Source organism: Vairimorpha necatrix, chromosome 5 (assembly GCF_036630325.1).
Source record: "Vairimorpha necatrix chromosome 5, complete sequence".
Taxonomy (NCBI): domain Eukaryota; kingdom Fungi; phylum Microsporidia; family Nosematidae; genus Vairimorpha; species Vairimorpha necatrix.
Genome location: NC_088820.1, coordinates 735,164 through 856,633, shown reverse-complemented (window position 1 = coordinate 856,633; position 121,470 = coordinate 735,164). Strand labels below are relative to the sequence as shown.

General features: G+C 26.9%; 35 protein-coding genes across 37 annotated transcripts; 18 read left to right on the top strand and 17 right to left on the bottom strand.

Moving 5' to 3' along the window:
- Nucleotides 1-8,094: 8,094 nt before the first annotated feature.
- On the top strand, nucleotides 8,095-10,098 carry VNE69_05167 (uncharacterized protein; the record flags this gene model as incomplete). The annotated part of the gene is made up of 1 exon (XM_065473651.1): nucleotides 8,095-10,098. One exon carries the CDS (start codon nucleotides 8,095-8,097, stop codon nucleotides 10,096-10,098), a length of 2,004 nt encoding a protein of 667 aa, XP_065329723.1.
- Nucleotides 10,099-17,192: 7,094 nt separating this feature from the next.
- VNE69_05166 (putative SP-containing protein) lies at nucleotides 17,193-19,539 on the top strand (the record flags this gene model as incomplete). The annotated part of the gene is made up of 2 exons (XM_065473650.1): nucleotides 17,193-19,188; nucleotides 19,535-19,539. 2 exons carry the CDS (start codon nucleotides 17,193-17,195, stop codon nucleotides 19,537-19,539), a joined length of 2,001 nt encoding a protein of 666 aa, XP_065329722.1.
- A 7,707-nt stretch (nucleotides 19,540-27,246) lies between these two features.
- Nucleotides 27,247-29,490, top strand: VNE69_05165 (uncharacterized protein; the record flags this gene model as incomplete). Its single annotated transcript, XM_065473649.1, has 1 exon — nucleotides 27,247-29,490. One exon carries the CDS (start codon nucleotides 27,247-27,249, stop codon nucleotides 29,488-29,490), a length of 2,244 nt encoding a protein of 747 aa, XP_065329721.1.
- A 3,573-nt stretch (nucleotides 29,491-33,063) lies between these two features.
- Nucleotides 33,064-35,286, bottom strand: VNE69_05164 (uncharacterized protein; the record flags this gene model as incomplete). The annotated part of the gene is made up of 1 exon (XM_065473648.1): nucleotides 33,064-35,286. The coding sequence occupies one exon, from the start codon at nucleotides 35,284-35,286 to the stop codon at nucleotides 33,064-33,066; it is 2,223 nt and encodes a 740-aa protein (XP_065329720.1).
- A 4,553-nt stretch (nucleotides 35,287-39,839) lies between these two features.
- Nucleotides 39,840-41,204, bottom strand: VNE69_05163 (6-phosphogluconate dehydrogenase, decarboxylating (gnd); the record flags this gene model as incomplete). The annotated part of the gene is made up of 1 exon (XM_065473647.1): nucleotides 39,840-41,204. The coding sequence occupies one exon, from the start codon at nucleotides 41,202-41,204 to the stop codon at nucleotides 39,840-39,842; it is 1,365 nt and encodes a 454-aa protein (XP_065329719.1).
- A 321-nt stretch (nucleotides 41,205-41,525) lies between these two features.
- VNE69_05162 (serine/threonine-protein phosphatase 2A 55 kDa regulatory subunit B (CDC55)) lies at nucleotides 41,526-42,608 on the bottom strand (the record flags this gene model as incomplete). The annotated part of the gene is made up of 1 exon (XM_065473646.1): nucleotides 41,526-42,608. One exon carries the CDS (start codon nucleotides 42,606-42,608, stop codon nucleotides 41,526-41,528), a length of 1,083 nt encoding a protein of 360 aa, XP_065329718.1.
- A 374-nt stretch (nucleotides 42,609-42,982) lies between these two features.
- Nucleotides 42,983-43,399, bottom strand: VNE69_05161 (SGT1-like protein; the record flags this gene model as incomplete). The annotated part of the gene is made up of 1 exon (XM_065473645.1): nucleotides 42,983-43,399. The coding sequence occupies one exon, from the start codon at nucleotides 43,397-43,399 to the stop codon at nucleotides 42,983-42,985; it is 417 nt and encodes a 138-aa protein (XP_065329717.1).
- Nucleotides 43,400-43,550: 151 nt separating this feature from the next.
- VNE69_05160 (uncharacterized protein) lies at nucleotides 43,551-44,270 on the top strand (the record flags this gene model as incomplete). The annotated part of the gene is made up of 1 exon (XM_065473644.1): nucleotides 43,551-44,270. One exon carries the CDS (start codon nucleotides 43,551-43,553, stop codon nucleotides 44,268-44,270), a length of 720 nt encoding a protein of 239 aa, XP_065329716.1.
- A 276-nt stretch (nucleotides 44,271-44,546) lies between these two features.
- Nucleotides 44,547-44,900, top strand: VNE69_05159 (sorting nexin-3 (SNX24); the record flags this gene model as incomplete). The annotated part of the gene is made up of 1 exon (XM_065473643.1): nucleotides 44,547-44,900. One exon carries the CDS (start codon nucleotides 44,547-44,549, stop codon nucleotides 44,898-44,900), a length of 354 nt encoding a protein of 117 aa, XP_065329715.1.
- A 155-nt stretch (nucleotides 44,901-45,055) lies between these two features.
- Nucleotides 45,056-45,340, bottom strand: VNE69_05158 (uncharacterized protein; the record flags this gene model as incomplete). The annotated part of the gene is made up of 1 exon (XM_065473642.1): nucleotides 45,056-45,340. One exon carries the CDS (start codon nucleotides 45,338-45,340, stop codon nucleotides 45,056-45,058), a length of 285 nt encoding a protein of 94 aa, XP_065329714.1.
- A 111-nt stretch (nucleotides 45,341-45,451) lies between these two features.
- VNE69_05157 (WD40 repeat domain-containing protein) lies at nucleotides 45,452-47,914 on the top strand (the record flags this gene model as incomplete). The annotated part of the gene is made up of 1 exon (XM_065473641.1): nucleotides 45,452-47,914. One exon carries the CDS (start codon nucleotides 45,452-45,454, stop codon nucleotides 47,912-47,914), a length of 2,463 nt encoding a protein of 820 aa, XP_065329713.1.
- Nucleotides 47,915-48,153: 239 nt separating this feature from the next.
- Nucleotides 48,154-48,978, bottom strand: VNE69_05156 (death-associated protein kinase 2; the record flags this gene model as incomplete). Its single annotated transcript, XM_065473640.1, has 1 exon — nucleotides 48,154-48,978. The coding sequence occupies one exon, from the start codon at nucleotides 48,976-48,978 to the stop codon at nucleotides 48,154-48,156; it is 825 nt and encodes a 274-aa protein (XP_065329712.1).
- A 1,238-nt stretch (nucleotides 48,979-50,216) lies between these two features.
- On the bottom strand, nucleotides 50,217-50,666 carry VNE69_05155 (uncharacterized protein; the record flags this gene model as incomplete). The annotated part of the gene is made up of 1 exon (XM_065473639.1): nucleotides 50,217-50,666. One exon carries the CDS (start codon nucleotides 50,664-50,666, stop codon nucleotides 50,217-50,219), a length of 450 nt encoding a protein of 149 aa, XP_065329711.1.
- Nucleotides 50,667-55,801: 5,135 nt separating this feature from the next.
- On the bottom strand, nucleotides 55,802-56,107 carry VNE69_05154 (uncharacterized protein; the record flags this gene model as incomplete). The annotated part of the gene is made up of 1 exon (XM_065473638.1): nucleotides 55,802-56,107. The coding sequence occupies one exon, from the start codon at nucleotides 56,105-56,107 to the stop codon at nucleotides 55,802-55,804; it is 306 nt and encodes a 101-aa protein (XP_065329710.1).
- A 2,818-nt stretch (nucleotides 56,108-58,925) lies between these two features.
- On the top strand, nucleotides 58,926-59,840 carry VNE69_05153 (diphosphomevalonate decarboxylase (MVD); the record flags this gene model as incomplete). The annotated part of the gene is made up of 1 exon (XM_065473637.1): nucleotides 58,926-59,840. One exon carries the CDS (start codon nucleotides 58,926-58,928, stop codon nucleotides 59,838-59,840), a length of 915 nt encoding a protein of 304 aa, XP_065329709.1.
- Nucleotides 59,841-60,051: 211 nt separating this feature from the next.
- Nucleotides 60,052-60,915, bottom strand: VNE69_05152 (mitochondrial translocase (TOMM40L); the record flags this gene model as incomplete). The annotated part of the gene is made up of 1 exon (XM_065473636.1): nucleotides 60,052-60,915. One exon carries the CDS (start codon nucleotides 60,913-60,915, stop codon nucleotides 60,052-60,054), a length of 864 nt encoding a protein of 287 aa, XP_065329708.1.
- Nucleotides 60,916-61,246: 331 nt separating this feature from the next.
- On the bottom strand, nucleotides 61,247-64,024 carry VNE69_05151 (nucleoporin NUP157/170; the record flags this gene model as incomplete). The annotated part of the gene is made up of 1 exon (XM_065473635.1): nucleotides 61,247-64,024. One exon carries the CDS (start codon nucleotides 64,022-64,024, stop codon nucleotides 61,247-61,249), a length of 2,778 nt encoding a protein of 925 aa, XP_065329707.1.
- A 644-nt stretch (nucleotides 64,025-64,668) lies between these two features.
- Nucleotides 64,669-66,156, bottom strand: VNE69_05150 (eukaryotic translation initiation factor 3 subunit B; the record flags this gene model as incomplete). The annotated part of the gene is made up of 1 exon (XM_065473634.1): nucleotides 64,669-66,156. The coding sequence occupies one exon, from the start codon at nucleotides 66,154-66,156 to the stop codon at nucleotides 64,669-64,671; it is 1,488 nt and encodes a 495-aa protein (XP_065329706.1).
- A 441-nt stretch (nucleotides 66,157-66,597) lies between these two features.
- On the bottom strand, nucleotides 66,598-68,678 carry VNE69_05149 (U3 small nucleolar RNA-associated protein 12 (UTP12); the record flags this gene model as incomplete). Its single annotated transcript, XM_065473633.1, has 2 exons — nucleotides 66,598-67,785; nucleotides 67,842-68,678. 2 exons carry the CDS (start codon nucleotides 68,676-68,678, stop codon nucleotides 66,598-66,600), a joined length of 2,025 nt encoding a protein of 674 aa, XP_065329705.1.
- Nucleotides 68,679-68,906: 228 nt separating this feature from the next.
- VNE69_05148 (deoxyuridine triphosphatase (dut)) lies at nucleotides 68,907-69,341 on the top strand (the record flags this gene model as incomplete). Its single annotated transcript, XM_065473632.1, has 1 exon — nucleotides 68,907-69,341. One exon carries the CDS (start codon nucleotides 68,907-68,909, stop codon nucleotides 69,339-69,341), a length of 435 nt encoding a protein of 144 aa, XP_065329704.1.
- A 173-nt stretch (nucleotides 69,342-69,514) lies between these two features.
- On the bottom strand, nucleotides 69,515-70,393 carry VNE69_05147 (cytoplasmic tyrosyl-tRNA synthetase (YARS); the record flags this gene model as incomplete). The annotated part of the gene is made up of 1 exon (XM_065473631.1): nucleotides 69,515-70,393. The coding sequence occupies one exon, from the start codon at nucleotides 70,391-70,393 to the stop codon at nucleotides 69,515-69,517; it is 879 nt and encodes a 292-aa protein (XP_065329703.1).
- A 210-nt stretch (nucleotides 70,394-70,603) lies between these two features.
- VNE69_05146 (transitional endoplasmic reticulum ATPase CDC48-like protein) lies at nucleotides 70,604-72,127 on the top strand (the record flags this gene model as incomplete). The annotated part of the gene is made up of 1 exon (XM_065473630.1): nucleotides 70,604-72,127. The coding sequence occupies one exon, from the start codon at nucleotides 70,604-70,606 to the stop codon at nucleotides 72,125-72,127; it is 1,524 nt and encodes a 507-aa protein (XP_065329702.1).
- Nucleotides 72,128-72,168: 41 nt separating this feature from the next.
- On the top strand, nucleotides 72,169-72,828 carry VNE69_05145 (putative methyltransferase BUD23; the record flags this gene model as incomplete). Its single annotated transcript, XM_065473629.1, has 1 exon — nucleotides 72,169-72,828. The coding sequence occupies one exon, from the start codon at nucleotides 72,169-72,171 to the stop codon at nucleotides 72,826-72,828; it is 660 nt and encodes a 219-aa protein (XP_065329701.1).
- An 83-nt stretch (nucleotides 72,829-72,911) lies between these two features.
- On the top strand, nucleotides 72,912-73,538 carry VNE69_05144 (exosome complex component (RRP45); the record flags this gene model as incomplete). Its single annotated transcript, XM_065473628.1, has 1 exon — nucleotides 72,912-73,538. The coding sequence occupies one exon, from the start codon at nucleotides 72,912-72,914 to the stop codon at nucleotides 73,536-73,538; it is 627 nt and encodes a 208-aa protein (XP_065329700.1).
- A 125-nt stretch (nucleotides 73,539-73,663) lies between these two features.
- Nucleotides 73,664-74,242, top strand: VNE69_05143 (BUD32 protein kinase; the record flags this gene model as incomplete). The annotated part of the gene is made up of 1 exon (XM_065473627.1): nucleotides 73,664-74,242. The coding sequence occupies one exon, from the start codon at nucleotides 73,664-73,666 to the stop codon at nucleotides 74,240-74,242; it is 579 nt and encodes a 192-aa protein (XP_065329699.1).
- Nucleotides 74,243-74,267: 25 nt separating this feature from the next.
- On the bottom strand, nucleotides 74,268-74,924 carry VNE69_05142 (restin; the record flags this gene model as incomplete). The annotated part of the gene is made up of 1 exon (XM_065473626.1): nucleotides 74,268-74,924. One exon carries the CDS (start codon nucleotides 74,922-74,924, stop codon nucleotides 74,268-74,270), a length of 657 nt encoding a protein of 218 aa, XP_065329698.1.
- A 307-nt stretch (nucleotides 74,925-75,231) lies between these two features.
- VNE69_05141 (ribosome biogenesis protein BMS1) lies at nucleotides 75,232-77,559 on the bottom strand (the record flags this gene model as incomplete). The annotated part of the gene is made up of 1 exon (XM_065473625.1): nucleotides 75,232-77,559. The coding sequence occupies one exon, from the start codon at nucleotides 77,557-77,559 to the stop codon at nucleotides 75,232-75,234; it is 2,328 nt and encodes a 775-aa protein (XP_065329697.1).
- Nucleotides 77,560-80,044: 2,485 nt separating this feature from the next.
- VNE69_05140 (uncharacterized protein) lies at nucleotides 80,045-82,357 on the top strand (the record flags this gene model as incomplete). Its single annotated transcript, XM_065473624.1, has 1 exon — nucleotides 80,045-82,357. One exon carries the CDS (start codon nucleotides 80,045-80,047, stop codon nucleotides 82,355-82,357), a length of 2,313 nt encoding a protein of 770 aa, XP_065329696.1.
- A 9,530-nt stretch (nucleotides 82,358-91,887) lies between these two features.
- On the top strand, nucleotides 91,888-94,063 carry VNE69_05139 (uncharacterized protein; the record flags this gene model as incomplete). The annotated part of the gene is made up of 4 exons (XM_065473623.1): nucleotides 91,888-91,998; nucleotides 92,202-92,365; nucleotides 93,203-93,543; nucleotides 93,606-94,063. The coding sequence occupies 4 exons, from the start codon at nucleotides 91,888-91,890 to the stop codon at nucleotides 94,061-94,063; spliced, it is 1,074 nt and encodes a 357-aa protein (XP_065329695.1).
- Nucleotides 94,064-98,024: 3,961 nt separating this feature from the next.
- VNE69_05138 (putative SP-containing membrane protein) lies at nucleotides 98,025-98,891 on the top strand (the record flags this gene model as incomplete). Its single annotated transcript, XM_065473622.1, has 1 exon — nucleotides 98,025-98,891. One exon carries the CDS (start codon nucleotides 98,025-98,027, stop codon nucleotides 98,889-98,891), a length of 867 nt encoding a protein of 288 aa, XP_065329694.1.
- Nucleotides 98,892-102,720: 3,829 nt separating this feature from the next.
- VNE69_05137 (uncharacterized protein) lies at nucleotides 102,721-104,862 on the top strand (the record flags this gene model as incomplete). 2 transcript variants are annotated; one of them, XM_065473621.1, is made up of 1 exon in its annotated part: nucleotides 102,721-104,862. In XM_065473621.1, one exon carries the CDS (start codon nucleotides 102,721-102,723, stop codon nucleotides 104,860-104,862), a length of 2,142 nt encoding a protein of 713 aa, XP_065329692.1. The 2 variants fall into 2 exon arrangements, with proteins under 2 accessions (XP_065329692.1, XP_065329693.1); XM_065473620.1 differs by having other exon boundaries at nucleotides 102,988-104,862.
- Nucleotides 104,863-107,983: 3,121 nt separating this feature from the next.
- On the top strand, nucleotides 107,984-109,813 carry VNE69_05136 (DNA-binding protein SMUBP-2; the record flags this gene model as incomplete). The annotated part of the gene is made up of 1 exon (XM_065473619.1): nucleotides 107,984-109,813. One exon carries the CDS (start codon nucleotides 107,984-107,986, stop codon nucleotides 109,811-109,813), a length of 1,830 nt encoding a protein of 609 aa, XP_065329691.1.
- Nucleotides 109,814-110,152: 339 nt separating this feature from the next.
- On the top strand, nucleotides 110,153-113,200 carry VNE69_05135 (E3 ubiquitin-protein ligase listerin (LTN1); the record flags this gene model as incomplete). Its single annotated transcript, XM_065473618.1, has 1 exon — nucleotides 110,153-113,200. One exon carries the CDS (start codon nucleotides 110,153-110,155, stop codon nucleotides 113,198-113,200), a length of 3,048 nt encoding a protein of 1,015 aa, XP_065329690.1.
- A 179-nt stretch (nucleotides 113,201-113,379) lies between these two features.
- VNE69_05134 (polyribonucleotide 5'-hydroxyl-kinase (CLP1)) lies at nucleotides 113,380-114,486 on the bottom strand (the record flags this gene model as incomplete). Its single annotated transcript, XM_065473617.1, has 1 exon — nucleotides 113,380-114,486. The coding sequence occupies one exon, from the start codon at nucleotides 114,484-114,486 to the stop codon at nucleotides 113,380-113,382; it is 1,107 nt and encodes a 368-aa protein (XP_065329689.1).
- Nucleotides 114,487-115,206: 720 nt separating this feature from the next.
- Nucleotides 115,207-117,442, bottom strand: VNE69_05133 (uncharacterized protein; the record flags this gene model as incomplete). 2 transcript variants are annotated; one of them, XM_065473616.1, is made up of 2 exons in its annotated part: nucleotides 115,207-116,397; nucleotides 116,441-117,442. In XM_065473616.1, the coding sequence occupies 2 exons, from the start codon at nucleotides 117,440-117,442 to the stop codon at nucleotides 115,207-115,209; spliced, it is 2,193 nt and encodes a 730-aa protein (XP_065329687.1). The 2 variants fall into 2 exon arrangements, with proteins under 2 accessions (XP_065329687.1, XP_065329688.1); XM_065473615.1 differs by lacking the exon at nucleotides 115,207-116,397 and having other exon boundaries at nucleotides 116,643-116,677; nucleotides 116,722-117,442.
- Between the last annotated feature and the right edge of the window lie 4,028 nt (nucleotides 117,443-121,470).

The window sequence follows — 121,470 nt, the reverse complement described above, 5'->3', positions numbered from 1 at the left end:
TGCAAACATTTTCTCAAAATTTTGTTCCATTATTGATACGTATTATTTCTTATATATTTATATTTAAAAGATTGTTCCTAGTTATGAAATGTTCAATATACATATATTATATGAAACACATAATATTATTCAAATAAAATTATACAAAAGAAAGTCTTATTCAGAAAAGTAAAATGTTTAATATTAAAAATTAAAAGGGTAAAAAATGTTATTTTTTAAATTTTTTATGATGTTTTATTAAAACTTTTTAAAATTTCTTTTTCCAGTTCACTAAGATTGAACTTATGAAAGGGGGTATTTTACATATCGAGTTTCTTATATGTAGGGCGGTGTAAATGCAAAGTGAAAAAAATATATAGAAATACCCCTAATTAACTTTCTTTCCCTTGGACAATTGCAAGTAATTAATATTGTGCATTGAAGTACAAATATATACCCAATTATAATTATTGTTTAAAAGGTGCACTAAAAATCGCACCATCGTACTTATTATTATATTTTTTTAAAAAAAATTATATCTTATGTTTAATTAATTTTTGTGGCTTTTATTATCATGCAACCTATATTTATATAATCGCACATTGTTTTTGTGCCACCTTTTCAAAAAAGCAAAAATTAAAAAAAATTGCTAAAAAAGTATTAAACAAATTTAGCATGATTTATGCAAACAATATTATTATACCTAATTGTAATCCAAAAAGGCTATATACTATAATTTGTTAAAAATAATACAGATATAAACAAAGTATTTTGTTGCTAAAACTTTGAGAAATTGTAATTGTGCTACCTTCCGAGTTAAAAGTATTGTAAACTTTTTAATAAAAGTTTTAACACTTCTTTAGTTGAACATGTTTTTTTGTTACAATTAGAAAACAATCACATTTAAACAATATAAATAGATAATATAAATTTAAAAAAAATTACATTTTTAAGATCATCTGATCATCTAAGTAGATTCAGAAGTTAATTTAAAATTTATTTTTCTAGTTTTAGTCTATGAATTTTTCATGGTTTTTAAATAAAAATTAAAAAGCGCACTATAATATGATATTGTACTAATTATACTACAAAATCATTATTTTACGTGGAATAGATTACTTTTTATGTGCCGATTTTGGAAATTATAGATGAGAACCATCATCAGTCAAAACCTTTTGAGTGTGTTCACGTTTTTTAGCTCAAAATGAATTGAATAGAAAGGAGCAAGAAGATGACAAAAATTACCAATGCTCCTTTCATAAAGAATAGAAATTAATATAATTGAATATTAAACTAGTTAAAGTATTTTAATATTTAATTCCAAGCATAACTAAAAATTATTTCTTTGTAATTTTTTTCGCAGAAAACTTGTTTTTTAACAGATGATATATGAAAAAAATAATTTTTTTAAGCAAGGTAAATGGCTCGGGGGGAATGCTGGTTATATATAGAACATACACTTTACCTTTTAAAATTGTTTAAATCTACAAGAAAATTTCATATGACATCTGTTGTTTAGTTTTCTGAATATTAACTATAAGTAAAAGCACGATTTTAGATGATTACTTAAATCCAAAAGGCTGTTTATTCTATATCTTTAAATAAAAGCAATTAATATTTATTATCCTACTGCTCGATTGCTTCCATTTTAAGTTTGTGGATTTTTTTTAGGAGTTGAAAGATTTAAAATAAAAAAAATCAAAGGAGTCTGTTAGATGTTCCTTTCCCCATTTAAAATTTTTTATGCATTTATAAATAAGACACATATTTTTTTAAAATTAATCATGATGTTACATATTTAATTAATGATATAATATTTTCATTAAGAAATTATGATGTCCTCGCGAACGAACTAGGCCTAATATATGGTTTTAAAACAGAAATAATTCCCTACGTAATCACTTGGGACGGTATAGTGACTAAGTTTCACAATTCTTTTACCACAAGACTTGAAATTTCTAATAAGGTAGAAGCGTACATCCAGATGATCATGCTAAAGAAGACGCTAGAAAACATTTCTCTGGACTACCGAAGGAGAGGAGACGAAGCCGATGTGGAAAGGACTATGGAGACTAGAAGCTACCTACAAGCAGGAGACGCCAACGCGCAATTTATCCTAGCTAAACTAAAAGGATATATTACAAAGGCATGCCCTAATTAAATTTATTTAATATTTTCATTTGTTATGTTTGGTCATACAGGTATCTTGATAAAATCAACAAACACTCAACAGAAAATGCATAAATATCTAGAAACTGGATTTACTAAGAAATCTTAAAATGACGCTATGTTGATATTTATTCGGTTATAATTCGGCTTAATTAAAAATACTTTAACACAAAATATGATTGGGCAATTATATCACATTTGTGTGTTGGAACAATAATATTTGGGGGTTTACAGTTATTTCAGGCATTCTATATGTTAACCAGAGCAAAATTTTATTTTATCAAAAATGGACTAACTTTCATTGTTTATATTATTATTTTCCTGTATAACAGGGGACTTAACTATTCTTGTAGTAGTTTTATATTGAATTCAAATCCTATATAGTTCCATTTTTATAATGATTCTTGATCGCCTCTCCAAGGCTAAAGAGAGCTAACAGCCCATATATCTAAAGGGTGTACGTTTTTTTAGAACCTTAAAAGTAAAGTTAAAAAAAGGAGGAGCGAGTAAGGGACGAAATTTACTAAGCACTTATGATTATAAAAATACCAAATAAATATATTTCTAATACGGAAATTGCTTTAAAAACTCATATTTATAATCGTTTTAATTATTATGCATTGTTTACACTTCCGATTTTTTGAATTTTATAATCGTTGGTTCATTATGTAAGGAGGCTTTCTTCATAAATCTTCTTTTATTGTAAACAAATAATTTAAAATTTGAAATATGATTTAGATAGAGAAAAATTAAATACATATTCTAAAATCTAAACAGATTTTTTTAATCAAAAATTATATACTAAATATGTTAAAATAATTAGAAATAAATAGTTTAATAAGAAAAATCTTTTTCAAAATAAAATTTTATATATAAATATATATATTTACTGCTTCCTACGGGATAGAAATATCTTCTGTGGACAAGAGGTACAATGTCCCCATTGTAAATCTCATAGGAAGATTATGGATCATTTAGCTGCCATGTGTGATCGAATGCTGGGTTTTGATTATATGAAAAGACACAATGAGGTAGTTAGATTCATTTATCTCTTACTATGTATTAAATATGGGGTTAATAAGACAAAGAAAATACATGGACACTCAGTACAAGAGATCATGGAAAATGATCGTGCAGAAATTAGAGTAAACGAAAATATCCACTAATATAAAGGTGACCCATCATAAGCCTGATATTCTTGTGTTTGAAGAAGAAGAATGAATTTTAATAGTTGAAGTTGGTATAACTAACCAGGATCGACTTACTATAGTTGAGAATGAAAAAGTAAGAAAATATGAGCTTCTTGCAAATGAACTGGGACTAATACATAAATCCCGGACAAGATAGTTCCTTACGTAATGACCAAATATCACAGAAAAAACATCAGGGAGCTAGAAATCCAACCCTACCTGGAAGCATACATCCAGTCTATTGTGATGAAGAAGACTCTAGAGTCCATCTCCTTGGTACGACGACGAGGATACGATCAGGAGGATGCAAGAGAAGAAGAAGTGGCTAGAATTGTAAGCGCACCAGCGAATATGGCGACTGTTAAAGAAATGGTGTCGGCAAAGGGGAATGAAGCTGAAAAAGTGAAGTTGGAAAATATTAATAATTCCACAGAAACAAAAGTCTTTGAAGAGCTAAAGCTTATGAGCGATACCGGGAAAGATGTGCTATGAATATCTAAGCTTAATGATAAATTAACTCAATTTATCTGTGAGGCTGGCTTCTGCCTGCCTGCTTTAAATGCTTTTTATTTAAAATACTTTCATTGTGGTTTGGTAATGTGGAGTTTTCCATCTCCTTTTCCTTCCTTAGTTTCATTCCCTCGGGGGTAGCTTTGCTACAATAGTTGAGAATGACAGTTTTGACAACAAAAGTACAGTTGACCAAACATGGCGGGTTGAGCCCTTTATAAATAACTAGGCCTTTGCCTATTCTCCTGTCATATCTCAACTATTGTGTTGGTCTCTCCAATGACCTGTCAAAAGACACTTCATTCCTTGGGCAGGGCAAGTCTCAGTATGCACCTGGGCTTGTCCCCTGACAAAATCTTTTAAATCTAAAAAAAAATAAATAAATATTTTTTTTGAAATATTTAATTTTTAAAGATGCATGTAATTTGAGTGTTAAAATTATTTCTCCTTTTTTGCATTTCATTTGGGGTTCAAAAAAATAATGCGAAACCCTTTGAGATAGGGGCATTTTTGACGCCCAACTAAAAAAAAGAAGGGTAAAATGCACTATAGTTAAAATAATTTAACTAATTAATTAAAATCAATTTCAGTAAATAATAATGTTACCAGAAGGAGAGCTGGTTATTGAAGAAGGCTTTTTATTAGAAGAAGAACTATATTTATTTGGCATATCTCTTCTATTTAAGATTTCTTAAATAGTTTTAGTTTCGGATCTGAAACATGATTGTTTCAGATCATTATGATTTGTTTCATCTTTCAGTTTTAGTCTGATTATTGGTGTGTGCAACACAGCCGGTAACACTCTCCCCTCCTTAGAACAAGGCTTCACTTCCTGGGAAGAGGCTGCATTCACCAATTTATCGTGGAGCTTTTTATTCACAAGACTTAGGGTTTCAGAGGTTCTTCTAGATGTTCTTTTTATATTAATGAATGATCCTATTTTCTTTTTATTGAAAGGTCTCTTCATGTTCCTATATTCAGTTGCGACTAAGATTTCCATTTTATGCATATTAGCGAGAAGACATCTTGGTTTATTTTGTTCGTATTTCATAGAATCTTTACTGGGCATGTTCCTGCTCTGAATATCCAATATTCCATTTCTATATAATGTATGGTAAGACATTAGGAACTTTTTACGTGGCTTCTTAAATATATTAAATATTATTCTTTTGAGTTTTATTCTAATGTTATTCAACTCACAGTGCAGAACCATAAATAGTAACTTCCAGGTCAGTATTGGCCTCATACCTTCATCTATTTTAGATATTATTTCGATAAGCACGATCTGCACGATCGCTACTTCCTCGCTCACCACGCTTTTATTCACACATAAAAATGTTTGTTTCTTCACTTCGTGCTCGTAAATTTCTTTTCTCAGAAGAGTTAGATAGTATCGTTTTCCCGGGTCGAGTTGTTGGTTTATTTTCGTGCTACTTAGATAAGCCCAACGCGCAAATAATCCGGATTTTGCCTTGTTTAACTTTGTTCCATTAAACTCTTTAAAATCTATGCATAGTTGCATACAGTCGACCCCTTCCGTTGAGATTACAGCGGGTGTTTGGTAGTATCGCTTTCCCGGGTCGAGCTGGCGGTTGCATTTCACTGTACTTAAATATGTAAAAGATTCTTTAAACAACTGAGGTTGACATACTTCTTCAATCATGGTTTCTTTTGCTTTTGTATCTTCATTGCATAGGCGCACACCATCGTCTCTTTTCGTTACGATCGAACTTAATGAGTCCTTGGTGCTCGTATAGTCGTCTCTTCCCGCGCTTTTATTTACTTGCGCAATGTTTGGGTTGTTTCCATCGTGTCCAAGTATGTTCTTTTGTAAGCAAACAATATGCCTGCTGGTCGATGCACTCATCTCGGTTAATCTCAGATTTCGATACTGAAGTGGGGTCTGAGCTGTTTCTATACTTGCTCTTTTTTTAATCCGCATATCTTCTTGCTTTGACACTCTTTTGTCTATACTCTGTGGATAGTTTCGAATGCAATGGCCTCCTTTAGCCCTTCTTAGTTTCTTTCTATTAACTAAGGTTTTATCAACAAATGAGTTGGATTCACCTGATCCCAGGCGCATTCTTACTACATCGCCATTAACGGTTCCTTCGACTGTAGTATCGTTCGTGTCTCTTGACACCGGATCTGCCTCGATTAAAAACACCTCTATTTCCTCGTGTTTATTGCAGTCCTTAAGCAAGTGCTCACCTCCGCACTTATAGCATACTAGCTTTTTTGGACTCTCTTTAGTCCTTGTAGTATCTGACCTCAAAGTCCTCGCTTCTCTTGGCCTACTCTGTTCAGGTCTCTGCCTTGAACTCTCAATAAATTTGTGATTTCTCTCATAAATCTTTAGTACAACGTCCCATGACGTTGCCTCTTCCACCTTTTCTTTAAGTGACGGTGGGAAATATCTAGCCAACTCCTCCGTAATTTCAGACACGCTAACTCCTGCTTTCTTGTTAAGCTTCATTAGTTCGTATATAAAGTTTTCAATTTTCATATTTACAGGTCCAGAGTATAGTCTCTTATAAAGCATTTTAATGGGATTAATTCCCTCCCGGAATTCTTCTTTCCCATATTTTGTTAGAAATTTCTGTTTGAATTCCATATATCCTTCCACCTCGTCTTCAATTACAGCCTCATACCATAGGAGAGCTGATTCCCCTAAGTATCTCTTAATGTAGTTGAGCAGTTTTATATCATTCCATTCTCCCTCGAGGTATTTAAATTGATTAATCCAGACCCATGCGTTCTCGCCTTGGGTACCGTTGAATTTCACCATTGTGTTAGTAGATATCCCTAATTTTTCTAGTAGGTGGCCCAATTCGTTGGATTTCGAATAGTTGTAGCCAGTGTTACCAGAAGGAGAGCTGGTTATTGAAGAAGGCTTTTTATTAGAAGAAGAACTATATTTATTTGGCATATCTCTTCTATTTAAGATTTCTTAAATAGTTTTAGTTTCGGATCTGAAACATGATTGTTTCAGATCATTATGATTTGTTTCATCTTTCAGTTTTAGTCTGATTATTGGTGTGTGCAACACAGCCGGTAACAAATAATATATTAATTTAATATTCTAATTATCATAAGTGCTCATTAATTTTTGTTCCTTCTTTGCTTCTCCATTTTTTGCACTTCGTTTTTGAGGCTCGAAAAAAAATCGTCCACCCTCAAATGCGCTGGCTAAAGCATCCCATCCCTGCTCCCCTCTTAAGTGCCATTTTTCAATATTTTTCTTCGTCAATGTGAAATCGTTCTTCACAACTTTTTTTTATATTTAATTTTTAAGTTATCTATTGTTTAGATATCAATAAAAACACTGGTGTACATCCGAATGTAGTATCTGTTACAATATTTGTTTGTTCATTTGTTTATATGACCTACTTTGACAGTTCAAGAAGACGTTTGATGGGGGTCGCAATATATAAAAGAAGATGCAAATTACATTTGCCATTGTGATTGGGAACTTACATTAAAGTTGTATTTTGTGTTTTAGCTATAAATAAATAAAAATAATTTTCTTACAAGTTTGTATAATTTTTAAATGTCATTTATTTCAAATGAACTTTAGAATTTGATTGAAACGTAACAAGTTGACATTTTTTCATTATTTAAGATTCATATTTGTATTATTTTTGCATGGATTTATTGTAATATAAAACGGATTAAGACTATTATGATAAAAAAAGTTTTTATTTAGTCTATAAATTATTTATCTTTAGAAAAAACAAGTAATAAAAAACTTTTATAAACAACTAATTTTTTAATTCTTAGATTAAGTTCAAATTTTTTAATTTTTGACTATGTTTTATTAGAAAAATCAATATGCCCATCAATTCATTTATCTTTATATGAAGAAAACACAGAGTAAAAAACAATAGCATTTTAAATATAATGGGGTTTGTTAAATTTACAAAGTTTTTAATATAATTTATTTAATTTTTGTATAAATATTTTTTAATTTCTTACCCACATGATAATTATCAATATTTTTTTTGCTATGTTCTTTATACAAGGATGTCAACGTGTGTATGATCAACTCAACATTATAATAAACAATAAGATACAAAATAAACAATACAAAATTATTAACCTAGAAAAACAATACATGATAATTAACCTACGTTTTCAAGACGATACCAACGTACTTTACGTTTCTATCAAAACAACATTCAATATCATTGTCAGTGAAAAATATAAACATTTTAAACTTAAATGTAATAATCAAACTCTCGAAGATATGATCAAAGTTTTCGAAGATATTGTATTAGATGAATATGTATCAAATCAAACAGATGCAATTGTATTGACTTATTTATCTTCGTTTACAATTAGAAGCAATATAGTTTTAGAAATAATTAATCATTTGGAAAAAGAAAATTGTAAAAGAAAGAATTCGATTGTTCGACCAGATATAATTTATGAATATATCATTGATCAGCGTAGTTTGTATGCTAAAACGCTAACATTAGCTGAAAGTAACAGAAATGGAGACAATTTACTTATACTTAATTCACAAATTATTTATATAAAAAAAAATGACGAATCCTATATAAATTTTTTCATTCCTATAAATAATATATGTTGTTTTTTTGAGGTAAATGTTGCTGAGTTTGATGTGGAAAAAAATTTGAATTTGATAGAAGTAAAGACGCCATTTAAAAACAATACTGATCAAATAATTTGTAAACGTATCTTAAATTTGTATAAAGCTTCTTTTTATATTGAAAGTGTGAATTCTTGCTTTACCTATTCATTGGAACCATCATCAAATTCTATAATTAGATCATCATGTAAAAAATTTATGCTAGAGATAAAAAATGACATGATATTATTTCGCCACAATGCTTTTGAATTTGTATATGTAATAAATAACGATCTTGGTCCACAACGGAAACTAATTATTACCGAATCATGTTATCATGAATTTCAAGAAATTTTTAAAAAATTGCATTTGGTAAAGCGAAGCAATAAGTACGCTAAAGGATTCGAAATTTTTTCTAGATTAGTAAAAAGTGAAGACAAAGTAGAATTTTTAATCAAGAGAATTTTGTCTAAAAAAAGAACGGCATTACATATATTACTAAAACATCTTTTGTTTTATATGAAAATAATTGGAGAAAATGAAGTAAATAATAATATAGAGCATGATGAGCTGATTAAAAGTGAGATTGCAAAAACATTAGTAAAAAAATTAAAACTTGATGTAAATGCTCCGGCTATTTACCTAATAACGATTTGCCTTTTTTTAGAAACAGAAAAATATCTAAAGGAAAACGATACGATAAATGACAAAATATTTGATTCTTTGAAAGAAATAGGAAAACTAATTAAGTCTAAATATCATAAAGATGAAAATAAAAATAATAATATAGATTTGTTTGAAATATACCAAGAAATAGTAAATTTTCATTTGAAGGAAATTTCAAATTATACAAAGAAAGTTTTGACATATTATATTAAAACGACCTCATTATTTACTGGATTAGAAGAAAATCAATGTGAACTACTTTCTAATCGGTTTTATACACAAAATTACGTAGTCCTTAGAGATTTTATGATAAATAAAAAAGAAATAGAAAAAAATGTTGCAATTATCAAGAAAAAATTGGTCGAAAACTGTAAAGAAGATGACGAAAAGCCAAGATTGCAATATTATAATAAAATAAAAATTATTTTAGATGAAATAAAGGAGAAAACAATAAGTGAAGAATTAGAAATAAAAAAAAATTTACGGAAAATGAACAAATCGATGTTTAATACATTGTTTAATGAAATTATGGAAGCAGCTTATAAAATAGAAGTAGATGATTTAATTATTAAAGATCTAACCACCAAATTCGAAAAAAAACTCAGAGAAATAGGGAAAAAAGAAATCGAAAATACATTTAAGTTCGATAAAATAATGAAAAATTTGTGTGCTATGTTAAATGTATATGATAATCTATTTATGATTGAGTATGAAAACGAATTAAGACAAAATTTCTTTCAAAAAGTAACCAATGATATCAAGAAAATTGTTTTTATTTGGTGTGAAAAAAATTTAAATGTTGTTTTGGTGGATTTATTCGGGATTAAATTGAAAAATTATTGGGTTACACCTAAAAATAAGGAGAAAACTCTGCATCAAATTTGTTCAATATTGTCTAAAAACAAATTATCGAGGTTGCTTAATGAACACGAAGGGGTTGCATTGCATAATAAAATGACGAAAGTATTAGAGGATCAGGAAAAAATAAATTAATGTTTTAATTTAAATTATTACAATGCGCAATACCAATATTGTATTGTGCTGTGAAACATGGCTCATATTGTTTAATATGTGCTATTTATATAATACATATATACTTAATTTTATCTTTTTAAATAAAAAGAATCCTCAAGAGATTGGTGATGGAAAATTTCAGCTGGTGTCAAACATCCGGAAAAAACATTGGAGAAGTTAAGTTGCACTGCAATGCTGAGAGCTGGATCGATAAATAATTTGGCGCTGAATAAAGAATACAACTATAAATAAAGTAAAACACTTAATTTTACCTTGCTTCTAGAAAAAGTCTGTACTGTACAATAACCCGCTACGTTAAATGTTGCCAAAATAATTTTTCAAGCACAATTACTTGCAGAAAATTAGAATCTAAAATTTTTAACATTTTGCTCACTTAAAATAATATTGATCGTATGATATTTATATCTGGGTTATAACATAAGTTATCACTGTTCTTGGCAATTTAGTGATGCCATCTTTGTTCAACTTCTAATATTACAATTTTTTGAGGCCCGTTTTTTTTGTTTTTTGTAATAACTCAAAGAAAAACATCAATGAATATTGTTTTGTCCTTGTCATGATGTGTGCATCAGATACGCATAACACCTATTATCTTTTACATATTAACATAAATAAAAATTTTAATTTTTGTCCAATAGTACATTTGGGGAGATTTTCCCATTTTAAAAAATAAAGCCTATTTATGTGATTGTACTTGTCTTCAAAGATTCGGCTTATTTAAATGTTGTAATGAGTCTTATTTCTAATATTATAACTTTTAATTCTACATACCGAAAGGCATAATTTTTTATAATCGCTAAAGTATACCGTTCAAAATATATGCCTCGTATTTAAATTCAAATCACAAAAAAAAATTATATGTCTATTTATAAGTACTAAAATACTTGATAATAGATATCCAAAGAAAGAAACAAATTCCTATGTCAAAATCGATTTTTTATAATATAATCATTTCAGTTTTTTATTTGACTTGTTACCTTCATTCTTTAAAATTGTTTTTTGAACTTCTAAAAGTTGTGTAAAAAACCATTCGAAAAAATAACTATTGATGAACTTAAAAACTTCAGAATAAAAATAGACCTATGAAAATATTAAAAATGTTGAATCGAAATACCGTTTGATATGAGTTATTGAATATGAGGTGCGAAGGAACCCAACCTTTAAGCGTTCATTTTCTTGGATCAAAAAAAGATGAAAAAGGACAAAACTTACTAACATCTTCTTATGTTAAAATACAAAAAAATCAAAATTTAAACAATATTGTTACTATTTTCTAAACAAATATCGAAATAGGATACTGTGATTTATAGTATAACATCACAAGAACAGATGTCATAAACGTCATCTATCACATATGTCCAAAGACATGTTAGGCATCTTTAGCATCCTATCAAGATAAGTTACGCAAACAACCCTACTTATGTTGTATGGTTAATACTACATTCGTAAGTACTCCAATGCTTGTAGTTTCGTGTTGACAACAATTAATAAAAAAAATATAAAAAAAAGTTTGCAGTTTAGGGCAGCGATAAAAATATAGATAGAATGATAAAATAACAACAATAAAAAATATAAAAAAATTACACCAAAAACTATTTAGAGTTTCATTATAAAAACGGACATGTCCTAGGGATACATGACATATTTAACAGCCTCGCATTTATGAGTGCCAAGTTTTTATTTCGAGCTCAAAAATGAAGTGCAAAAAGGTGGAGCAGAAGGAGACATAAAATGCTGACAAATTTTGATACTAAAATACTAAAAGTCTATAGAATAAAATAACCTTAAATTAAATTTTTGAAAGAACTTTGCTTAATTATTTGGTTTAAAAATATGATTTGAATTTCAGAATTTGCTTCAGACTCATTATACAGACCCTTAAAAATGATTAAGAACTTTAAAGTTGTCGAAGAATCTTAGATATTATAATAGACATAAATATAAAACCCATATTCTGTATATTCTGCATTCAGAATTAAAAATAAGTCTAAGTCGAAAACAAACTCAAATATTCGACGAGAACGTGTGAATAAGAACACGTTTTGACAAACAAAAAGCCTTTTTTCAACGCTTATGTACCATATTTAATTATTTGTCAGGTAATTTATATTTTTTTTGATAATACTTCTCTTAAAATTATGAAAAATATTTTATCCATACGTAAAAACGATTAATACGATTATTAGTATAGTTAGTGTTATTGTTATCAGCTATAAGAAGATTTGATGACGGGTATAGTTGTAGAGATTGACGAATCTAAATTCGGGAAAGGAAATACATGGCAGGGCAGAAAGTTGACGGTGCCTGGGCACTTAGAATAGTCTAAAGGACAAATGCAAGAGTGTTAGTCTTGCTTAAAAAAGGAATAGGGAAACTTAGGAAAGTTTTATCAAAGAATACGTATTATCTGGATCCATAATATATACAAATTTCAAAAAAATACGTAATTTAGCAAAAATAGGAATCTATAAATACTTTACGATCAATCATCTAATCAATTTTGTAAATCCATTAATGATGTCCATGCAAACACAATTGAAGGAACTTGATCTGCAGAAAAAATAGTGGCACCAATACTAAACCGAACGGTAAAAAGTATAAAATGCTTTTTAAATATGTTTGATTAAGAATATACAAAGACAAAAACTTCCATATCAAACTTGTTAAATAATTATTTTAATCAATTATACTGGTTTATAAAAATATTTAAAGTCATTTGAAAATTCTATTAAGTATTTAAAAATCAAAAGATGTCAGTATTTTATGTCTCTTTCTTGCTTACTCCTTTTTTTGCACTCTATTTTAAGGCTCGAAAAAACATTGTATACCTCTAAAAGCGGGGGCTGTAGTGCACTTTAGCCGCATTGAGCATTTGCTTGCACTATACATTTTGTTTTTTTTTTGTGCGTTTTGTTAATTATACTAAGTGATTTTTTTTAATTTTAATATGTAATTGTTGAGAATATATATTTAATAAATTTAACCCTTAACTTACAATTATCTTTAACATTAATAAAGTAACTATAAAGAGAAACCGTGCAAAGTCGAACAATAAAACCCATATTGTACATTATAAAATGATTATAATAACAAAAATAAAATTTCAGATAGGTTTTCCTCAAAACAGTAATTAAGATATATTTAGTTGTAATGGCATGATTTTATATTGAATTTTGTATATAAACAATTTTATTTATTATTTTTAAAATTTAAATTATTCAATAATTATTTTTACATTTTGTTTTTGGTTTTTTAGCACAAAAAATACCAACAACACATATATAAAGGGCGTTTTACTTTTCCACAAACATTTGCACATATACCACACTTTTTAAAACTTTGTATATCCACATAAAATTTTTTCAAACTGAATCTTAAAATATGTATGTAATAATAAGTTGAGAGAACCCCAAAATTGTATGTCTAGTGGCAGGTCATCAATAGTACTAAGATCGCCCTGGGCACAAGAGAAGTTTGTTCCATAAATATTCTCCTTCTTTTTCTAAGTTTGTAATGTAAGGAATTTGTACTATGTTTTACATCCACAAAAATGAAATTAATTCATACACGGCCCGGAGAAAGGATTTTTAGAAAAATAAATGGACATTTGGCTTACGAAAACTCTTTTTGGGTCGTCAAACCCCAGTCTATAATTTCCCCATAATGTTTATTTGGCTAAACGGGCTAATAAACCCCCCCCCCTGAGGGTGTTCATTTTATTTTTTTGAACCCCAAAAACGAAGTGCAAAATAAAGGAGGAGCAAAGAAGAGACAAAAATTACTAAGCGCTTATGATATTAAAAATAACAAATAAATACATGCTTTTATTCAAAATTTAATGTTAAATTTAGTTATAATAATCATTTAAAGTGTTGTATCTTTTTTGCCCTTCTTATTTATTGGAATTGGGGACCCAAATGCTCCTCTCTGAGGGTGTTCACTTTATTATTTTAAACCCCCAAAACGAAGTGCAAAATGAAGGAGGAGCAATCATTAGCACTCAAATTACTTGCATCTTTAAACAGTAAAAATACCAAATAATTATATATTTGTATACGAAATTTAATTTAAAAAAAGAATATAACCATAAAACTATATAATTCTAAATAACTTAACATATTTTTGTGATGTACATTGCTACATCACATGAACAGATGTCAAATATGTCATCTGTCACTGATTTCCAAAGACATGTCAAGCATTTCAAGTTACATGTCAAGATGAGTCGCACAAACAAACAAACGAAAGTTGCATGGTCGTTACTACATTCGTAAGTACGCCAATGTTTGTAGTTTAGTGTTGACAAGAATCTTTAAATTAAAAATAAACTATAAAAGAAAGTCTGTCTGTGAAGGGTATGGAATATATAGAATCCAAGAGAGACTAAAACCATCAATAAACATATTTACATTAAAAACTATTTAGAGAGATATTATAAAAATGGCCATGTACCCCGGATACATGACATAATTGAATTCAATTCCCACAAAGTATCAAAAGGGGACAACAACGCAGTAATTAAAGAAGCGTTAGAATTTAAGTATACGATCGAAGAGATCGATTTAGAAGTAAAAAAAAACTTAAGTATAATAAAAAACATAAAAGAATATAATGAAATGGAGCTAGATACATGGTTTGAGGATTTCAACCAAATCAGCAGAAATAAAAAATGGGATTTTAAAAAAGAAAAAATCGCCTTAGGAGAATTAGTGCGAGATCCCACATTGCAACAAATATTTGGATTACCAGATTTAGAAAAAATAAGAAGATATATTGAAAAAAATGTAAGTCAAAGATCAAGTCCTGAGATGCTACATTTAAAGCTACAGGCATGTAAACAAATTAATTTCAGATACATTAAAGAATATTTGTTTGAAATAAAGAATCTAGTAGATCAGTATGCTAGACTAGAAAACTTAACGAGAAAAGAATACGAAAGAAAGTTAAGAGAGAGTTTTTTCTTGGGATTAGGTTTTTCCACTCGTCTTAAGATATTAGAGCTTGGAAAAAATAACGTCGAAGAAACCATGACGTATTTAGAAACAGTGGAAGAGTGTTTGATTTTTGAAGGAAAAAGGCGTGAAATAACATATGAATCAGTTCATAATGATAGATTCAAGTTTGAGACCGAAAAGGACGGTTACAAGAACAATAAATGGTGCCGCCTCCATAAAAACAGTACGCACAATACAGAGGATTGCTTTAGACTAAACAATACCTCAGAGCAGCTTAAGAAAAATTTAGAAAACATAAAAATGCCGAATATTGTTCCAGAAAAATTATTTACAATTAGAGAAATAAAGAAAAATAACATACCAGAAGAGGTAGTATTTAATAGAGAAAATAAAGTCGAGAACATTAAAATAAAAAATCAAGAAGTAACTAATAAAGAAAATTCAAAAGAAGTGAAAACAAAACTTGAAACATCGAAAAATGATGAAATAATAGCGAAAACGCTTAGTCATGAGAAACTACAGAATGTAGTTGGAACAAATATATTAAAAGAGAAGGATTCAATTGTCAAAAGAAATACAGATATTGACAAGAAGCTTAACAATCCGATGAAAAATATAGAAAAAGAAAATAAAAAAGATGATAATAAAAGAAATCGAGGTAATAAATTAATAAAAATAAAATACCGTGATAAATATAAACAAAAGAAGACATATAAAATAAGAAAGAAAAAAAATGAAATATTAGAAAGTATAAACACGAAGAAAAAGCAAAAAATGTTAAGTAGGGTTATAGATAAAGCAATAGTAGACCCGCCGAATATAATATCTAAACATGAAGGGTGGTCAGCAACATGCAACAATGAATGGAGAACTTTAAAAAATTTAAAGCTTTAGGAGAGGGCAGAATGTGATGTACATTGCTACATCACATGAACAGATGTCAAATATGTCATCTGTCACTGATTTCCAAAGACATGTCAAGCATTTCAAGTTACATGTCAAGATGAGTCGCACAAACAAACAAACGAAAGTTGCATGGTCGTTACTACATTCGTAAGTACGCCAATGTTTGTAGTTTAGTGTTGACAAGAATCTTTAAATTAAAAATAAACTATAAAAGAAAGTCTGTCTGTGAAGGGTATGGAATATATAGAATCCAAGAGAGACTAAAACCATCAATAAACATATTTACATTAAAAACTATTTAGAGAGATATTATAAAAATGGCCATGTACCCCGGATACATGACAATTTTAAATTAAATTTTTTGATTTAACAATCTGTATAGATCGTTGAACATTTATTTAAATTTTCTTATATAAATAATATTAATAATTTTAATTGTTGGTTTATTATAAAAGTAGATTTTCTTCAAAAATCTACTTTTATAATAAACCAACAATTAAAAAAAAATGGAAAAAATAAGAAGGGCAAAAAAGATACAACACTTTAAATGATTATTATAACTAAATTTAAAATTAAATTTTGAATAAAAGCATGTATTTATTTGTTATTTTTAATATCATAAGTGCTTAGTAATTTTTGTCTCTTCTTTGCTCCTCCTTTATTTTGCACTTCGTTTTGGGGGTTCAAAAAAATAAAGTGAACACCCTCAGAGGGGGGGGGGTCTTTCGGATCCCAGCTCCGTTTATTTTTTATGCCTTTTGACGTTATATTTTCTCTAGTTTTTGTTCTTTTCGGATTATATTTTTTGGTTGTTGATTTTTAAACGGTAGGTCGCAGGACGACTGAATATCTGCCAGCCATGTATTATTTTCCCTTACTTTTACTTTTAAAAAATGAATTTTTAACTTTTTAGTTTATGCATTTATAATAAAATGAATTGTGAGTTTTATAATTTTCTGTTGTATTTTTGCTTTTTTTATTTTATAAATTTAATGATTATGTCATGCTCTGATATAATCTAGAAGGCATCTTGAAAGCTGTCAAAATATTTTTTTAATCAAAAAATCTTTCTAATACTATGTTGTAAAATTTTTGATTATCAATAAGACGAGGTTTATTTCAATTTCTTTTTTTTAGTTTTTTTTTTTATATTTATTATTAACATAAAGCAAATTCGAAAATTATACCCCCATGAATATTGTTCAAATACTTTTATTTATTAATTTTTTACAAGCATCTGATCTTATATATGATAAACTCAATATTACATTGTTGAATAAAATAGTTAGGCGAGATTATTCTATAATTAATATTGAAAACAGATATTTAAAAGTAATACTTAATTTGGATTTGAGTCTATATGAAATAAATGCAAAACTGACAATGGTAACATACCCTTGGAATAAAAATGAGGAACTAGAAGAAATAACAATCGCTATAGATGACAAATCTATAAAATCTATTGTTGAAGAATTTGAGGGAAAATTATTAATTGAATATATAAAACATCTCGCAGATGCTATAATTTTAATATACGATCCAAAATATTGTAAAGATAATCAAACCTACCAAAAGATCATCAAATATCTAAAGGAAGAGAATCTTAAGAGAAAAGAAATGGATATGCGCCCCGAAATTTATTATGATATTATAATTGATCATTGTGGTTTGTGGAATAGAACGATAATTCAAATCGCATGTGATTTAAAATACTTTAAATCTAGTTCAAATACATACAAAATACCAATCATGATAACTGAGATTAACAGTGAATGTTATTTGAATTTAAGTATACAAACTGATAATATATTTTACTTATTTGAAGTAGATCTTAATGAAGTTTATGAAAAATCACTTCTATCTAGTGTAAGTTTTATATCTTCACATACTAATGATACCGATATTAGGATCGGTAAGCATTTTCATGAACTATATAAGTTTATGTTAATTGATGAAAGCGATTTATATATACAACATCGTTTTGAAGTTTTTAAATTTAATGAAATAAAATTGATAAATGGTACTTTCGAAATAAAGATTTACAATAATGAAATACGAATCATGCAAGATCAAGACTGCTTTGTTTATTCAACAAGAAAACGATTAATTCCTATCTCCAATGAAATAAACATCGAAGAAAAATCTCTTTTAGAATTTAGAAATTTATTTAAAAAAATTTATGTGATAGAGCAAAATGATGAATACGTAAAAGCTGTTGAATTATTTTATAGATTATTAAGACATAAAAAAAAACTAGGATTTCTTGTAGGCAAGATAATAAATAATCCAGGGACTGCCATAAATATTATATTTGCCCACCTCCTGTTAAGTCAAAAAATAATATCAGAAAATGAAATTAAAATTATTTTAGGCAGCGAAAAACTAGACAAAATGAGAAAGAAACAACTTATTAGCCAATTTTTGAAAAAAACAGACAATCAAAAATATTCTTCAAATATTTACATAATGAAGATCTGTATTTTTTTAGAAGCAGAAAAATATATAAATAATAATAATAATATTGATGACCCAATATTCAATTCTTTAAAACATTTAGGAAAACTAGTTGTGTCAAGAAAAAATACTAGAAACAATATTAACAATTCATCTTATGATGATAGTACCGATTTGTTAGAAATCAATCAAGAATTTCTAAAACATCACCTAAAAGATATTACAAATCATAAAGATTATATATTGACTTTATTTCTAGAATTGTCGTCATTATTTACTGGATTTGAAGAAAATACATATGTATTAAGGAGCAATCATTTTTATAATCTAAAACGTGAAGTTGTCAATAATTTTGGATTGAATGAAAGTACAATAGAAAACAATATTAAGATAATTAAGAAAGAAATTACTAAAAATTCGCAAGAAGATGCCGAAAAGATCGAATTCCAATATTTTAATAGATTAGAAAAGAATTTAGAAGAAAATAGGAAAAAAACATCAAGCGAAATAGAAATAAACCTATATAAAGGAAAGATAAATGGGATTTTACGAAAATTGACCAAATCAATATTCAATAAATTATTTAATGAAATTATGAATGATGTTTACAGTTTAGAGATAGATGATTTATATGATGAAGAGGTAAAATTAAATTTTGAGGAAACATATATTGAAATTGGGAAAAACAAAATTGAAAAAACATTTCAATATAATAAAACAACATTTAATACATGTAAAATGCTGGATAAATATTGTCGTAGCCGATCAAATGCTGACCAATCATATTCTTACAAATGGACAGATTTGATTGGCTACAAAAAGTATTTAAAAACATTTCCGAAAGAGGGGATGGAAAATCCAAATAAAACATTTGACATGGCGACAACGACAAACAATGTCGGATGCTTCACAGGAGAAGCAGGTGAGGATGTAAATGTCTGGCTGAGAGACATAATGTTGGTAGGGGAAGTTTCGAAATGGACCAATGATCAATTCAAAGCGGCATTGGTGAGCAAGCTCAGGGGGAAAGCATTATCATGGGCTTCCCAGACATTAGGCGGGAAAATGGAGACAGTCAGCTTAGAGGAAATACTTCATTTAATAAAGAAAAGATTTGGATCGTATAAGAACAACGATATAACACTAAGCAGGTTCCTCTCAATAATGGTCCCGGAAACGAGAGAAGATTACTCGCAGATGCTACAGGAAGCTACTGTAATATATGAGAGATCTCTTATAAATTTGGACGCTTTGTGCCAAATGGTAATTAATAAATCACCAATGGAGATAAAAGCTCTGTTATACCAGACCGCAACTACTGTCCAGACGTGGCAAGGATTTATACAAAAGGCGGAGGAGATATCGTGGATTCCATATCCCGATAAGATGTTAGCTAGGACTAAGCTACACGACAACGCGGGCAGAGGGCCCCACACTAATTTTTACAAAGAAAAAGGATTTAAAAGAAACATAACCCATGAAAAACTACCGCGGCATACTAATAAACGGTGCACACTCCACGGGGAATGTAACCATTCCACAAGAGACTGCAAAGCACTTACCATAATACTCAATAGAGAAAGAAACAACTTGAAGAGAAAAAATATAAATGCCGTTGAAGAATACGAAAGTGACGAGAAAGATCATGACAATAAAGAAATTGAATTCTATTTACATCATATACAAAATAGTTTTAACCCATTTTTTGTGGAAAGCCGTCTCTTTAATAAAAATACGAAAGTACTACTAGACACTGGGGCCGATGTTTCGGTCATAAATTACAATGATATTCCACAAGAAGAACGTAATAAGATTATTAGATATAATGGCGTAGTAAAAGGTATAGGAAATGAAATATTAAAAATAGAAGGCTATTTAAAAGACTGTATAATCGAAATTAATGGAAAAGGTGTGATCTTCTCACCCTTAATAATCAAAGACATAAAATATGTTATAATAGGAGCAAATGTAATATGCGACAATAAAAAACTGATTTTAGATATTCTAAATGCACCAAAATATAGAATCAACCAAATGTCGAATTCCGCATGTGATTTAGAAGAGAACAAAATTTTGAAAGAGTACGAGGACGTCTTCAAAACAGAAATAAGCGACTATAACCTCTGCACTGCAGGTAGTCATCGTATACAGACGAACAGTACGAAGATAATTTGCCAAAGGAACGGAAGAATACCAGTATCACAAGAAGAAGCCGTAAATGAAGAAATCAACAAACTCCTAGAACTTGGAATTTTAAGGGAAAGCAGAAGTCCCTGGTGTAGCAGAATACTGATGGTACCGAAGCCTGACAAAACATGGAGAATGTGCGTAGACTATAGAGGTCTGAATAGCATAACAGTAAAGGACGCATACATGACACCTAGAATCGACGAGATTTTTGACAGTCTATCAACTGCAACTATTTTTACAATACTGGACGCGACTAGTGGATTCCATCAAATTCCTTTACAAGAAGAAGACAAGGAAAAGACAGCATTTTCGTATAGGGGGAAATTATACGAATTTAATCGTATGCCGTTCGGACTATGTAACGCCCCAGCAACATTTCAAAGGGCAATGGACAATATATTCAGGAAAGAAAACCATAATTTTGTGATCCCATACTTAGACGATATTATAATATATTCAAGGAACAAGGAAGAACATAAGAAACATGTGAGAATAGTATTGGGAAAAATAAGAGCGGCAAATCTATCGCTTAATAAGAAAAAGTGTAAATTCTTTAGATCGGAAATAAAGATCTTGGGGAACGTCATTGGAAACGGAATCATAAAGGTAGACGAAACGCGCATTAAGGATATACAAGCGTACCCAATTCCTACCACCATAAAGGAATTAAGGAGTTTTCTAGGAATGGCCAACTATTGCAGGGATTTTGTGACAAAGATGGCAGAAATTACGGGACCCTTGTATGATGTACTTAAGGGCGAAAAACAGACATCTGGTAAAAAAATTAAACTTACTGACAAACAGCTGGATACGTTTAAAACCGTTAAAAAAGTACTAAGCCAAAATACAATACGTACACAGCCAAATTTTAAAGCTCCATTCATTCTGGTTACTGACGCATCTGAAACGGGAATAGGAGCAGTGCTGCTGCAAAAGAACAAAACTGGAGCTGAAAAAATGATAGCCGCCTTTAGCAAAAGACTAGATAATTGTCAGAAGAATTATTCAGTTACCGATAAAGAACTTCTTGGCTTGGTTAAAGGAATAGAACATTTTAGACATTACCTTTTGGGAAGCAAATTTACGCTCAGAACAGACCACAAAGCCTTAATCTATCTATGGACAGTGAAGGATCCAACTAGTAGGATTCTCAGATGGGCACTCAAATTGGCGGAATACGACTTCGAATTGGAGTATATAAAAGGAGAGCATAACATTGCTGATGGCTTTAGTAGATTTCACCAAGAGTGTGAAACATGTAACATTGATTTACATCAGTTATCGAATAATAACATCAACGACATACTAGAGGAGTACCATAAAATATCAGGGCATGGGACATCAAATACCATGAAATTTATGATTTCACAGGCACATAAGTGGAAAACAATGCACCAAGACATTTCGAAATTCGTAAGCAATTGCAAAACATGTCTTCGTTCGGGATATCAACGCGTGAAGACAAAGAACAAAGTAATACTTTCAGAAAGACCCAATCAGCTGTGGGAATTTGATCTGCTTGGAAAACTTTCGGACAACAGCGGAAGCGGATACATATTTGTAGCGATCGATCACTACTCTAAATGGATAGAAACCAAGATCTTACGAAGCAAAAAGAGCTGTGAAATATATAAGGCGATCGAAGAATTAATCATTAGTAAGCATGGGATACCCGAAAGAATCTTGACAGACAACGGCTTAGAGTTTGATAACAGCGTGGTACAAGCATTAGGTTCAAAGTATAATATATCATGGGAATTTTGTTCGCCATACCATCACCAGACTACAGGCGCGGTTGAGAGGGTCATACAAACATTGACGAACAAAATTAGAAAATTAGCAAACTATGGCGAAATTGGCTGGAGGAAAGTTGTCAAAGAAGCTACATTGGCAGTAAATCTATCGTTTAACCGATCAATAGGAACGTCGCCGTACATTCTAAAATACGGTCAGCAAATAACAACAGCCATAGATGAGAGAATAGGAGTTACCCCTAAGACCTATACGAAGCAAGAACTTTTACGGAAGAGGGACTTAAACTTTAAAAAATACAGCAAATACATCGTTAAAGGGAAAAAAGATATAAAGCAAAAGTTTAAAATAGGAGAAGATGTTTTAGTTTACAGAGATTACCCAGGAAGTGGAAAGTTAGAAGCTAAATGGTCACCTGGTTATATTATTGTCAAAATTTTAAGTGAAGACGCATTTCTGGTAAAAAGGAAAAATTCAGCAGGCGAATTGAGAGTTAACATAAGTCATATTAAGAAGGACACGTCGAAGACTGATTGAGGGGGTGTCGTAGCCGATCAAATGCTGACCAATCATATTCTTACAAATGGACAGATTTGATTGGCTACAAAAAGTATTTAAAAACATTTCCGAAAGAGGGGATGGAAAATCCAAATAAAACATTTGACAAATATGATAAACAAATAATTAATGAATATAAAAAGGAATTAAACAAAGAGTTCTATGCTCTATTAAGCAACAATATTGAGGAAAATGTGAAAAAATGTTGCAAGAAAAAATTACCCATTATTTTAATAGCTCTATTTGAAAATAAATTGAAAAATGAATCAATTATAATGAAAAATCTAGAGCAAGATTTTTCTAAATTAAATTCAATATTGTCGAAAGATGAATTATTTAAGCTTTTTTGTGGACATGAAGGGCTTATTTTGCACAACAAAATGACAAAAGTATTAGAAGATGAATTAATAAATATAATTTAATAAATTTTAAAAACTAAGAAGAACAGCTTACTTTCGTTGCGTTCTAGATGTTTGAAATGTAAAAATACTTCTCAACTTTATATCCTATTGTTGTTTAATTGTTTGCGTTTTTTTTTTAAAAGATTTTAAATTTTGTTTCAATATTGCCAGATGAATTTTAAGTCATTAGTATCTAATGATAATTTCAATAATTATTGTCATTTACTGGGATCGAGAATTCGGCGTATTTGTAACAAACTTTCATTTTAAACATTTTTAATTTCTGACGCCTTTGAAAATCGAACTTGTGTCTTTTTGACATACAGTGCCCAAAAAGACTCTTAATTTATCAATAAATAGCCCTTGGAAGTTTACAATTTTTGTTTTAAGACAGAAAATCTCTTTTTTGCTTACTTTCTTGATAAAATATTATAATCTGTTTTATTATATCTTTATTTGCTGTAACTCCGAATAAATAATTTCCAATGTGAATAATTCTCTTTACACAAAAAAAAACATATGTGCATATATTCTCCCATCTATAAATCTAACTGCCCATTGAACACAAAACGCTACGTTTCTGGATCTATATTCACTACTACTGTAACAAGTCTTTTAAACTTAAATAATAAAATGAAAAATGAGAAATAAATTGCAACGAAAATGACTGTAAATAGCATCCAAAACTGTTATGGTTTTGTTTATATGCTATTTTTACAATATAAGTTTTTATTTCCAAATCTCTATAGGATATAAAAAAATAAACTTCCTGCACAATGATGATCTATTTAAAAGTAATAGTGTGTGTTATTATGATTTATTGTAAATAATATTATTCTAATTACTATATTTTACAATGCTTTTAAAAAATATTTAAACACATACGTCATTATTTTGCTTTCATTAATATACACCTGTCATCACAAGATAAATTGCAATTGTATTAAAAACTTAATCTTTATTTTTAAACAAAACAACTAGTACAGCGTACGATTTTTGACCAAAAACCAGCGAAGTAAATCTATGTCATGGAACCATTTCTTTTAATACAATTATGTAATGCTATAATCGAAGATGTAAAAATAAAGAGTTTTTTTTTTAAATTGTATAGCAGGGATTTTTTTAATGTAGGCGTCCAATTTGATTAAAATAAATATAGTTATTGTTTTTTATCGATTTCTGAATAAACATTACTTCTTGACTTCATTCCTTTCGATTCGTTTAGATTTTATTTGTATTTTTTGTCTGCATTAGAAAAAAAATATTTCTAATGTTGTCCTTTTCAATCTTTGTCAGAATGATAAGCTTCCTGTATTCAAATTTGTATTCTTATAAATCAAGATTTAAATTCTAACGTTAAACTACTGTATCATGATATACATTCATATAGAACGGAAACATTGGAAAAAAACTATGATCAGAAACAAATCTCATTTAATAATTTTAAGATTTTCCTTTACTCGAAAATTCCCAGCTTCCAATTCTCACAGGCTCATGTATAAAAAATGAATTCTTCTATAAACACAACAATTTTTAAGAAACAAGGATGGAAGAATGTAAACTATACTCAAATGAAACACACTAAGAGTTAGAAATTATTATGTATTGAAATTCAAGATAGCGATCTGTATTTAGCCCGCCGCATTGTGGATTTGAAAGCCCTTTGTCTGTTATAATTGTACCCGCTAGTATAAAACAAAATATTTAGAACAAATTTAGAAGACATATAGCAAGCTGCAGAAAAAATGCAGTTTGTAGGAGATAATGAAACACATTTCTATCATTAGACATACATCGTATTTCGGTCTCATGTTCCAGTCCCCTGGTATGATGGCATACTATCCGTTATCGCCTGCTTTCTAATTTTCTTTTAAGAATTATGTAAATAATTCCTTTAAGAAGCTCACGTAAAAACGCACAAATTTTAACTAATGTTGAGATTAAGGAAAGAGGTTAATTTTTCAAGATAACGCACCAACTGTGATATCTTTAGATATATGCTGAGAAGGAATAGTAATGCAATGATGTAGATGTAATCTTTTTGCCGCAACGCGCGTGTCGAAAGAGCTATATTTTTTTCGGGAGAAAGCAACCACAGTACCCCCTCTGAGGGTGTTTACTTTATTTTTTCGAACCCCAAAATCGAAGTGCAAAAAAAGGAGGAGCAGGAAGGGGACAAAAATTACTAGAACTTTATGATAGTAAAAATAGTAATTAATTATATTTTTAGATACAAAAATTGATTTTAAATTAAGATGTGGTAGTAAAATGTCTTTTATATTAACATTTCGAACGTATTTATGGGATTATTTCTTTTAAAGTAAAAAAATGAAGATAACGATTTATTTCCTTTTCAGTCGGATTTCTGGCAGGAATCATTCTTTTAACACCAGCCCATCTCCCTTCAATCGAATTAGTATGAACACCCTTCTCTGGATTTATAAAACCAAGAGAATGGTTAACAGTGATGTGTTTTTAAAACCCCAATTGATTTAAATTTATATAACCTTTCCAACAGTCACTAAATATAATACTTCCGGGACTTACATATTTTTTTATTTATCTTTCAAGAGTTTCGGCTTTTCTATTTTTTACTTTTAGAAGCACTAGACTTTTTTCGGCTGTTCTTTTTACCATCCCAATTACCCACACACCGTCAACTTTGTGGCCTTTGTTGTTTTGTCTCTTTCCGAATTTAGATTCGTCATTTCAACAATTATACCTGGTCCTCCAATAATAATATTAACAATATATGTATACTACATTTTCTGATAATTCTATAGATTGTTTTTTGTGGATATTAAGTAGGTTTTTTACCATTCTGAAAGTTGTATTTTCAAACAATAGATATAGAACCTGGCATATTTTTAACCAAGACAATTAAGCATAATAAAGGCTTCTTTTTAGTTATTGTATATTCTTTTCGACAGCTTTTTGTGGTACAACGCATTTGATTTTGTATTTCCAAACGTCGATGTACATTTCCAAGACATAATGGGCAAAATCTGCCTTCTAATGTACTTAAAATCATTTTTTCCATTATTTTCTCGACATCCTTATAGAGATCTGTCATTTTTAAGGGCTATTAAATAAAAACTAGGATAAAGTAGATAAATTTGTATAAATTTTAATTTTTTTATATCATATATTTAGAGACAAAATTTGGGTTGAAATTCAATTTTAAGTCATTTTATTATGTATTTTTACTTTCATAAAGTTCTAGTAGTTTTTGTCCCCTTCCTGCTCCTCCTTTTTTGCACTTCGATTTTGGGGTTCGAAAAAATAAAGTAAACACCCCCAGAGGGGGGAGGGGTATTGTGGTACCTCCCTCCATTTTTTTCAACTAAACCCAACCGAAAACGCATCTTATTATGCACAGAAATATGATACAAAAAACAATACAATTTAGAATTTATATTTAATCCTAAACATATCAAAATACTCAATTAAATTTTTGATAAATATTTGAACAATATTTTGTCTTCGCGTATTTAAATATATTTGATTGTTTTTAACTAGAGAATTCATTTGGGCTGTTCAGAATTGGTCTAGATTCTCAAGGCATAAAATTTATGTGCTACAACTTTTGATAAATGTAAATGAAACTATAGTGTACTTAACATATTTAAGCAAATAAGCATTGTTTTACACATATTATCCTAATGTTGCAATTTACTTAACCAGTTTTTTAAATATATTATTATATTATTTTTTAAGAAATTGAGGATTATTATAATTGCTTGTCATAAATTGAAATCTTACTTTTCATATTTTATTCTTCAAATAAATATTTATGATATATTTTATATTTAAATAGAAAATCTTTATCATTATTTTTATTGCTACAATTTATATTTATATATATTAAAAAATCAGATTTTTTATCCTAAATGAAACTTTCGATATTTTTTTTTTCATTTATACGTATTCGAACTAACCAGATAATGTCCAATGAAATCAGTAATATTATAATGAACAAAATAATAAACAGAGAATATTCTATTTATATACCTAAGAAACCCATTACTAAAGTGACTATCCGTTTTATTGAAAGTGAAAAAATGATACACTTAGACATAGAACAAAATTTATCTGATGATAGTAAAAAAATTACAAGGAATTTTATGTTTCTCTATGAAGACAAATCTCTGATTGACATCACTGAAGACATTGAAGTATATTTAGGAAGTATGTTGAAATTTCCAATTGAAGAGTCAGTTAACTTAATATATGACTCAATAACTATTAAAAATTGTTCATTTTTTAAAGATGTTATAGAAAATATTAGTAATATTAACCAAGAGAGAAGAGAAAATAAGAACGGTTGGGAAATTTATTATGACAATATATGTGATAACAATAGTTATTTAGCTGAAGTGCTCAATGAAATTAAAAATGGTATAGATATCAAAGGACGTGATTTTAGTGCTATTGCTGCTCGGATTTATTACATTCTGGAAAATAATGGATTGTTTGTCAGATTTCGCATGAGCATAGAGAATGTTCATTATTTATTTGAATTGGATGTCAAAGATTTTGATATGGACAAATTTCAATATTTAAAAAATTTTAATATAAATCTTAAGAATAAATTTGATGAAGAAATTTTTAAAAAACTGCTTGTATTTTATAAAACACATGATGTAAATTTGCTTGATACTTATTCTGTGCCGCGTCAACTAAAATGTACGCCTAGAATAATCGAAATAGAATATCCGTATTTGAAAATCGAATTGCATTCACATAGTTTAAGTATTAATGATGGGTCTATTGAACATTTATACTGCATAAAAGATGACTCAAAACAATATGGTAGCAAAACTTATATTGAGAATCAATGTTTTTCTAAACTTCAAGAAGTTTTGGAAAATATCAAAGCAATTAAAAACAATGACAGTGGTAAAGGAGTGGAAATGTTTTTTGGATTGTTAGTCAAAAATAAAAAAATAGATTTTTTGGTTATGAGAATTTTCAAACCACCAAGATCTGCTCTAAAATTAATATTTGCACATTTATTAATGTACGGCAAACTGATAAAATCGTATAGTTTTCATACATTAATAGGAAAGAGGCAGAACAACGAAAAAGAACAAATGATAGAAAATGTTATATATATTATATCGACAATTTCTCCTGTAACTAGACGTTTAGAATTTTTTTTAATAAAAATTTGTCTATTAATTGAGGCAGAGAATTTTATAAATGAAAATGACGTAATTGACTGCCCGTTATTTATTACTTTAAAGGAGATTGGTAATTTTATTGATACAAAAAATAATACAAATGGTGCCACAATGAAAAGTAAAAGAGAAAATATTAGAATTGCGAAAATTATACAAGAAGTGGTAAATATTCAAATCGATAATATTATAAACTACAAAATAGAGTTCATTAAACATGTGTGTAAAATAACTTCATTATTCATAGGATTAAGTAAGTATAAAAGTAGATATGATGAGATAAGTCTCACCAAAGATGAAATTATTGAATCTCTTGGATTAGATAAAATTGAAATAAGCAAATGTAGCAAAGGCATATCAAAAAAATTGTTTGAAAATAATCGGGAAGATAAAATTTTTGAAAAACGAAGAAAAATTAAAGAAATAAGAACACTGAAAATAACGAAAATATTGCAAAAAACATCTTTAAAACAATTATTGAATGAAAAACTTATGAATGCTTTAATTAAAAACGTAGAAAATATATTTGATGAAAATGTTAGACTTGAATTTGAAAATGCACTAATAAAGGAAGGAATTAAGATAATCGAATACATATTTGAAAAACATGTGTTTAAAAAAGAAACAACCTACATTAAAAAAATATTCGCACTAAACAATAACGAAAAACTAGTCAATGATTATAAGAGAAAATTAAAGCAATGTTTTAAAAAATACATAACATCTAATGTAAATAAAAATAGAATAAATAAAGCCAAACAAAATTTACCAAAAGCTTTAATAAAATTATTTAACTCTGTTAAATCTAGAAAAGAAAGCTGTGAAAAATACTTAACTATTATTCGATCTTTGTTGAATGAAAAAGATTTGTTTGAAGTTTTAAATGGAACCCCTGGAATAGGGTTACACAATGATTTGATAAAAGTTTTAGCAATTAATAAAGATAATAAATAAGTTAATTTATTCTATATACTTTGATTCAAAATTACGCAATTTTTAAAAAATACTTATAATATGACTACTAATTTGTGTAGATTACTTCATATCAAATCCCACAAGCCTTTAACTTTTAACTTGGTTCTTAATGTATCAAATATATGCTGCTGATATATAATGTTATAGGGTAGTGTATGATTATATTTGTTATATTTAATATACACTCCAAATTGAAGTTGAAATGAAATTTTTGATGGCAATAAAAGCAAGTCTAACCTTATTGATCATATATTAATTTATACAAAACTAGTTAAAAGTGAAAAAAAAGATGATTAATGTCTTTTTGAAATAAGAAAAATATAACTCATTATGTTTTGTATTTTATGTATTATTTTTAAAAAATGTTTTTAGGCTATATTGATGTTTTTTTTCAGGTTATAAAACTTACATAGTAATGGTCAGCTTTCTTTCATAATGCCTTCGATTTAACATAAGGTATGATTTACAGATTTTAACATACCATGTAATTTTAAAATTAAGCTCTTTATAACTTCAATTGATATTTTAATTCTAAATATGTGTGGGTTAATAGGGAATCCAATTTCGTTTCTATATGTTCAGGTTGTATGTCAATATTTCGTCTCATATAATAAGACAAAGATATATAAATGTGTTAAATTAATAAAAAATCGTTTAAAATACCTATCAACTTACATTTATGTTTTTTTGCTAAATATACAGCTCTAAATAGCAAGTAAAATGATTCCTTCTACAATTTAAGATTTTTTCTTCAATTAAGTTTATTCATTCATTTTATCTAATCTTATTTTACTTTGTATTCAAGTCTCCATTTTAGAATCTACTGTTACTATGGTTTATAATTTGTACTGTTGGATTTTTATTCTTATGATTTTTTTTTGTTTGTCAACACATGCTAAAAAAGCATGAATGAACTAAAAATAACATAAATAACCATATAAATACATTATATAGCGGTCCGTTGCCGCTGTTTGCTGCCCTGGCTTTGTTAGTAAAAGGCACATATTAGGTTACTTTTTTATATATACTGTTTCTCGAAGTGAGAACAGTGCTGCTTACTCTATAATATATTTTCTATGCATTTTTCTGACGAAAATTGCTATTATGATCATGTTTTTTTTTTAAAAAAGTTGTAATCAAGAGAATTTTAAAAAATCTCATTTGTCGGTTTTTAGGCATACTTATCAATTCCATAATATAATATTAATAGCTGTTTTGTAGTTAGAATTAAGAGGCCTTGCATTATTATTATCAAGCAATGTTTAAGTCGGTATGCATTATCGCATTTTATAAGAATCTTATTGACATTCAGACGCTATCAAATAGCAAAAAAAGCATCATCTATTATTAAATCAAATTAAAATTTACCTGGTTTAATTGTTTTCTATAAAATTCAAATTTTTAACAGCAAAAGAATTTTTGTTTACATCAATTTGTTGAGATACAACAAAATCTTAAATAGAGCTCTAAATAAAAAATGTTTCTAAATGTTAATATCATTTAAGTAAGATTTAATTCATGTGTATCACTAGCTTCAATTTGACACCGAAATACGTTTATAATAGAAGCTAACCTTTTATTAATCATATTTATAAAATTTCACGATTTTATGATTCTTTTTGAGCTCGCGTTTGCATATATTTGAATTCGCTATGATAAACAAGAAATACTCAAAACAGCAAAAAAAAAAGATTTTTTGTTATTAATGTAACAAATTTCTTAACTAAAAACCGAGTTAAAGTTATATATAATGAATAACAGTGCGATAAAAGCAAATTTTCTTATTGTGAAACCCCATACTATAATTATTTACGCTCAATAAAATCCTAAATGACAACATAAATGGTTCTAACTTATGCTTGCCATGATAGAGTCTATTTTTGGTTAAGATACAAAAAACTTTTTATTCAAAATCGTTTAAGTTTTATTAATGATTTTTTGATAAAATTAGCTGTGTTGTTAGTATATAATGCCAGAAATTGTTGAGGTCTATATTTAACTTTAATTTTTAGTAAAATTTTTGTGCTTTCTAACTTATAAAAATTATAGAAACAATATAATACTCACTTAGAAGGTACCAGTACGTACAAAAATAATAATAAAAGAAAAATAAAACGAATCTTGAATTACGTTTTTATTAATATGAAAAAAACTTTCCTATGGCCCAGATTCTATTAATATCACTGTAAAACTAATATATAAAATAAATAAAAAACATTTATTTTAAAAAAACTCAAAGCTGTTTTTTATCTTTTAAAATTATAGAAATTATCAAAAATATGTTAATGCGATTGAACAGAACGAAAAATGCAGCCTATCTTTTGCATTGGTCAAAAATAGTGAAGAATAAATATAAATCATATAGAACATTATGCTAAAAAAATTAGTTAAAGTATGATTAAATTAACACGGAACATTATACTGCTAGATTAGTATTTTATACAGAGGCAACCCTTCATTTCAATTACGGCAGTCATTAAATTAATATAAAGCGTGTTTAAGATATCAAAAAATTATCATCTCTACACATATAACAAAATTTAAGAAATTCAAGAAAAACTATAATTCATTAATGTTTTAACACCATTATATATATGATCTATATTTAAAACCATATACAACAAAAACTTCAACAAGTATTCTTTGTCTGATAGTTTTATATAACCTAATATAATTTATAATTTGATTTATTAATTAGTATAAAAAAATTATAAAAATAGTCCTCGAGCGAAGAATCTCTTAAAACAATTTTTAAAAAAACTAAAAGGTTTCAAAATATTCTTTAATTTTTAGCAATAAAGAAGTAAATCTATTTGAAATGTTGAGGGTTATCTTTAGTTATGATAAATAAGACACATTGACCTTAACACACAAGGAAACAACAACTTATTATCATATTATGGTAATAAAGAAAGGCGGATAAAATATTTCTCAAATAAAAGTACACTTTATTTACACGTATAAAGCTATTTTTTACATTTTATCGAAGAAAAATAGAAAAAGTAAGAATTCGAAAGTATTAGTTCCAGATTTCTACAAAATAATTGCTTGTTGTTTAAAATATGTCAAAAAACACCAGAGTGTTTACTTTTTGTAAATTCGTCAATAATATTACCACAGTTTCACAAGTCTATTGTTCATATATGATCTTGATAGAGGTTTTCATATGAAAAAAAAAATCTAAGTAAACATTATTCGACATAATATAAAGAATATGTTAATCTTTTAACTCTAATATTTTAGAAAGTTTTGTCTATTACTCTTTACTCCAAATATTTTCAGCGTGTATTATAAATCAAAAATAAATCTAAAAAACATTATGAAGATTAATCAAAAATCTAGTTATCCGATCATGTGACTCATACAAAAGCATTAAACTGCAATTAATATTTATTTTGTCATTAATTATGTAAATTTGTAGATTGATTTAAAATACAAGGTTGCCGCTGGCATCATGGAAAAATAATATGTTCTTTGAGTAATGAGAAAAAATGATACCTTTTGTCCGGCATAAAAATAATCTATGCAGTTTTTTATTTTGTTTAGATTTATTTAGATCGAAAAAATTTTGTCTTCTATTACTTTTACAGATTCATCATGCAATTTAATGCCCGAAACTTCGTTAAAAATATGTAATTTTTTTTTTATAGGCAACTTCTTTCTAATTTTCTTTATGCTTAGTTGATGTCTTGCTTTTAGTGTTTTATTATTTTTTATTTCACATTCTAATAATGTTTTAACAATCTTTGGCAATTCACTTACGCAACTTCTTTCTATATTAGCTTTTATATTGAGATTTAATTTGTGAAAGAAGTTTTCTATTTCCTTGTTTTTATATTCATTTACTAAATTTGGATTTACAATTTCAATTTTTCTAAATAATACTTTTATTCTTAAATTATTATATATTTCTTCCATTGCTTTTATGCCTTCTTCTCTTAACTCCTTTTCAAATTTTAAACTTACTTTATCATAAAATATATTTTTTACTTCTTTATTTGAATCAACTGTTAGTATTTTATTTAATGAAACTCTTTGTATTAGTTTGTGTATTTTTTGTATTATTTTCATAGATTTTTCTTTTTCAGAATCTTTTCGCGTACTTCCTAGTAATTTTGCTCTAATTAGTTCATTATTCTGTAATATATCGTTTTTTTTCAATTTATAATTAGTTATGATGTCGTTTTTTATGGTATCACATTTGACCCATTTACACTCACAATAATTATTTTCTGATTCTGTAAATAATGTTGCTAACTTTAGAATATGAAGCCATACGTCATATTTAAATTCTTTAATATCGATATTATGCCAACCTAAAACTTCATAATATAATTTTGTAACATAAATATTATCTTTTCCTAGTTTTTTGTATGGATCAATCGAAGATTTCGATTGATTTTGCTCTTTTAATCGAATAAGATCCCAAATTTTAATAAATGTACTAAATATTTTGTCGTGTTTAACGTCATTTTCATTTATGTAGCGTTCGAATTCCAAGAGTAGACAAAATTTAATTGAATAAAAATTGGGCGTATGTTTTAATATTTTTTCTAAAAGTTGGGTCTTGTTAAATTCAGCTTGTTCATCTTTTCCTATTATTTTATTTAGTTCATTTCCATCTATTATTCCATGATGCAATAAAAAATGGGCAAAGATTATATTTAAAGCTGCGCCTGGCCTACTAAGAATTCTTCCTAGTAGAAACAATAATTTGTTTCCCTTTTCCATAACTTTATATAACATACCAATACTTTTTACAATAATGTCTTCATTTTCTATTACAGATATTTCTTTAAATATTTCTTTAAATTCCGTAAAAATTTCATTTTTAATAATCATTGTTGTACTGTTAACGTTTGAATTTGTATTCAGTGAATAAATGAAATCTCCAGCCTTCTGTTTAAATTTTATTTTATCTTTTAACATAAAAATTTTAAATTTAGTTTTGGCCATAGTAATTTTTTTAGATGTACAAATCCAGAAACATGAAGGCCTTGTATCAATCTCACTAACATATACGAGCTTATGTAAATCGTAAAAATAAGTACCTATCTTTTTTTCGGGATTATTAACATAAGAAGATTTCCACTCAAACAAAGATACAAGCTTTTCGGGATCAAGTTCTTGAAGATTGATTTCAAAAAAATAAAATATTTTTTCGGCTCTAATACATAGATTTATACGACGTTTAACATCTTTATCCTTCCTTCTTACATATATAACGGGGATTTTAATTGGTTCATCATTTCCATCAATACTAAAGTCTCTTATTTTTTCAAACATTCTTCCCCACAAAAAATCACTTCTAATAATGTATGTATAATAAAAATCCGGCTTAAAAAAATTTTCTTTGATCTTATTATTTGCTTCTTTTAATAGCATGATTATTTTCTTAAAAATTTCTGACGACCTAAACTTTTCCTTACTGTATATTAATATGATATGGTTAGGGTTGTACTTTATATGTGCATTTAATATATTGTCTTCAATCTCATGGAACAAATCTTTAGGTTCTTTGTAACCCTGTTTAATTTTTATAGTATGACATTTTAGTTCATTATTAGAATTGTAAATTTTTATTTTTATGTCTAGTTCAGTCCCGGATGATAAATAGTCTTCAGATAAGTAGACTATCATGTATCGTTTTTCTAAATTTATTGTGCAGTAGTCTCCTTCATCTATTTTATTTATTATTGCAGTATTAAGCTTATTATACACATGTTGACATTCTCGTGTAAAAAATAATACAGATAAATAAGTAAAAATTTTCATGGGGAAAAAAGAAAATTTATTTTTATACGGAACTAGATGATCTTTAAAAAAAATTTAAATTGATTTTTGAACAAACATTTTAGCAAAATATTGCGATGATCAATCAATATATACAATTTAGATTGTGTATAAGTTTAGTGTTATATATGAAAAAAAATTTAAACTTTTAAAAATAAGGTTTTATTGTCTTTGTTAATATATCAAATTTTTCAAAACATTTGACATCTGCCCATGACTTGATTTCAAAATCAAAGCAAATAAACACATGAATATAAAATGATTGATTTTTGCTGTCAAATTGGTAACTTATTGTTGGTAGTATAACATGTCAAATCTCATCCAATTATTTATCAAATGACATTCGATACAAGATATTTGCATGTGATATTTGGACTATAAATTCCGTAAAAAATAACAACATGTTTTCTAATAACAGTTTTACGTACAACACTTATTTTATAAATCCATGCTCATCAATCTTACATAATTTAAAATTGTCCCATAAGATAATAAATGGGCTAAAGTCCACTTTAGCACGCAAATTTCGATATGGGGTTTTTTGTGTTTTTTGCCGCTTTTTTCCAAAATGGGGGAGAGAAAATGTTGAGGAAGGAACAAAAATTAATATTAGAACAATTAATTTAATAATGCATCAAAAACAGAATTGGAATTATTTCTCTGGAGCATATATTTAAATAAATAAAGTTTTGCACTATTAACTGATCTATTTCTATTAAGTATAGAATTTTTTAGTGAACGCCAATTACCTTGTATGGTATTGGTATGAACTCCCGTATTTTGGTCCCTAAAATACAATGAATGATTAACCATATGGTGATGAAAAAATATAGTACCCAAAAAATTGTATTTTTTTTTCTCTTGCAAGTAAGAGGTAGGGAGAAACCTTACATAGGGACCAGAGGGAAAAGGGTGTGATCCTCATCTAACTGGTACTGTGAGATTCTTACTCACTAAAGCTCCCTCAATACAACTTGCCGTTGCAGAAGGCTCCGCCGTGTCCATTGGACTTTGGCTCAAGGAGGACACTTTCCATTTATACCTCAAATCGCGTCCAGAGTGACCTCACAGCGGATATTCTTAACGTGAATGGCTATCTATAACCCGAGGAGAGACATTATCGTATGACTCAAAGGTCTCCACAATCATCCGTATTGCACACGCGGCTCCTTACACGACCACATCACCAGCCCGGCGTTTTTTATTGGGCTGCGTTGACCACCAGTCTCCCACTAGTTTCGGCCACCGTGTTACAGGATCTTGTAGGATAGGGTCCACGAGACCTTCTATTGCCCTACTTCGTCTAGTCTTTTAGTTAGCTCTAGGATACCACTCTAGAGCGCACCGGCCATGGGCTCCAACTAGGCCGTACCCATTAGTTACTTTTATGTATCATTATGTCACCACAAGGGTGATACTGTTTTTTGGCCCCGAGGTGCGTTTCTACACTATATGCTTATCCCCTTGTGGCTGGACACACACAAGTTTCATCGAATCAACTTAATGATTATCGTGGACATTTTCATCATCTGAGTTGTTCCAACTGCATCATAGAAAGTAGAAACAATTTGGTGCCCTGGGAATCGAACCCAGCCACTGCGTAATAAAAGCATTGCCTTCTACCACTGGTTAAGGGCATCTTTTTTTACGTAATAGTTATCGTTCTTCTTTTATAGATCTAAAAATAAATTTTTAATCCCAAAACAATGAATTACACCTAGACCTTTAAAATTATATTGAATGTGTCCGCTTTTGTAAAGAATACAAATGATCATGTATATGTATTTTGTACATGGAATTTATACTTAATAACATTAAACGTACGACATTATTTTAGTTAATATTCGATTAAAAGTAATATTTCACTGTGTTTTAGATTTGCCTTTTCCAGCCGTACTTGTCTCGTGTAAGTCTGGACTTATTTTTGACGATAGATCAAAAAGTTTTTGTTATAATTATAGATACAATATCTTTAAGCAAATTTCTCACAAAAAAAGTAAAACCAACACGCTGCTTATGTATTTAAAAAAATAAAGAAAATACGGGCGAGGGAGTTCCGCCGCCCTATATATAGGCTTGATTATTTCATACGTAACAGATTTGTAACTTCTTCTAGAAATATAGTAAAATAAGGGAGAACGCTATATCTAAATATGTCATTTGGTCTTGAATCGAACGCCCAAGAGTATTTCTTGATTAAAGAAGAACTTACATTTAATTAAGTACGGGCATGTTATATATAAACCTTCGAATCAAGTATAAGCTCCTATACTATCCAACTAATTTTTGCCTCTATATAGCTAGTTTAACACATGTTTTTATCATTTTTTATAAATAAATTCATTAAAAATTTGTTTGGTTTTTAATTTGAATTATGACATGTTTATGGATTTATTGTAAGATTAAGCTATAATAACATAAATAAAACTGTAAATTCTTATTAAAGTGAAAAATTTTATCCATAATATAATAAGACTATAAACAAACAGTAGTTATTTTTCTCCAGAAAAAAATTTATACCCATTTTTGACTAAATTTAAATTTATTTTAAGAAGCATTTTATTTTTAGACTTTTTAAAAATCAAAATATTGTTGCACAAATAAAACATAATTTTCATTTATTAAAATTTTATTTTTCTAATTAACTTTAATTTATTTTTAACTTTCTATAATCCCATAAATTACTCTTCCTCTTCTTCCCCTTCTTCATCAATGCTCATGCACGTGTTATATCCAAGTCTTCCAAAGAGTAACATAAAAGGCGACTTTCTCGTAGTAGAATGTACGGCAGTGTTATAGTCATAAACAACTTTATTAATAATCATAGTCCACCTCTTACTATTTGCCCCTGTTTCCCCGTGCAGATGCTTCTGCAGATATCTATTAAGAGTCTGTATAAACCTCTTAATCTGCCTGCTATACTGGGAATCACACCGCCTTTGATTAATAAGCAATATTTTATGTTTTTTGCAAAATTCTACCATTTTTGTATCCCTAAACTCCTGTATTCTTTCACATTGAAGCACACTAGGAAAGCCCAGCATGTAGAAGGTCTTTTCTAATTGTGCTACTATTTCGACGGGAGCTTTGGTCTCCAAGGCAGATGTATAAGCGTACTTTGTGCGTACATCTAACGCCGTGAGTATCCAACTCATCCCATCATTTTGGTCGCTATAAGACTTCATATCGACAAGATCAAGTATTATCCTTTCAAAAGGTCTATAAGCCAAAAGTTCGTTACTTTTTTCCTCAACTTTGGGAAGATGCCCGTTGCAGACATCGCATTCCCCGAACACCTCTTTTGTAATACTTCTTGGAATATTATGATATAATTCTGTGCACCTTTTAAAGAGACGAAAAGAGTCTAAATGGCCTTGGTTATGGATCTTCCGTGCTTCTTCCTTTAGAGTTTCCAAATCATCTGTTACTAATACTTTTTTATGGGCTCCATTTGAAACTTTAAGGAAAAGAATGTCGTCTATAAGAATGAAATATTCAGACTTCTTTTTTAGATGAAATTTTTTTTTAGAGCCAACTTCCTTAGGGGAAATCTCCCCCTTGAGGAAAGCTACAATTTGATCGTATTCTTTTTGAGTCCTTACTAGCCGCATTGGGGTATAAAAAAATAAATAAGAAGTATACTTGTAAATGAAGCTTTTATACTTACATGTATTTGTTTATATATTCAGAGTTGCATTGTGTTTATTAGATTTCTACAAAAAAAATGTCTTGTTTTTGTAATCTTTCCAAAATATATGGACAAAGGCGGCTATTTTTAATTTATCTAAGCTTTATGAATTTAATCTACGAAATATATTCTATAAAAAGGATAAGTCGCGCGGATTTGGTATAAAAATAATTAAAGTTAATAGGCAAGTTAAGGTGCGCATGGGAGTAAAAATCATACTTTAAAATATTTAGGTAGTATAATTTGGTGCAAAAAAATCCGGTATATAAATCGCGCGAATTTGATACAAATAAAACATTTTAAAAAATGATAAGTCGAGCGGATTTGATACTTTTAAGTTGTTAGGCGAGTCGCGCGAATTTAATACAAAAAAATCATTTTAAAAAATGATAAGTCGGGTGGATTTGATACTTTTAAAATGTTAGGCGAGTTGCGCGAATTTGATACAAAAAAAATCATTTAAAAAAAGATATGTCGCGGATTTGATACTTTTAAGTTGTTAGGCGAGTCGCGCGAATTTGATACAAAAAAATTATTTAAAAAATAGATAAGTCGGGCGGATTTGATACTTTTAAGTTGTTAGGCGAGTTCCGCGAATTTGATACAAAAAAATCTTTTAAAAAAAGGTAAGTCGGCCGAATTTGATACTTTTAAGTTGTTAGACGAGTCGCGCGACTTTTTTAAAAAAAATCTTTTAAAAAATAGATAATTCTCGCGAATTTGATGCAAAAAAAAATAAAATTTGCGCGAGTTTGAAAAGAATTTTTTTAAATTTGTAAGTCGCGCGAATTTTATAAAGATTATTAATGTAAACTTGTTTAGATATTTTTTCAAATTTCAATTCTTTTTATTCAAGCCATTCAATATGTTTTGGATCTTTCTCTCCTTTAAATATCACTGTATGTCCTCCAAAGCAGTCTCTCATACACTGTATCATATTCCCATTACTCTCTTTTTCTCTCATACCCAATACATAATTATAACATGAAGATATTGTCGGTATAGGAATACCTTTCAATGTAGAATATTTTACAAGATTCTTTAGACTGTAAATATTCTTATTAAAAATTTTAGCGAATGTTTCACTTAACTCAAAATCTTCTTTAGTCTCACTTGTAATTTCTTTCATAGTTTTAAGAAATGTTCCTCGTAAAATGCAGCCATTGCTCCAGACATCGCACACTTTGCTGAGGTCTTTGTCCCATTTGTAATTATCAGATGCGATATTTAGTAAATTAAATCCTTGTACATAAGAAATAGCTCTACAGAGATAAATACTATTATGAATATCTTCTTCGCTTAAATCACAGGACTCTTTACTTTCAAAAAACCATTTAGTGCTCAATTCGTCCCTGACACTTTTTCTTGAGCTGATCACTCTAGAAAAGGTTGATTCTACCACTGTTATAGCAGGGACATTCAATTCTACTGCTTCTGTGATGCACGCCTTCCCTGTGCCTTTTTGCTGAGCAGAATCTTCTACTTTATCAATTAAAAATTCATTATTTTCTTTTTTAATTAAAATTTTACCTGCTATTTCTAATAAATAACTTTTCAAATCATTATCATTCCATTTTAAAAACAAATCAGAGATGTATTTGTTATCTTTTTTCATATTTTTTAATATATTAAAACATTCAGCAATAATATCCATATCACAATACTCAATCCCGTTATGAACCATTTTGACAAAATGGCCTGCGCCGTCGTCTCCGAATCTTTCACAACATTTCATATTAGAAATTTGCGAGTCTGTCGAAATATCATCAAAAACTTTTTTCAATAATTTCCAAACATGTTCTTTACATCCTACCATAATAGACCCACCATGTCTTGCACCGAGTTCCCCGCCTGAAATACCTGCGCCGACGAAATTAAATTTGTAATTTTTAGTTCGTCGTATTGTATCTTTAAAATATGAATTTCCTAGATCAATCGCCACGTCTTCTTCGTTTAAAAAATTTGATAATTCGTCCAAGATTTGGTCGATTATGTTGCCTGCAGTCAACATAATAAAAATTATTTTTTTCGTTTTTATATTAGAAATAAGGTCTTTTATATTTTTATGAGGAATTATTTTTGGATGATTTTTTATTAAAGATTCAGTTTTTGAATAAGTTCTGTTGTAGACATGAAGTTTATAATTTTTATCGTCTAGATTTTTCGCCAGGTTTCTTCCCATGTTTCCCAAACCAATAAGACCGATTTCCATTATAAGAGGGGGGTTTATTCCTTTAAATACATTGAAACAAATGTTTCAATGTTTGTTTGTAAATAAAAAGATGTCAAGCTATTAAATTTAATTAGTTGACCTTTTTAAAGTGAATTTATCCAAGTTTTTCTAAACTAAATATTATGTCGTCACATTTGACAGGTATTTTTAAAAAATATATAAAATGTTGTAATGTATAATAAGATAAGTGTAATATAATTTATCCAATATAATTTATCAAAATAATTTTGTCATGTAAAATTTATCAAATAAAATTTACTATTTTGTCATTTAAATATTTATTTTTTGATCTATTCATTTTTAGAACTTTTCCTCGTATTCATAAATATTATTTCCATATGACACAAAAAATCCATTTTTATTAGCAGCCACATGCCTAGTTTTATTTAATTCAACAGATCTGTGTTTTACATCTAAAATTATTTCTTCTTTTTTCCCAGTAAGCAAATCTATACAATAAACTTTATTTCCAAATGTGCCTGTGAAGGCACATTTCCCATTTTCAGAAATTTTAAATTTCTCATAAATTGCATCTGAATTTAACATTGACGGGTTTTCATTTATTGTCTCAGAAATTGTTATTTTATAAACATTACTTGATGGATTTCTTATATCTGTTAAAGTGACATTATTTAAACTTCTACTTATTATCAAATTTTCATTTATAAATGAGAAATCAGAGATGGGCTTAAATGCCCCATCTCTGATTTCTAAATCATTTGTAGATAAAGTCAAAATCTTAGTAGATTTTGTAGATTCCCTTAAGTCATTTAAGATTATTTCTCCATTTGTAGTAGAATACCCAAAGACAGTGTTTAAATGTTCACTAAATTTACTAGTATTAATTACATAAACTAAATCTGTATGTTTTAAGGGTTTTATGTCTATTAAAGTAAAACACCCTTCTAATTTATCAGGTCTCCATAAATTTACAGTCAAATAATCTGAAGAAATGAAATATTGATTATCATTATTCAATGATATAGAATTACACATATACCCATGAATATTATTAAATTCTCTTATAAGATTATGATTATATTTATCTGTTTTTATATTATTAATATTATCTAATGTACTTAAATCATTTCTAACTTCATAAATTTTTACATCTCTTTCATTACTAACAATATTTAAATTTGTAATTCCTCCTGTTTCCATAAAATCAAAAGCTGTAATTTTCGCATTTATATCACAACTTTCTAAATAATCAAATTTATGCTTAAAATAAATAGAATCATAAATTTTATAATTAGAATAACAAATTATAGATCCACTTTCTGTACCTACATATAAATTATTTTTATATAATAAATTTGAAATCTCAGATTTTGATTTGTTTTTTGACTGGTCTATTATAAATTTGTTCTTGTTTATCCACATTTTCTTATTTTTACTTGCCCTGAAATTTTATAATTTTTAAGAAATTTTTTTCTAAAATTTATAAAATTTATTTTTATGCAGGAAATATCTTTTATATTAATTTATTAATTTGTTTGTTTTTTAAATTAAAACAAACAAACTCTGTATAAAGTGACGGATTTTCACTCTCCATACAAATGTAATTTTATAATTCTATATGCATATCATATAATATTTATGCATATTATATAATATTTAATATTTTGTAATATGCATATGGAATTTATGCATGCCTTTAAATTTCATATGTGCATTAAATTTTATGCATGCCTTTAAATTAAATATATGCATTAATTCTATGCATATATAATATTATTAAGTTCCTTTACATTTGTTTATTTCTTGTCTTCCCAGTTTGTGCTTAGTTCCGTCCCTTTGCTTTCTATCAGTGATTTCTCCATGGCTCTCCTCGTGTTCTCATCCCCATTCTCGTATATTCTGCTCAGTACATGTATAATGTCATTATTCTCTTCTTCTTCCTCCTCTTCTTCTTTATTTTGTCTTGTTTCTTTTATCTTCTCTGGTCCCTGGAGACTGTACCACTTAAATGGTGTTTCTTTAATTAAGATTATCTCTATAGATTTCCTGTTTATTTTTATGGCTTGAATATGCGTCACTTCCCTGTAGAGTTTTATAGTCTGAGATGGAGAAATGAAGAGAGACCTTTTGTCTATTAGATTTATCTTTGTAGTGTCTAGAGATAAATCATAAGAAAATAAAATGACAAAAGATTTAGTCTCAGCGAAGTCCATTTTAAAAAGAAGGGCAAAAAGATCATATTAGTACATATGTAAATAACATATGTTATGTTTAAACTATAAATATGTAATATGTAAATATTATATGATCTTATTTACATATCTTATAAAATATAATATGATGTTATGTTTTTTTAGTACCCCCATGAATAGAACAAATGAATTCTATAAAATTGTCCAAACTACAAATATCCCCCAGAAATCACACAAATATCTTAAAAATGATCTAAAAGACCTTTTTAAAAAAGAAAGAAACATAAAAACCACTTTATTAGAAATTAAAAAAAGTAAATATGAGAAATTTAATATAAGAAATAAAATTAAAGAAATACAAGAAAAATGTACAGAAATATCAAAGAAGATTCAAGAAGAGAATATTGAATATCAAAATAATCAAGAAGAAGAAGTTTATAATACAATTTATAATATATTAAAAAGTAGAATAAATGAGCACAAATTAGAAATAATCAAATATTTAAGAAAGCATAAAAATGAACCAGACGAATATAAAAATGAACCAGGCGAATTTAAAAATAAAGAAGAAGAAATAAATAAACAAGAACTACTTAATGAACAAATAAATTTACAAGAAGAAAATAATGTCAGATTGAGAAATCAAGAAATAAATAAACAAATATCAGAAATAGGGAATTTAATGGAAGAAATAGGAATACATGTCTCATTACAAGAAGAAAGCTTTAAAAAGATAGACGAATTAATGGAGGAAAGTGACAGATTTATAGATAATAGCATTTATATTTTAAAAAGAGGAATAGAAGGAATAACAAGCACAAGAAAAACAATGATAAAATTCTTTATGTTCTGGATTATACTGGGAATATTCTTCTGGGTCATAAGGAGATAAAACTTGGAGTTTTATAATGAAATAATATATAAAAGAATTTAATTTATGCACTGCATGTTAAATTTATGCATGTTATATTTATGCGGCTTAGATTTATGCATGTTATATTATGCATAAATATCATGCACCTTTATAAATGCTTAATTTTTCAACAAACAAATTAAGCAATTTTAACAAACAAATTAAGCAACTTTGAATTAAGCAACTTTGAATTAAATCAATCTTCATTAGATTACTGTTTCATATGTATCATAAAAACTTACTACAATAATAAACATGCATCTACTAAAAGAAGAAATCATAGAAGGGTACATTTCTGGGTCGAAATGTGTATCAAATAGTTACACTGTCTATGAAATAATTATAGTCACAAATATCCCGAACATGAAGAATCATCAAGTAATTTATAAAAGATACTCTGAATTCAGAGATCTACACGAACAAGTCAAAAAAGAAATCAAAGAACTGCCAACATTCCCAAAGAAGAAATTCTGGAAATTAAAAGAAGAAATTATTAAAGAAAGAATCTTGAGATTTAATTTTTATATAAAATATTTGTGTATGTTAATAACAAAGAAAGAAATAAATGAAGAGTGTAAAGAAAGAATATTAAAATTTATAAGGAAATAAATATAAAATATACATCTATTTAAAAATATACTGATATAAAATATACTAGTTGTAATTTAAAGAGTTTTTATTTAAAAAAAATATTTATCTCATATATATTTAACTTAAAAAATATTATAAATAAAATATTAATTTTAAAACTTTCTTTTTTTTTTTTATATGGATCGATAGTGTTCCTTCATAAATCTTTTATACATGTGCTTATTCCCAATCTTCTTATACAAATTAGCAAAATTCAAAGGGACTTCTTTAATCTCAACATCTTCTAAAATACCAACCTCAGTCCAAATATCATAAGACTTCTTATCTTCAATATCATTAAAATACGCATCATATACTGAAAAATACGAAAAATTAGAATTTATTTCTAAATTCTCATCAAATGTCATATTTTTACAAATCTTAACATTCTCACTAGTATAATAATCAAGAATACCCATACTAAGGGTATTCTTGAAATAAAGGACTTTGTTGGTAAAAACAAACAAACTGTTTATGCAAAAAAATATAAAAGAAACGAAAAATTGCATAAAATATTTTCTGACCCCAAGATGACAATTTCCAGAATTCAAAAAAATACTAAAATATCCGACATGACAAACATAGGAAAAATAATCATATGTAACAAATCAACACATCTAGAATTTTATGATACAAAATTATCATTCTTATCTTCTTTATCTTTAGATTTCTACACTTACAAATTAGTAAAATATTCTGAGAATATTTTAATTTTAATTGGAAAAAACAAATATCAAATTTGTAATTTTGAATATTCAATTAATAAAAAGGTCTATAATTTAAAGAAGATAAATTTGGAAAATGTAAATATAAAATATTATGAGAAATATCATGTATGGTCAAATCTTGTAATATTTTATTCTGATGAAGGACTTAAAATGTATCATTTTACAAAAGACAGACTTTTAGAAGATGATGTGCCAAATGATTTGGATTTTTTCACTTTACTTCATTATGATTTCTGTGGGAATATTTTGAATATTGTGGCTAGAGATGTAGAAGATACGACTTATATTTTGAGATATAATAATAAATTTAGTCTTACAAAAAAGATAAAGAAATCTTGCATGGCTATTTATGCATTTAATCAAGGATACATTTTGATAAATGAGGGACTTGTATGGTATGAAATAAATAATAAGAAAGTCGCAGAGACAGAATTTGGGAATACTAAAATTACGAGTAGTGTAATTTATGAAGGAAATCTTATTTTGAGTATGAAAGATAATGAATTGATAAAGATTTCAGTAGAGAATGAAAATATGATTATAGTCAAAGTATTCGAGTTGAATACTTTTAATAATCTCGTACTAGTAGACAATTTAATTTTAGGACACACTACTTGTGGATATTGTCAGATTTTTAATATTAAAAATGACGAGATAGAAATTATTCAGAGTCTTGATTCGATAAGCAATTTAAACAGGAGTATTTATAATGATAAAAGATTGTATTTCTACAATGATAAGTTTATGAGCATGCTGAGTAATTTCCAGATGTGTAAAACTGTGAATATTACAGACTGCACAAATTTGCAGTCTTTTTACTTCTTCCGAGGGATTTTCATTTCTACGTATGAAAATTTGACAGAATTTAGAGATTTTGATTTATCAAGTAATATTATAAGTTCTGAACTTAGTGCGAATATCGAGTCATTAAATTATAATGTCACAGGGTTTTATGAATATGATGATACTTTGTACTTTTATTCTAAGTCTAAGATACACAAACTTAAAGATAAAATGGATGTGATAGATTTAAATGAGGATATTTTATTGTGTTCATTTGATCAGGACAAATTTGTTTACTACACAGAAGAAGGCAAACTCAAATGCGGAGGACACAGTCTTGAGATATTTGATATTTCATGTATCATTTATTATAAGAATAATATTTATGTCAGTACTTACAATAATGAATTCTCGATTTATGACAGCAGTCTGGATTTAATTTCTAGAAACAAAAAAGACACATTTTTAATGTCTACAATCCACCGGGGAAATTTGTACTTTTTAGATACTGAAGATTTCCTGAATGTGTACGACGTAGAAATGAATGCTTTTACTTGTGCCTTGAAATTTGATAGTGTAAAAAATATGATTTCTTCTGATCATCTTTTCCTTCTCGGGACTTTTACGGTCAAATTATCTGATCCGACAAGTCAGGCGACTTTTCTAGATCTCAAAAATATAAAGTTCATCCAGAAATATCAGGATATTTACTATATCTTGGTCAAGGGTAAATTATACAGAGTAACATTTAGTGATTTATCTTATAAATATATTAGTAATAATAATAAGTTACTGTGTATGGATAAGAAAGGGTCTAAGATATTCAGCGTAGACACCAATGGCCTTTTAAAATACGACAACTTCGCCAAGAATTATGACATCTTAAAGCATCATAGTAATAGTACCCTGAGATTATTAGAATATAAAAATAAGGAATATTCAATGTTGACTAATGACAATATAATAAGATTTAATACTAAAACTAAGACTCTTTCTCAAGAGTGTATAAATAGAAAAATCATCTATTGTGATCAAAGGATAAAAGTCTACTATAATGAATTTACAGTAGACAAAAAGATAATCAAATATGAAAAAGGAATTATCAAAGACGCCTGTGTCAAAGGAGACATGATTTTATTCATTGACTATTTTAAAGGCTTCTTTATTTACGACTTAGTAAATGAAGAATGGCTTGATCTTACGACTAATTACGAAGAAGATAAAGAAAACTATAAAAAGAGACATAAATCTGTAAAAAGTAGTCTTTTTAAGACGAAATATAACTCGGGATATATTTGGAATAATAAAATCATTTTATCTGCAGAGGGGAAGATTGTGACTTTGGATTTAAAACCAAATATAATAGAGATTTATGAAGTTGATGAAGAAATTGTCTGTTTTACAGAGAACTCTTTAGAAATTAATAAGTCGATTTTGTACTGTTTGACTGTAGGGAACAGTATATGGAAATTAGAGGAGTAAAAAATAATAAGCGAGTATTGTAAAAATAATAAGCGAGTATTGTAAAAATAATAAGCGAGTATTGTAAAGATATTTGAATTTTACATATGGTAATGGAAAGTCTATGCACTAGCAATATATGTTTTTTAAATATTATAATGTTAAGTATATAGTCGATCTAAATATGCTATTCTTAGATACACTGTTTTAAATTTTTATATAATTTTATAAAAATAGTGTGTTGATACAAATGTTATTTATTAAACATTTCTTACTGACAATAAGGCCCTCTTGATATCCCCCAGATTAGACTTCTCTTTATTGAAGAATATCTTCCTTACAATATTCCTCATTTCTTCATCTTCTACCAGAAACAAGTCTACATTCATATTCTTGACATTATTACTGATGATACATCTCAATTCCCCGGCAAAGGGTATCTTCTTAGTAAGGCAGAAATATAAAGTACATCCCAGTCCAAATATATCTACATATTCTAGATTTATATCTCCCTTATAAGTGAAATCTGCCACTTCCTGGGGGAGATACCCAGGGGTGCCTATAAAGTCATCATCCTTAATATTTATAACTTTCTTATCTGAAATAATACTCGACCCAAAATCCACTATCTTCACAGAATCCTTATAAATTAAAATATTCTCTGGTTTGACATCACAATGGTAAACACCCTTACTATGTAAAAACTCTAATCCGTCAATAACCTGTACGATATAATTTATTATCTTCTCTTTACTAATATATTTCTCAATTTTATTAGTCTTAGACTCATTAATTATTCTATTCAAATCATATCCATTTACATATTCAAGTTTAAAATATCCATCATCTTCATCTTCAACATACCCATAAAACTTTATAATATTCTTGTGTGTAAACATTTTATCAGTATAAATTCTATTATAAACTTCTAGTTCTCTTACATTGCACTCTTTTAGAGAACCGCCTATTACTTTAGGGTGCTTTTTGATTACAAATAAATCTGTAGAAGTTGTATCGAGAAATTTGTAAATTTCTGAATATCTACCTTTGGCAAGGATTGATACTTTCTGTAATGTAGAGAACATAAAAGAAGGGGGTGTAAAAAAAGATAAGATTTAGATAAGAAAAAAGTGAATTTAGAAATTATACTTTAAAATGAAATGTATATTGATTAAAAAAAAATGGGATGTTTATTGATAACAATATGAAATATGTAATAAATTTTTAAAACAACATGAAATATGTAATGAATTTTATGTAAAAAAAGAGGTACTTTAAGAATTTGTTTACAAGTTATAAACAAATACCACGTCATTTGTCTACAATACTAAATTTCAAAAAATGTAAAATTTATAAAAAAGTTTTTATTTGTTTGTAATTTAATATCTCATTAAGCATCATATAAATTAATATTTTATTAGACATCATATAAATTCCTATTTTGGTACTAATAAAGTAAGATCTGATATATAATTTACTCGTGTCAATTACTAAAATATATTAAAATTGAATATTTTAATAAACAAAAAATTAATATATTTGAAGGGTACTTTAAAAATAAATTAAGCCATTATAATGGGCGGGAGGATATATGATATTAATTATTAGTTAAAATATTTATCTTTTTGCTCTTGTAAGATTCATAATATAAGTTTAATATTAGTGGCTCTAATTCTGGTAAAAAAGCTCTACTAACATTCCTCCGGTATTTGATCTTAGAAATTTTTAATAATTAAAAAAATGTTTTTTTTAATAAATCATACTAATAATATAGTGAGACATGGATATATAAAAAATGTACAAATTTTTTTATCGAAAAGATAATTAAGTCGCCTTTCCATTGTTATTATTAAATGATCACCATGTACTTCTTTAATTTTTTAATAAATCTTTATAAAATACTAAAAGAGAAGGCACAAAGAGGCAATAAGAGACATTCTTCTATTTTGATATATAATAATAAAAGATAAGAAAGATATTTATGAAAGATATTTTGAAAGATATTTATGAATGATAAAATAAATATACAAGAAAATGAATGTTAGACATAGAAGTATAAAAATAGACCCTAATATGCTCCGTCGGCGCATATGTAGAGTAGCTCTATAATTTCGAGAATTAAGTTATTATTTAAGTCTTACATTAAGTAGAGCCAATGTGTCTAGTGGAGAATGTCGCTTATGCAGCAACTCATTCTGCCTATTCATTATAGAATACGTTCTATTTATAAGCATATTATTAATAGTATAATAATATCAATATTTTATTCTATTTAAAGCATAATATTAAATTTTAAGTTTTTTTTTATTAAATATCATTTTGTTTATTCTCCGCTATTATTAAAAGTACAAGATTCCTTAAACTTACTAATTATCTCTTCATCATTCTGCTCGACACTCAAATTCACAAAATTCAACTTATCTCTCAAAAAATAAAATTTAGATGTATAAAATTTTTTCATATTCCCTTTCTCATCATAATATTGTAATTCTATAAAATATTCAGACTCATCTATGTTTTTAATCCAATGTCCTAGGAATATCGCATCATCTAGGCTTAATATTCTTGATAATTTGTCTTTATAAATATCATATAAAAACACGGACTCGTTTTTATTTAAAATTGAAAAAGATTGGAATCTGTTTTTTGAATCTACTTTGTGAGTTATAAATGATTTGGTGATGACAACATCTTTGAAATTTAGAGAGGATTTTAGGAATATAGTGAAGTCTTTGTTGATTAAATCTTGTTTAGGTATACAGACGTAGATCATGTGACTGTTAATAATAGAAGAATAAGATATGGGAATAGAGACAATATAGGAAAAAAAGAAGGAAAACATATAAAATAGGGAGAGAAATATTAATTTTTAGATAATTAATAACGGAAATATGAATTTTAAGGTAGATGTCTTAAATTCAAAATATAAAAAAAAACAGTTACATTTGGTTTTGATGACGTGTAGCATCGTGGAGCCAGTATTTAAGCAAACATTGGAGTGGGCTTTAATTTGTAAAATACCTACTTATTGAATTCAATATAATGAACAAATTTATTTTTCATAAATATTAACACTACTATTGTTTTTTCTTCGAGATACTAAAAATTTAACGCATTTTATTGATTACGAAATTGTAAATTATAATAAAAGGTGAATTGGCCCAGTATATGTCTTAAAAACGAAAATTCAAGATATATTTAGCTAAGCATTAGAGATAAAATGATGTTTAATTTACATAGTAACGAATACGCGAAAGTTTTAAGCAACTTTGTGATCTTACCAGAATTTTTTTCCATTATAAAACCTCATCTACTTAAACATAACAACACAACTATTAAGTATAAATTAATACGACACTATAGTTCACATCTTTGTTTAACTTAAAGTATATATAACACCTATATGGGGCTATTACTTGCAGCATCATTGTATTATAATTTGATAATTAAAAAATTCCATAAACCAACAAAATTGTATGTTTAACGAAAAAAGCTAGATAGTAAATTATAGCAAACAAAAACCAAATTCTGTTAATACGAGAAATAAAATAACGTGATTGATAAGGTAAAAAATTGTATGAAAATCATTTGCTTTTATAAAAATGATATCATTAATATTTTAGATTAATTATTTTTCTTATGCAATTAAGTAGTACATTTACATTGGAACCATCTAACTAAGCTATGTTTTTGTGACTTAATTTACGCATTGAAACATAGTATATGATTAATAAGGCATTTTTTAACTTGTCATAAAAGCCACCTTTGCTACCTCTGATGGCAATACAACTAAAATATTGAGAACAATATTAAATGTCCTTGAAATTTTTAATATGCAAAACTTTTCAAAAACAATTGGTTTAAAGAAAATAAAGATGCGCGTTTTGAAGATTTATGTATTAATCAAAACCATTATGAGTATTTAAAGCAGTAACATACATCACACTTTTGCGAAAAATTTCACCAATTATTTTTTATGAACTCATATCTCTTTACACTTTGTTCTCAAAAATACATATTAGACACAGAATGTAATAGTAAAAATACGTTTAGATTAAATCTACAAAAATATAGTATATAGACATCCTTGAGGTTAAACAAGGAAACTTTTATATATAATAAAAATAAATATATTAAAACTCATTCTAGATGTATTTAATCATATGTCTGTGCTAATTTTAGATCTTTGGATTCTCTTGGAGTTTATTTAGGTGTTAACATGTAGTATTCACTAAAAGTTTATTTGTAAAAGGAGATATATTCAGTTGCTTTTTAATTGAAACAAACTAAATAAACTTATAATCAAAACAGTGCTTTATTTTATGCATATTTTTTCTATTAATATATTTGACGTAATAATGAATCTTCAAGATATTAATATATCATTTCTGTCGTTATATCTCAAAATATCAATTTTTATACATTATACTTTTAGTGTGATCCTTCAAAAACAAAAAAAATACAATTAAGAAGTTGTGTTATTTAATACTTTGCAATATTATTATTTAAAAGTTATTCGTCTATTATAAAATATTTTTAATATTAAAATATATTGCAGGATGAGCGACGCCTATAAATTCTAACATCAAGAAATATATTTTAACTGTTAGTTTGTTCTTACGAAGAAATTTAGCACTTAAGATGCCGTATTTAATTTAAAAGATCGCATTGCGTAATTGCGTTATCCTTATTTCCCGTCAATATAAATAACATCTATAGTATAACCCCTACATTATCGACTACACTATCTCCAATAAATTTATTCAGTCATTTTTAACGGCCTAACGCCTTAAATACCTCTAAAATATGTGTTAATTATAATTTTTATAATCAATAAAATCTCTTGACTAGTGGTATGCTAGCAATTTAAGCTCTTTGAAACTTATGCCGCAAACCCTACTTGGGTCTTATGATCTTCGCGCGATGCTAGAAATGATCAATGTGCTACATTTTTTTCAAGTTGGTTTTTAAATTTTTTTAATTTATGTCTAAAAAAGTAATATAAATGTTTCACAATTGTTACATACGTTGCGATGTTGAAAATTTGCATTTACTTTAGCAATTCTAGGACGATTTCAAACTTTGCTGATGCAATATAGATACAGGATACGAATTTCACCAATTTTAAAATATTGTGAGTCTAATCATAAATTTTGATATCTTAACAAAATCGTAAAAATATGTTCGGCACGTTTCAAGCATGTGCAAGCGTTGTTGATACTCAAAAACAATTCTTAAATCCATATCAATGTTCCGCTGGAATTTTGAACTAATAAAACGACATATAATATATTTCCAACCCAAATAATTATTTAATTTGCGTCAAGCTTACCAGATATGGCTAGCATGTGCTAATTAATATTTAAATATTTACTGTATGTCTCTATATTCTGTTGTTTGAATTGCTATTATGCGATCTAAAAAAGATGTATAGTTATTATGTTTTCTTAAAAATTTAACCATTTTATGATATCAATCTTCTCATATAATATATGAATACAAAAACGTGCACATCTAAATAAAAGTTTTGGTCAATTTTTTTACACAACTTTTTCTTCTTAATGATTCAAGCATCAAGACAATAATGTAAAAATTAAATTCATAACGATCTAGTACAATAGCTTAAATGTCAGATAATTAGGTAATGTTTTTGATAAACATTAGTTCCACCAAATTTGATGTCTTGTAGTATATATTCCTTATTTTTTTTAAAATAATATAATTATAACAAGCCAAGTTTATATTTATATGTATATATAAAATTTTATTAAAATATTTCAACAAAAAATGTTATTACAAAATAACGTACATAGCTGTCCATCTATGATAAAATTTTTTTGATATATTTGTATATTATGCAAAAATTAAAATGTTGCATAACATATAGAACATAATACTTGTTGTCGCCAATAATAATTAATAATGAACAGGATTTTTACAGTATATTCTTATTGCAGGAAATATAAAATGACTTTATTGTTATTTATTTATTACTACAATTTAATAAATTATATACTTCAGTTAGGTAGCTATAACAGATTATAAGAATAAGAGTACCGCAATATATTAACTAAGTAAAAAAACCTTTTAAGTGGTACTGAGAATATGTTTGCTAATAACATCTAAAAACAATAAAATTCAAATTAAAAAATATACGCTAATAATAGAACTAAAAAAGTGTAAATGCCATAATGCAAATAATTAAGAGAATTCAAAAACGCTATTAAAAATTGTTATAATGTGGAAAGGAATTTTATGTAAAAATATATAGAATGGGGTTCTGCCGCATTCTTCCGCACCATCTTATCTTATAAGCTAACATAATATTAACATATTGAGTCTTTTTTTGTTTAGGCAAGTTATCGCTATTCTGCGTCCTCACACGTTTTTGCAGTCGTATTTACTGATAGAAAAAAAACAACTCAAACTTTAGTGATTATTTATTCATTTTCATTACATCCCGTCGTAATCTTGATTTCGGATCCATTGGATAAATTCTTATTTGATCTTCAAATATAAAAATTGGGTATATGCTTCAAAAAATTATCTAAAAGGCCATAATTTATTTCTAAGCTACTAAATGTCATTGAATATTGTATAGTGTTTATCAAATACTTGTGTAGTTGACGAGTTTGTTTGTTAAAAGTCGTTTTTTTGGTTTTTTTAAATAGTCATTTAATTGGTGAAACAAATAGAAATTTGTTTTTTTATCAAACACAAAAATATTAGGCTTTTAGCGGCTTATATTAATATTTGCTAAATTTTTATTTATTGATTTCGCCGATACTGTTTTATAATTTCTTTTACAAAATGCAAAAAAAATCGCACGTTTTTTGTAAAGAGTATTTCATAAATATGAGATTTCCAATTATATCTTGTTCATAATAGATTGACCGAGATTGAGTCTGGAGGTATCTCATTGGCTACTAATTTTCATATGCCGACTAAAGAGCAATGACTTATAAAGTAATAAGAAGATATTTGTACATGTATAAACTTTTCTCATAGGAATAAACAATATAGTAAAGACCTGGTATTGTATATTATGATATCAGACTTTTGCACATAAATAATGTAGTTTTATATCATTAATTTTTTCAAGTCATTCATGATAACTTTATTGCACTGAAGCAACTATCTAATGAATTTTCAAATAATGAAACTAGTTTATAATTTTATATATTCATATCTTACATACTCTACTATTGTAATTAAATCTAGTTACAAAAAAATACGCTGATTATTTTGACAGCACTTCAAAAAGAGTTTTTTTAAAATTTAATATTAAAATTAATCAATTAGAATGTCATCAATTTTTTATATGCAAATGCACACTAATACAATGATTTAAATAATTAATTTATAAATGAAGATTCAAGATTGTATATTTGTAAATTTCATTATTTGAATAATAAGCATACGAGCATTTAAAAAAGAAATAGTATTAAAAAAGTTGACTGCATGCTTGAAAGTATGAAAGAAATATCTTCGAGTCAATTAATTAAATATCCAACATATTTAGTTCAAAATATATGATTTATTATTTGTTTTCATAGAAACACTCCAAACCCGAATTATTTAAAACATAATTCTGCTGCCTAAAAGTTTATTAAGCAAATTTGTAATACGATTTTGATAAGAAAGATTTATAAATCAAAACTTGATTTAAATAATATTGACAACAAAAATAAAATAATATTCAAATTTCAATACAAGCATTGTTTGTTTTTATAAATTTATATTTTCAAGATAATGTCATATCACAATTTATTTGTGTTAAGATTATTAAAGTTTGATTTTATTTATAAATATGACGTAGTTGGTTATTAAACACAAAGAAATAAATAAAGCAACAAACATTAAATTGAATATTTGATTTGAAAAAATATTAATAAAAAACTACATTTATTATTCTTGGTCATATGTATTCCTAAAATCACTTGACGTATTTTCATATTGTAAGTTTTTGATAGCCTCTCCCAATTTATTGTTTTCAGATTCAAGATTTGGCATAGAAATTTTATTCATTGATTTTCTTAGATTATAAAATTCTTCTGATGGAATATTTTGTAAATACAACGCTTTAAATTCTCTATATTTATCCCAGTTTGCTAAAATATTTTCGTATTCTTCAAAGTGATGAATATCATTTCCCAACGAAATATCTTCTTTTATAAGTTTTTGGAATGATTCTATCTCTTGTATGATCGACATTAGGGGGTCACGAAAATTATTTCTTATAAAGCAATTTGTAACGTGTAAATTTAAATAAAAAACAAATAAACATATCATTAATTTTTATAAAATTTGCTTTAATAAGTTAAGTAAACACATTTAATTCTATGACTGTATTTTTAAATTTTTTGTAATTTTTTCATTTATGGATGTAAACACATAATATACAATTGAATTTTGTTAACAAATAAATGTTAACAAAATTTTTCATTTATCAAAAAAGAAAAAAAATTGGGTGTTCAATAAATTGGAAAAAAAGTAATTATTAAATTTTTTGACAAATCAAGTATCAAAAGCCCAACACAACAGCTTTAAACTTAATTTCTTTTTATTAATTTTTTTAATAAAAACCAATTTCTTTAGATTAGAACGTCAAATTAACATTTTATATACCCATGTTATTATTATGTTAAATTACAAAATAAGTACAATTTTCTCCTTTAATCCCTTTCTTTTTATATACAAAACTTGATTTTTTTATTTTTAACCCTTTTTTTAAAAAGTTGATTCGAAAAAAATGTTGATAAGAAAATATAAAATTAAAATCGAAAAAAATTTCACTTTAAAATTTGATTCAATTTTCAATACAATAAACAAAATATTTAGCATTTATTATCTATAATTCTAAAACTTAGTGTTGATTAGATTTTCAAATAATAATTGTTATATTTGTTTTTTATTCTTTAATAAACATAAGTAATTGGGTTTACTAATACTAAATGTGTTTTATACATTTTATGATGTGTATAATATTTTAATATTTCTAATTTAGTATTTTTGAAATATATTTTTTAATTTGTTTTTTATGTTTTTGTTTGTTTTAAGGACAAATTAAGCAAATAAATTGGAGCTTTGCGCTTTTACAGACATTTTTAAGTCATTATTATCTTTTTTATATATAAAGAATAATTACATTAAAAAGGAGTAAATTAATATTATATTTTTCTTGCACAATATTATCTATAAATTGTAATTAGTTGTAAAGTTATTTAGCACATATATATATCTTTTTACACTAAATTCGAAAGAATAGTAAAGATAAGTCTTGACTTATAAATTAAAAAATTACCATTATAAAACTTTCAACAATAAAATGAATGGATTTATATTTGTTTAGTTTTTTTAGTTAAAGTTTTTTACTTTTAGATTTTTTCCACAAAGATTTTCAAGAACAGAGCTAAAATAAAAAATTATGTTCTTATATGAGAAAGAACACAGGCAAATGCTCCCAAAGCTTTAATTTTTAAAACGATGTAATGCTCTAGTTTTTTACTTCTTTCCATATAAGTTTGGTATAAAATTTAATGTTTAGCTAAGATTGTTTCGAGATTTTTTTTTTACATTGTATAGAATTAATGTCTTGTTGTAATTTATTTACTTTTAGATTAACTGCCAAAATTTTATTGTAAAAATTAAGATTTTTATTAACAGTTTTAAAACTCTAAAAATTTATAATTTTGATAATTTGAAGTTCTTTAAATTCCTAAATAAATATTTATTTTTGAAAAATAATTAAGATTTTTCATTTATATTTGAGAAATTCAAAATACAAGTCATTAAAAAGGAGATTTTTTAATGTTTCTAAAACAGAAAGAGAAAATAGATAAGACATAGATATAATTTCTCAATCAAATTAGCAATACGTGGATAACAAAAAAGAAAATTATAAATAGCAACACTCATTTGCATAAAAAATGAAAATGCACCCGTTTAATTTACCCATATTCCACTTTATATTTTTAAGTATAAAGTTTTTGTTTTTAGCTTTTTTTAGAAAGCGAATCGGGCTGAAGGAGAACAAAGACAAAGCATATTTTTATCAGTGAAGAAACATCCATATGTCTGATAGGATTTTTATACAAAATAATGAAAATTTTATGGTAATTATCTATAATGTTATTGTATATCCGATATTAAAATATATATATATTAAGTTTTACGGAGTATTTTTACTTTAGTTCTAGTCATGTAAATGTGTATTTTTTACATTAATTTCTGTTTTTTTTAAAGTCGAAGAAAAAAACATGTCAAAGGAAAAATAAATAAATCTTTCAAACTAACTTTATATATAAAACATTATTTCTTATGTTTATTATTTCCAACTTTCTTAAAATAAATTTTGTATGTACTGAATACCTGGGTCTAAAATGAAAAAACATTTAAACTTTAAAAGTAAACAAAGATCGCTCTTAAAAAATCTTTGAATACAAACATATAAATTTAGAGCTGTAAAATCTTTTAATTAATATTAAAGCTTTTAATTAAGATGCTAGAAGGGGTCTTATTGAAATATAAAAAAGTAAAGTTCAGAGGAACTTTATGATAAGAGAGTAACAACCGAGTCCACCAAGAGGCCTGTGTCATCTTATATTGCAAATTTGAATTCTTCGTATATAAAATAAATGTCCAATATAAAAAGCAAATTTTGCAGAAATAAAATCAAAAACAGTTTCCTGGTTATTCAATCAAATATTATATATTACCTATTATGTAAAATGACTAAAAAGCGCATTTTTAATGTATGCATGTGTATTATTACACAAATAAATTTGTTTGCTTTTCATTTATTAGTTACATCATACTTTTTGCTCATAGGTTCTTGTTGAGCTGTCAATTATGTAGTATCAGATTACGAATATCAATTTTTCGATAAAATGAGGTGGACTTTTTTTTGTTTACTTAAAAAATTATATCATAAAAATCTTTATAATTTTTCTTATATATAAAGCTTTCAAAATATTCAATCAAATATCAATTTATTTCATAGATTTATAGCAATGTTTTAATTAACCCCAAGATGGTTACAGGTAAAAAGAAAATAACGGTAACTTCTAATCCCAATATCGCTATTATTAAATACTGGGGCAAAGAGAATATTGAATCTAACATTTGTTCTAATCCGTCTATATCTTTTCAATGTAATAAACTAGTAACCACTACATCCCTCTCTTACAATGATCAAGAAAAAGACGAATTTATTTTTAACGGTAAATTAACAACGGTCAATAAAAAAATTGAATATATTGTCAACCTATTTAGAAAAATAAAAAATGATACTAAAAGTTTACTTATTGAATCAGATAACAATTTCCCACATAGTTGTGGTGTGGCGTCTTCTGCTTCTGGATTTTCCGCTTTGGTATTGGCTCTTGATAAATTTTATGAAACTAATTTCTCAGAGAAAGATCTTAGTATTTTGGCCAGAGAGTGCTCTGGCAGTGGAAGTAGAAGCATTCCTAAGAATATAGTCATGTGTGACAAATATGAGTCTTATACAATAGGCGAGTGGAAAGAAATGAAAATTTTATTAATTAAAATTAATGAAGAAGTTAAAAAAGTCAGCAGTACAGAAGGAATGTGCAGAACACAAGAGACAAGTTTCTTTTATAAAGAAAGATTAAACAGGGTAGACGAGAAGATTTTTCTATGTCAGGAATATATTAAGACGAGAGATCATCAGAGCTTATTTAAATTAATAATGAGAGAATCTAATGAGATACACGCGATTATGTTTGAGAGTTATCCGCCTATTAGGTACATTTCCGATAAAGGGTATGAGATTATGGAGAGGATACATGATTTTAATAAAGATGAGGTTAAGATGGCCTATACATTTGATGCGGGTACTAATCCTTTTATTTTTGTATTAGAAAAAGATTTAAATGAAGCCAAAGAATATTTCAAGGATTATGAAATGATTGAATGCAATTAAAATAATTTAAAAAATACAAATATTTAATAATCAGATTAGTTATATTTGAAAATATTTTATAACATACAGAAAGTGAATTTTATAAACAGTACGTACATTTAGAATTAAAATTTTTAATTTTGAATCTGTTACTTATTGTAAGGATCTGGTTTTCTAAAAAATTTGTTTAGAAAAAAAAGTATAGTTATAACTTTGTTTGTATTATCTAAATTTAGAACTCATATGTAAATCCATATCCATAATCAAATACATTTTTTCCTACTCTACAATTAAGATTCAAAGATAATCCTTCTGATAACTTATCATTATACACTAGACTCAAAACTTTTTTATTATCTAAACTTCCTATTATTTCACCTCTCTTACTGTGGACTCGTACGCCCACTCCATAAGACATTTGTTTCTCTCTATTAGTCGAAAAATGCATTCCGTACTCGAATAAAGCCGATTTCTTGTTTTTAGACGTCACTGTCTTGTAGTAGTCTATTGACAGCGTATTAAAATGCTGCAAAGAAATTGTACTAACATGGCCTATTCCTTCATATCTCCCTACAAAAGAGAGTCCTAAATATTCGTCTGCTTTTATACACTCGCCTCCTATACTAAAAATCCCCAATTGTTGCATATAATTCCCTACGTAGACACATGATGCGCCTTTTATAGCAGGCTGTATCATTTTTATACACAAATTATTATATCGATTTCTAAGATCTATTTCTATTTGTGTAAATATGTCTTTACTTCTACCTATTACTGTATGAAATTTAGTGTAAAAATTATTAAACATGTGGGTTCCTCTAATTCTAAATATTTTATCTTGGTCTATACTTGTCTGTAAAAGAAGATTATTAAAACAGAATGTCCCGTAAGTCTGTCTAGATTCGAAATCTGGACCAATATTTGAGATATGAGATATTTGGAAATTTGGGGAGACTGTTTTAGAAATTTCAGTTTTAATACCAGTAAAATTTGATAAATTAAAAACGGTATTTGATTCGTTATTGTAGGTATCAAAAGAAGAAGTGAGTTGAGTGTTGAAAAGAGTATCTTTGAGTTTTTTATAAAAAGATTTCATTGGGGTGAAATATTGAACTTAATGTTTTGATCATAATTTGCCGTTAAAAAAAATATTAAAATTTTTATAAAATTATCTCAATTTTATTCAATTATGATTTAAATGTTAAGAATTTGTTGAATTCTCATAAAAATTATCTCGATTTTATTCAATTACAATAAAATGTTAAGATATTGATATATTTTAGTTTGAAAGCCAAAGTACATTTTTCATAGATAAACAAAATCACTTGAAATTTATATAGTTCAAAAAGACGCAATATTATTACGAATCTTACTTCGTTACTATTAAAAAAATATGCTAAAAAATTTTACTAATTTTTTTTTATTTTTTAACATTTTAATTCCTCGGGCTTTTTATTACTAACTTTATCATCACCAAATACACGGAAATCTTCCATTAAAAAATTTTTAAATTCCAAATCATCTTCTCTTTTAATTTTCTTTTCAATAAAATTTTCTATTTCTTGATAACTAAATCCAATCTCATACAAATTTCTACAAAGTTCATCTCCTTGTTTCATTTTTTCTAATAAAATTTCCCCTATCATTTCACAGTCTAAAACTGTACCTTCAAATTTATTAGAAATTAGAAAATTCACTGAGCTTTTAAAATCTTCATTTAGACATTCATTTAAATATTTCCTAATAATATTTTTATCTTTAAAAATTGATTGGTCAATAATTTTTAAAGCTAAATCTGGATATTTATAAGCGAAATCATTAAATAATTTGTCAGAAGATAAAAGTTGAAATTTTATATTTTTAGAATTTTCGCCTCGTTCTAATAATTCTAATTGTATATTTGACAACATAGTCCTTTTCTTTATTTCATCATGATATGGTGAATGTAATGAGACTGTCTTTGCCTTTTTTAATAAATCTATTCTTTTTTCTAAATTTATATTTTTTTTATCTATCAAATTTATCAAAGATTTTACTGCTTCAACTCTGTCGTCTCTGTAGGCGCAATATTTCCAATATAACTCGTAAATTAATGGATTAGAATTTGTCAAAGATTTCTCTTGTAAATATTTGCTTAAGAATTTTGATTCTAATTTTATTATGTCTGGTAGCTTCATATTAGTTTTTATTTCACAACACGCGCAATCTTCTTTGATTTCTTTTACTAACAAATTTTCAACTAATGCGTCGAAAAATGAATATAAAAAATCTTCTCTTTTATCTTCTAGACAATTAGTAATTGACCCATTACATTTAATACTTGGACATAATAAATTTACTACTTCTTCATGATCATATTTCATTTTTAATTCTTGGTCGTAATGTTTTCTTATTAAAATTATTGACCCAGTAAAAAATTTTAACTCGTTAAATTTTTTTATAATTTCAGAATTAAAATTTATATTTTTGAAATTCGTCAAAGATTCCCAGAGCTTGTCTTTTGATGGATATTTTTTCAATAAATCAAAGCCTTTATGATAATAAATTTCATCTAGTGGTAAATAATCTTTAGATTTGTTACTTAATGAACTTATTAAAGTATCAAGACTTTGATTAGTTTTAAATATTTCCATTAAAGAATCCAGAGATCGTTTTTTAAATTCTGCTTCGTCGTTAAGTAACAATCTATAAAATGTCATGTCTTCTAAATTTATATTATATTCATGAATTACAGTGACATAATTGACAGATTGTATAAAATAATCCATAAAATCTCTGGCTATTTTAAATTCATTTTGTTTTAATTTGCTTATCAAATTTTTAAATTTTTGCACTGTTTTTTCCATTTCATTTTTTAAATTGTCATCTTCCAATATTTTGAAAATTTTTATATTTAAAAATTTTTTCATTTGTCTGTAAATAAACGAGAAAAGGCCTTTTATATGATTTTCGTCAATTTTAATACACAAATATTCTAATTTTGATACGTCGCAATTCATTGAGAAAATGTCGAAATATAAAGCGAGACCTTCTCGTAAGCCTAAATTTTTAAACATGTTGTAAACTTCTTCTATTCGACTTACAATGACAAATTGTTTTAAATCTAAGATTTCATAAAATGAAATCTTAGATTTCGAAATTAAAAATAAAAATTTCCCATTTACGAAGAAATTTGTTATTTCTTCTTGTAAATTTATTGTTTCTTGATTTTCACTTGCTTTATTTCTATCAATATTAGTTTTTTGGAATTCATTTACGGTAATAAAATGTATTAAACTTCCTTGGTATCTATTTTTTTCTAATACAATAAACTTATTTAAAAAGGTTTTTATCTTTAAATCTTCTTTTTCTGTTGTATCAATGAAGCATTTTTTAGTGTACAAATATTTTGTATCATAAAAATCTCTTGACCCGTCAGGCTGCACACAATAAAAAAATAAATTGTCATTTTTCTCCTCTAATAATTGACAATCAATATATTCTTTATAAAGACTAATTTCTCTTATTTTAAATATTCCACTTTCAATATTATAAACTGTAATTTTTTTACTTAAAACAATTAAAAATTTTTCATTTGAGCTCATTTTTATAATTTTCGATTTTTTTCTTCTTAAAATTGTTGGTATCAAATTTGTTAATAAATTTGTATCTGGAGAATACAAATACATTAATTTAAAAGACCAAGAATCTAAACTTTTATAAATAACTTCATAAACATTTCCATCTTCACAACCTATAAAAATATTACCATTTTTTAAACAATAACATAAACATTTACTTACTGTTGAAGCTACGAAGTTTGTATTTATTAAAGCTTGAGATATTTTGTCTACTCCGTAAATTATAATTTGATTTTCAGTAAACACAATAAAACAGTAAGAAATTTTACTATTAAAAATTCCTTTTTTGGGAATAAAAATGTCAACAAATAAGATTTTTGAATTAAAAGTGCAAATTTCTTCGTAATTATTTGATTCATATCTGAATATTGAGAGTCTATAATTGTGTGCATACCAGATTATAGACATTTCTGGAATTATACCAGATTTATCATAATTTTCTTGTGGTAAACTGTATTCTTTTAATTTTTTTAGTGTTTTGTAATTTGTAAATGATTGTGAACAAGTTGAAAATATTTCAGTGAGGGAATATTTTTCCCTGTCTTCGTAAGCCTTTGTTTCCTCAAAGATCTGTTTTTTGTTCATGGGTATAAAAAACAAGGAGAATTTATAATAAAAAGAACAAAAAATCAAGGAACTTTTATTGCTAGTAAAGATATGAGAATTTTAATTTTAAATCGAGATAAGCTTATTTCTTTTTTATAAATATTTTCTAAATCAACAAATTACATAGTTTATGCAAATTGACATAAAAAGAAAATAAATCTGCATGAATATTTAAAAACAAAAATCTGCATCGTCAATCATTTCAATGATCTGAAACTAAAACTATTTAAGAAATCTTAAATTATAGCAAATAAGCATAGTTCTTCTTGTTTTTCTGTTGAAATACATATCCGCTTCTTCAGAAGGTTGCTGCCTTATCATTTTGATTTTAGCTATCTTGCCTTCATTTATTTTTTATATGTGTAAGGCATCTTGGCCTAGACAGCCTTCTTGGGAATATTTTACTGCGTCAACATACAGGTATTAAAATTAATAAATCTTAAAGAAACTTACTATTTGTTAAAATAGTAAGTTTCTTGGTTTATCTATCTGCTCCTAATAGAAAACCTTGTATCAATATAATAATAAGTAACTAAAAGCACATAGTTCAATGCTATAAAATAAACTTACTTATATTTGGTACAAACAAATTTAAATTCAATATAAAATATTCTCAAAATTTTTTATTGGCTTATAAGTGCTTTCTTAGATACTAAAAAGCTCTTCCATTGTGATATCATACTCTCCAAATCATATTCCCCTTTACTCTTCACCTCCAGTCTCTTTTTATATTCCTCTACATCATATTCCTTTATTAATTCTTTCTCGTCTTCTCCTATCAATAAATATTTCCTCCACTTAAAATCACTGAACACATTATAAACTTTTTTAAATATTAATTTCCCATTATTAGTGAATATTTGCAGTACTCCTGAGACTTTACTAAATGCCGCCAAGTATATTCCCGATTCTGACCACTCTAAATTTGTACAATTAGAATGTAAATACACGCTTCTCAAGTTCATATCGTCATAAAACTCAAGATTTTCACTTACTTCGTCCCATAGGCACACAATGTTCTTTGATAGTGATATTAGTACTTCTCCTTCTTTTTTTATTTCTTTTGTTTTTGTATATGTTCCTGTTCTTCTTTTATAAATTGTTATATTGTTTTTAGAATCTAATATAATGATCATTTTACTAGATATTTTAAAGTCTACTGGTTTAGAGTCTAAGTTTATAAAGAAGATCATGTCGTTTATATAAATTTCTAAGTTGTAAAGAATTTTATCTTTGATTTTTTTAGTTATGTAAGCGTAGGCCAGTTTGGTAGTGAAGCCGAAGTTTACATCTTTGATATTTGCTTGGGTTTTTTTACTGGTGGATTTTTCTGATTTATATTTTATCATTTGAGATTTCCCACTGTAAAAATAAAAGGACTGTGTTCCCGAGGCTGAGACTTTTATTAAATCTTTTGGGTATTCCACGAAGATCTTGTCTCTGAGATTGTAGACCTTTTTGCTGTCTAAGAAATAAAGACAGTGGTCAATCAAATAGACATTTTCTCTGTCAAATGTATTTATAAAATCATCTATTATATTTTCTTCATTTGGCCTTAGTAAATTAAATATGTGGATTTTCTTTTCACTGTACGCTATCAAAAACATGTCGTCTTTACTAAATTCGCATTTCTCTACACTTGACTCACTCCACATTCTATAAAACAAGACACTAAAATCTTTTATATAAATTTCCACTTTTTTACCCTCAAAATTCACCAAGAAGGCGCCCGTGTTTGACACTTCAATCTTCCCTAGAATTCCTTTCTTCTGTGTATTTCCGTACACTTCTGTGTTATTTATATCCCATAAGGACAATATTCCATCATTCAGGACTATAAACTCCTCATTCCCCGTAAACTGGTGGTTTATCATCTCTTCGTAATTTATTTCTTCTAAAATGTCGTCTTTCAGTAATGGCTCATTTTTCTGTATTTCGCTATAAAGAAATGCTCTATTTTTCCCTGTCTTGTTTATTTTGTCGATTTCTGTAGTGGCCTGGTTTTTAGTATCAAATGATACTAGACATTTGTTTGGTCTTAGAATTAAGTTGTCTGGATTGTAGTGAGAAGTGTCTATGTTTTCTCCTATAATGACGACTTCATAGCCCATATTTTAAGAAAAAAAACGAAAAAAATAAATATGAAAAATATTTAAAGAACTAGAATAGAACTACATGTTAATGATAATAGTGTAGTTTAATTAAATAATTTAGTTTAATATTAATGTAGTATAATAATAATGTAGTATAATAAAATAATGTAGTATAATAATATAATTATACAAAATGGACTAGGAATTATAAAAAGCGCATTGCAAGAAGATGCTTTCTAAAAGCGACTAACATTAAAAATATATAGAATTCTAATAAGCAACTTCTTCTATGTCATAGAAGGATGATTGGCCTATAAGTCAATGTCTCTGAAAAAAAAATATAGTCGTAAATCTTACGACTGTAAAAACACCCTTTTTAGAAAATGGCCCGTCTCTAAAGGAAATCTTATATGCTTGGCTTGTCAAATATAAATTATATGTTATTTGTATATGATTTTATTATTCTTGTTTATAAATATTTATCAGGCCATCATGCCCGCCTGTGGCTACTAAATCTCCTTTTTTATTAAATCTTATGACTGTCACCCCCTGGCTGTGTGCTCGTATGATTTCTTCTTGTAATTTAAAGTCGCCCTCTTTCTTTATAATTTTATGAATTTCCCCTTTCTCTGTGCCCGCCACGAGGGTGTAATTTTTTGGGCCGAAGTCCAAGGCAGTGACTTCATTCTGGAAGACGAAATTTGCGACTATTTTATTTTCTTCTTGTAAGTCGTAAATGAAGACATTTTTGTCTCTGCTACAAGTGGCGATATATTTTGAGTCAAAAGAGAAAGCGCAGTCCCAGACTATTCTCTTATGGTCATTATTAATATATTTAACCTTTAACCATTTATCATTTATAATATTAATTGTATCATTTGAGTGAGTAATCTCATAAATACAAGATGTCTTGTCTTTAGAAACAGAACACAAATATTTTTCATCAGGGGAAAATCTCAATTTATTAATCCCATACGAGTGCACTTCTAAATAATCAATATTCTCAAGCTTCTTATTCCAGAGAAAAACACCCCCGAATTTCTTAGTAAGAGACTTATTTGAGGAAGCTATAAAATTCTTACTTACTGCCAGGTCGGATATCTCGAAGTAGTGCCCGTAGACCTTTTTTATTTCTGAGAAGCCTGTGGTAGAAAGAAGAAATTCGTTTACATTTTGGAAGTCGTAGTGGTCTATGTCATCATTGGTCAGAGATAACTCGGCGGGGACTGAAGCGAACTTAAAGTCAGTCTCATCAAATATGAGGTCTTCTTCCTCTGAAATATGAATTTGTTGGTTTTTATCATCTAAATTTGTTTTATTATTGTGCATTTCTGCTATTTGCTTGAGATTGTTCTTCATCCATTCACATGATTGATAAAATAAATAAGTCGGCTTTAATACCCTCAAAATCGTCTCATTTCCGCCTACTATTATCCTCAAATTCCAATCTTCTACAAACGCTCCTGTTTGTATTTCATACCCATGTGTCAAAGGTCTCCCCACTTCTCTATTATTGTAAAATATCCTCACTGTCTTATCCAAACTTGTACTCAGTAAATAATTCTTACTCCAATCTAATTTAGTGACACTGTCTGTGTGCCCAGAAATGAAGTCACTAATACACTCGTCAAATTTGTAAAAGATCCACTTTGAGATTGGCCAATAATACAATCCTTAGACATAAAAGCATTTAAAAAGCCAACAGCACCTCCTAAAATAGTGTCACATTCCCATTTTAAATCTGTAAACTTCCAAAGTCTAATTGTTTTATCAGAGGAAGAACTTAAAATCGAATTATCTTGTGTCCAGTTTACTTGGGAAACCCAGTCATTGTGGCCGACTAAAGTCTGGACATGTTTTAAAAATTTCTTATTTATTTGCCATATTTTGATGGTCGAGTCTGTCGAGCTTGAAATCATAAAAATCGTCTGGTTAATTTTCTTGAATTTTAAGTCCTGGACTCTGTCGTCGTGGATTTTTATAGTGTGCTTGAGGACCAAGTCTAAGTTGTAAATAAACAAGTCACCATTAGTAGTGCCTACATAGACAAATGAGTCATTGCAATTCATACAGGAGATTACTGTGTTCAATTCTATCTCAGATTTAATACTCATATTTTTAAAGTCGTAAATTTTGATTGCTTTGAGGAAGGCGCAGACTATAAAATTCGGGTCTACAAAACAGGCGTCTTGTAAATAATTATAAAAAGGGATTTTATCGACTACCCATTCTTCATTGCTCATTTTTTCAGATCTATTTTTATTAGATTTTAATTTTTCTTGTTTGGCACTATCAAGCAAATTTGCTTCCTTTCCTTTTCTTACTAAATATAAATTCCCTAAATTATCCCCTGACAATAAAAAATCAGAATTCACCACTTGTACAAAATTCAAAAAACCGTCTAAAAAAACAACCTCTTTGACTTTCACATCATCTGTGATAAGAATATTCGAACTGGAACAAAAATAAACACCATCTTCATGGAACAGAGAAGTTCTAGTTTTGATATTGCAGCCACCGAAAACAGTCTGTCTGATCATGAGGGGATAAAATAAAAAATCGAGAAATTTTAAATAGAAAAATTAACAAAATCGTAATAAATTTAGAACAGCGTAAAAATAATAAGTTTTTTGTACATGTGATTCATACTTAGTTTGTATTAAATAGATAATAATATTTGAATTTGCGCATATTTTTATAAATTTTTTTATTTTATTATACACGTCTTTTAATTTTATGGTATTAATTTTTTTCTTAACCCCTAAAAAATGACTTTTTCTAAATTGAAAATAACCAAATTATCCAAATCTGCCAAGATTCCTGAAAGACACAGTGAAGGCGCAGCCGGTTATGATATAAGCGTCTTAGAAAGTGGTACTATAAACCCCAAAGAAATATCAGAAATAAGAACAGGTCTAATATTTTCTATTCCTAAAAATCATTTAGGTATAATTTTTGGACGATCGGGCTTGGCGCTTAAACATGGCCTGGAACCAATAAATAGTAAAATATTGCCTGAGTCTAACGAAGAACTGAAAGTGAAAATACTTAATAATTCTAATGTGCCATTTGAGTATACGGCAGGAATGCGAATAGCGCAGATGGTGATTATAAAGACATGTGAATACAATATTGAAGAAGTTGAATGTTTAGAAAGTTCGACACGAGGTGATTCGGGATTTGGGTCTACAGGACTACATTAATAAAAATTTTATACAAAGATTATATTTTTATGACGTGTTTAGTTTATATTAATATTATAGTAATAATGAATATTTATATTTATAAGGTATCGTTAATTTGTATTTAGTTTACATTTTTATGGTATTTTTTGTTTATTTTAGCAAATAAAAATTTTTGAAAAATTTTAATTTTTTTATTTAATATTAAACTGGGCAAATATACTAGTTATAATTCGACTACAATTATTCTTTAAATCACTTGGGTGTATTTTCTTATTCCTAAACAGATCTTTTAGTTCTTCAATACTCTCAATTTTCAATGTTTCTCCGTCTCGATCAATTTCTAAAATTTTTTTTTTCATTTCATAAAACTTGAATATCACATGCTCATAAATCTCAAACACATAACAATCAACATTTCCTTCTTCACAAAAATATTTATTAATCTTTTTACTTATACTTTTTTCACTCTCACATATCCAAATAGCAGACATTTTATCAAAAAAAGTCATCTTATTTTTTTTATTATCAAAAATCGTACCACTAAAAATAAACCCAATATCTTTTTCAAGATCCAAAACGTCTTTATTACCTTCTCCTAATCTAATATATTTCTCATTATTGTAAACTACTTTGTCTACATCTAAATGTACAAAATCTAAAAATTTAATAACTGGTACTAATAAATCGCCCATTTTGACATCGTCATGTTTGTCAAGACATTTAAACGCGTCTTGTTCCGATGTGACAGAAATTAATTTGTAAAAGTCGTTGACAAAATTTTCATTGTTTCTTACATCTGTTGATTTGTGGAAAGAGACATTTTGTATATTTAAATTTTGTAATATATTAGATATTTTAGAAGTTAAATTAATAAAATTAGTGTCGATTAACTTTCTATTTGGTTTTAGAGTGTAATCAGAATCGTCAAGTAAAATTTTTAAAGAAGTGTTAGAATTAGAAGAAATTTGAGCGAGGGTAAGTAAACTGGAAATTTGGCCGAGATGGAGATCTTCAGTGACTGCACATGACCAACCAATTGATTTTGGAACTTCTTCGTTAATATTTGACATGGGTAGAAAATTATTAATATTTTAAAAAACATATCAAATTAATTTCAAAAAATGTATTGAAAATTATAAAATGCGATATAAACAAATGTATCCTAAATTACAAAAAAAATTATATAATTAAGAAAATAATTTTTTAAAACTCTATTTTATAATATTAAAAACCGTTAAACGTCTTTTTTATAAAAAATTATAAATTTTTTATTCCCCAAAATGAACAACAAAAATAAGTCACAAACAGACATAAACTCAATATTAAGAGACAAAATGATTACAACAAGTCTAAACAACACTTTAAAACAAAATGATTTTATTCCTCAATTATCAAAACTGGGTGGCATAGAATATCTAAAAAAAAGTGTAGAGACTCTAATTTACAATCCATTAATGAAAAAACAAGAATATATAAATCTAGGACAATCTCCGCCAATGACTTTACTTTTACACGGCACCAGTGGCGTAGGAAAAACATTTCTTATTCATTCAATAAGTCAAGAATATCAAATACCAATTATTATAGGTAACTGCGAAAATGAAAAAGAAATAAGAGAAACATTTAGAAAGGGGGATATTACTGACAAATCAATAATATTATTTGATAATCTTGATAGTCTAAACGAAGAAGACAATTTTAAATCAATAAAACAACTATCAGAAAATTTGAATAATTATAGAGGAAAATCACTTATAGTAGGAATAGTAGAAAATATTGTAAAATTACCAAAACTTATACAAAGATTTGATAATGAGCTACTAATTAAAATCCCGAATATTGACGAAAGAAAAGAAATGTGTAAATTTTTTTCTGAAAAAATTTCACACAAAATTGATGACTGGTCAATAGTGGCAGAAATGACGCCTGGTTGTACGCCACGAGATTTAAAAAAACTTTTTAAAATTGCCGGCAGTGCAACAGTAGCAGAAAATAGAACTTTTATTGAGATATCGGATTTTGAAAAAAGTATCAAAGAAATAAAAAAACAAAATGGACATGTAACTTTTGATAACATTGGATCTCTTGATGAAGTCAAAGAAGAACTGAAAATGAGTATAATTTATCCATCAAAATATCCAGAGAAATTCCAAAGAATGGGAATTAATAAACCATCAGGTGTTTTATTATACGGGCCGCCTGGATGCGGAAAAACTTTACTGGCAAAAGCTGTCTCAAATATGAGTCATTGTAATTTTATTAGCGTACGAGGACCAGAACTAATAAGTAAATTTGTAGGCGATTCTGAGAAAGAAATACGAGACTTATTTGGACGAGCCAAACAATTACAACCATGTGTAATATTTTTTGATGAAATTGATTCGCTCTGCCAAAAGAGAAATAATAATGATTTTTGTAATAGAATAGTAAATCAAATATTAACTTTACTAGATGGTCTTGAAGATAGAGGAGATGTTTATCTGATTGGCGCTACTAATAGAATAGAAATATTAGATAAAGCTTTACTTAGACCAGGAAGATTTGATAAAATAATAGAAGTCCCATTGCCATCACAACAAGGATGTATTGACATTTTCAAAAAGTGTGTTAAAGATATTCCTATAGAAGATTTTGATTATTCGAGTTTACCTCTTTGTGGATTAAGTGGTGCTGAGATTTCTGGTATTGCTAAAGAAGCAGCGTTGATATGCTTAAAAAATAATTTTGAAAATATTGATATGAAAATTACACAAGAAAATGTTATAGAAGCTATAAACAAATACAGAACTAGTAGAAATAAATAATTTAAAAATTAATAAAAGCCGTTTTTAATTTACCCCTTTTTATGAGTAAAATTCCAGAACATGTTGCGCCCGCTGAAATTTATTACGACGGACACAATGCACAAAAATATGAAACAAATAGTCGGATTCAAGCAATACAGAAAGAAATTACTAGAAAATGTTTCGATTTACTAGAATTACAATCTCCCGGGCTTATACTAGATATTGGTTGTGGTACTGGCATTAGTGGCGGTGTTTTAAGTGAAAATAATTGTGAATGGATAGGTATTGACATTTCTAAAGACATGTTAAATATTTGTCAAAGTAAGGGCGAATCTTTAGACCAAATACGCAGTGATGCTGGCGAAGGACTGACATTTAAACCGGGCATTTTTGATGGCGTGATAAGCGTCAGTGCCATACAATGGTTATTTCAAAGTTATAACTCGTCACATATTCCTAAAAAGAGAATTCGCACATTTTTTACAAGTCTTTATTCGGTTGTTAAACCGTCTACTAAATGTGTTTTACAATTTTATTTAAAAAATAAAAAAGACATAGAAATTTTAAAGAATGAAGCAACAAGAGCAGGGTTTTACGGAGGAATTCATATAGAAAAACCAAATACGAAAAATGTAAAACAATATTTAATATTACAGAATTATATATCTGAACATAAAAAAAAAGTAAAAAAAATTACAAAAAAAAATAAAAAAAGATAACATATAAATTTCTTCTAACAAATAATATTTTTTTTATAAATTAAATTGATTTCCAAAAACATAAATTTATTTTTTGCCCTTTAATGGTCGTCAAAGATCTTTTAAAAAGCTACACTCGGCTTGATGATAGAGACCTTTTACAGAGAAGAGATTTTAAAATAGAAAAATTAGAAAATTTCTTTTTAATAACATACGGAGACACACAAATAATGGGTATGTATCATTTATCTGTAGGAACTCCCTATATTGACAAACCGAACGAAGGAATAGTATCTTTTAATTGTGTCGCCGCTTATAAAAGGACTGATAAACTTAACAGTTTTTTGAAGAAAATTTTTATTAATCAAAGATGCATTGATTTAGAAGCTTTGTGTATCAAATACGCCACAGAAGTCAAATTAATAAACATTGAATTGAGGATTCTCAATTCTGATGGTGAAGTTTATGAGCCATCAGTTCTCATTGTAAATCATATTTTGAATCATTTAAAAATCCCAGTAAACTTTTTGCCTGTTTGTTTTTATTTTATTGCAATAGATGGCGTGGTTGTCAGAGATCCCACAGAATTAGAAGAAAATGAAAAAGACTGGTCATATTTGGTAGTGCACAAATCGAAGAATGAATTTATTTATGTAGTGAAAATAGGCAAAGAAAACACATTAGATGATATTTATCAAGTATGTGAAATTACTTCTGGTAGTTTTGAATAATTTTTGAAATAAAATCTTAGATTAAAAATTTTTGAATAAAATCTTATTTTTTTTTAAAATTTTTTCGTTCTTTTAAAAAATTACAGACGCTGTCAAATTCTTTTTCAGATTTTCTCGCCCTACAAATGAAAATTCTTTTTCGGGGAGCCGAGTCAGTGATTTATTTAAAAGACGGGTTACTACACAAAGAAAGATTGCGTAAAAAGTACAGAATAGAAGAATTGGACACTAAAATTATAAAACAAAGAACTAAAAAAGAGGTAAATATTCTTATAAAGCTAAATGCTTTAGGAATTCCATGTCCTGTGTATAAACACACAGAAGGAAATATTATAAAAATGGAATATATTGACGGTAAAAATGTAAAAGATCTTACAAATCTTTCAGAAGACATTTTTAAAGAAATAGGAAAACTTGTTAATATTTTACATACGAATAATATAATTCACGGCGATCTTACAACTTCTAATTTTATTTATAAAGACAAAATTTTTGTCATTGATTTCGGATTATCGTACATTTCTACGAAAGCTGAAGACAAAGCCGTCGATCTTTACGTCTTCGAAAAATCTGTCAAATGTGCGCACGATGAAAAATTTATCAAAAATTTTTACGAAGGCTACACATGTCAAGGAAACCAAGAGGAAGTCATGACAAGATTAGAATTGGTAAGGAAAAGAGGTAGAAAACAAGAAATCTATTAAAAAATTGTATGAAATGTTTTTTTCCTTAATTTATTTTTTTGTAAAATTTTTCTATGTTTTTTTCTAAATCTTCTGTGTTCTCTTCTATAGCATTTTTCATAATTTCTTTAAAATTTTCACACAATTCTTCATAATCTTCTTCTTCAATATATTGCTTTTTTAGTTTATTAATTTTCTTTACTATATTTTCAATTATATTTCTCGCTTCTATCTCAAAATATTCTAATTTGTCTAGTAAATTTTCTGTAGTGTTTTTATATTTTTCCAATATTAAATCTTTTTCTTTTATTGATTTTTTTAAATTTTCGTTTTCTTGTTTTAATTTCTCTTGTGTTTTTTTATTTTCTGTTTTCATTTTTTTTATTTTTGCTTTATAGACGCTGTCTTTTATAATTTTCTGTACATTGTTTTCATATTCATAATCCAAATCTTGTTTATTATTAGAAATTTGACTAATATTCGTCACTTGAACATTTTCTCGCAACTTTGACTCTTTCATAAATATGCCGCATTTTTCTTCACATGTAAAATATCTTTTCTCTTTGTGTACTCCGTCATGTTTTCCTATTGGTTGATTGAGTTCCAGGCCTATCCAAATGCCTTCTTCGCCTTCTAAATTTCCAATATATTTAACAGTTGCAATACAATCCTTAAAAAGATTTATTTTTTTTCCAATTTCCATCAAGGGGTCTTTACAAGTTAAACATTATTGCCCTTTTAATGGATGATGAGTTTTCATTTAATTTCCCAGAATTGGACGAAGAAATTTACGAAAATAAAGAAAATGGATTTTCTACCAATATTGATAAGATCTACGAGTATCTCAACAATGATTTAGAACGGGACGAATATTTAATTATAAAATTAAAAGAATTTGAAGAAAGATTAGATAAATATTTAAAGGAGTAAAAAATTTAATACTTTGTTGACGCTATAAAATTATTTGTATAAATTAAACCTTTGACCACAATTGTTCTAAAAAATTTTGTTTATTTTCGATTTCTTTTCTTTTGCAAATTTGATTTTATTATTGTTTTTTTAAGTCTCTCCTGTTTTTCTTCTAAAAATCTTTCTTTCTCTTTTTCTTTTCTTGATTTTATTTTTTCTGCTTCTTTTTGTTCTGCAATTTCTTTTTGTTTTCGTTTTAACTCGATTTCATTCTCAAAAATCTTCCTTCTTTTTTCTTCAGGAGAAATCGGCAGTTCTATTTTTTCATTAATAACTTTTATATTTCTTTTATCTAGTGGGAGTCTTTTTTCTATTTCTTCTGGTAAAACAAATTCTTCACTTTCTTCATCATTTGACTCTTCATGAGATACTTCCTCAATATATTTGTCTTCTATTTTGATATCAAATTCTTCTCTAATTTCTCGAAGACTTCTTAAACCTTTCCAAGTTTCAACTAAATTATTTACTGGTATTAAAATTTTATGTAAAGGAAACGGAACGAAACATTTCAAAGTTACAATGTCGCTCATTAACATTTCGCCTTCAAATGCTCCTCTAAATTCTCCATTTTTACCAACAGGATTCTTCACATTGCCTTTTAATCCACTGACTGTTTTAATTTTAGCATTTTTAAATTTAAGTACTTCGAGATTGGAAGTAAACATGTCTTTTATAAACGCTGTATTGCCCATTATTTTACTAGGATATCCTACTAATTTCAATTTTTTCACTAAATTATGATCTCCAGTCACATCTAAAATATTTCCATATCCTAAAACTTTAAATTTTGATTTTTCAGAATAAATTGAAAATCCTGTACCAGGCGGAACGACAAATCCATAGAAATTTATCAGGCAAAAACCATGTTTAAACGAATATTTTAACATTCGATTTTCTCCGCTTGTTTTTGAACTGTAAACTGGTATACTTTGAAATCTCCTCCAACCTACCGAGAAAATCAAAGGGTCATTGGTCTTTAAAAGTCTTTTATGCCATTTATTAGTTTTAACTTTTCCTTGAAGTATTTCTTGTTTTAATTCTGAGACGAGATAAACTCCTAAAATTAATATTTTAGAAAAATCAAATTTTTTATCAACCATATTTTCTAATGTAATTTTTATATATTCGCCCGGATAAGAAACATCCCTCAATTTATTAGACACATTTTTCAGCTTACTTTCTTCCAGAAAATCCTTTTCTTTTGTATAAAAATTTTTGAGATTTTTTTCTTCTTCTGTATATTTTTCATTAAATTTCTCTACAAAATCTTCTTCTGTTTTTACTTCTTTTCTAAATTTGTTTTTTACTTTTTCTTTTATAGCTTCGAGATCTTCATCAGAGTCAGAAATTACATTTTCTTCTAAATTGTCTATTATAATTTCTTGTTTCATATCTGTAACTTCAGGAATTACTATTTCTTCTGTACTAATAATTTCCGTTTTTAATTTATTTTTCGATTTTTTAAATAATTTGATTTCCTCTACTTGTTCAATTTCTGTATCTTTTATTTCTTCAGTGCAAATTTCTACTTTGACTTGTTCCTTGTGAATCATAGGAGCGTACAAAAGCATTTTTTTTGTCGATAATTTTTTTTCAATTTTAGTTGGGACAGGATCGTCCAGAATTTCAAAGTCTTTTATTTTTGTGTCACCAAATCCCGGTATATGAACATCTACTCCTTTATTAATTGAAGCTCCTCTTACATATCCATAAATATTTATATCGTCTATTTTATCGATTATAATATGTGGATGTGTACATTTCCACTCTATAGGTCTATATTTCATACTACTTATAAATCTAGTCATGTTTAAAATTTCACTTTCGTTATATTTTCCATCATTCATTCCAAGATAAAAAAATTTTAGACCATCACAAATTTCATCATAAATTTGTTTTTTTATTTTTTTAAACATTTTTTTAACATTTTTTTTGTCGGTATGCGTGACAACAAAAGCTATCTTGGGCAAACCATGTGCTAATAATAAACTCAAATATTCTAAAGTTTCACATTCTAGACCAACAGTAGCGTCTATAATGAAAATCACCATATCGGATATTTTTGAAGTATCAACAAATTGATGAATATCATCTTTACATTCAAAAATAGTAACACGTTTGTCTACTGAAACTGTTAATGTGATTGGCCCTTTAATGTGATCAAGTGTTTGCTTAGTAAATTTTTTAACTAAAGATTTAATAACAGAAGATTTACCAGAATTTTTCGATCCGACGACCGTTATAAAAGCAGGAGGATCGTTTTTATAGCACATGTTTTTTATTGGAAGTTTGATTTTATTCTCTTCATATTTCATTTTTGATAACATTTTTCTAGAATTCAAATGTTTTTCATCTTTGTCTTTTTCCATAACGGTAAATAAAAATAGTAATAAAAAATAAAAATTATATATTTTATTTTTAAGCCATTCGAGCTAACAGAACAGATGAAAATACTTGGTATAGTTATTAAATATCCGTTATTTAATTAAACGTAATATAAATTAAATAAACAATTAATTTTTGAGATGTATTTTAGTAAAATAATATTAAATATGAAGTTAAACTATCTATTTTTCTGGTACAGTAAAAAAAATTAAAAAATGGTTTTAAGTATTTACATCTTAATAGTGTTACCCCTCAAATTAAAAAGAAAATTATGGTTATTTATGTTTTTAATTCTAAGTACAGCAATTTATAACCAATAAATATTTCTTTCTTGACAAATTATTTCAAATTAACCAACCCTAAGTTTTTTTCATAGTCAAAAACCATAATTTTATTTGTAAATTTTAATATATATATTTTTTATTTTAAAGAAGAGGTTACATATATTTATGATTAAAAAAGAGAAGTAGTTGTATTAATATAGTATAATTTTATAAAATTAACAGTTATTCTTGAATGGTAAAAAGAAAATTATCAAAAAAAAAGAATTTTTGATTAGCGGATTTTTAATAAATTGCACATATCATTAAATTACAATATCTCGAACACGAAATAATTAGAAGTCTATTATTTTCGTTTTTTTCAGGATTGTTTAAAACATAATTGAGGAACGATAAGCTTGGTCAAACACCCCTTTCAGTGCCTCTATTAATATTTCAAATCTTGACCGTAGTTCAGAGAGATGCTTTCAAGGCTCTTATTGTGATCTCCGATTGGTTATACGCTTATATTCGCCCAATAACAGTAAGCAATTCTCTATATTTTACACAATATTTAGTGGATATGTCTTCCATATAAGCACTGATAATTACATCTTTGTTTTACTTACATGAATTAGCTCACGTGCATTTGCTGCGATATAGCATTTTTGTGTTTTATCGATAATTTTTGCTGAGGATTGCATTAATGAGACACCTTAACCTATTATAAAATTTCTTTGTTGGCTATATAAAAAAATACATCTTGTTATTTATATTGGAAGTTTAACCTGTTTTTATAGTAGTGTCAATTCTATTTCAAGAATTTATTCGCGTCAATTATAAGAACCGAAAACGATTAAAATTTCTATCTTTATTTACAATATTGTAAAAAGCAAACTGCAATTAGTTTAATTAAACTTATTTAATAATTTTTTTTATGATATAAAATTCACATTAATAATTTATAGTGAACAACATTTGATAACATAATTTTAACTTAAAAAATGTAGAACTTATTGACATAAAACAATATGTCAACGTTTTAGTAAAAAGTTTTTTTTTCTGCGTGTGTTATCGAAAATAAACGAATTCTTGCATATTTCGACTGTCTATATGTTCGCAAGCAAAATAAACAAACCTATCTCATATATTTATAGGTAAAGGCGCGTGATAATCTAAAAAATTCAATATTAGGCCATTGATTATATTATATACATTTCATATGAATATTAAATATTTTTGCAAAGGTTTTTTTAAATTTTATTTAGCAAGCTTAAAAATTATTATTACAACATAGTTTCTTAATATTTATGTTCTATGTTTATATATCTTCACTATAAAGTTCTCTTACTTTCTATAAGCATTAATTTACTTCATATTTAACAATTATGTGACATGCTATCCATGAGCGCAATAATTTGTAAGTGAAAATTTTATTAATTTTATAACTGTATATTTCATTATTGTGGAAAAAATGTCTAAATTTCTATCACGTTTATTTGTTACAAATTGAACATTCATGTCAAAAATGTCATTTATTTAATTAACGAACTTTTCATAAATATTTTATTTTTTATATCTAAAAGTTTATATTTCACTCATATATTAGTACAAAGATTTAAGTATATTTATTTTACATTCTATCGAACCGTTTAGTTAAAACCAGATCTAAAATAAAAAGTAAAGCAATTATGCGTTATAATAATTTTTTAACATAAATTAATCATTTTAAGTCATCTATCAAAAGGAATATTTGAAAAAAAAATTTATAATTTTTTTTGATTATATCTAAGTTATTACAACAAAAAACAAATAGAATATAAGAATTCATACAAACAATTACAAAAATTATCACTTACCAAAATAATGTAGGAAAATTCAGGCAAAAAATGTATAAAATTTTTCTGAAACGCACTGAATACGGTAAAAAAGTTTTCTATATATTATTTAAATGAATTTTTTGTAAAATCTTATTTTTGAAGGTAAATATATAAATGATGCTTTTTAATTTGTTTATCAATTTTTAGAGTAATTGTCTGGATACGCTGAGATTTGACCGTTGAGACGTGTCAAAGTTTTTTAACGTATATTAAAAACTTAATTCTTCATTGTTCATAAAGTACATTCAACCATCAAAATTTATTTAATTTTTCATTTAGTCTGAAAATTAAATCCGAATGCTATTTATAGTGAAATTTTATAAGCCTTAATGAATAGTAGTATTGTGATTACCTTCTTTTTATTTATACAATGTTGGCCGCGAGTTTACGATAAATTAAATAGTATAATTTTGAATAAAATAGACAAACGAGATTATTCCGTCATTAATAATGAAAGAAAATATTTAAAAGTTAAATTAAACTTCTTTTTTAACGCAAATGAAATAAATGCAAAATTACAGATAGAAACTTATCCATGGGATAGGAGTAAAGATCTTGAAGATATAATTATTATTTGCAATGGCAAATCTATTGAAAATATTGTTAAAGAATTTGAAGAAAAATTATTGTTTGAATACAAGAAAGAATTAGCAGACTCTGTGATTTTAATGTATAGCCCAAAATATTGTGAAATGGATCCAATTTACAAAAAAATTATCGAATATATAAGAGAAGAAAATGTTGAGCGGAAAAAAATGAGCATCAGGCCTGAATTGACCTACGATTTTGTCGTAGATCTTTATTGTATGTGGGACAGAGTAATATGCCAAACAGGAATTGACTTGAAGTATTTTAGAGAAGATCCTAAAAATTATACAATACCGATTGTGATAGTTGAAAGAAAAGATTTATGTCATTTAAATTTATCTTTTCAGATGAAAAATATGTATTATTTATTCGAAATAAATTTGCAAGAACTTAATGAAGAGACATTTTTAGATATATTCGAATTTAAATCTTCAGATACTCTTGATATTGATAGGATGATCAGTAAAAATTTCCATGATTTGTATAAGTTTATCTTTTTAGAGGGATTAAACTTATATGATCAATCGCCTTTTATAACTTTTGGAATTAAAAGAATTGAACTTTTTACCATGAATTTTGATATCTCTGTAATTAATAATGGAATTCGATTTACACATGATTTTGGAACCTATTTTTATTATTCAAAACATAAAACGAGTATATCCAAACATGAAAATATTATCGGGAAAAAAATTTTTATTGAATTTAAGGATATTATACAAAAAGTTTGCTTTTTAGGGTATAATTACAACGACATTGAATTGTTTTTTCGATTAATAAAAAATGAAAACAAAATAGAATTTCTCATAAAGAGAATTTTGAATAGTCATGGAAGACCTTTAAATATAATATTTGCTCATCTTATGTTAGATCAAGAATTAATAGATGAAAATGAGTTACAAAAAATCATAGTCAAGGACAAACTTAGCGAGGAAAGAAAAATACAACTTATAGAAATATTTTTGAATAATTTATCATATCGTGAATATTCATCGAATACTTATACTATGAAAATATGTTTGTTTTTGGAGGCTGAAAGATACATAAACGAAAATCATGTTAATAATGATTCGATATTCGGTACTTTGAAAAAAATAGGAAAATATATTGAAACTAAAGAAAATCTTGAAAGAGAGGTCACATCAAATAAATCTCATTTATGTGATAATATGAAAATAACAGATTTGGCAAAAATATATCAAATCTTTGTAAAGCATCATTTTGAAGACATTAAAAAGTTTAGAAAGCATATTTGGATTTGTATCCTAGAGCTATCAGCATTATTCACGGGATTAGACAAGAATATCTATGTAGTGGAATTCAATCGATTCATCACCCAAAAAGACACAGTTCTTAGCATTTTTGGATTTAGTAAAAATGAAGTAGATATTAACATTGAGTCAATAAGAAAAAAGTTGACTAAAAACTCACAAGAGGACGCCGAAAAAGAATATAAAAAATATTTACACGAAATAAAAGATATCTTAGAAAGCAAAATCGAAAAAACGAAATCCAAAGAAAAATTAAGAATAATATTAGATAAGATTCATATGTTTACATTTAGTGAAGCGTTAAATGGAGTAATAACTGATTCATTGAATAGAAAAGTCGAACATTTATATGATGAAGAAATAAAAATTGAACTTTTTACTGAATCGAAAGAAAGAGTTATTAGAGCTATAGAAAATATATACAGACATGATAAAATAATGAAAGAACTATCTGGAATGCTAAATTATTGGGATGAAAATTTTCTAAAAAAATATAAAAAAGAGATTATAGAAAAATTATGCTTAAAAATAAAAATTGAAATCAAAGAAAAAATGAGAATTTGTTGTAAACAAGATTTATTGCACGTTTTAGTAGGAGCATTTGAAAATATTTTTTTGACGGAAATGAATATAAAACATATGTACGAAAAGTATATTAACCAAATATTGTTGGTATTGAGCGAAAAGGAAATATTTGATATTTTTGAGGAAGTAGAAGTTAATTTACATGATGTTTTAGTAAAAATATACGAAGATCAAAATAATGGAATATCAATTAAATAATCTTCATAATACGTTTTAATCTAAAATTTTTGTTTCAAATTAAGATATTAATTATTTTATGAAAAAATATAATAATTTTTACAATCAAAATCATATTTTACTTACGATTGTAAGATACAGATTTTTAAATTTCATTACATAAAAAAGATCGTTTTACATTTCACCGTAATTATTTGTTCCATATATCGTCACTAAGATACTAGGAGTGTGTAAAAGGTCGAGCAATTATCAAAACACCAGAATGCATGCTTTATAACGTTAGCAAGACTACTTGAAAAAGCATTTACGTCCATACAATAATGGAATAAAAATAAGCTGTACTAAACAAAACATTGCATTCGTTAAAATAGCAGAGATAACAAACATAACTCGATATTTTTGGACTAAACAACTTCAAATTGAAATTGCATTTAATAGTTCTTTGTTTCTGACGTTAAATTATTGTTATATTATAGTTAATATAACTCTCTAAAGAAAAAAAATATATATAATTATATTCTTAGTATTTATGTTAGATATACTGTTCTAATTGTTGCTTATATCGTAACTATTATTTGTTTTATACAATTAATAACAGGTTTAATAATGTTTCATATAAAGAAACAATAATTTTTATCGAAATTCTTAAAATTAAAAATTTAAAAGTGTCTTTTTTAAAAAAGAATCTTCTACGAACATAATCATATGATAACTTACGAAAAATATATATTATAATAGTTTGATGTTATATATCAATAAGATAAAATGTAAATAACAATTTTATATTTATAAGTTCTTTGGGATTTGTGAATAATAGTTTCAATTATGTAAATAGTGTATTTTTAGCCATTTTTGATACATATCTATATATTATATATATATGTATATATATGCTTTTTTGGAATTTTAGTAAAATTTTATATATTTCTCAAAAAAAAAACAACAAATTACAATTATATATATATTACATGCTTTATATCCCTTTAATACTTTAAAATATGTATCATCAAAGAATCATACATTGCGTTCCTAAGCGAAAAATAAAGATTTACCTAATCCATTTCTTCATCATACATATTATTAACATTGAAAACAATTGTTTTAAAGAGGGTATCAAACACTTTTACACATCTATATATTTCATCATATGCACGCTTTGTATTCCGAAATACATTTATAGCGAATTTAAAATTATCTTAGAAAATTAGAGACCTTTTGTGGATAAAATTTGGGTTAATTGTTAAAAGCTAAAAATTAATATTATTTTACATAATTACAATAGAAACATATTTTGATAATTTAAATTTCGTTAAAATTTAATAAATAATTTGTAGTTTAAACTTTATAAACTTCGAAAAAGTCAAAAAATTTCTTCAATAACATATTGACTAAAATTTTATCATTTTTAAATTATACCAACAAAATATATGTAAGATTTTTATATACAAAAACGAAGAAATATTTTTTAGTTAAGCACATATTTGTATGGATATATACATATTGAAATTAATCAAAATGTATAAAATTTTTAAAATTTTACAACGTTATGTTTATGTTTGACAAGTAATTTTTAATTTATTAGAAATTTATAAATCATATTGTTTGTTTGCAATAATGACTTAAAAGATTTTTTTTCAAGCTAATTACGTACATTTATCTAATTTATCTTGCCTAAGACTATAATTTAACCAATCTTAAAAATATAAAACAGATAATATAATTTTTATACAATTCTTAAGATAAAAATCACTAGACTAACTATATATTTGTCAATAGTCTCTAGACTTTGTTTACAAAAAAAAAATTGAACATAATTGACTTAATTAAAATTTAAGAGTAAAAAAAAAATTAAAAGTGCAAATACTACAACAACAGCAATTTAAAAACTGTGGTATTATACACATGTCAGGAAAATCATTTTTTCTTATAAAAACTTTTTTAGAATTTTATTTTTTATAGATATATATTTTTAAATGAAGGGCATGAACTACGAGAGGAAAAGTCATAAGCAAAGCTATGACAGGTTTGAACTAAATAAAGACCAATACAGGCCAAAAAAGCCTTCAATAAAAAATTATTAAAAAACTTATTTTAAACTGAGCAAAGTATCCAGTGATAACCTCAAAAACATAACTAGCTTCTTATATAGATTGAATTTAGCTCGAATATTTTTTTAATTTTCAGAAATGTAAATTCCCGTAAAAATTACTATTTGATGGTTGAAAAGGTTTTTAGTTTAAACTTTTGAAGCTGTTTATTTTCTAAAATACGATACAAACGGCCTTCGTAGAAAAAAATTCTGAATAGGGGAGGGGATTGCCCCTTTCAGAAAAAAAATCGAGGAAAGAAAATGTTGAGGAAGGAACAAAAATAATAAATAGATAAAATAATTTGATAGGGCGTTAAATCGTGAAGTGGAGGAAGTTATTTGGAGCATATACCTGAATAAAAAAAGTTTGCCATTATTTACTGACCTATTTCTATTAAGTATAGAATTTTTGAGGGGACACTAATTAACTTTTATGATATTGGTATGAACCCCAGCATGATGATCTTGAAAGTGAAATTAACGTTAACAACGTGGTGTGCTTTGAATATAGTATTCGAAGAATGGTAATCCATCCACATATCGCTATATATAATACTTTGCTTGCTTACATATTAAAAAAATGCCGTAAGTGATCTAAATATCTTTTTTCAATATAAAAAAGTATTATTTTACGTTCGATATAACGTTCTATCATACATAAACACTGAAATAGTATCACTAGTTCCCCCTTGTTATACTTATTTTTTGGAATTTTAGTTTCATCTAATTCTACTACAATATCTTATACGCCTATATTGTACTGAAAAGATAAATATTTATCAAAAATGTTTTTTCTCCAAATTTTTTTTAATTTCAAGAATATAGAATTCTTAGATCAACCTAAATTTTGGCAAATATACTTACAAGATTAAAAAAGAATCCATAGATTGAATACTCGCAAGATTATGATATAATTATGCCTAGAACTAACAAAAAAAAGTATCTATATTATAGATATTATCTTCTTACAATCCTGACAAGTACATTTCAAAAAAAAATTTTTGTTTTCTATTGAACATTATTCAAGAATTACAGACTGTACACAATTGAGTTTGTTTTTTTTACTGCTAAACCATTATCTACTGTTTCGATTCTTCCTCTTGTCATAATTCTTTCCTCCATTTTCAAAAAGGCAAAAAAACAAAGAACCTCATATGCAAATTTGTTACCTGAGGCTACTTTAGCTCAATACTTAATCAAAATCACGATAGAGTAGAACGACCGATAGCATTTGCATCAAAATACTGAGAAAGGCCATATTAGATTATACTATCAATTAGAAGGAAACGTAGGTTTCATCATGGGAAACAAAGCACTGTAGATTTTGGTTTTTTGTAAAAAATTTTCTTTTATATAGATCAAAGAGCGCCAGGAGCCCTTAACATAAAAGGGGAAATTAAGTCATCACGAATTATTAGATGGGTAGGGAGGATTCGGGTGTATGAGCTTTAAAATTAAAAATAAGAAACAAACAGAATTGGCACACGTCGAATTTATCACACCAATCTATAGAATAAACAATATTAATAGGGAGATAACATTGAGGGCATAATTAAACTTATGAAGAATGGTTCATAGAGGAGCCAAAGGTTCTTTTAAAGCTTATGTTAAAGTGGACCTGACAGAAATATTGGATTATCATGAGCATAATAAACTGTTAGAGAATGTTAAAGTGTAAAAAATCCGACTTTGTAAGAATAATAAGATATAGACATATTAAAGCTTTTGACATTAAAAGTTCAAAAGAAAACTTTTATTGTATTAAATGAACATTTTTTCCCTTCTTATACCCCCCAATAGAAAACATATATATATATATATATATTTATTACATATGATGTCCTTGCGAACGAACTGGGCCTAATATATGGTTTTAAAACAGAAATAATTCCCTACGTAATCTCTTGGGACGGTATAGTGACTAAGTTTCACAAATCTTATACCACAAGACTTGAAATCTCTAAGAAGGTAGAAGCGTACATCCAGATGATCACGCTAAAGAAGACGCTAGAAAGCATTTCTCTGGACTACCGAAGGAGAGGAGACGAAGCCGATGTGGAAAGAACTATGGAGACGAGAAGCCACCTACAAGCAGGAGACGCCAACGCGGAACCCATCCTTGTTAAACTATAAATATAAACTACAATAAGCATACCCTAATTAAATTCATTTATTTATTGCAATAAATTTATTTTCAATTACGCTACAGCAAAAGTATTTTAGAACAAACAAGTTTGAATTTATTCATGTTCTGTGCAAATAGTACAATAAAATTTTATGTGAAGACATTTCTTTCTGATACAGCAAAAGAAAATTGCAGTGACCATATCATAAATTTACTGGTAAAAAACAAGATTGTTACATGTAACTTCTGCATATCATCATTATTCAAACGGTATAATAGAACGTTTTAGTAGAACGGCGGCAAAGGCCAAACAAAAAAGAGAATACAATAAGATTGCAAAACGAGTTGGTAATGTATTCGATAGTTACATATATGTTTGTATCAACAAATTTCACACTAAAAAAGGCATTAAATAAAAAAAAACTTAATATTTATTAAAGAATAAACATTTTAAAAATAAATTTTTTTTTTCCTTGCAAGTAAGAGGTAGGGAGAAGCCTTACATAGGGACCAGAGGAATTTGGGTGTGATCCTCATCCAACTGGTACTGTGAGATTCTTACTCACTTAAACTCCCTCCATACAACTTGCCGGCGCAGCAAGATCCGCCGTATCCATTGGACTTTGGCTTCAGGAGAACACTTTCCATTTATACTTCAAATCGCGTCCAGAGTGACCTCACAGCGGATATACTTACGGGCATGGTTATCTATAACCGAGGAGAGACATCATCGTACTGACTCAAAGGTCCCTACAATCCTCCGTATTGCACACACGGCTCCTTACACGACAACATTCCCAGCCCGGCGGTTTTATTGGGCTGCGTTGTCTTTTAGTCTCCCACTAGTTTCGACCACCGTGTTACAGAATCTTGTTGGATAGGGTCACGAGACCTTCTATTGCCCTACTTCGTCTAGTCTCTTAGTTAGCTCTAGGATCCCACTCTAGAGTGCTTCAGCCTTGGGCTCCAACTAGGCCGTACCCATTAGTTACTTTTATGTATCATTAAGTCACCAAAGGGCGATACTGCTTTTTGGCTTTGAGGTGCGTTTCTACACTAGATGCTAATCCCCTTGTGGCTGGACACACACAAGTTTCATTGAATCAACTTAAAGATTATCGTGGACATTTTCATCATCTGAGTTGTTCCAACTGCATCATAGAAAGTAGAAACAATTTTGGTGCCCCTGGGAATCGAACCCAGCCATTGCTCTATGGAAGCATTGCATTCTACCACTGTGCTAAGGGCACCCTTTAAAAATAAAACATAAAGTATAAGGAAATGTTAAAAAGTAAACTATCAAAAACCATAACTACACGATCTTGTCTTAATAGAAGATCATATACATAAATTTAAAGGACTGTCAAACCTTAGATTCGGGTGAGGTCGTAAATATACTATTTAACGACACATATCCAATTAATGTATACGATAAAGTTAATGAACGACATGTCACTCATCTATTTAAAATCATAAAGAAACGATCTATCTTACTAAGGGAAAAGAATGTACATTATCAGGTCGCAGGAATGTTGTGGTTTAAGATTTAAAGGTATATTTTGTAAAGTAATACCTCTTATTTAGATATTTCTAACAGCTATAATTAAAACGTTGTATAAATATACATTAATGGGCGCTACTTTATTTTATTGCCCCCTCTAAAAAAAATATTAAGAAGCTCTCAAATCTTGTTATTTTACAAATCTAAACTTGGTTTTCGGGGGGGGGGGGAGAGCAAGTTAATGAAGTAAAGGATTTTTTTGATGATTTGAGAATTTTTAATAGTCTCAAAAAGATATAACATAGGGGGGGGGTAGAAAATTTTTAATTTTTTGAATCCTTAATGTTCAATTTTTGAGGAGACTATTCAAGAAATGAATAGTTGTGAAGATGTGTGCTTTAGTAATAATAAAGCAGCAATTGAGTTTCTTTGGTTTTTGTCTTCTAAAACGACGATTGCTCGCAGATATTGTTCGACATCAGAACGAATTGTTCTTAAGAACATTAGTGGATGCTCCCACTAGTCTGGGTCTAAAGCTTATCGTTGTGTTAATAAAAAGTGCTGTTCAAAGAGCTTACATAAAAATGGTACTAAGTTTAAAAAGGAAGAGTTACATTTCACAAAATCCACAGAGCTTTCTTTGCGGGGTATTTATTATACCACTTACCAATCAATATATCTTTATAAATTTGTGAAAATTCATATAATAAAATAAGGATACGGCGATGGAAGTAATTGCTCTTAATAGTGATCAGCTAACTAAATTGGAGAAGCTTTTGTTTACGTACAAATTTATGATTTCGCCATATGCAACGGGGTCATTGTATTTAATCCTTCTTCAACTTTGGATTGTATGCCTGGAATTCAATGGACCATAGGCCGTATTATGAAAAGTAATTGTAGAAAATTCGTTCTTGATTTCCAATAAATTAACAATCTACTACCATTGTAGATTTTTTAGACGCAGAGTAAAACCTTGCCTTTCAATAGAAACTGATTGCTACCCATCTTCTTCTTCATCCTCTAGAAATTTTGGAAACAAACACTACATAGTAAATCACTCGATTGACTTAATAAACGCAGATGAAGATCACACAAATCATATAGAAAATTTGTGATCCTATTTGAAGAATATATATAGTTCCAAAGGGCTTTATAGACATAGAATTAATTTATTTATGAAAGAATTTTCATGAAAAAAAAAAAATAATAATCATGAACTATCTTTTATTAAATTTTGTGAACTTTGTATGTTAGATTATATAATAATTTTCTTGTGAATAAAATTTTTTTAATGAGGAGGCAAGAAAATAAAGTACCTCCTATTAATTAACAAACAACAACCAATTTATTGAGATAATCGACTCTAGTTAGATATTTATGTTACATTCTGCCTCAATTTCGCTCATAGTATTCGGCCCTTCCCAAATTATGGTTTATGTAGGATTTGGTTTTGTTTAAAATTTTCAACCCAAAGTATCATCTTCATTTCCCTTAAACAACACCATCCTTTAACCCTTCTTTGCATGATGATGTAAATTTTTATCATCTTGTTCTTACATAATACATATTTTTATTTGCATTAAAACTTATTAATTTTTTATTTTCGATCTAGAGCATTAATTACATCACCCTAATTTATTTTATCTAAAAGCAAAATTTATGCAAAAAAAGATTAACAGTCGCCATATTTGCTAGTGTGCTTGAAGATTTAGACACATTTTCCTTTTCTGCAATCTTTTGATTGTATTCACGACGTCGTTCTAAAACGGGACTCTAGAGTCTTTTTAGCACAATAGACTGGATATATGCTTCAAGGTAGGGTTAAATTATCATCTCCCTCTTATGATTTCTGTAGTATTTTGTCAGTACTTCTCACCATGTCATTACAAAGGAACTATCCTTGTGCGGGGTTATGTATTAGTTCCATTTCATTTGCAAAAAGGTCATAAATTTTAGTTTTTCATTCTCGACTATAGTAAGTCGATCCTAATTGGTTATACTAAATTTATCGATTAATTTTTGTATTTATGAATAATTAATATATAATATTTTTGGGATCTAGTTTGCTACGCGCCCGGAGCCAAACCTAGTTTTTTATACGCCTGAAATAAAAAATTAGAGCTTTTAAGAGAAAAGAACTTTTATAGCATGATAAAAAAAGCAGCATTGTAAAAAGACAGGCTTGTTTTATAATTATTTTATTTTTAGCTTATGACTAGTAAAGCTAGCATTCTGATGAACGCAGTCTCCTTAAACTCATCTCTGAACATCAGTTCAGCTATAAGACCGGGAAGTTGCGCTTTTTGAACACCATACATTTTCTTAATCACATGCTTTATCTTATTCCAGAATGACTCAATGTTCTGGGTATGGGCTCCAGTTATCGGATCAACGAAATTTGTCTTGTGGTTCAAGACCAGATGACGGAACCCGAGCTCTCTTTCGATATTCGCATATGATCCCCAACCATCTGATTGAATGATTGTGCCAGGTCTACATATCCTAGCAATGATCGGAAGTAAAACACCAGCTGATCGATTTGGGACAATCTCCATATAGCACTTCACAGGAGAGTGAGATGTGTCTGCGATCCCCCAAACCCACACATCACTGGATGGTGCTCTGTATGATGATGTTTGATCTTGTGGACGAACTGGCTTTCGTCGATCTGGCAAATAATACCTGGACCTCCCAATCTCATAGGATCAGCCTCAAAGTATACTTTAAGGATAGTCCTCAGCTTGTTTATAACCGCCACGATGCTGTTTCTTCTAAATCCATGGTCTAAAATAATCTCTTTAATCTGTCTTCCTTCGCTCCAAAACATAATCATAGCGAAGATTTCAAACAATGGCAATTTAAATCCTCAAAAAAGGATCCAGTTCTAATGCTCTTTGTGGTCCTGTAGAGTCTGCACACTTTATTGCCGCGAGTCCAGCATATAAGGCCTGGGCCTTTCTTCGATCGCTCAACCATGCCAGATGAACACTTAGAACAGGACATACTGGTCAGAAGAAGGTTTTGTTCTCGCAGAACAGAAATCATTTGTAAAGGTGGCATCCTACGGATTTGTACGTAAATTTCAAACTGCGACACAACCGTTCTCATTATGGTAAAATTTTTTTAACCTAGTTTGTTATACGCCTTATTCGGGCGTATAACAAACTAGATCCATTTTTTGAATGTCTATGGGCAGGATATTTAAAAAAGTAAAGATACGAACGATCTGTTATGTGGGACTTTGCTGGTTTTGTAGTAGTGTTCCAAATACTGTTTTAAGCAATTAGATTTATTTTTGTTTAAAAGTTTTAAAATTACTCTCAGACTCCATTTTTTTACGTGTTGTTCCTTACAGACTTCTTTTTAAGTTTTATTTTAGATTTAAGGATTATTTGAAAAAAAATTACAAATATTTAAGTATTTCCAAATGTTGCACCAACCATATAACTTCTATTTGTTGGTTTGTATGTATGACTTGTCTTGGCGGGTACTAGGAGATGTTTGACGGGCACGGAAAGAAGTGACAGTCGAAGACATGTGTCATCTACTTCGTGACTTTGTAATCTACATTACAACAAGAGCGTTAATATACATTAACGGTCCTATTTAATGCTTTCGAATCTTTTTTTTTATGAATAGAAAAAATTTACATTTTTTATGTCTTACCCTTCAAAAATCTCGTGTTTTGACATCTGAAAATTATGTTTAGGTACATGTCAAAATTTTATGAATACAAATATTGCATTTTTTTATTCAAATAAAAAGTTTCTTTGCTGTTTTTTTTTTAATAATATATTTAAATACAAAATAAATCAAAAAAAAATTATCCCTTTATGAACACTATTAATTTGTTTTTATTTATGATATTTGCCCAGTCATGGAATCATATCTATGATAGATTTAATACAGTAATGATCAGGAAAATAATTAAAAGAGATTATGCAGTAATCAATACCTAAACGATATTTAAAAATATTTTTTAATTTAGATTTAAATAAAAGAGAAATTATTTGCAGAGTTAAAAATCGAAAGTTTTATAATTTTAAACAATATAGATTTAAAAAATATAATAGTTAGATTTGATGATAAATCTATTGAAAATATTATTTTAGAGTTCTAAGAAAAAGTAAAAATTGAATACTATAAGAATGAAGTCGACTACATTGTTTTAATATATAGCTTAAAACTTTACGCTGAAATTAATATTTACAATAAAATTACTACACATATAATGAAAGAGAATGTCAAGAGAAAAGAAATGAGCAGCCGTCCTGATATTTTCTACGAAGTTATTATAGATCAAAATGGCCCGTGGAACAAAATGATTAATCGAATGAGAAAATATTTGTCTCATCATGAAAATAAACTGAATAGTTATAAAATACCAAATTTTATTGCTGAAATAAATCAAGGATGCTATTTATATTAAAGTATTAAGTTTAACAAGATTTATATTTTATTTAAAATAGATTTTAGAGATCTTGATGAAAAAAAAAAATTTTCTATTATTAAATTTGAATCATCATATGTCGAATAACCCGATGATGCGATTTGTAAAGATTTTTATGAATTGTATAAATTCTGCTTTTTCGATGGAATAAATTAAAAGAAAATTTACAGTGTATAGTGTGTGAATTTCATAAAATTTAATTTACAAACAGAAATTTTGAGATCTCGATAGTAAATAAGGAATACATTTTATGCATGATCAAAAAATTATAAATATTCATTAAGAAAAAGATTTAAATATAACTGGCAATGAAAATACTATTGAGCAACAAACATTAGATGAGTTTCAAGAAATCTATTATAAAACTTCTTTAATATTACATGATGAAAATCGTGTTAATTATGTTGAATTGCTTTTTAGATTAATAAAAAACAGAAAGAAAGTGAAATTTCTTGCATTCAGAATTTTAATGCTAATGGTTCGGCGTTGAAAATAATGTTTGCACTTCTTTTATTAGAAAAAAATTGTATAAAAGATAGTGAATTAGGTAATATCATAGGACAACACAAATCTAATGAAACATTAACGAAACATTATATAGAGATGTTATGGAAAAGATTTACTCCAGGTTGAGATTTTTCGACTCCGTTCATTATAAAAATCTGCCTGTTCTTTGAGGCTGAAAGTTAGATAAATAGCAATAATGTTAGTAATGATCCAATGTTTGATACCTTTAAAAAAATAGGGAAACTTATCAATTCAAAAGAAGATTTAAAAAGAAACGTGCGCAACTCTGCAATAAAAAAGAGGGTTGATTTAACAAAAATATATGGTGAGTTTTTGAAATGTCACTTAAATGAAATAAAAATTCATAGAAATAAAATCTACAAACTTATTGTCCAATTATCAAATCTTATCGCAGATTTAGATGAAAATTCATATGAAATTAGATACAGAAACATTTACAAGAAAAAACAAGAAGCTTTGTCTTTTTTTAAAATTAATGAAAATGAATTAGATATTAATAACGATATAATAAGTAAGAAAATATCCGAAAATAATCAAGAAGATAACAAAAAAGAAAATTTGATCTTTTTGGAGAAAGTGAAAGAATTCATGATGATCCAGATAATAAAAAAGTAATCGATGCATACGAAAAAGAGTTTAAAAAACGTGTTTTAGATATATTAAAAGATATTAATGAACCAATATTCTATCATGCGACAAGAAAAATCATAAACTGTGCATATAATAAGGACGTTGAAAATTTATATGATGAGGAAATAAGCACTAAATTTGAAAGGGAAATAAGAGAAAAGGGAATGCAAGAAATTGATTATATATTTAAAGATAACAATATAATTAAAGAGTTAGAAATATTTGTTAATACTTTCGACAGAAATACTATAACTGAATATAAAAATAAATTAAAATTAGATTTTTGCCGAGAGCTAAAAATCAATATATTTGAAAATGTAAAAATATGTCGTTTATATAAATTGCAAAAGGTTTTACAAAAGGTGTTTGAAAATGAATCTGAGAATTATACAACTATGTAGAAATCTCCAAAGCAAGACTTACAAAATTTTAACAATATTAAATAAAATATTTATTGAAGTTTTTTTGACAATTAGAGATGTTCCTGTACAATTATTAAAATAATTTTTTAAAATAACAAATTATTTTATTAAAAATAAAAATTTTAGTAGAGAATACTAGGAAAATATACACAAATAGATTTTTATGTTCATTGTTCCTTGAAAATTTTTAGGAGCAATTTTTTTCCTTTTCCAATGATCTTTCATAATTTAAAATTAATCCAATCTTTTTATGTGGGTTTTTAAAATTAAGTACTTATATAAAATCGAAAACGTATGATAGTAATGAGAAATCTTTTTCAAATGTTTCTAATAATATAAAAATAACAAAGCATAAATCATCTACACCCATATGTTCAGTTTTTTTAAAATACATTTCTGGTGTATAGATCTTAAGTAACTCAAAGGATCTATATATGTGACATAAATTCAAATGAACTAAATGGCGTTTGATTATAGATACGGCTGTGTTGGCAATTCTCTGTGGAGTTTGTCTATGGCCAAAGGACCCTCTTTAAGTATAGTTCTCAGGGGTATTACTGACTGCTCGCCTCTTGTCATAATGTGGTGCTATTAAATGAGACTAAATAGTGAGATTTTAAAATATAACATTTGAACGGGTTGTTCAAAAAAGGAAAAGGAGTAAAATATAAATTTTTTTTATGGTATTAATAAACCCCTCTTTTCTAGCTTTAATTTATATATATTTTAATTGATTTCATACTATAAAATTTTTTGTGACCACTTGCTAAAAAATAGGTATATAAATTATAATGATGCGACACTTTTAATCGCAAAAAAACAGACTTTGGAACTGTTAAAGACAATTGTAAGTTAAGGGTTAAATTTATTAAATCTATATTCTCAACATCCCCGCGCTAAATTCAGAATTAGCGATGAAATTATCTTTACTACTTCCTACGCCTACTACTGGGCTCTCAAAATAAAAGTGCATTTTTATGTTAACTGACCATGGGCTGCGCCTTACTCTACCGCGTCTTACAATCCTTTCTAGTATTGGTCTTCGAGGTACTTTCTTTCCCTGTTTTAATACATGTAGTCTATGGGCATGTGATTATTCTTTACACATGTCTTCCCAACAATGGAATCGAATTTTTTCCGTCTATCTCATTCTTCGACTATAACACAGTTTCTTTTTGATTTTCTTATCTTTTTAAATCTCTCTGGATTTTGAACACTATTGGTTCAACTATCTTGCCACGATAGCTTTAATGTGAATAGTGGGATTACCACTGCACTCAATCTCGACAACTCTTATGCCGAATCAAAAAAAACCAATACTGTTTCTCCATAGCTCTTTATAGCTACTTTACGTCTTCACCTATCCGGGTCCCTCGACTGATGCAAGCCATCACCTTCTCTTCTGTTAGACAACCAACCATCCCCATTCTAACCTAGACTGCATTTTTTTTACGTCTCATGCTTCGACGGAACTTACGACCTCTTCTTTTGTTTTTGTTTGGGTTCAATAATTTTATTCTCCACCATGTTAAAGACAATTGTAAGTTAAGGGTTAAATTTATTAAATCTATATTCTCAACAGGAACAAAAAAGGAAAAAGAAGTAACATGAACATATGTTTAAACCATAAGAATTTAATTATTCGGTATTAAAAATTTTTAATCCTGGATGTAAAAAGCTCTAAATTGTCCTAGGTTTGGAAAATGTTTTGTTTATCATTAGAATAGATTATATTCTGAGTCTAATTAAAAGATCCATGTTGTGGTCATATAGAAGGACTTAAATTATTTAGCTTACAAGTGTGATGGAATGTCTGAAATTGATTATATGAAAATACACAGAAAATAATTTCCCCTATTACTATGTATAAAATATGGAGGTGCCCTTAGCGCAGTGGTAGAATGCAATGCTTCCATTGAGCAATGGCTGGGTTCGATTCCCAGAGGCTGCAAAATTGTTTCTACTTTCTATGATGCAGTTGGAACAACTCAGATGATGAAAATGTCCACGATAATCATTAAGTTGATTCGATGAATTCTGTGTGTGTCCAGCCACAAGGGGATAAGCATATAGTGTAGAAACGCACCTCGGGGCCAAAAAACAGTATCACCCTTGTGGTGACTTAATGAACATAAAAGTCTCTAATGGGTACGGCCTAGTTGGAGCCCATGGCTGGTGCACTCTAGAGTGGGATCCTAGAGCTAATTAAGAGACTAGACGAAGTAGGGCAATAGAAGGTCTCGTGGGCCCTATCCTACTAGATTCTGTAACACGGTGGTCGAAACTAGTGGGAGACTAAAAGACAACGCAGCCCAAAAAAAAACGCCGGGCTGGTGATGTGGTCGTGAAAGGAGCCGTGTGTGCAATACAGATGATTGTAGGGACCTTTGAGTCAGTACGATGATGTCTCTCCTCGAGTTATAGATAACCATGCCCGTTAAGTATATCCGCTGTGAGGTCACTCTGGACGCGATTTGAGGTATAAATGAAAAGTGTTCTCCTGGAGCCAAAGTCCAATGGATACGGCGGAGCTTGCTGTACCGACAAGTTGTATAAAGGAAGTTTTACTGAGTGAGAATCTCACAGTACCAGTTGGACGAGGATCACACCCAAATTCCTTTGGTCCCTATGTAAGGTTTCTCCATACCTCTTACTTGCAAGAAAAAAAAATGTATAAAATATGGTTTAATTTTTTTTATAGAATGTACTGTTACAGCCCATAATTTTGGGAACTGATAGTGTTAAATAAAAGCATAACGGGGATAATTTTTCTAAAAAAACACAATAAGCTCTATATATTGGGTTCGAGAAATAATAAAAACTGTTTATAGTTAAAATTTTTATTAACTAGATCGGCTTACTATATCGAGAAAAAATTAATACAAAATGAATTTATTTGCTTTTAAAATTCTTTATCTAACAGAACCCCGACAAAAAACAGCTTTTAAGTAATGCATTCGGTTGAACAATGAAAAAAAAGAATCAAGGAGCTTAATTTCTCACTTAATTTTTAGTATACGTTTTGTTTATGATTGCGGTGTAGATTTATAAGTATTTTCCTTCATATTTGTTAGGATATTTTTAATGACAAGCTATAAAAGAAGAAGATACTATAACTCTTAGTGAGAGTATTCAAAGACGTTCTAATAAAGAAGCTCCGAGCATAAATATTGCCACAATAACTAAAGTTGTTGAGCGTAAATTCTATATTTTATACTGCGAGTGTATTTTTTAACCAAATCTAATGCTTAGAAAATAAAATCATTATTTAAATTTAAACCTCAATGTACAAATTAGGTTCAAAATGATAGAGATAATCATTTTGAATCATAAATATAAATACTAGCTTAAAAACGCATCACACGTAAAACCCGCCCTATAAATGTGTTATGTATGTTTTTCAAAAAAATATAAAAATCCTTTGTAAAACATACCTTTAGTGCAAGAATTATTCATATACATCGATTAATTTAGGTGTTAAGAATATATGTAATATTTTTGTGTGTCTAAGCACAAATTGTATTATTTTCAAAGAAAATTTGCGCCTAAAATACGTTATTTTATGTTTTTTGATATTCAATATGTCAAATAAATCTTTTCAAACCAATCACTCCCTCATTTTATTGTTTTATGTCGTAAACATAAAATAAAAAAATATTTTAAGGTAAATAAGATTAATTGGTTACCAAAATCGCTTTTATTATTAGATCATTGATTTTATATCTAATTTACTGATGCATTCATATTGTATCTTTTTTCATGTTTTTATAATCCCAAGGTGAAATTATTTTTTTTATTTGTATTTAACTGTGTCAGATTTTTTCTGTAATTAGTGTTTGTTTCAAAATTTAAAATTAAAAGTTTACTATAAGCAAAATCAAAATACAAAAGTGATGATTAAATAAATTTGTTTAAGTTTTAATTATAAATTTTGCCCTAAATGGTTTTGTTATATTATCTTATTATATTTTTAAGTGACATACCGGTAATTGGAGCTGGTGAGTATATGGAAGACTTATTAAATTCAATGATTAATAGGAATTTAACTATGCAAGATACTTGTGATTCGTTGATGAACAGTTTTAAAAAAGAAGATATGTCTTCTGAAGCTGTTCGGGGCTATAGTGTATTTTTTTGGGACATTATAACTAATCATAGTATTTTTAAAAATATGACAGAGAATAATGATTCAATATTTAGTTTTAGAGAATTGCGTAATTTTTTAAGAGATGCATATTTAAAAAAAATTAAAAGTGTATTTAGAAAAACAAAATGGAATCCTTATTTATTAAATAAATTCTCAATTGAAGAAAAAAATTTTATATATGATATGGTAAACCTTACATTGGAATATTACAATAGTCTACGTCTCTGTTATAAAGATAAGATTAACAAAGCAAACTCAACTGTGAATTTAGTTGAAGATATAATTAGAGAAAATACATGTTTTATAAGGAATAATAAAAGTGAACATCTTCCTACATTTGTTGTTAAAACTTGTACGGGTCAATTATATGGGTACTTTATCTGTTATAGATATGATTGGATGGATCGTGCCTTAAAATTTTTAACTAATAATCAGAATCTGTTATCTAAGGCCGAATGTATCAATGATAATTATGATTTTAGAAATTTTTCTTTAGAAATTATTACGAAACCTATGGGGTTTGCCGTGCAAGAAGATAGTTATAATAGTGTAAATTTTAGTTTTATGATTTTTATGGGCATTATAATTTGCTTCATACTGACTTTTTTAGGATATAAGTACTACAATAAGAAAAAAACGTGTAATAAAAACTTAATTTAATAGCATAAACTTGACGTATTAATTAGACTCTAATTGATAACTAAAATTTGTGGCTAGTTTTTTTTTCTTATCTTATCATTATGTTAATTTTTATGTAATAAAACAAAAAACAATCTTTTAATGATTTTTTTAGTTGACAAAAAGTGTTAACACTTTATTCTAATACCATATTGAACAGTATTAAAAAGCAATTGACCTATAATGCTATTGGTCCAATAATAATAATTTATACTATAATTCTACAAGATTATATATTATAGAATATAAAGAGGTAACAGTATTATTCTGTTGCTGTAAATATATAACGTACAGATCTATGTAAATTGCAATATTTTATTATATACCTTACTTTTCCAATGCATTTCTATGTATATATATATATATATATATAATAGATGCAAATCTATGTAGAGCATTATAGATACAAGATTTATGTATTTTTCTTGCAAGTAAGAAGAAAACTTTTATACATATCTGACTTCAAAGGGTTTTAATAACAACCATTGATTCTAAAGTCTATAGCGTTCTCAAGGTCCTTCGAAAAATGGGTCGTTTAGCTAGCTGCCTTATCTATTGGACTTTGGACGAGGAGAACAGTTAGTTTCTTGAGATATCTCTCGTCAATAAATTTTTACAGCATTTAAATCCTATCAAACGATTCAATTACTTGAGGAAGTCAACATTTACAAATACAGAAGCCCCTAATAATAATCTAAATCTTATGACAGCACATCACCTCTTTAATTTTATAGACATCGTTAAGCATGTTTATCCACAATTTAAAGAAAACGTGCATCAGAATCTGGCAGTAACATGTCTACTAGAACTATAGCTTCTTTTTTATCCATCCCAATAATTATCCTAAGATCTACCCCTTGAACACCAACAAATGCATTTAAATACCATATATAACATTATGTACAGTTGAGGAGGATGAAAATACGTTAGTTATGGACTTTTAATCACTTTTTGACATACGTAAATTACCATACAGAATGGACACATGCAATTTTCAAAAATCAACTTAGTGATTCTTGTAAACAATTTTTTTATATGAGAAGATTCAGCACATCTTAGTATCAGAAAACTGTTTAGTTTTTATCTAAAAACGAATTTGGTTTCATTAGTATGTACAGAATTCTTTTGGACACTAAGAATGAAGCATTCAAAAGATTTAAAAATCCGTTTGCTGTTGTGCCCATGTAAAAATACTAAGTTGCGCATAAATTTTCTAACTTATAGCTTATATGTCATACGAAGCAAATTTATTGGATTAAAGATCAGACTTAATTGGAAAAAACGTTGAACATCGATGACTATTACAATATAGCGAAAATTTATCATAAATCAGGCACCAAAGCACAAATCGAACAAAAAAAATTGCCATTAGTAAGATCAACCGATAATACATAAATTTTTTCAGCAGTTATGTATTTTATGACCAAAACGTATCTCGAAAAAAAGGAAAAACTTGGACAGTGAATGGTTCTTTAATTTTAAATATCGACATTATAGAAAAGAATGTATTATCTTGATATAATGTTCGAATAATATAGTATAGCTTATGAGAAGAAAAATAAATTTCTACATCTAATAAAATCTGCATGAGATGTATTTAGCAATGTAACATTTACTACAAAGTTCGACTTTAACTATTATACCTTTGTTTATAAAACCGAAATTAGTTTGTAAAAAAACTTTTGTATTATTTTTTTTCCAGTATGAAATAAAAATTTAATAATAATAATATTGATGATGTTTCTAAGGGATTTGATTCAAAAACAAACTTCTCATGTTTTATAGTGTCATTAGTTTTTTTATTAGTCATTCTTTTTGGCACTGAACATAGCTAAGATGCTTTCACAAATATGAAGCAATAATTAAAATTGTTTCTTATGTTTTTGTTATGAATTAGCCGAGCTGGGCTTTTTTTAAATACAATTTGAAATCGTTTGATAAGTTTTTAAGTAATCATAAAATTTGCCTTTTTTTATTTATCAATATATGTCATATTATTCCAATCATTTTATTCTATAAGTGTACATCTACACATGTTATCGTTGTTTTTTATAAGCTACAAAAAATTAAAAATTTATATTTGAGAGTTTGGTGTTAGAACCCACGATTTAAAAATAAAATAAAATTAATTAATAAATGTTTAGTTTTGGCTTTATAATCATCTCTTTATTTCTTTTCTGATTTTATGCATATTATTATAATACTTTAAGAGTATAAAAAATTTTTAAAATAAGTAAATATTGATTTTGTTTGTATTGTAAAACATTAAATAATTTTCAATGAAAAGGAAAAAAATACTGATGTGTTTCTAAATGGAATGTTATAGCACTTCAACACAAATAATCAAAGCAAAAATAGAGTTATGAATACGCAATACGATTTTAGGTCATCATATTTTGTATAAGATCAACAACTACTTTTTTTATGTAAACTGTAGAAACTACATACCACAGGATTGATAAATTTAGAAATTAAGATGTATAATGTGAAAATATGCATTTTGTTAAAAGAAAATTTATATTGTTATAATAGGTTTAGTGAAAAGTGTATATGATTTATTGGATTAAACCTATATTTTATATCAAGATGATACTAATTACATTTTAATAAAAAAATATATCTTAAAGGAATAAATCAAGTTTTTATAAATATTTCGAAAAATTATGTTTAATAAACTGCCATTAAAATATAGAACTGAAATTGAATAAAAAATATAACTGAGTTTTTTGTTTTCATGCCAAGAATCCCACAATATAACAACAAGTCTGTAAGAGTTTCTGGTACATTCCTTTTAAATGCCAAAAGTGGCCAAATAATTATTTAATCGACCAAAAGACATATAATACATTTGATTTTTTGACATTAAATATCTGGGAACATATTATTACGTGCCCATATATTAATTTACGATATATATATATATATATATAAGTGAGAAAATCAAAATAATAAAAAATTTAAATTAAAATATCATTACAACTCCTATTTTTAATCTAAATCATAAGGACATTACTTATGAAAATATAACTTAAGGGGTTCTAAAAAATAATTTAGCTTAAAAATTTTAATATGTCGTTTTTTTTGAGTCAGATTTTTTAGTTTTATGGTAGAGAGCAAGACATTGTATTAGTTCAATTTTTTATTGATAATAAGACTCAAAAGTTGTGTTCATATAATTGCTTCATTGACACAAGATTTACATCAAACAAACCAATCTAAAATAACGATAAAAATTTCATAATAAACTATATGTAATATAAACACTAAAAACAAAAAAAGAAGCTAATGTTTGTAAACAAACATTAAATTGTAAGTAGCTATTATAAATAATAGGTTATAGTAAAAGATTTTAATTTTTCAGCAGTTAATTAATGCATAAAAAGGATGCCAAAGGGTTTCAAAGGAATTAGTTTTTTCTTTTTACTTGTAATTATCATTATGGTTTTAAATTATATTCTAATGTTTATACACGTCATTGATTTTTTTCAAGAAGTGATACTAAAGTTTGATTATTCAAATTATGTTATATAAAAACAAGAGTTTAAATCCTATCATTACCAATAGCTCTGATTCATTTTTTTTCAAAAATTTAAAAATTTTGAGTCATAATTGATCCAAAATTCAAATATTTAATAAAAAAAGTTTTCCCCCTATGCATATAATTAAAATAATTTCCTATATTGTATTTATACAAACATGGACACGTTTTTATGATCAGCTTAACGCCGTATTAACGGATGAAATTATTGCAAGGAATTATACTACCATTAATATTGAAAATAGATACTTAAAGGTAACATTAAATTTTCATATGAGTAAAAATGAAATAAATGCGAGATTAAGGTTAGAAGCTTTCCCTTGGGATCAAAGTGAGGAATTGGAAAACATAATAATTAGCTGCTATAACAAATCTATTGTAAATATTGTTGACGAATTTGAAAAAAAATTGTTATTTGAATACAAAAACAAATTAGCCGACTCTATAATCTTGATATATGACTCAAAGTATTATGAAGTGGATCTAATTTATAAAAAAATCATAAAGCATTTTAAAGAATTGAATATTAAAAGAAGAGAAATGAGTGTACGTCCTGAAATTTTATATGATAGTATTACAAACCAAAGTTGTCTGTGGAACAGAATGATAAAACAAACTGGAATCGACTTAAAATATTATAGAGAAAATCCGATTACATACAAAATACCACTTGAAATCGTTGAGACGAAATTTAAATGTTATTTAATCCTTAGTATACAAGTAGATAATATTTATTATTGTTTTGAAGTAGATTATAAATTACTTGATGAACCAAATCTTTTCTCAATGGTCAAATTTGAGTCATCACACGTTAATGAAATCGATAAGCTGATTGGTGAGCATTTCTACGATTTATATAAGCTTGTTTATTTGGATGGAATAAGTTTATACGACCAATCCCATTTTACAATTTGTGAATTAAATAATATTAAATTGTATGCTAGAAATTTTGAAATGTCGATATTAAATGATGGAATCAGATTTACACATGATATCAGACATTATGATTATTTTTCTGAAAAAAACCCAAATTTGACTAACAATGAAAATATAATTGAAGAAAAAAAAATTATTGAGTTTAAAAGAGTTTTTAGAAAGATTTATTTCCTAGAATTTAATGATAAATATGTTGAATTGTTTTTTAGACTAATGAAAAATGAAAACAAAGTAGAGTTTATCATAAATAGACTTTTAAATAAACCAGGAACTCCTTTAAGTATGATATTCGCTCATTTAATGTTTGACCAGTCATTAATAGACGAAAGTGAAATGAAAAAAATGATAGGCCGCGACAACCTCACTGAAAGAAGAAAAATGCAACTTATAAATATATTTTGGAAAAATTTATCATGTCGTGAATATTCATCGAATACTCATATTATGAAAATTTGTATATTCTTAGAGGCAGAGAAATACATGAACGAAAATGAATGTAGTAATGATACAATATTTGATACGCTTAAAAAAATTGGAAAATTAATTGAAACCAAAGAAAAACACAAAAGACAATTCGCCATAAATGAATCACATCTATCAAATAGTAATGAAAATATTGATTTATACAAAATATACAAAGAATCTGTAGAGTATCACTTAAAAGATGTAAATTTTTTCAAAAAACATGTATTAATTTGTAGTCTTGAACTGTCAACATTAATAACTGGATTAGAAATAAATACATATGAAATGGGATTTAGTCGATTTTATACTAAAAAGGACGAAGTTCTTAATACTTATAGAATTAATAAAAACGAAGTAGATATAAATAACGATACAATAAGGGAAAAATTATCCAAAAATTTACAAGAGGATGCTAAAAAAGAATATAGAAAATACATAAATCAAATTAAAACTATCATAGAAAAAGAGGTCGAAAAAACAATATGCAAAAAAGAAATTATGAGTATATTGAAAAAAATGCACAAAATAATCTTCGGTGAAGTGTTAAACGAAATATTAACTGATGGATTAAATAGAAAAGTAGAAAATTTATATGAATTAGAAGTAAGAATTAAATTTGAAAATGAATTAATAGAAGAAGGAGCAAAGGCCATAGAAAACATTTTTGAACATGACAATGTGATAGGAGAGTTATCAAAAATTTTGAATTCTTGGGATGAAAACATTATAAAAGAGTATACAAATGAAATGATAGAAAATTTTAACCGAGATCTAAAAAACAATATCGGAGAAAATGTTAAAATATGTTGTAAAAGAGAGTTTCCATCTATTCTAGTAAAAATGTTTGAAGGGGAATTGGAGAATAATATTATATCAAAAGAAAAGTGTAAGAGCAAGTATCAGAATATATTAGAAATATTATGTGATGAAGAATTATTATCTCAAGAGTCAGGGACGAGGTTACATGATGATCTGATTGAGGTGATAAATAATCAAACAACAAAATTACAATAAATGTCCTTTGTATATGTATGATATAAATTTAATTGTAATTATAATATAAAAATTTAAATTTATAGTTATTTTAATGTGGAAAAACATTAATTTAGACTGGTTTACGAATTATTATTTACATTATTTTCTTATCTTCATAAGCTAAACAGAACAAGTTTTAAATCTTATATCATAATTTAAATATCATACATTCATGATTGCTTTATTTGTTTTAAACGTAATCATATTATAAACTACACAAACCAATAAATGAATAAACCAAATATGACCAATAATGAAAACCATTATCGTAGGTACATATCTACTTTTTTAATTTCCCCCAATTAAAATGGTTAATAAGATCGTGTACGATAAATATGAAATATATTTTGTAATCAAGAATATCTGTATAAAGTATGAGTTTATCAATTCTAAATCTCAAAATCTATATTATTTTCAATAAATTATAAAAAGTATAGTTAAGGCCGTTGTTTTAAAAATCATATTTCTTATTTGTACAATTTTGATTGATAAATAATGAAATCTTTTTCGTATAAATTGATCGATGTGTAATTCTATAGCATGTTGCTTATGCTTACTTTAATCTTTTGCATAATTTTTTTAATGTAATTAAACACTGGCGAAAGTAAAGTCTGATGAGAGAAAATAAGATAAATCAAATACACAATACCCATGTTTTTGTCTAGTTTTTACATTATAAATTTAACTAGACAACTTAAAACCAATAAAATAAATTGTCAATTATATTCAAAAAGCGAGATCAAATAGTAAATTTTCAAAAGTATATTAAATATGACACTAAATAAATTATTGTTATAAGCAAAACATTAATAATATGATAAACCTTTTTAATGACATTTTTTATTTAAATGGCGTCATGGGTCAAATTATTGCTTTGAAATTTTTGATAAAATGATATGATTTTGAACTGTATAAAATATATGAACATATTTTTTTTCTCATACATATATTTAAAAATATCTGACCAATTTTTGTTTAGCTTAAAATATATTTTTTTTTAGAATTAACAATGTATAATGGTTCATGGGATATATTTATTTCTGTTTTACGCATATTACACACGTTTTAATAGAGCAATTCTGTTATTCTTATAATTAATTGTTATTGTTTGTTAGCAAAGAAAATATAATGTCAAAAAATACATTAAGATGTATAAAAATGGATTTTCTTAAAGTGTCAGAAAAAATTTTGGCTAAAGTAACCTTTAGCACACAATTTTCGATATAGGGTTTTTTTTGTTTTTTTTGCCCCTTTTTTTAAAAAATGGAAGAAAGAATTTGGACAAGAGATGAACTGGAAGCGATGTATAATGAATTAATAATAAAAAGACAACCTACTGTTTGTGATAATTGTACATCTAGGATTCGAGTACAACGTAAAGGGAAAGGCTTATTTATATGTACTTGGAAGGATTGCAAAAAGTCATTTTCTATATGGAAAGATTCTTTCTTTGAATGTTCTCAACTTAATCACATAACAATATTACAAATACTTAATCTGTGGATTCTTGGTTATCCACGTAAATATATTTGTCAAATGTTAGGTTGTACCAAAAAGTCTGTGTCCTTTATATTAACAAAATTAAAAGAAATAAACATTTATGACAAATATTTATCTTCTTTTAGTAAGATAGGCGGGGAAGATGTTGTTGTAGAAATTGATGAAATTAAAATAGGAAAGAATAAACATAACAGAGGAAAATTAGTGAAGGGATTTTGGTGTTTCGGTATGATAGAACGTACCATCGAACGTAGAATAATAGTGTTATATATTAAAAAAAGAGATAAAGAAACTCTTACGGGTCATTTATTAAAATTTGTAAGTACAAAAAGTACTATACATAGTGATATGTGGAAGGCTTATCATTCTTTGAGGACCATATTTAAAGAACACCATATGGTTAACCACTCGTTGCACTTTCGAGATCCCAATACTGGTGTTCATACCAATACCATCGAAGGTAATTGGCGTTCCCTCAAAAATGCTATACCTAATAGAAATAGGTCATCGTGTAGTGCCAAGCTTTATTTATTTAGGTACATGATTCAAAGAAATTCTTCTAGTTCTGTGTTTGAAACATTAATAAATTTATTGTTTTAATTTTTATTTTTGTTTCTTCCTCCACATTTTCTTTCTTCCATTTTTTAAAAAAAGGGGCAAAAAAAACAAAAAAAACCCTATATCGAAAATTGTGTGCTAAAGGTTACTTTAGCCAAAATTTTTTCTACAAAATTTTTAAGTTGTTTTTGTAAGATTATATTATGTAAATATCGAAGAGAATTATCAGAAGGAATAAGTTTGAATTTGTAATTACAATATTACGTGTTTTTTGATCCAATTTGAAGACCGTTACTACTACACATTGAATCATTGTTATAGAACATGTAAACAATATAAATTTTAGCATTAAAACAGTAAATATCTCAAATGCTTAAAAAATATATTATACAAAATAAATTAATGACCCGTGGCATCTTAGAAGCACTCTAAAAAAAGTGCTTAGCATTTATTTTAGTTTATCAAAAATGCCAAATCAAAGTCAAAGTATATTCTAAGAATTTGCTCGTGATGAAAAGCAGGTCGCATCTAAGAGAAAATGATAATTCTAAAATCATAGAAAACATTTCATAGATCTTATAAGCACATTTTTACTCAGTCTCAGTTTATAAAACAGTTTACGATAATCAAATAAAAATTTTCAATCGAAAATTTGTATAAATATTTGAATATGCCCAAGCAATGTGAAATTGAGGCTACAAATTTGAGGTTTTACAGTTTTAAATTAATTGATTTAGCTTTTATTTTTTTTAATTCATCTACTTTCCGGCAATAACCCCTTTCTATTTAGATTTACACTAAAATTGTAATGTGTCTTTGTAAATTTAACATATTTAATGTTTTTTAATATAATTAAACAACTATTTAAAAAAGCACATTATTTATTTAAGTAACCCCGAGATGATTAAAATTTTTTGTGTCATATTTACTTTTTTTCATGTTTGCTACTAACTTTTACGGTTTTTGATAATTTTTATATTGTTGTCCCCCATTAAAAATAAATATTATTAGTTTATTAATAACGATATTAACAACCCCCTTAATGGACTTGATATTCAAAGAATATTTAAAATTAAATCTGAAAAAAGAAATTACAGAAACTGAAAAAAACACTCCAACGATTTCTTATAATTCAAAACTGACTAAACAGATCAAAACACATGAATCTTATGTGACAACATTTAAAATAACAAGTTCTACAACTAAAGGAAAAATAAAAAATATTTTGAAGCCCGAAGAAAAATTGAAAATTTCATCTGGTAAATTTATAACAAGAGGTACAATTTTGACAATAGAAGAAGATGAAGTTATTGTAGAAATGATAAAAAAGATAGATTTCGGAGATTACAAACTTATTAGAAATTCTAATTTTAATAATGACATTATTTTGGAAAATTTAGAAAAATATATTAAAAACGGTAAAGAAGTACCTAAAGAAATATTGGAAGGATGGATTGATAATTTAAAAAGAAGAATAAGTTCAAATTACAATTTAAAAATAAGCGCAAAAGATGAAATTATTAGTTTTTTATGGTCATCAAAAGATAAATTTGATATTGAAGATCCTAAAAATTTAGAGCAAGTTGCGAAAAATATTGATAAAAAGATAAAATATACTAAAGAGATTTCTCCTATTTTTTCTGCGCAGCCTTCTCTTGAAATTGATTATTCCGATGAATTTTTAAATGAAAGTCAAAAAATGACAATATGTGAAATTTTTAACAAAAAATCATATAAAATAATTGGACCACCAGGAACTGGAAAAACTAGAACTGTGGTGGAAATAATTACTCAATTACTTAAACAAAATCTTAAAGTCTTAGTAGCCGGTCCAAGCAATATAACTATAGACAATATAATTGAGCGATTTTTAAAATCCAAATATTTTATTGAAAACAATCCAATTTTTTACAGATTAGGAAGTTCACTCAAAGGACTTACGAAATTTAATTTAGAGGAGCAAATTTTAAGAAAAACAAATTTTATTGAAAAAGATAAAAACGAGAAAAATTTTAAAAAAATCCAAAATAATCTAAAAAAGTCTTATACGACAGATTTAGTAGAAAATACAAGGATCGTTTTTTCTACACTTTTTTCGTCTTTAAAAGAAAAAACCAAATTTGACTGGGCAATCATAGACGAAGCTTGCCAATCTACTGATGTGGAATCATTTCTTACTTTAATTAAAGCCGATCATTTTATTCTTGTCGGCGATCCAAATCAACTTTGCCCAAAGACAACATCGCTTTTCCAGAAATTAGATCTCAAGACATTTTTACTTAATTTACAATACAGAATGTGTCCGAATTTGATAAGTTTTTCAAATGAAATGTTTTATGATAAAAAGATTCTAAGCCATAAAAAACAGTCAATTAATTTATTTGATCAAAGTCCTATGATTTTTATAGATACAGATTGTAGTGATTTTAATGAGACTGAAGATTTAAATAGTAAAAAGAATGAAGGAGAAGCTTTGATTATTTGTAAAATAGTAAAATTTTTACAAAATAATATAAAAAATTTTAAAAATGATTGTATTGGTATAATTACACCTTATTCGGCTCAGGCGTCATTACTGAAGAATTTTCTAGATGAAGATGTTGAAGTAAAAACAGTTGATGGGTTTCAAGGCAGAGAAAAAGATTTTATTATTTTGTCCTTAGTAAGAAGTAATAATTTTGGAGATTTTGGATTTTTAGATGATTTTAAAAGATTGAATGTTGCGATTACTCGTAGTAAAAAAGGGTTGATAGTAATTGGAGATTCACAGAATTTTAGAAAGTCGGAAATTTTTACAAAATTTTTTAAATTTATTGAAAAAAAATTTACAGTTATCGATCCACTAGAAATTGATGAAATTTTTTTTCAATAGAATAATTAATTTATAAGAGGGTGTGCAATAAAAATATATTCAAATTTGAAATTTTTGAAACTTCCCAATGATAGATTATGTTTGTTAATTTTTTGGATTCTGTCCATATTTTTTATGTTTGTTAACTTTTTGAGATTTGTCAATGTTTTTTATGTCTATAAAAAAAAAAGGAAATAATACAAAATTTAATGAAATATTTTGACTTGCAACAATATAAATTTAAGCACACTTAGACTTCTCCAAATTACTTCATTAAACTATTTCATAACTTTTTTTCTTTTTTTTTTCATACAAAGACGTAAAAATAAATTTAAAATGTTCAGTATTTTTCTACCCCAAATGAACCCATTCGAGACATCTTCGATTTTCAATTCTCAACTTTATGAAAGTGTCAATAAACTAAACAAGAACTCCGAGAAGCTTATAATACAAGGACTTAATGATCTAATAAACATAGACGATCCTTCTATTTCTTTAAACAATATAATGATCAAGAATTCGCTCATAAAACATTTTAATTCTTCAAATACTGAAATAAGAAATCTTTCTTCAGATTTGCTATTAAAAATCATCAATTCTGATTCTAAAAACTTGACTGATGTTTTGTCAGTCTGGCTTATTAAATTTATAGAAGACCACTCGTACAAAACAGACAAAATTATTTACAAAAAATTTGTAAAATTAGAAAACTTAATAAGTAAAATTTACAAAGTTTTAGATTGGAAAGAAGATTTATTGCTTTCACTTAAAATTTTTACTTTTATTGTAAGAAATAGTCCAGAGACTCTTAAAGAAGAAAATAGAAAATATTTTTTGAGTAAAATTGAATTTTTTAAATATAACTCAAATATTGTTTTGAAATATTTGTATGTTATAATGGACTGTTTAGGTCAAATAGAAGAGATTTATGATAAAATTGTTGAGATTGAAATTCCTGTTTTGATAACAACAAAGTGGAAAATTTTGTGTAAAATTTACCAAAAAATTCCATTTTGCATAAACAAAGATTTGAAATTTATAGAAATTTTTTTATTAGAGGAAATTTTGAAAAATAAAAAAAATGTTTTAGAAAACAACATAGATAATCTTGCAGAAAATAGTACAAATTTACACATAAATTTAGAAAATTACAATGTTAAAAATTTTGAAGAATTCAAAATTCTTTTAAATTATTGTGATGACAAATTAAGTTTTTATAAAATTAATCTTGACAAAATCAACCCAGAAAATTTTTGCATTTTTCAGATCGTAGACAATTTTAAACAAATCGATGAAAATTTTGAAAATCCAAATGAAATCCTTAAATTTGTTTTAAACAAACATAAAATAACCAATAAAGATTTAGAAGATGCTCTCAAGTATATTAAGAAATTTGATTTTATCAAAAAGATAAATTCAGTAGACACAAAAATGCCGCTTTGTGAATGCCAAAACACAAATATGAATATTTTTAAGAATCTTTTAGATTCTTTGACATATTTAAATGACAAATTGAAAATTCAAAGAGGTTTTTTACTAAGTCTAATTTTTAACAGGGAATATTTTTCTAGTGAAATTATAAATAAGTCTAAATATTCTGTCCATGTTTTTGATAAAGAAGATCTTTTTGATTATAAAAATACAGTGGATTTGATTTGTAAATATCCAGAAGATTACACAAATGAAGAAATCATGAATTTATTAAATTTAGACAATTACAAACAAATTGCAAATATAAAGAAGTTTACAAATACAGTGAAAAAGTGGATTAAAACAGAACAAATTAGAGATTTCTCGAATTTTGACTGTAAAGAATTTGACTTGATGCTTTTTTGCCTTGGGGTTGTTGACGCAGTAAGATTTATTGATTATGATGAAATATGTCAAGAATATTTAGAATATCTTGAAAATATTTCCAAATTAGAAATTTTTAATAAAGACGAGTTCGACGAGGCTGTGGTAAAGTGGCTTGGGGACTATAAAGTCCCCTGTACTTTAGAATATAATGACTCGTATTTTACAGACATAGAATATTTTTATGAAAATGTAGAATTAAAAAAGAGCCAAAATTTAGAAATACAATTTATAAGGAAATTTTATAGAGAAAATCTTGTAAATGATTTTGACTTTATAATTTATAGATTATGTAATGTCATATTAAATATTAAAGAAGAAACAAATAATAAAAATAGATGTGAAACCAAGCTAAATCTAAAAATTAATAACTTTTTCCTATACAAAGTTTACAGAGACTTAGGAATAAACGTAGAAGAGCCTTTTTCTAGAAATAAAGACATAGAGAAATTAATAGAAGGAGAAATAGACGAAATAAAAGGCCAAAATGACGGGCATGTTATAAATTCAAAGAATCCAAAAATAATCGACCAGCAAATTCTAAGAGGCCTGATCGTCGAAGTCCCCACGACTTCGTATTTGTCAGACGAATCTCTAGAAATATTCGTAGATTATTTAAAAGACAATTTTGAGAAGCGAGATTTCCCTGAATATATTTTAGAAGACATAAATCTGGAAAATTCTGAAAAGAGATTTAATATTTACGAGCCAGTTTTAGATTTAATGTGTAAAAAATACGCCGAATCTTTAGAAGAAACCTATAAATTCCTAGTGCTCACCGAGGGCACAGAAACAGAAGATCGATCTAATTATTTAATTCGTGACTTGCCCCATGAGTCATCTCAATTTCCAAATATTTTTATCGAGACACTTATGAAAATAAGAAACCTGAATTTGATATTTTTTATAGAAAAAATATTGACGAAATCTCAGTCTCTAAGTTTTACTTATTTGCTTAATTCTTCTTATCCAAAATACCAGAAAAAATTAATTTTCCTTTTTCCTGCTCTTTATAGAAAATATTCCAAGCCAACGAACGCGGATATTAAAAACGCAACTACAAAGGAAAATTTACTCATAAAAAACATTAGAGATTTAATTTTAGAAGAAACAAATAATATAGACGAAAATATAAAATGTAGTAAAATTATAAAAAGTTCTGGTATCAGAATTAACTTCAAATATCAAGTAGAAGAAAATGATTTTGACTGCGAAATATTCTTCCCGCCTTCGTATCCCCTGGTAAGTCCCGATTTTACCACTAACGTGGAAAAAAACAGTCTTTTAAATCTGAAGATTTCTAAGCTTCTAAGTCGAACTAGTAATTTTGTAGAATTACTTAAAATATGGAGAAATAATGTAGACCAGAAAAGCAAAGGAGTCCAGGAATGTTATATTTGCTATTTTATATTACATTTACAAGATGGAAGCTTCCCTGAGTTTGAATGTTTTCACTGTAGTCACAAGTTCCATACGAAATGTATACAGAAATGGTTTTATGGATATAAAAAGACAAATTGTCCTTTGTGCAGAAAAGAATTAGCATTCTTATAAAAAATATTAAAAAGATTTATTTTATAAAAACACATGTATTAATTGTTTTTAAATTATTACAATTTAAATTATAAAATTAACTATCATTAAATTTAAAATTTTTTTTAGGCGTAAAATTTTTAAAATAAGAATTAAATGTGTAAAAAATTTTCAAAAAAAAGTTTTTGTTAAGAATTTATTTATAAATCCATAAATTTAATATCTCCTTGTATAAAATTACTACACTTGGGCAATTTGGCCTGAGGACACAGAATCTTGAAAGTGTCCTTGTTAGTTATAACACAATACCCTAAAACTGGTGCCAATAAAACATCCTCTTGGTTTTTAGCTTCAGAAATTCCTAAAATATTATTATTTTCTAATAAAACTTCATTAATTTCTAGTGTATTCAATTTTCTTGTACTTCCAAGTGGCAAGGCGCTTTCCGGCGCGAGACACTCTTCGCCTATACGGAGAACATTCCATTTTCTTTTTACACTAAATGAAAAAGGTGTAAATTCATTATTAGGACCATTAAAATATCTAGAAATACTTTTTTCTACCGTATTCTCCTCAATATACCCACTAAGAGGTATAAAAGTCTTAGAAATTGGTATTTCTATTTGATTATATTTTCTTTCATCTCCTATACAAATTAACCTATCAATTTTAAATTTTTTTATTAATTCTTGATAATATTTATTTGACTCATTAGGAGCTAAAATTAAATGAACATCTTCCACATTTTTCTTATCTATCGCTTCTTTGAGTCTAGAAATTTGTGTCCAGTACAAATCAAAATTTTTTATTTCTAAATTTCCATAATAAAAAGATAAGACATTTGATAACTTAAAATGTTCATTAAAATCCACTAAAGTATCTAAATGTATTGTACTAAGACTACCTGGGAAAATATTCCCTTTTTTTAGGTCTACTTCTGTAAATAAAATTTTTTTGTGTAACCTTATAAAATAATTTATTATTGTAGTACAAAATGTAGTCCTTCCTTTACCAACGATTAAGAAAGTTTTTTCATTATTTTTTAAAATAAAATTAAAAATTTTTACTATTTCTGGGACATTTGTAATATTAGAAATAAATTGTAAATCACAAGAGCCATCAATTTTGAGTTTACAGCCTGTATAAGAGAAAATAAATGTTTTAGTGTTTTTTATTGTGTACCATTTTTCATTAATAAGTTCTTGGCCTTTAATTTCTGCTGAACCAGATAGAATCATAAATTTGAACTTTTGAGTGTCATTTATTTCTACACGATATTCTTGATTTTTGAGAAGAGTTAATTCCATAAGAGGGGAAAGAAAAAATTAACTTAAAAAATAATTATTAAAATTTATTGTGTATTATTTACAAAACAACAAGCATGTTAGGTAGAAACACGAAGAACTAAACAGCAAAGTAAATAGACAAAAATAAACATAAGCTCAACATGTAAAAAAAATCAACAGAAATGCTATAACTGACATGATAACATACGAAAATGATTTTTAAATATTTGAAACATGTTTTTTTACAAACATACTTAATTAACTAAATTAATTTAAAAGTTGTAATTCTCATATGCTCAAGAGGTCAGAACACGACCAAAGCCAAATAAATAGAATAAATGATTATAAAACGACTCTTCTTAAGCATAAAAGAGGCAGTAAATCAAATAAGAAGAGACCTAAAGGGCCATTAAATTTTTTTATGAAAATGAGCTCTTAAATTGTCATAAATGAGTCTGGTAAGCTACATAACAAAGTTAACGCCCGTAATTGAGACCAATAAAAGCATCAAATGAAACGTAAATCTACCAATACGATCTAAAAAAAGTTATAAAATGATTCTCGAAAGAATTTTTATGTTATTTATAACTTTTATATAAAAATTGTAATGTAAAAATGGAAAAATTTTGTTTTTTTTTTCATTGTCTATAGAAAACTTAAGATTGAAATTTTTCTTATATAACATTGCAAATTTATATAAAAATATATTATTTCGTTACACGCTAACTTGTGCAAATAAATTTATTTATTATTTTTCTTTTCTTCTAATTTTTGAATTAGTTCTTTGTGTAGGTTTATTCCTGTTTTGTTTAAAATGTCCAAAATATCCTTTCCTCCTAATACTTCCTTCATTTTCATAAACTTTTGCTTTTTTTCCTTCTTTATTTTTATGTCATCCTCAAACTCACTCTCAAATAATTCTACTATAACTTTCGTCAAATTATTTTTACAGTAAACTTTTATATTTTCTTTTCTATAAACTCTTAATTGTCGTGTAAATTTTTTTTGTATCTCGTTTTTATACTCTTTTATCATATTTTCATCTAAAAAAGCTATAGTTTTTAGTAGTTCTTTTATTATTTCATTGTAATTAAATATATTTTCTATTTCTTTCAAGCCTTTTGCTTGATATTCATTTAAAAATATATCATTTATCATTTCTTCATATGTGTTTATCGCTTTATTCATTACTTCATTTTTTATCTCATTCAAATATTCATTATATCTTGTTACATCTATCTTTTTGAGAATCTTTTTTATGTAATTTATGTTTAATTTTTCCTCATTTACTACGTCTAAAACGTATTTTATAGAATTTAAATATCTTATATTTTCCTCTTTTATATCTTCTTGAGACCTTTTTACCAGCTTGTTCCGCACTATTTCAGCGTTTTTATTGACTTCATTTTCATTGATTTCTAAATATGGTAAGACATAATCTTTTGTAAAATAAAATAGATCACCATCAATAGCATAAATATTTTTATCTAATCCTGTGAATAATCCAGTTAATCCAAAGATACAAGTCCATACATTGTTCTTAAAATTTTTTACATCTTTTAAATGATGTACTAAAAATTCTTGATATATTTTTAAAAGATCAACACTTTCATTATTACATGATATTTTATTATTATATTTTGATTGAAAAAGTTTTCCTATTTTCTTCAAAGTACCAAATATTGATTTATCATATACGTCAATTTCATTTATATATCTTTCTGCCTCTAAAAATATACAAATTTTTAAAGCAAAAGTAGTTGATAAAAATCTATGGTTTGACAATCTTTTTAATAATTTTCTTATTGTTTTTTTATCTTTTATAATTTTATTTAGTTCATTTTTTTCTATTAATTTTTGGTCTAGTAATAAGTGTGAAAAAATTATATTTAAAGCAGTATCCGGCCTATTCATGATTCTATTATAAGAACTCTACTTTGTTGTTACTATCTAATAATTGAAAACATGTTTCTACACATTTTGCGTATTTCAGACAATTAAAAATTTTAATAATCTTATTATTAATTTCTCTAAATTCTTCAAAACATTTCTCATTTAAACTACATCCATTTTGTAAAAGATAGTAATATCTTACAGAATTTTGTATGAAACACAATTTATCGTCTTCTATTTTTAACTCGAATCCTGTGTCAGTCAATTTAAATTTATCGAATTTATTAAATGTAGATAAAGTTTCGCAGTATGTATTTAACTCATCAATATTCACATACTTATACAATTCATGAAAATATTTACTAATTTCTAAATCTGTTTCATTTGTATGTGAAGACTTAAATTCCGTAGATTCAAGAAATATTTTTTCATTCAGATCTTTAATATTGATTTCAAATAGGTAGTAAATATTACATAACTGAATACTAAAACATAAAAATGTCAAATCATTGTTGTAATATCTGTAGATTGGTATTTTGTGAGTTCTTAAATGATCTTTATATTTTTCCAATTCATAGCTTAGCTCATAAATCGCCGTTATCCATAAACCATATTCATGAGTAATGTATTCATATGTAATATCGTGATATATATTAAGTTTTTTTCTTGCGTCATTAATATTTTTAAATTGTTTTATAATATCTTTGTACTTATCGCTGTATTCACAATATTTTTGTTTATAGATTAATATAATACGATCTGGATTTATTTCTTGAAGCTCATTTATTAATTTATCTTCAAACTCGGTTACGATTATTTCAATAGATTTGTCAGCTATGGAAATCTTTATAAACTCTATTACTGGATTTATTTTCCAAGGAAAAGTTTCTATTCTTAACTTTGCATTTATTTCGTTATTCAATGTATCAAAATTGAAATATATCACCAAATATTCAAATTCATTGTTTATTTGAATGAAGTCTCCGTTTTCTGCTTGTTTATTAATAACAGAGCTAAGTTCGTTGTAAAAAATGTTTGCTCCTTTTACAAAATCTTTTACAAAAAATAATTTAAAAAAAATCATATGGGTAGAAAAAAATAAAATTTTTATATAGCAGTAGAAAATTTATAAAAAGGAGATTATTAGCCAAGGACACGTATTTGTTTAGATTCGTTAGTTAGAACCATATTTATGGCTTTTTTATATAACAAATTTTTTTCGTATTTAATATTTGTTTATTATTACATTAAAGGACGTATAGCTTAGTAATCAAAATACTAAAAGTCGAACATTGAGTTTTACAAAAGGAGATTATATTGTGACACCTTAAATTCCAAAACAAAAACGTTAAAAAACAAAAGAACTACGAAAATTGTGTATTGTGAGCTTCAAACAGACTAAATAAATAATCTAAATTATCTCATCCCATATGAAATCCAAACTAGTTTTTTTTTGATTAAAAATATGCCATCGGAAAATAATAATTTTTGATTAAAATTTAGGTCATAAATATATTCTATAAAAAATGATATTCTACATTTTTATTTTGATTAATATAACGATTAAAACAAATTCCGAATCTCTAATTTAAAATTCTATGCATAATATGTTTATCAAATTTGCTTGCACTATTCAGTATTATCTAGATGTTTTGTAAATTGATTAAAATATAATTGTTCAATAGAAAAAATAGATATTGTAATTGAAATATGTGAAAAATAAATTTTTTCCCGTCTTACGCGATAAAAATATTTAAAATCTATGAAATCTTTCATATAAACATGATAAAAAAATATAACGTGAAACTTTAATCGTAAGAATAAATATTAATTATTAAGTCTGGTATTTATATTTTTTGCGTTATAATATATAATAGCTCAAATATAAATAGAATCTGCATCTCATTGCAGTGTATGAGAACAAATAAATTCGATTCACACAAATGGGCGGGAATAATGTGTCAATTCATGTTCAGATTTTTTCATACGCTATAATATGGCACTATATGTGGTTTAATATACAGAAATTGCAGATAAAAGCGGCATAGCCTCGGTTGTAAAGCTTTTCACTTTTTAATACATTAAAACTAAACAGAAAGTGCATGATTTCTATACTATGTGTATCTCTCTGAGATATACTCGAAGAGGACATAGTTTAGTGTCTAAAAAAATTTTAGATTCAAATAAAATCAATATCATGATTTTTGTAAAAATAATAATAGTTATTTCTAAGTAGTGTTTAAGATCATTTTTGTTGTTAGAACTTTGCAATGAATCGATTTTAAATAAAATTTATTCTTATAATTACTATATAAAATTTTAGTACATCTTTGCCAAAATAATATATTACATACAACTTTGCCATTTCTTAAGTTTACATGCATGAGATTTATTAGTACATTATAGAGTTGTTTTTTAAATGAATTGATAATTACACTGAAAAAAAAACATTTCTTTCTTTTTATTTATATATTATAACTTATAAGATCGATTTTATTTTAAAAATATACACGTGTATAATATTCTATTGACTAGACATAACATAATAAAAATTAGTAAAGGGCTTTTGTGGTATTATTTACCACATTACTTATTTTTATTTTATATTCCCTCCAAACGAATATTCTAGAAAATATTTTACTATAAATATTTTCTCTTTATTTTACCCCACACAAAAAAGATGAACAATCAAGAGAATATGAATAACTACGGGAGGACACAAAGATACCTACCCCCTCACAAGAGGACAGCTAATTACCCACATGGGAATAGCATTAATAAAAACCATTTTACTAAAACTAATTTAGGTGCAGGGAGAAGCATTCTTGAATGCTATTTACATTATGGCCATCTCCCTGGTGGAAACACCACAATGAATTCATTAAGTGTTAGAGATTCACTTACAATAAAGAAAAAAAACCAAGTACTATTGAGTGAAGTTAATGTTCCAAAGGAAAGTGTAACCTTTGAGAAAAAAGTAATTGGAACTCCAATTACCATCCAAGAAAAAATCTATAAAATTAAAGACATTAAAAGAGATTGTAATTTAAAACATATGGAGAAATTTGAAGCATTGGCTACTGCCAATGAATGGACGGATGAACAGATGGGTATAATTTACCATTCTTTAATTGACGATGATAGAATTGAAGATAGCTTAACAAGAAACAGCTATAGGAAACTGAGAGAAGAGATAATTGAAGAAATTTATCCTAAAAGCGATGCCAGGTTATTACTGATAAAGTTGGAAACCGTAAAACAGGTTCAATATAAGTATATAGTCGACTATTATAATGAAGTGGCGAGTATAATTGAAATTTATGGTATTATGAATGCCTTGAGCAAGAAAGAGTCTGAAAACAGATTATATGAAGCATTTAATAGAGGATTGAGCAGTTTTACTGCAATTGAAATTTATAAACAACGATTAGACAACTGTCCGACAGTTGAATTAGTTAGATATCTGCAAGGGTTGGAAGAAAATATTATCTTGCAGGGAACACTAGCTAACATGAATATAAGACCCGTTGATCTTACGAGAAATTATAATAATAATCGGGAAGTATCAAATACCCCCATGAATAATAATAAATGGTGCTCCGTACACCGATCAAGGTCTCATAATACACGAGACTGCTACACCAAAAAGCTAGAAACTAAAGATAAAGAAATAAAAAATGAAAGAAAGTCCTTAATGATTAATAAAGTTCCTAACACAGAGTTAGTTGAAAAGAATGAAAAAATGTATTGCTTACTAATACCAAAAGAAAATGAAATCATCGATCAAGAGAAACATTTAAATAACAAAATAAATATTACAGAGAGACAAATTAAAAAGAGTATAAATAAAAAAGTAGACACGGTCCCATCCAAGGTCTTAACTACTATACATAATTGTGTGAGAAAGACAGGGAATACACTACCATTAGAAGGTGTATATTCAAGAAAAAATAAGGGGAGTATTAAAGAAATAAATAAACCACCTGATAAAATTAATGAATGCCATCAACAAGAAATATCTTTATCCCCACTTTACTATAATTATGAGAATAAGAATATGCTTAATCGTAAGGCTGTTAGAAAACATTGCCACAAAAATAGATTGCAGCAGATGCTATTGGGTAGAAGTAGATATAGAGTAAACCGCGAATCTGAGGAGCTAAAATATAAAAAGTTGAACACGAACCTAGATTTGAGGTCACAAATATCAAGCCCAATCAATACTAAAAAATTATGGAAAGAATCATTTGGCGATTACGGAGGAACGCCCATTCTACATTGTTGACTCTGTGGAGGAGGTAGTATGTGGTATTATTTACCACATTACTTATTTTTATTTTATATTCCCTCCAAACGAATATTCTAGAAAATATTTTACTATAAATATTTTCTCTTTATTTTACCCCACACAAAAAAGATGAACAATCAAGAGAATATGAATAACTACGGGAGGACACAAAGATACCTACCCCCTCACAAGAGGACAGCTAATTACCCACATGGGAATAGCATTAATAAAAACCATTTTACTAAAACTAATTTAGGTGCAGGGAGAAGCATTCTTGAATGCTATTTACATTATGGCCATCTCCCTGGTGGAAACACCACAGCTTTGTTTTTGAGTACAGAGATATCAAAATAAGAATTAATCCATATATTTACCGAGTTATAATATTTTAAGAGCAAAAAAAAATTTTTTTTGTTTTTTTACAAGGTAAGATTTTTGCTTATTGACAATTTTAGTATGTTACAAATATATGGTATAATATTTTTTTGTATCTATTTAGTTTTTTATATGGCTTTCCATCATTAAAATATATAACCTTTGACACATATTTAACTGTACAAACTTTTTTGTATGTTTCTTGACACACACATTGAGCGCCCTAGACTTTAAATATTAGTTTTTTTATTTTTTTTTGAACTTAATGCTAGTTATATTTACTTTTATATAGATATATTCTCGTTTAAATAAGCAGATTTTTTTACATTATTTATCAAATTTTAAAAAGTAATTTAATTTTTTTACATTATTTATCAAATTTTCAAAGGTAATTTAATTTTTTATTGATTTAAGCAGTTTATATTATACTATATGTTTATATTATACTA